General features: G+C 35.1%; 2 protein-coding genes, 4 long non-coding RNA genes and 3 pseudogenes across 12 annotated transcripts; 3 read left to right on the top strand and 6 right to left on the bottom strand.

Moving 5' to 3' along the window:
- Positions 1 to 6074: 6074 nt before the first annotated feature.
- On the bottom strand, positions 6075 to 6772 carry LOC146936997 (uncharacterized). Its single transcript, XR_015030810.1, has 2 exons — positions 6634 to 6772; positions 6075 to 6295 (listed from the first exon to the last, which is right to left on the bottom strand). It is a non-coding gene; the product is annotated as an uncharacterized LOC146936997 (long non-coding RNA).
- A 23080-nt stretch (positions 6773 to 29852) lies between these two features.
- On the top strand, positions 29853 to 38048 carry LOC146936996 (uncharacterized). 3 transcript variants are annotated; one of them, XM_085751516.1, is made up of 11 exons: positions 29853 to 30014; positions 30148 to 30195; positions 32310 to 32482; positions 32766 to 32886; positions 33874 to 33926; positions 35388 to 35517; positions 36002 to 36147; positions 36458 to 36646; positions 36838 to 37064; positions 37257 to 37393; positions 37696 to 38048. In XM_085751516.1, exons 1-11 carry the CDS (start codon positions 29895 to 29897, stop codon positions 37756 to 37758), a joined length of 1407 nt encoding a protein of 468 aa, XP_085607642.1. In that variant the 5' UTR covers positions 29853 to 29894; the 3' UTR covers positions 37759 to 38048. The 3 variants fall into 3 exon arrangements, with proteins under 3 accessions (XP_085607642.1, XP_085607641.1, XP_085607643.1); XM_085751515.1 differs by lacking the exon at positions 30148 to 30195; XM_085751517.1 differs by lacking the exons at positions 30148 to 30195; positions 32310 to 32482.
- Positions 38049 to 44036: 5988 nt separating this feature from the next.
- On the bottom strand, positions 44037 to 49023 carry LOC146936995 (putative disease resistance RPP13-like protein 1 pseudogene; annotated as a pseudogene). The gene is made up of 3 exons (XR_015030812.1): positions 44918 to 49023; positions 44353 to 44466; positions 44037 to 44271 (listed from the first exon to the last, which is right to left on the bottom strand). The product of XR_015030812.1 is annotated as a putative disease resistance RPP13-like protein 1 pseudogene (transcript).
- On the bottom strand, positions 44384 to 131917 carry LOC146936990 (putative disease resistance RPP13-like protein 1 pseudogene; annotated as a pseudogene). 2 transcript variants are annotated; one of them, XR_015030814.1, is made up of 3 exons: positions 128010 to 131917; positions 127422 to 127534; positions 126662 to 126760 (listed from the first exon to the last, which is right to left on the bottom strand). The product of XR_015030814.1 is annotated as a putative disease resistance RPP13-like protein 1 pseudogene, transcript variant X2 (transcript). The 2 variants fall into 2 exon arrangements; XR_015030813.1 differs by lacking the exons at positions 126662 to 126760; positions 127422 to 127534 and adding an exon at positions 44384 to 44466.
- LOC146936994 (uncharacterized) lies at positions 62081 to 65764 on the bottom strand. Its single transcript, XM_085749312.1, has 2 exons — positions 65637 to 65764; positions 62081 to 63158 (listed from the first exon to the last, which is right to left on the bottom strand). The coding sequence occupies exons 1-2, from the start codon at positions 65762 to 65764 to the stop codon at positions 62081 to 62083; spliced, it is 1206 nt and encodes a 401-aa protein (XP_085605438.1).
- Positions 70553 to 73476, bottom strand: LOC146936993 (uncharacterized). The gene is made up of 2 exons (XR_015033222.1): positions 73359 to 73476; positions 70553 to 70834 (listed from the first exon to the last, which is right to left on the bottom strand). It is a non-coding gene; the product is annotated as an uncharacterized LOC146936993 (long non-coding RNA).
- Positions 111972 to 120331, top strand: LOC146936992 (uncharacterized; annotated as a pseudogene). The gene is made up of 10 exons (XR_015030815.1): positions 111972 to 112184; positions 114480 to 114652; positions 114937 to 115057; positions 116045 to 116098; positions 117671 to 117800; positions 118286 to 118431; positions 118742 to 118930; positions 119122 to 119348; positions 119541 to 119677; positions 119979 to 120331. The product of XR_015030815.1 is annotated as an uncharacterized LOC146936992 (transcript).
- On the top strand, positions 124638 to 125425 carry LOC146936991 (uncharacterized). The gene is made up of 2 exons (XR_015030816.1): positions 124638 to 124770; positions 125116 to 125425. It is a non-coding gene; the product is annotated as an uncharacterized LOC146936991 (long non-coding RNA).
- Positions 131918 to 134879: 2962 nt separating the features above from the next.
- LOC146936989 (uncharacterized) lies at positions 134880 to 138286 on the bottom strand. The gene is made up of 8 exons (XR_015030809.1): positions 137804 to 138286; positions 136901 to 136974; positions 136565 to 136732; positions 136399 to 136478; positions 135908 to 135973; positions 135369 to 135582; positions 135127 to 135243; positions 134880 to 135049 (listed from the first exon to the last, which is right to left on the bottom strand). It is a non-coding gene; the product is annotated as an uncharacterized LOC146936989 (long non-coding RNA).
- Positions 138287 to 144179: the final 5893 nt, after the last annotated feature.

The raw sequence follows: 144179 nt of genomic DNA, 5'->3' as shown, positions 1-144179 counted from the left end.
ACAGAATGAAAAGTGACAGACAGGAAAAGCTTAACTGCTACTCAAAAGAAAAAATACTAAAAGCATCATAGAGTATGAGGGATTCTGGTGGATGCAATACCTCGTTCAGAGTATATCAAGAGCTTGGATAAATTTACTACAAAAGTTGTTTTTTAGTCAGTGTGTTCTATCTATGAGGGAAACTAACAGGTAAAAGAGGCTAAGGCTAACTAGTTAGTTCATCAGTATGAGCTTTTTAAAATGACGAAAAATGATATTAAAACCATGTATTCAAGGTTTCAAATTATTGTATCAGGCCTTTAGGTTTTGAGCAAAAAGTTATAACGTACCTGATCATGTCAAGAAGATTCTTGGGAGCTTCCTGCCAAGTTTAGACCAAAGGTTACAACCATTCAAGAAGCAAGGGATTTGAACACATTGAGCTTGGAGAATCTGATAAGCTCTCTCAAATATCATGAGAAGAAGTTCAACTCTATTTCTTTGACATCCAAGGAAAAATCTGCCAAAACTCTAAAGACTGCTAAGTTAGAAGAAGAAGTTCTTGATGGATATTCTGAAGATGATTCAAGTCTTGAAAAGATGGCTGATTTAACCAAAATATTGTATTACTTGACCAAGAAGATAAGGTTTCAAGGTAAAAGAAGTGGGTCAAAAGGGTCAAGTTACAAGAATAGGAAGGAAGAACATAAGGGTTGCTTCCACTGCAAGAAACTTGGTCATTTCATTGCTGACTGTCTAGAGTTACAGAAAGACAAGTCAAAGAAGGAGAGCTCCAGGAAAGAAATTTACAGGAAAAAACTTAAGAAGAGTCTTATGGCAATATGGTACAAATTTGATGAAGAATTAAAACGTGAAAAGAAAGAAGATGAAGAAGCTAATCTGGCCCTGATGGCCACTACAGCTTCTGATGCAGAATCTGGTTCAAACTCTGATGATGATGATGAGCTATTTTCTAAACTAACTCATGAACAATTTGTTGACACTGTCAAAGAAATTGTAGAACGTTGTCTAGACAAATCAAAAGCTTTAAAAATTTACAGAAAAATTTGATTTGTTGACAGAAGAATCCAAGCTCATGGAACATCAAGCCAAAAGTCTGTTAATCCAAAATGAAGATCTCAAAGTACAGAATTAAATTTTTGGAAGAAAGTCAATTTTCAAACGTCAAGAAAGTTAACACCCATGATAATGCTCTTGAAGATTTTATCATTGGTGGCATTGACAGAAGCAAATTAGAAATGACATATTAAATTTCACAAATCGATTGACAATATAATATTGTATGACATACCTCATTGTGCTTTTCAAGAGAAAAAACTCAATCTCAAATCCTGCATTCACCACCTAAAGGGAATGTAAATTAACAATTGTACTATTTGAATAACAAAAATTGGACAACCTATATACTAACAATCTATGTTAACAACGTTGCTCAACAATCAAATTTAATACTTAACTTGTTTGAACTGCGTTAACCAATTAAAATTTTGACGTGAAAGTTTTCTAAAATACCAAAATTATTTTTGATAAGTTAAACAACATAGTCCATCCTTAATAAGACAAGCTCTACAACGTGCACACACTACATCGCATTTGTCGAAGCGTTATTATGTGTGTTTTACTATGGTTTACAATCACATTGCAATTGCAACTTGATGCGGCACCAGACACTATCACAGTCATATATTTGAAACCAAGATCATCAATGTTACTTCATTAACCACAATTTTCAGGTGTTAAAGTATATATTTAGATGAACACTGAAAAATATTGGGTAGTGACGTCCAAATTCGTGGTTAATGAAGTTACGCAGGGTAATGAGTTTCCACATAAGTATTACTATTAACAATCTACTAAATGTGATAAACCATATAACTGAAGTGCATTAACCACTTCAATAGTTCTCTTAATTTCATCGTTCAAACATCTTTAATAAATAAAACACCATAATACAACATCCTTGATAAGAAAAAAACTATGCAGCATACCAAGTCAAATTCATCTTTGAGAATTTTGGTAACTCTTCTAAAGGCTTCTCTTGGGCAATATTCCCAAGCTTGACCAGTTTTAACATTCAAATCACCTAAAACCATTTCATCTTGTTTGTACCTACAGTGGATTAGATTATATAATTCAGTCTGTCTTTTCTAAGAAAGTCTACTTTAAAGATGATATCATTAAGAAAGAAACCAGAAAGACTATAAATATAGTCAAACTCAAAATTAGTACGATAATTAAAAATTATAACATTTCTTAATTTCATACATATTTTTTTTAGGGATTAATTTTATACATATTAAAATTGAAATTGAGATTTATTTAAAAGCAATTTGTTCTGGACCGATCAAAGATCTGGGCTTAACTGCTTAGGCCCAATTACAAACCAAACCCAAATGCTGCATTTGGCAATTTACTCGCAACACACCCCTTCTCCGCGAGGGGGGGTGCTCGGATTAACTGAGACCTGTTCAAACAAACAGTAACGTCTGTTTTCCCACGTTCCCGCGAATATCTCACCGGCGGTTACACTTCTGCTGATTTCGTAACCGCCGGATACACGTGTGCCATTACAACGGCTCTGCATTCACCCACCTCTATAAATAGGAGGCTCCTCGCAGCCTCTAAGGTAGAATCACTTTCAGTCTCAACCCCCTCATTCTGAACCACTACTGACTCGAGCATCGGATTGTCCGCAAGTACACACCCCCTATTCGGTTCAACGCTCACAGGAACACTTTCACCACCGTGAACCACTTCAATGAACCAAACACCGACAACCACCTTCTGATCAGGTACGATCACAAATTATTTTTTATACATATGACACATTTTATGTAATGGAGGAGTAAAAAACATAAATATAATTATTTCAATAGAAAACTGTGTACCAAGGAATTGTCCTTATAGTAGACAAATCTGGTGTTACTCTTGTATCACCGACTAACCCTAGACCAGAGCCAGGTGCAGGTCTATCCAAAATGGAAGTCATTACAATACTTACAAATGCTAAACCAACCCCATTCTTCTTAACAATATCATAGAAATGTTTTCTAGGAATAGCCTGAAACAAAATATGACAAAACCTCAGAACATATTAATATAAATATTAAAAGATTATTCTTCAAAAAAATATATATAAAAAGATTTAATGTGTTTTTTTTCCTAATTCCTACAAAATTTTATTTTTCATCTCATTTCAAAAAAAAATAATTTCATCTCAATAGAAAAATTTCACCTTTTAATCCTTTCAAAATTATTGTGTAAGTAATTTTTGTCCATGCTGCTAAATCGATATATATTTTGAAAAGAATATTTTGATGATATGTTTAAAACTTTATAAAAAGTTTCCCTAAAAAAAAATTTAAATTTGATTTCTATTTCTAAATTTTGGTTACTTTTATCTTTTTGACGTTTAGAAAATTTATATATAATATACCGCATGATAAAAAAGTTTAAATTTTTAAGGAAGAACTTTTTCAATGTTTTAAATGTGTCTCCAAAATTGTCCCCGTGAGGTTAGCTCAGCTGGTAGGGACAATGTATAAATATATGCAAGGTCTGGGGTTCAAACCGCGGCCACCCAAAAAAAAATGGGGTTCAAACCCCGGCCACCCAAAAAAAAATGGGTCTCCAAAACATCATTAAAAATAGTACAAAATTTTTTCAAATTTTTTTAAAAAATAGTACAAAATTTTTTCAAATTTTTTTATAGTGACGAAAAATAAATTTGAAACATTTATAAGAACTATAAATATATTTAACATTATAAGAAATTTGTAAACTGCAATGTTACAATCTACTGGTTATTTGGCTGTGTTGATATTTTACGTAGAATTCATGTTTAAACCCTCACAATATATCCTTTTTAAAGGAATGCTAACAACACTCATTTTTGGCAAAATAAATGGAGTATGCAATTTAGAGAGAGATGAAAACATAAAATAAATAGTGGGTCTCGTTATCATTAATTATTTTTTACTTTTTTCAATTTTTGTATTTTTATCTCTTCAAATGGAATAAATGAGATGATCACAAATGGAGAGGATTTTAACTGCACTTTTGAACACTCTCTTTAACATTTACTCTTTCATCGGATGGAATCAATGAATGTCCCACTATTTTGTGTGGTAACTATTTTCAAAATGTAGATCCACAATGATTTAAACTAATAAAAAAGTAACTATTAGAAAGAGTATTCAAAATAGAGTGTTTTAAGCACTACTGTTCTTCTTGATCCATGTGTGTTTATTTAAGTATAGGTTAACCTATAGGCCAATAGAAAAAATAAGGCTTAATACATCATTTGGTCCCTTAACTTATATTTGGTTTTCATTTTGGTATCTTTTGCTGTTTACTATTTTGGTCATCTCTATTAGTTTTTTAATGTTTAATATTTTTGATATGATTTCAACCATTCGACTGCAGGTCCATTATATTTAACAGTGTGCCACCAACACCTATATTTTTTCTTCCTTCCTTCATCTTCTTCCTTCCACCACTTCTTCATATTCATACCAAATTCATCAACATTCATACAATAACTAGAAAAAAAAATCCATAAAATAATCAATATCTCATATTCAAATCCATTCATTCCTCCAACATGATGAATTCATCCCTCCAATATTTTGATCAAATCAATTCATTGATGTGCAAGTGCTATGGAAGATAAAACATGAATTTATTGTGGTGAATGGTTTCAGTTTTTAAGAGAAGGAGAAGAATCCAAATTTGGGTAGTGGTTTTGTGAAATGGGTTGCTGTGCAAGTGTTATGGAAGATAAAAACCTCAATTTATTAGTGTTGTTGATGGTAGTGGTTTAGTGATGAGAAGAAGAAGAATATGATGATGATGATGATGATGATGAGTTTTGATGTTGAATTCATGTGTGTTTTGTTTTTCTGGTTTTTTTTTTTATTTTATGAATGTTAGTTTGAAGATGATGAAAAGTGGGAGGAAGAAGATGAAGGAAAAAAGGAAAAATTAGTTGTAGGTCGGTTCACGGTAAGATGCAATAGATAAGCATGATCCAACGGCCTTCTTTTTAAATAAAAGATTAAAATGTTTAAATTAAAAAATTTAATAAGGTATATGGTGGATCACCTATAAAGTTGGTTTACCTTAGACATTTAAGGTTAAAAACTAACGAAGATGACCAAAATAGTAAACTGCAAAAGATTTATGGAACTAAATTGAGACACTTTATAGTTGCGGGACTAAAAATGAAAACCAAAAATAAGTTAAGAGATCAAATGATGTATTAAGTCAAAAAATAAAAGAATAATTAAGTGAAAGAAACAGTAAAGGAAACTCACACGACATCTGTGTTGTCCTGAAATATTAACCCATAATATTCGAACAAATGAAACATCACTCTCTAAGTCATCCACCAGTTCAACCTCCTCCACTGCTTTGCTCAACTCAATCAAATCCATTCTCTCAATGGGAGTGCTCATAGTCAAACTCCTCTTCTCAATATCTTGTAATCAGCTCCTTCACCTACTTATATAGAGCATCTCTCATGCCACTAGTGCAAAAAACCCTTTTTAAGTCGGTTAAAAATGGCTTTTTAAGTCGGACGCGCGTCCGACCTAATAGCTCCCGTCATAAGAAGTTTTTGCTTCTTAAGTCGGATTTTGGAACCGTCTTAATAAATATTCTTAACTCGGTTAAATTGGTGCCGACTTAAGTAGTATGGACCTCCAAAAATACGAATTGTAAATTAACCCGACCTAATAAACTAATTTCTTAAGTCGTCTTATTTTAACCGACTTAAGAAGTTCATATATTTATTTTTTTAATATGCAAGAATATGGATCCATTTTTTTCCTGCATATATGTAATATCTCATACTACTAAATTGTACTACTAAAAAGATATGTGTAAGAATTTAACCAAATACTAGTCAAAACAAAATCATCAAACTTTAATGGCATAACCATTTCACTACCAGGGTAAGAGTTAGATTAAAATACAAATAGATAAAACATCTACAATAAGAGAACTACAACCACACTAATGTTGAGAACTACAACCACACTAAAACAACAAAAAACACAACAAATTACCCAGAGTTTTAAAAGTCATGATATTAGCACAACTAGATGCTACAAATATGTAAGTTCTTTAGTAAGCAATGCGGCGAATAGATTTACTAATCAAACGCCAAAGTTAGACAAATAACAAACAACTATGCATTTGATTCTAATGTTAAGTAACTTAATTCATTCACAATGTGCTGCATCTCATTGATCTCAAGACAAGATGCCGTAATAACATCCTCCAGAGCATCAGCCTGCACAATGGACACAAAGAACTCAAAACAAGGTATCTTCAAAACACAAATCACTATTTCGATACACTTGTATTTCAGAAAGGAAAAACAATAGAAGTTATATGATAAACTGACTAATCTTTCTAATTATAATAACTCCCTAATTGTCTTAATTAAACATGTAGAAGCAAATCACTATTTCAATTTGAATCACTACCAAAGTTTTAGAATTTCTTTTACTAGATCCAACTAGAACAATTGATTATCCACTCTGTATAATGAAAATCAATTCAAACAAACACGAAAAAAATAATTTGAAATTGCATAGCAATAAATAAATTTCACAAATGAAGAAGTACCTGTTCTTCGCTCATGAGTTGCTGGAGTCCTTCCTTAAGAGAAGGACCATGCCGGCCGCCGCTATGAATATTGATCAAAGCGACCATATGAGAAGTCGGAGCAGCAACATCTTCTCCTTCAACGTGATTCCCATATCATCTGAACAATAATAAGCAACATAATATCATCTGAACAAAAATAAGCAACACAGTATCATCTGAACAATAATAAGCAATACAATATGTTCCTCTGGTTCTTCTAGTTTGTTTACTGCAAGCGGCGGAACGAGAGCGAGAGAGAAGACAAGAGGCGTGTGTGTGCGCGCGCGCGCGCACAATGCAAAAAAAAAAAAAAACCGATTTTATCACAAAGAAAAAACTCCAACTTTAAATTAATTGAGCAATGACAACAATAAACAATAAGCAATTTTTGAACCTATTAACAATAAGCAATTTCTGAACCTCCTAACAAGAAGCATTTATGAACCCATTAACAATTTTCAATTTCCAATTCAGGTGAAGTACATTTACAAGCAACAATGGCAATGCAAATATCTGGTAGAGTGTGGGGTTCAAATCAAACTAACTTGTCAATCTGCAATGAAAATATCAAGATAGTTTTTAATATTGGAGACTGATATATAGGGCTACAGCCAAAATGGTTTTCTTCTTGGTAGCATAATTGCAACTTCTCGTGTCACTCATTTCACCCATACCATACATACATATCATTAAACAAAACACAAACCGCAACAAATAGTTTTTAATTGTTTAAAGAAACCTTGAGATCTGATGAAAGGTAACAAACTCAAACGGTTTCAACATCAGCTATACAATTTCCTTTCCAGCTTCTGTTGAGTAACGTGTAAGATCGTCAGCTTTCATTCTTGCTCTGGCATAGAAGGCTTCATCTCTTAAGGAATTCATCTCTTACTTTGACAAAGATGGCCTCACCCTTAGGGTTAGGGCGCAGACCTGCAAAAGAATGTTGTTAATTATAAGGTCTTTTTAAGATATCAAGGTGGAATGAGGGATAATATATAAGCTCATCAATTGTGGTTTCTTTCAAAAGCAATAGATAGCTGTAAAAAACAGATGACTGCGGCATACTAAATTGAATGCAAATTAATGGTGGCAAGTTACAATAGAACGAATACAAGTCAGTACTCGGTTAAGAATGGTCTAATCCATAATTCATCATCATTTTGTCATGCAGAAAATAATTCATCTCAAAAAAAAAACAGAGAAAATCAATTCAATTAGTCGTGGTTTAGACCACGGCTAATTTTATATCTTAACAAGCTCATTAGTCGTGGTTTTTTCCAATAGCAACACAAGGAAGTACTCAAGTAAGAATGGCCCGATTCACAATTCAATTATCATCTTGCATTGCAGAAAACCATTCATCTCAAAAAGAGAATCAGTTTGAAATTAAACAAGTAGTTTGCACATCAATCTTAGGAGACATCAAAGCTATCAAAAAAAGTTGCTTGGATAGATATGTTAACTTGATCCTTCCAAGGATCTTATGATAATCCACCTTTCTTTTGTTTAACAGCCCAAATCATCAATGACAATATATAAGGGTACTAAAACTAATTTCAGGATGACAAATGTTGTAAACTACCATGCCTGAACATATGAAGAATTGGAATATCAAATTGACTTACCTTTTGGTACTGATATTTGCCCATTAGTATACATATCCTCTGCAAAAAGACAACCACGAAAGAAGTTAAGCAGAAACCATCAATTCCAAAAATTATTTATTGGAATGTGTTACAGAGTAAATATCTTGTAGTGTGTGGGGTTCAAATCAAACTAACTTGTCAATCTGCAATGAAAATATCAAGATAACCTAAAATTATCAATCTGCAGTGCATCCCCAATTTCAACACTACATTTCCAATAGCAAAAAATGAAAATATATTCCTATCCATAAGCAGTTAGGGACTTCCATATAGTATAGATTTAACTATTTGACTATTTCGACAAAGTGTGTCAATAAGACTATAAAAATATAAACATGTCCCTGAAATCTAGGTACATGAGGGCTTGACACCGCGTTTGAAGGTCGAAAAGATACACTATACTGCTCCTGTAAAACATGGTAAGCAAAATTTAAGGAAGCCATCATCAAGCAAAACATCTTATAAACCTTCATATAAAATAAACCTAGAGAAGAAAATAATAAAAAGATATTATTTAAATCTAGTCTCCGAGCCAACTAGTTAACTTATGAATATGACAGAACTAACCTTGCCTTTAAGAAGACAAAAGTGAAAATTATACATTAGGTGAAAAAGGCATAAAATAACACGGGAAAACAAAGGAAAATGCAAACCCTTAGTCTTATTAAGAGACATCATGACAAAAAAAGAAAACAAAATCCTAGAAGCTATGTTGTAAACCACAACTTGACGAAGTATCATTGTAGCATTATAATGCCTAGCCTACAAAGCATCGAAAACCCCGCATATTATCTCTTAACAACCAGCAGGGGTAGCTTACATACATTCACATGGTTAATCCAGCAGAGTCCGACAGATTGGACCATGGTCCAAGCTCCATTTTTGTCCTTTCGTATGTCCTCATCATCACATAATGCTAAATTCTGGTGTTTGTGTGACATCTTCATTTTTTTTTTTATATTAAAAATCATGCATGACGAGGTAGAAAGCATATATGCACAAAACATCACCACATAAAAAATGTTTATAAAAAATGTTTTTTATACATCCAATGAAGTGAGAGAAAAGACCACATTAGAAATTGTGAAATAAACCAGTTAGTTTTAAATTTAATTGTTGGATTTAATTTATGTTATAGTAAACTTATAGATATGTGAATATATACCATGAAAAATTGGTGTACTTTGCAATGTCACGTGTTTAAACATGGTGACTATGAAAGATTTTTCTAATCAAGTTTCTAAACGGTTTGATTTGAGATCAAAGGGGAGTATCTAGCTTAGTTGGTTGGTGTAGCCCATTTTACAATTAGGTTACAATTTTCTGTTGATAAAATTGGGCTACAATTAAAGTAATAAATGGAATGTCACTGCTTGAAGTAGTTTCTGTTGATAAAATTGGGCTACAATTAAAGTAATAAATGGAATGTCACTGCTTGAAGTAGTGTTGGTAGGGGCAGCTTTGGCCCGTAAATGAAAGAAGTTCTCATCCTTTTAAGATTTAAAATATCCATAATCTAAAACCCAATTTATATGCACAACAAGATGAATGTCCATCGTGTAATGTTTGAAACAATTTCAAACTTACCTATGAAGCTATTCATCCTAAGAAAGACCAATCTTTTGTTTTATACTCTGTTAGCATATTTCAGAACTCTTGAACCAGATTCAACAAAATTGAAAGTTGCGTACCAATTTGAAGATATCTCTATGCAAAATAAAGGCAACCTATTGACTCTACACATAGAGTATACGATGGACAGCCATAACCAAACCACAACAGCCACAACAGTTCCCAATTCCCAATTTATTCCTATGATTCACAATATCCAATTTACACATAAACAATTCCCAATTCTAAAACCCTAAAACAAGAAACGAAGGAGAAATTGGAGAATCAATTCTCTTACCTTAATTATTAATTGAGAAATTAATATATCTGATTAGTTTATTTATTTATTTAATTAATTAATTAATAAAAAATGGAAAATTATTTATTCACATAGAAAAAGAGGGAAAGTTTTGATTTTGACAAAAAAATAGAGAGAAAAATCCTTAGGTCGGGTGGTCAACAAACCGACTTAAGTAAATGACTTCTTAAGTCATTTGATCAACCTAGCGACTTAAGGAAATTATTAAAAAAATAATAATTTCATTATTCTATCAACCTTAAGTCGGGTAACCTTATAACCGACTTAAGGAAGTTTGAAAGAATTGCGAAACTGCCACCGCGTCACTTGTTAAGACGGGTGGCAGAGCGAACCGACTTAAGCACAAATCTAAAAAGTATTTTTTGTACTAGTGTGCTTTGAGGATTAGTGAGTAAATATTAAAAATAAAATAAAAACTTTAAAAGTAGTGCATTGGATGATACGTAAAATTATACTCCCTCCGTCCCGGAATAACTGACCCATTTTCTAAAAAAAAGTGTTCCAAAATAACTGACCCATTTCAATTTTCAATACAACTTTCATCATTCCCAATACAATATAACACTAAATAATACTACTTTTATCATTCCCAATACAATATATTCCACTTTCCCCTTTATTAATACACTTTTCTTAATCTGTGTGAAAAACCAAAGTAGGTCAATTAAATTGGGACGGAGGGAGTATATATTTGATCCAATTTCGGAAAGTGTGTGAAGATTTGGAGGGTGCGTGAAGATTTGGGATATGGACACGTAATATTATATACTATATACCAGTGGAGAGGTCGGGATCTGAACACCTAATATTATACTCCGTCCTACTCCATCTGGTCTCAAATATAAGAAAAGATTCTTTTTTTAGATTCATTGAATAATTAATGTATCTGCTTCACAATGTAGACTAGATACATTAACTACTCAATGAACCTAAAAAAGGAATATTTTCTTATATTTGAGACCGGAGGGAGTATAATATAAGCAAAAAACTCATTTTCTTTATCCCAAAATATAAGTAAAAAAGACAAACTTTTATCCTATTTAATCTTGTTTTTTTAAAAAATCACTTTTCCAAAAAAAACTTTTGTTTTTTCTCATAAAATTAAATGCAACTTTTCCAATTAAAATTGTTTTTTCATCTTCCTATAAAACTTTTTCCAAAGAAAACACAAAAAACTATACTCCAAATTCTTATGTTTTAGTTTTCTTAATAAATGTGATTTTTTTCCTTATAATTTGGGACGGGGGGAGTAGTATATATCAGCGGAGAGACCAACACTCATGTATAGGTCTTTCTGCTTTTTTATTGTGTCAATGCTTGTAAATTATGAACGATTTTTTTTTTATGAAATAATTTTGATTTTGATTAGAGGTATAGACATAGATTATTTTTTTCAATTATAACAAACTCAAAAAGTCTTGTTTATTTTTTTCAATGACACGAACAATATATCAAATATAATATAAAAAGTTTTGTTTATGCATTTAAATTATAACAAACTCAAAAAGTCTTGTTTATTTTTTTCAATGACACGAACAATATATCAAATATAATATAAATTTTTGTTTTTTAAAAATAATATAAAATTATCATAAAAAAATTGTTTAAAGATATAATTAAAATAATAAAAAATCAACTTAAAATTTCAAATTTCCTTTATATAGTATATACTATAATATAAATAAAACCATTAATTTACCCCACCTAAAATTACTAAGCAGTAAATTAGCATCAACACCAATCTAAAATCATATCAGAAAAAACACCAATCTAAGATTATTGAGCACGGACTCTTGTATTTTTTTTTTCTGTGCTACCTAATCTCATTTAACGAAAAGAAAAAATGTCCACAAAATGAGAAGAACACAAAAAAAAAAAAATACTTAAGCACTCAAGCAATTTGAGAATAGAATATATTGTTTTTCAGTTGAGCATTCAATTAACCTCAAGGTTAATCACTTGTTTTTTAATTGTAGTTTCTTCAACATTATTTGGCAGCATATTCGGCATTGAGTTGATTTCTTTTCGGTAGATCCTTCAAGTATTTCAAATCATTTTATGCAGTTCGCTGTTTTAACGGGCGAATCAAAAGTACGACGATCTTTTATGTATGTTATTTGGTTTTCATGTGTTTAGGTAATTTGGAAAGAGAAGAATAATATAGTATTTAGCCAAAAGGAAATATCTATTCATCTAGGGCTGGACAACGGTCGGCCTCGGTCGGAATTCGGGCTCGAAATCCCAAACCGAGTAGGCCGACGGGTGAGAAAACACAGCCCATCTCCGTCCATTTCGTGCTTACGGTTATGTCGGTTTCGGTTTATACGGTTAGTCGGATTATCGGACGAGTTGAATCGGTTAGCTGACTGTTAAGTTCAAAAAATTACAGAGAATAACATATAAGAAGAAGGATTGATGGAAATCCAAGCCAACCCATGGTCCTTCCAGATCAAAAACAAAGAACCCACAAATTTACAAGCCATGAACTTTTAGATCAAAATCCCTAATACAAATGGAAGAAAGAAAGAAAAGAAAGAAAACAGATTGAGACAACAGACAACTTGAGATCAAAACCCCAATACAAACCATTTTTCAAGAATTTTGTAAATCTACACCAGATCTGCTATTTTGAAACATGATGATGAATGAGAGGAGAAGGGAACATCAAGAATTTTGTAAATTTTGAAGAGATGGCTGCTGATTTGGTACTGGAGAAGAGAGGAACACGTGATTTGGGTTGATATGTGAGAGAGGAACGGCTGTTGTTCTTCAGTGACGGCTAGTTTTGTTTTTAGGGTAAAAAAATAAATATAAATACTCCCTTTCTCGGGCGGGTATGGGTACCGTTGGTCTGGTTTCACCCACCCGAAACCGACTGTGACAACCCATCAAAATCCGGTTATTTCCAACCCGCCAACCCGCATACCCGTACGAACCGAACCGAAGGCTGGCGGACAGAATGGGCCGGACGGTTTGGGTCGGTTACCAATTTCTTGTCCAGCCCTATATTCATCATCTTTTAGATAAAATTAAGTTACTTTTCTATTGATGGTTGAAGGCAAAATATGTTAATTTAGCTTTCGGTTATCATGGTTGATGGCTTAATCATTTCTCTTATTTGTGCATTGGCTAATAAAACATTTTCTTTTATGGGTCGTTTGTGCTCTATTTTTAAGATTATGGTGGAAATTGGTTTTTTTGGTCAATGTGAAGTGGACGTAGGTTGCTAACTTATTCCTTATGTTTTTAGATGGGTGTAATAAGTAGCCTGTAATATAATTTTTTATCTTTTTTAAAATAATATAACATTATTCTAAAAAAAATTGTTTAAGGCTATAAATTGAAATAATAAACAAGTCAAACCAATGTCTGTTATTTTCTTTATATATAGTATAGTAATATAAATTTAATCCAATTTTGAAAAGTGCGTTAAGATTTTTAGGGTGCGTGAAGATTTTCTCGAGTCCCATTGTAAAAGACAATTCTTGTATTCCCTCCGTTTCAAAATGAGTGTGTTTTAGGTGTTTACACACATATTAAGAAATGCAATAATTAAAAGAAAGAGAATGATTATTTTACCAAATTATCCTTATTAACTATTGGTTAGTTTTAAAAGTAATACTTTGAAAGTAGTGTGCAAAGTATTAATTGGAGGGTACAATTGAAAAGAAAAATTTATTATTGCATTGGAAACTGAAAGTGACATTCATTTTGAAACAATTTTTTTTGGCTAAAGCGACACTCATTTTGAAACGGAGGGAGTATATCGTAACATGTATAGATTATTTAAGCACAGACGTAAAAATAAACAATGATAATTCTTTTTCCCCTCAAAAAACAAATGATCATTCTTTTTAACTAGAACGTCGACCCGTGCGCCGCACGGGTCTTATGAGTCGGAATAATATGCTACACAATAAAAGGAAATTGTATATATTCATTAAAAATAATACGTCTCATATTTTTTTTTTACTATCCGAAATGAATTAACTTGAAAATGGATCATTTTTAGAAGGCTTAAATATGCAAACCGTCCCTGTAATTTGGGCGAGTTTTGATTTTCGTCCCTGGAAAAAAAAATTTAAAAACATCCCTGTAAAAAAAATTTGTTTTAAAAAGGTCCCTGGCCCCACTTTTTTGCTGACATGGGATGGTTTAGACCACGAGGCAGTTGCTGATTGTGCAACTTTTACCACGTGGCACTGACGTGGCAGTCCACGTCATTAAAAAATTTAATTTTTTTAAATTTCTGAAAATTATTTTTAAAAAATTAAAAAAACTGAAAATAAATTTTAAAAAATTCCAATTTTTTTTTAAAAATGAAGAAAGAAATTGGAAAATACTTTTTCGAAAAAATGTAATATATAATTTTCAAATTAAAAAATTAATTTTTGAATATTTAATTTTCACTTTTTTTTCAAATTTTTTAATTTTTACAGTTTTTTTTGAAAAAATTTTCCAGATTTTTTTTCGAATTTTTATATGATTTTTAAATTTATTTTCAAATTTTTTTAATTTAAAAAAGAATTTTCGAAATTTTGGAAAAAATAATTTTTTTAATTTATACATCCAGATTTTTTAAACGCATTATGATTTGTTATGAAAATATATAATCAGATTTTTTTGAAATCAATATTATGATTTTTAAAAAAATTCAGTTTTTTTAATAATTTTCGAAATTATATATTCTGATTTTAAAAAATTATATAATTTTCCATTTTTTTATTATTTCAAAAAATTATATTTTTAAAAATTATATAAACGGAAATTTTTTTAAAATATTTTTAGGATTTTTTTTATTTTTTAAAATTATTTTCAGAATTTTTAAAATATTTTTAAAATTTTAATATTATGTGGCAAGCAACGTTAGCGCCACGTGGCAAAAGTTGCACAGTCAGCAACTGCCACGTGGCCAAAACCATGCCACTTCAACGTTTGGGTGGGGCCAGAGACCTTTTTAAAACAAAAAAAAATTTACAGGGATGTTTTTAAAATTTTTTTTTTTTACAGGAACGAAAATCAAAACTCGCCCAAATTACAGGGACGGTTTGCATATTTAAGCCTTTTTAGAATTGAGTTTTTCGGTGACTTTGGGCAACCTTTTAACAGCCACCACTACCAAATTGTGTAACTTCCCTTCTATCTCTTCCTTGTTAAAGATGTATTTAGCTTTTTCTTGTTTGCTTACAAAATTATTTGGGTATGGAGATGACCCTGATAAATCAGAATAAAAATAAAATGAACTAGATGACTAAAATCGTTTGTGCACCAATAATGAGTATCAACATAAACAATTTTTTTAACTGAAAATGAGAGTACAAAATTGTTCCAACTTTCATTTCTACATTGCTTTCATTAGTTCCAACTTTCATCTCTATTGAGCATGATGACATATATTCTAGGAACAAATTCTGAGTGAAATTGAAATTCAGAGAAGAGAATATATAAAACGAAAGAATCCAAAAGAATAACTTATCAACTTACCCTTTCACACACGCTCTTCGATTGATCGACATCACCATTTATTTAAAATTTGTTACCAGTTTATCTACTGTCTAAGCTGATTGTGTCTAACATTTAAAATTTTCCCTTCATTTTTTGCATATTAAATTTCTCTGCAAAATTATGAACAAAAAAAAATTTATGCAAACAATTTTTCCGCCGACTTCCTTAATTTACTTCGATGAAGAGCACCGGGAACCTGTAAGTAGTCTTCTTTATAAATATCGCCACCATGAATTTTAATTTCATTTGAACTCAAATACAATACGAATTGATTTCTAGCATTAATTAATTACAGAAATTATGAAACCAGTAAATGTTACGTACCCAATTGAGATCTTAAAACTACCAAACAACACGATTTAGGGGGAATTAGTCACTTTAGTCCCTGAATGGGAGAGGATTCGTCACTTTAGTCCCTGAATGAAGAAAAATTGCAAAACAGTCCCTGCATGGTCAATTTCAGGGACTAAAGTGACTAACGGAATCTACATTCAGGGACTAAATTGACTAACGAAGTTTGCATTCAGGGACTAAATTGACTAACAAAGTCTACATTCGGGACTATTTTGCAATTTATCTGCATTCAGGGACTAAAGTGACGAATCTCTTCCAATTCAGGGACTAAAGTGACTAATTCCCCCACCATTTAGCTGTCCAACCAGCACCTCACCTCTTCCTTACTTTTATAACCATCACTGTACGAACAAAATAATTGGGGAAGGAGAACCAAGCCATGGCGACGGACCCTCTGCACTTTGCACAGATTAATATGAGTGCGATGGGGGAGGCAATTGTGAATTTGTGGAACGACACCTATTTGTGGGAGAAAGGATAACATTTTAAAATATAGGTAAATTATAATGTTGAAGAAACATTGTTGGGTTGCTCTGTGTAGTTGGTTTAAGGTGATAGAACCCTCCACGATATTAAAAAAATAAGGCAAATGTTAACTTTTGCCCTCAAGGTCACATGTTAAGGAACTTATTAAAGAAATATACACATAAAGAGTTGTGCATTCAACTTCTTAAAACTTAATAATATTATGTTTTACAATACAAAGTTGTCATTTTTAGGTTGCTTAACATGTGCCCTTAGGGCACAAGTTAACATGACCCAAAAAATAAAAAGAAAAAAAAATTGAACTTCAATAGGACGCTAGTTGAGAAAATAAAGATGAATGTATACTCTCCACTTTGTATGCTTCAATTAATTTGACCTTTTGGGTTGTAATCAACCTTTGGAAAGAAAAAAAAATCTTAGTATTGGTAAACGAAGGGATCCACTCTTAATGTGATGAGTCAGACTCCGAAGAAGTGTTAAATTTAATATTTTATTTTTTATTTAGTATAATTCCAATAGCCACTATTTAATGCGTTTTGTATCTCAAAAAGTTTGAAATTCAATCCGCATAGAAACCATAAGTTTGAAATTCAATTAGAAGGGTTTTAACAACCAGCAAGGGAATTTTGAATTACAAATCTAGTTGCATTAGGAGGGAAATTTTAGGGTTATAGTATTAACATTAATGAGATACAATTAGAGGAAAAATTTAGGTTTAAGTGCTGCAAGACCTAATAAGCTTTATAAATAAGTGGTCTTCTTTTATATAAAAGTTAAACCGGGTGATTATTTTAGCCCTAATTTTAACCTAAACCCTAATGCTTGGATTTACTGTTTTAACCCTAATGCTTATTTTCAAATATAACCTTATCTGCTTCTTACTCTTTCTCCTTGATCTTAAACAACTTCTCTTCTTATATATCTTCTTATATATAAAAGTTAACCTGGGTGATTATTTTAGCCCTAAACCCTAATGCTTGGATTTACTGTTTCCACGAAATTTGTTTTCTACGGTATGTATATATGTTAATTCCCTTTCTTTTTTTTTAAACAAACTACTAACGCAACCAAACATGAGACTCCTTCACATAAGAATTACTTCCTCTCCTCTTACTTGCACTTATTCTTCACTGGTTTAAAGTATAAATCATTCTTTCAATCCCTTTCAATATTTTGTAGGTCCTTTGGTGAAAAACCCTGTTTCTGATCTTGACAAAGCAATCAACAAGTTGAGACTCAAATACAGATCATATATCGTTGAATATGACATTGATGTTGTATGTGTTTGCTGCGAAATATACCTATTCTTAATTATTTGCATTCTATTTTATCAATGTTTGTACTGTTTCAATTTTATCAACGTTTGTGATGTTTTTGTTTGTTATTTATCAAGTTTGAAGTATTGGTCGACAGAGTAAATGGAGCATTTTTCCTCACAAAGGGATGGAAAGAAATTCGTGACTTTTACAAAATCAGTCTTGGTGCCTGGATTACCTTGGTTTTTGTGGGTGACGGGCAATTTGATATACGATTGACTGATAGGTTTCACAAGAGTACCCCCTACCCCGTTTTTGATCCCCCTATGCATTTCCTTCTTGACAAGATGAATCTGCAAGCTGTAACGCCCTATTTCTATTAAAGCGATAAAACACGCGAATATAGCAAATATTCAAGAAATAGACGCTACGTCTCAACAAAATACCAATAGACATGCATATAAAATCCTCAACAGTCACTGCGGAATATAATTCATACATCACCAGAATTACATGTCATAAACAACATAAGTCATAAATAGAAATCTCCACAACAGACGGTCTAAACAACATAACAAACTCCTAATCAGAGCCTATCCTAGACTCTAAGACACGACAGCGGAGAAAGCTCCTGCTATCCAAACACCCACCAAGCAACTCACCAAGCGGCTAATCCTGCACAACGTCTACCCATCCATACAGACAGGTAGGCGGTCGAAACCACTGGGGGTAAGCATTACATTAATCATAATCGACACATACAAACATAGCATTCAAGGATTCATACATATCACATATACATAACCATCCCTCCTAGAATACTAGCATCATATGATCATTATCCCCCATCACTTGCACTTCAAGCTATCATATTATTATCATAGCATAACAGACATATTTAATCAAGTCATCAACAAAGGCAAATCATTTATCAACATTAAACAATGAAAACATTACTCACCTCGTTACTCATCTAGCATGCTTAGTTCTACAAGTACAATCCATCATGTCAAAGTTATAAGCAAGCATACATCATTATCAAAGGAATCACCGCATCATTTATATATACATATACAATTCTCACCTCATCATTATTATCAAAATAGTTATCATCAAATGATTCACCAAGTGTATAAGCACAAACAAGTAAGGCATGCAATTAGAACAAAGTTCAATTATTCACAACCATCAACAAATTCCACCAATGTACATATACACCAATCCACACAATCACAACATTCACCAAATTTCACCAATGCACAAATTCACCAAGTCACATATTCAATTATGTCACAACTCATCAACTATTCAAATGCATGCAATGTTCTAGACTCTTCTAGATGCATGCGGTACCAGATCACCTCAAGGTCGTCACCTTCGATGCAACAAAAACATCGTATGTAAGAGTACACCTCCTCTCTTACAAATCACCTCAATTGGATATAAAATTCGCCACCATCAGTCATGAATGCATGAACATATGACTCGACACAATGCATATGTTCACACAATCAATAATCACCTCAACATCACCAACATTTTGCATACATGCATTCACCAACAATATCACCATCAAATTAGCATGTATGAATTCACCACCAACAATCAACATTTAACATGTTCAACAAACAACATAACATAAACATGTTCACCACCATTCATTCATCAAATGATCATCACCAACATTTAGTATATATGCAATCGACAACAATTCACCACCACTTGACATATATACAATCACCAACAACATTCACAATTCAATCAACATATAGTTGTCACATATATACACCATTAATCATCACCACATAATTATATCAACTATCCATACAGGACTCATGAAGCAATCGGCTCTAAAAATCATTTTCAATCAAGTTCGTCTCCCAAAATCACAACCTTAGAAAAAATTGGGCAATTGAACTAAAACTAAGTAAACAAGTTCCAATGCCTCAACTAAGTATACCTCTAGACCACATGTGAGTGCAGTAGAGGATACCTTGGCGTTTCACCGGCCAAATACGATGAAATCATAAAAATCACAAAGTTCGTCTCTTGGTATCATTTTGCAAAACCAATTCATTTCCAAAACAAAACCAAGTTAGACCCAAGCTATGATACTCTTAGAAGCTTAATTATAAATTGATTGAATAAGGTTAGGTGTTTGGAATCCATTGGCATGCTTAAAAGTACACAAAAACACGTAAGAACAAGGTTTTGGGATTCTGCAGAACTGACACGGTCGCGTCTTCAGGACACACGGTCGTGTCATCCCTTACAGGAGAATCTGACACGGTCGTGTCATCCAGACACACGGTCGTGTCACTCCTTACAGGAGACTGTGACACGGTCGTGTCATCTAGACACACGTTCGTGTCACCTCACCAGTACAGCAAAATGCATTTTTACGTTTTCGTGCATAAAATCTTGTTTTCGAATCCGATTTCAGTTCCGTTTTCGCCAATGCACTCCTAACACTTAGACCATACAAACCACACTTGAAAACTTGACATTTCAACATTAAAACAACTTAATCAAACTCATCCCAAAATGACTTATTTTGCAAAAGCTCTTAAAATGGCTTTTACTCAAAAACCCATTTTCTTCCCAAAATGATTTCTCTCCAAAACCAAGTGATTAAAACAGAAAATCATACCATCCTAACCATTCTAAGAATCTTCCTTAACTCATTCAACATCATCAAAATCAAACTTCTTCATTTTCAACCCATTTTCACAAAAGTTGTAAAATCACTACAATTCAATCACAACAATACTTTTACCAACACCCAAAGCATAACTTGAAGAGAACATCATAGCACAACAACTACATCATATAATCATGATCTCACCATCATTCAACAACAATAACCAATCATAAATTCATCTATAATTCATCAACAACATCTCTCAACAACAACAATCAATCATGGGTTCATCAATAATTCATCAACAACAACATCTCTCAACAACAACAACAACAATCAATCATGGGTTCATCACAATTCATCAACAACAACATCTCATGTCAACAATTTTTGGGCAAAACACAAAGCATACATATGTACATGATTTAAGCTTGCAATTTCATCATCAACAACTCAATTAACATTCAATTTACATACCCAAACATTGCATCACAACATAAGCACGAATTTACCAATTAATTCCACCATAATCAATTATTCAAATAAGCACTTAAGTAAAGAATTAGGGTAGAAGCTACAACTAAGTGATTATGAGTAAAGACTAACCCCCTTACCTTAATTCTTCACAACCACCAACTAAGGCTTCACTTTAGCTCACAAAAGCTTGAATCTCTACCTCCCTCTAGCTCTCTCTACCTTTCCTTCTTCAAACCCTTTTCTCTTCTCTTGCCTCTATCTCTTCCCAAATGAAAAATGTTGTGAAGAAAACCATATTTCTCTACCAACACTAGTTTATATATAGGCTCACTTAATTGGGCTTATCTCACAAACCTTAATGGGCCTAACCCATTTCTATTTTAACCTCAAAAATGTTACTACTCACTTAACGGTAAAATATAACACTAACGGTCACTTAACGGTAAATAAATAATTACTACACCCTCTAGTAACTTGGTAAAATAATAACTCTCACTAAGCACTAAAAATAACTTCCAGCAAAAAAATTACAAAATTACCCATGCTCTCAAAATGACCAAAATACCCCTAAGTCCAAAATGACTAAAATACCTTTCTAACACGAATTCTACAATTCCCGACCAAAATACACACAGAGGCAAATAATCACATAAGAGCACATACAACACACATAAAAGCAATTAAATAAATAATAAAATAAATCTAGCGAAAATCGGGCTGTTACAACTCTCCCCCACTAAAAGAATTTTCGCCCTCGAAAATTACCTGAAGGAAACAACTCTGGATACGCAACCCTCAATCTACTCTCCGATTCCCAAGTGGCACTCTCACCAGTCGGTCCAACCCAAATCACTTTCACCAAAACGATCTCCTTGCCACGCAACCGCTTCACTTCACGATCCTCAATCCTAACTGGCCAAGTCTCAACAGTCAAATTATCCCTTACTTCCAAATCATCCACTTGAATCACATGAGACGCATCATACACATACTTCCGCAACTGAGAGACATGAAACACATCATGAAGATTCGACAAAGATGGCGGTAACGCAATCCGATACGCTACAACCTCAACCTTCTCAACAATCTCAAACGGTCCAACAAAACGAGGAGTCAACTTCTGACACTTCAAAGCACGACCAACACCGGTTACATGATTTACTCTCAAAAGCACATGATCACCAACCTGAAACTCAATGTCCTTTCTCCTCTTATCGTGATAACTCTTCTGCCTACTCTGAGACGCTCTAATCTTCTCCTGAATCATCTTAACCTTCTCCGTCGTCTCTTGCACCACATCTGGTCCTAACAAGGCACTTTCTCCTGACTCATACCAACACAATGAAGTTCTACACCTCCGACCATATAAATCCTCAAACGGTGCCATTCCGATACTAGAATGGAAACTGTTGTTGTAAGTAAACTCAATCAACGGTAAACATTCGACCCAACTGACACCTTGTTCCAACACACAAGCTCTCAACAAATCTTCCAAACTCTGAATAGTCCTCTCCGTCTGACCATCAGTCTGGGGATGATAAGCAGAACTCAACTTCAACTTAGTTCCCAAAGCAACTTGCAAACTTTCCCAAAACTTAGAAGTAAACCTTGGATCCCGATCCGACACAATACTAGAAAGAATACCATGCAGTCTAACAATCTGTTCAATGTAGATCTCAGCCAACTTCGCCACAGACATACCGGTCTTGATAGGAACAAAATGTACCAACTTCGTCAACCGATCAACAACCACCCAAATCGAGTCAAAACCCTTCGTAGTCTTCGGCAACGCTCCGACAAAATCCATAGAGATACTATCCTAGTTCCACTCTGGCACAAACAACGGTTGCATCAAACCCGACGGCTTCTGATGTTCAATCTTAGACTTCTGACAAACCAAACAAGCATACACAAACTCTGCAATCTTCTTCTTCATTACAGGCCACCTAAACAACCTCTTCAAATCCTGATACATCTTATTTTCTCCTGGATGAATACTCAAACTACGTCTGTGACCTTCTTCCAAAATTCGTCTCTTAAGCTCAAGAACATCTGGTACACAAACACGATCACGAAACATCAAAACACCATTCTCATCCAATCTGAAGTCTCCACCTTTACCTTGATTAACCAACACTACACGGTCCACAAGTTCCAAATCTTCCTTCTGACCATTCTTAATCTCTCCCAAAATATTACTCGTTAACTTCAACATTCCCAACCTCACACCCTTCGGTGTCAATTCACTAACCAAACTCAAATCTCGAAACTGCTCAATCAACTCCAATTCCTTAACCATCAAAGCAGACATATGCAACGACTTCCTACTCAAAGCATCTGCAACAACATTCGTTTTTCCGGGATGATAACTCAACTGAAAATCAAAATCCTTAAGATACTCCAACCACCTTCTCTGCCTCATATTCAACTCCTTCTGGTCAAACAAGTACTTCAAACTCTTGTGATCACTGAACACTTCAAACTTAGAACCATACAGATAATGCCTCCAAATCTTCAACACATACACAACTGCTGCCAATTCCAAGTCGTGAGTCGGATAATTCTTCTCATGCACTTTCAACTGCCTCGAAGCATAAGCCACAACCTGACGATTTTGCATAAGTACACCACCAAGACCCATCTTAGAAGCATCACAATACACAACAAACGATTCCTTTGGATTCAGCAAAATCAAAACTGGAGCTGAAGTCAACCTCTTCTTCAACTCGTGGAAACTCTTCTCACACTTAGCATCCCAAACATAAGCTTGCCCTTTCCGAGTCAACTGCGTCAATGGCAACGCCAACTTATAGAATCCCTCAATGAACCTCCGATAATAACCTGCCAAACCAAGAAAGGTCCTCACTTCAAAAACAGACTTAGGTGATTCCCACTGCAACACTGCATCAACTTTCGACGGATCCACGACAATACCACCTTTAGAAATCACATGACCAAGGAAACTCACTTCCCGCAACCAAAACTCACACTTCGACAACTTAGCAAACAACTTCTTCTCCCTCAAGACTCCCAATACAATCCTCAAGTGATCGGCATGCTCTTCTTCAGACTTCGAATACACCAAAATATCATCTATAAACACCACCACAAAACGGTCCAGAAAAGGATGAAATATCCTATTCATATACTCCATGAAGACACCTGGCGCATTGGATACTCCAAATGGCATCACAGAATACTCATAGTGTCCATACCTTGTTCGGAACGCAGTTTTGGATATATCTTCTGCCTTTACTCTAATCTGATGATATCCTGATCTCAAATCAATCTTGCTATACACTTCCGCACCAACCCACTGATCCATCAAATCATCAATCCTCGGAAGCGGATACCGATTCTTAATCGTCACTTTATTCAACTGCCGATAATCCACACACAACCTCATGTTTCCATCCTTCTTCTTAACCAACAACACAGGAGCACCCCACGGAGAAATACTCAGCCTGATAAACTGCTTCTCGAGCAACTCTTCTAACTGCGGCTTCAATTCACCCAACTCTGATGCAGACATCTGATACGGCGCAATCGAAATAGGACTCGTTCCTGGTACCAAATCAATTGCAAACTCAACCTCCCTCTCTGGCGGCAACTCGGTAATGTCGTCAGGAAAAACTTTTGGAAACTCTTGCACTACCGAAAAATCACCAACTTCTTTCTCACTACTTTCCTTCAAGGAAGCAAACATCATAAACACACTAGCTTCACCATCTAAAGACTTCTTCACTTGCTCCACGGTCAAGAACTTCTCACCCATCTCCGTTACCTGCTTAGAAAACGTTATACTCTTGGTCAAACAATTAATGTTAACACCAAAAGTCAACATCCAATCCATACCAAAAATCACGTCCATATGCTTCACCGGAAGACACACAAGATCTAACTCAAAAATAACAGGAACCTTAACACAAACTACAACCAACTGAGCCTTTGCAGCCAAAGATACCTCCCTTGCACTTTTTATCATTAAATAGGAGTAAAATAATACTCCCTCCGTCTCTTAATGTTTGACGTTTTAGAAAAATAAAAAGGTAGCAAAATTATAGTCGCTTTGTGATTTCTATGTGAAATTAAATAACTTTTTTCAACTTTGCCCTTCATGCCTTTTAGTCCTCCGTCTATTAGTAAATGCATGTTTCTTTCTTGAAAACAACAACAGAGCAACAAAAACAAAAAAACAAGATAACTAAACCACCAAATTCCAGCAAAGTAGCTCTCTGACCAAAGCCAAAAACGCAGCAGCAAGACACAAGCAAGGGGCTCCCCAAAACTGACAGGAAAATCCAGCACACATAGTCCCAGCCTATCCGAAAAACAGCAGCACCTAAAAGCCATTGAAACACACCAGACTGCTACAAAAACAGAAGGTAATTCGCACCTCAACAGCAGCCTTCCAATGAGGACAGCAACTGGGACCTCTGAATATCAAAAAAGCCGTACATCACCTCACCATTCATAAAACATGCAAGTCGGACCTGTACATCTCCCTAAAAACCACCTCCGAGACATAACCTTAACTTGGTTTGAACTTCTAATGTCTTTTCAGAAGAAATGAAGCATGGAACAAGAGAATAATGAGAAATAGGAGTAGAAGATGAAAAAGAAGATGGGTGTATAGACTATAGGAGAGGCGAGATTTTGAGGAACAAAATGAAAAAAAGATGAAAAAGAGGATTGGATGAGAGACGAGACGAGATTAAACTTCTGGAAGTGGAAAATGTTGCCCCTGGTTTTCAAGAGAGAGAAAGTATTACTACACTTTTCAAGGAAATAATTGATTGTTATACTAATAAAAAAATGCAAAAAGGAGTACAATTGTTCAATTTTAATTACACCTTTCCAAGGCATTTGTAGTGTCCCAAGACTAGACAGACTTTAGTAATGTCGCCCCTAGTTAAATAGCAAGGTTAGTTTGGTAAAATTAGTATGTTTGTTGACTAATTTATTGGCTTTCTTAATTTGTGTGTAAAAACTTTAAACGACTATTATTTAGAGACGGAGGGAGTAGGAAAAAGAAACATTAAATTTCCGTTGATACAAAACACGTGGAACAATTTTTTGGGCTAAAATAAGACAAACTACAGGATGGAGAGAATAACAAATCGGAAGATATATCTTCCTTGTAAGAAGGGATATGATATTGTTTGTCTATGATGTTTCTCGAAAAAAAAATATATATGTATCGAGATAATAAAAATAAGGACACTTTTTTTTAGGAAAAAATAAGACCATTTATACTTGTATATTTTCAATTTTCTTGCATGTATTCAACACCTTTTTTTCATCGATCTTTCTATTTTTATCACATTACCAACTTATCACATTTATCATTTAAATTTTTTTTTATTTCTTTATCTCTCTATTGGTAGCTTAGAGTTTGGGTGTCTAAGAATTTTTTTAAAAAAAAGATATAGAAAATCAATTAAAAAAAGATGAGAAATATTAACGAGTATCTTGGAGCACTCTTTAAAGGATTTAAAATGTAAGTTGTTATGAAACTATGTGTAATCAATATATTGAAAATTAAAATATTTAGCATCCTTAATAAATAATTTTTTAATTTAGAATACTTAAAGAGTTATCCAGAACACTCGTTAAGAGCTCATTTTCCCCACATCTTTACTTCTTTTCTCCTGAACGGTCTCTTTGGAATGGGTGAAATAAGGAAGAGAGAAGTTAGGGAGAGAGATTAAACTTCTCTTGTTTGGTTTGAAGAGAAGTGAGAAAGAGAGAAGACTGAAACATGGGACCCACACATATTTTACATTTTTGCCCTTGTCTTCTTCCTCCAATTCAGATTTCAAAATTGCAGAAGATTCTAAAACATCTCTCAATCATATTAGGCATGTCGGTTTCTGCACAACCTCCTGCTAATTAATCTACTAAAACAATTCTTTCTGTTTAATCATTGTATTTGTTCTCAACTTCTAAGTAAATTTATTTGTCTCAATTTAAACTTCATCAATGATATATAAATACATACAGATGGTGACAATCTATTTAAGGGAGAAGGGAATTCAAAACTCTTTTTTTTTCTTATACGGAAAACTCAAGACTGGTATTCAAGCTAAATTCACATGTGATAATATAGTGAAAGATTATGGGGGTGGGGAACAACGGCATGAACAACATGTGGGAGAGAAGGAGAACAAAATGGGTTTTTGATTGATAAAACAAAAGCTTATGAATGAGTGGGTCGGTAACTTATGGAATTAATTAAAACTATTTTTTTGTTTTGAGATTTTTTATGTCAAGGGTATTTTTGTCCTTTTAAATATAATCAACACTTCTTTCTTCTCTATTTCTCTATACTCTTTCTCTTATATCAAATAATCCATTAAATCTACTATATTTCTCACATATTTCTCTCTTCTTATATTCTCTCTTACATACTTCTCTCTTCACAACTTCTCTCCTCTACCAAACACACCCTAGAAGGCGAAGGAGGGCCCAATACTGTGCAGTGAAAGTTATCTTTTACAAAAGCTACTTATTCTGGTCAAAGAAAAGAACACCTAAAAGTATTTAGTAGAAGTCGTTGAGCGCAACTTTATAATAGTTCGTCACATTTTTTTCTCCGTAAACTTAACTCGGTTCGTAGGGATATTGCATATTATATGTATGGGTTTAAACTCGAATACTCCACTTATTCATCTTTATGATGTGAATTTTTAGTCACCAGATAAAAAAAAATTCTACCTTCCAATATCGTAAAAATGACATTTGTTTTTGTGGGGCCATTATTTAATTTGCTTCGTTTATTATATGGTTATTTTTGCAATTTACGTTTTTCTTAATGGAAATTAACATTTTTTTATGTTTTTCTTTAAAAAAAACAAGTTCACTTTCTTATGGGTGACGTCTGTTAGGGTTATGTGGAAGAATTATTGTATTAATCACCTACTCCCATGGAAGTCACCAACTTGAATATATAAATTAGTCTAAATTATTGACACGAGATAAACGATGGAAAGTTATATAGGAGAGATAATTGGCTCATTGTCGGTTTGTGTGAGCTTAACTCAATTGATAGTGACATTATATCATACAATATGTAGGGATCAATGTTCGAACCTCACATTGCGCACTTCTTACATTTAAAATGTATGAGATCAAGTCATAAGCTATTTGAAAAAGAAAAAAAAAAAATTTGGCCCTCCGCGGACTAATAATCTTCCTTTATAAATCGAGAGTGATGATATTGGAATGTGATATTTTTTTTAATAGCACATAGGAAAATTGTGTGCTCTTTCTAATCTGTACGGTAGACATTAATCTAATAGTCAATTTTTATTCCTATAATCTCTCACAATAAAAGGTCATATATATATATATATATATATATATATATATATATATATATATATATATATATATATATATATATATAGGAGATGTTTCAAATGAGATGAGTTCTTATTGTGAGAGGGTGAGAGGATCTAATCTTGACCATTCAATTAAAATCAACGACCTTAATCAATTCTAGCTTTAAAACTACACGTGGTACACCTTTCCTCTGTTTACACGCGCGTACCTTTGTCTTTGCCTCACGGTCACACACCATGCCCTTGCATCTTCCTCATCGCTTAGCTTTAATTTCCAGTTTTTTTTTTGTTTTTTTTAAGGAATATAGATTTTCATAAGGCAAATGTGAGAAGATGAAGACCTGATATATAAAATGATTCGCTGCACTTGTAGAAAAGGTTCACACAAATAAATGTTTCCATTCACGAACTCCTTTCAACATAAATTTATACAAAATCATTCATTTTTAATAGAATTCCCTTCCATAGACATCTCTGTCAATGATTCCATATCCAATTAACCATGGGTAAAATCAGAACCATTGAATCAACATCTGTGTCAACGATTCCATATCCAAATAACCATTGAATCCCAATTTCTTAATTTATGGTTCTATGTATTTTCACAATTGATTTCTTTATATTGATTGTATGAAAAATACATGAATCTGATTCTTTTGATTCTTTTTATTAGTACATTGATCCATGATTATTTGGTTCCAATTCATTCAAACCCTGAGGCTGTGTTTTAAGCAGCAATTCTTTAGAGCCAAATCCTATAGGGAAAAATATCAATCCTTTATGCACAGATAAATGTATGAGAAAGAGTGACAAGGATAGAGAATAGAGATGACTAGCTTAACAAGGGGGAACATCGATTAGAGAAGAAACCAGAATGAAGGCAGATGCGCTTATGAGAAAGAAAGAGATGAGAGACAAGGTCACGTGTTGTGTTTAAATTGAGGTGTTATCTAATCCGTTGATTTAATTGAATGGTCAAGATTAGATCCTCTCACCCTCTCACAATAAGAACTCCTCTCATTTGAAACATCCCCATATTATATATAACTATATATAAAGGAAATATGATATTTTAGGTTTAATTTTTCATTATTCGAACTATATCCTTAAACAATTTTTATATAATAATATTATATTATTTTAAAAAAAGAAAAATTTATATTATATTTGATATATTGTTGGTGTCATTGAAAAAAATAAATATTGATTTTTTGATTTTGTTATAATTTAAAAGCCAAAAACATTTATACATATACCTTTAATCAAAATCAAAATTATTTTATTAAAAAACACTGTTCATATAATTTATAAACGTTAGCCAATAAAAAAATATTTGGAGGACATACACATGAGTGTCGGCTTCACCGCTAATATATAGTATAATATTACGTGTCCATATCTTCACGCACCCTCCAAATCTTCACACACTTTCCGAAATTGGATCAAATATATACTCCAGCGCACTACTTTAAAGTTGTATTTTTTTATATTTACTCACTAATCCTCAAAGCATGAGAGATGCTCTATATAAGTAGGTGAAGGAGCTGATTACAAGATATTGAGAAGAGGAGTTTGACTGTGAGCACTCCCATTGAGAGAATGGATTTGATTGAGTTGAGCAAAGCAGTGGAAGAGGTTGAACTGGTGGATGACTTAGAGAGTGATGTTTCATTCGTTCGTATATTATGGGTTAATATTTCAGGACAACACAGATGTCGTGTGAGTTTCCTTTACTTTGTTTCTTTCATTTAATTATTTTATTTTTTTATTGGCGAATAGAATAACCTATACTTAAATAAACACATATGGATAGATCCGCTCAATTGACAAGGACATTGCATAATATATATAGGGGTTGGGGTCCAAACTCCGAACACCACACTTCTCCACGTTTAAATGTGTAAGTTCCAGTCAGTAGGTTATTTGACAAAAAAAAATAAAAAATACACATGGATAAGGAGAATATCTCGTGAGGGTTGTTCAAACATGAATTCTACATAAAATATCAACACACCCATAGGGGTGGAAATAGGCTAGGCCGGGGCGAGCTTTGTAAGGCCTAAGCCTGGCCTACTTCAAAAATTATAGGCTTGAGTCTGGCCTATTATCCGTCATAGGCTCATTTTCGAGGCCTGGCCTGACCTATTTAAAGGCCCGATGAAGCCTGAAAGCCTATTTAAAAGCCTATTTTACACCAAAGCCTAACAACACATGTAAGCCTACTACTAAATAGGCCAAAATTTACGAAGGCCTAAAGCACATGAATATATCTGCAACTAAATAATGAAATCTTATGAAGGTATAATCACAACAATATATGTGCTACTAAATAACTAATCTTATGAAGGCTTGAGTTTATGAGAAAAAAACTTCAACGATATCAATAATGGAAGATATATTATACATAAAAAGTTTAATAGGCCGGCCCGACGGGCTTAATAGGTTTTTTTGTAAGCCTTAGCCTGACCTATTTAATTAAATAAGCTTTATAAAAAGCTTGAGTCTGGCCTTGTTAATAAACGAGCTGGGCCGAGCTAGACTTTAAATAGGCTAGGCCATAGGCCCCTGTCGAACGGCCTGGCCTGTTCCCATCCCTACACACCCACATGTAAACTGTAACATTGTAGTTTACAATTCCTAAAAAAAACATTGTAGTTTACAAATTTCTTTTAATGTTAAATATGTTTTTAATTCCTATAAATGTTTCAAATTTTATTTTTTGGTTACTATAAAAAATTTGTACTATTTTTTAATGATGTTTAGCAGGCACATTTAAAACATTGAAAAGGTTCTTCCGTAAAAATTTAAACTTTTTTATCGTATGGTAAATTATATATAAATTTTGTAAACGTAAAAAAGATAAAAAGTAACCAAAATTTATAAATAGAAATCAAATTTTGAATTATTTTTTTAGTAAAACTTTTATAAAGTTTTAAACATTTTTTTTTAAGGAATAAAGATATAAAGTTTTAAACATATCAACACAAAATCTTTCAAAGTATATATCGATTTAGTAGCATGGACAAGAATTACTCACACAATAATTTTGCAAGAACTAAAACACACAGTTTCACACAGTTTTGAATTATGACCATTGGATCTTTATTTGCATGGTACTATTATAATATATCAAACCATCCAATGGCTGAAATGAAAACTGTGTTGTACTTTTACAGCGCCAAATCCATATCCAATTTTTTTATATATATCCATTTAGCAGCATGGACAAAAATTACTTACCCAATAATTTTGCAAGGACTAAAAGGTGCAATTTTTCTATTGAGTAGAAAAATAAAATTTTGAAATTTTGTAGAAATCAGGGGAAAAAAACACATATTAAATCTTTTTTTTATGAAGGAAAATCTTTTTATATTTTTATTAAATGGCTTAAATATGTTATTCGTCCCTGCAATTAGGGGTCGCTTAAAATTTCATCCCTGCAATCGCTAATCCTTTTTTTTTTTGCCCCTGCAAAGTTTAATCAATTAAAAATTCGTCCCTTGACCAAGTTAATGACTGCCACGTCATCAAATTAACAAAATGGCATGGGAATTGACCAAAATACCCCAGGCTTATTTTTTTTTGTTTTTTTTTCCTTCAAAAAAATTCAGTTTTTTCCCGAATTTTTTTTACGATTTTTTCCCGAAAATTTTTCAGTTTTAATTTTAACAGTTTTTTTCCGAATTTTTTTTTGACTTTTAATTATTTTTTCAGATTTTTTTTAATTTAAAAAAGAATTTCCAAAATTTTGGAAAAAATTTTTTTTTGAAGGAAAAAAAAAAATTAGCCCAGAGGTATTTTCGTCAATTCCCATGCCATTATGGTAATTTTGATGACGTGACAGTCATTAACTGGGTCAAGGGACGAATTTTTAACTGATTAAACTTTGCAGGGGCAAAAAAAAAGGATTAGCGATTGCAGGGACGAAATTTTAAGCGACCCCTATTTGCAGGGACGAATAACATATTTAAGGCTTATTAAAATTTTCTGAGGTTTTGTAATATTTTGTTTCAGGCTATTCCTAGAAAGCATTTCTATGATGTTGTTAAGAAGAATGGGGTTGGTTTAGCATTTGTAAGTATCGTAATGACTTCTATTTTGGATAGACCTGCACCTGGCTCTGGTCTAGGGTTAGTCGGTGATGCAAGGGTAGCACCAGATTTGTGTACTATAAGGACAATTCCTTGGTACGCAGTTTTTTATTGAAATAATTATATTTATGTTTTTTACTCCTTCGTTACATAAAATGTGTCATATGTATAAAAAAAAATTGCTTTGAAATGAATCTCAATTTCAATTTTGAATATGTATAAAATTAAGAAATGTGATCATTTTTAATTATCGTACTAATTTTCAGTTTGACTATCACCTTATTTATAGTCTTTCTAGTTTCTTTCTTAATGATATCATCTTTAACGTAGACTTTCTTAGAAAAGACAGACTAAATTATAATAAACTAATCAACTGTAGGTGCAAACAAGATGAAATGGTTTTAGGTGATCTGAATGTTAAACCTGGTCAAGCTTGGGAATATTGCCCAAGAGAAGCCTTTAGAAGAGTTACCAAAATTCTCAAAGATGAATTTGACTTGGTATGTTGCATAGTTTTTTTCTTATTAAGGATGTTGTACTATGGTGTTTTATTAATTAAAGATTTTTGAACGATGAAAATAAGAAAACTAATGAAGTGGTTAATGCATTTGAGTTATATGGTTTATTACATTTAGTAGATAGTTAATAGTAATACTCACGTGGAAACTCATTACCCTGTGTAACTTCATTAACCACGAATTTGGATGTCAAATATTTTTCAATGTTCATCTAAATATATATTTTAACACTGAAAATTGTGGTTAATGAAGTAACATTAATGATCATAGTTTCAAATTTATGACTGTGATAGTGTCCACTACCGCATCAAGTTGCAAATGTGATTGTAAATAGTAGTAAAAAACACATCATAACGCTTCGACAAATGCGATGTTGTGTGTGCATGTTGTAGAGCTTGTCTTATTTAGGATGGACTATGTTGTTTAACTTATCAAAAATGATTTTGGTATTTTCGACAACTTTTACATCAAAATTTTAGGTGGTTAACACAGTTCAAACAAGTTAGCAATAGATGGACTATGTTGTTTAACTTATCAAAAATGATTTTGGTATTTTCGACAACTTTTACGTCAAAATTTTAGGTGGTTAACACAGTTCAAACAAGTTAGCAATACAACTTTTACATCAAAATTTTAGGTGGTTAACACAGTTCAAACAAGTTAGCAATAGATGGACTATGTTGTTTAACTTATCAAAAATGATTTTGGTATTTTCGACAACTTTTACATCAAAATTTTAGGTGGTTAACACAGTTCAAACAAGTTAGCAATTAAATTTGATTGTTGAACGGTGTTGTCAACATATATTTATTTCTTTTTTGGTGGTGGTCGGGGTTCGAACCCCGGACCTTGCATATATTATGCATTGTCCATACCAACTGAGTTGTCAACATATATTGTTTATGCATAGGTTGCCCAATAATTTTACTTATTCAAATAGCACAATTGTTAATTTATAGTCTGCTTTAGGTCGTGAATGCAGGATTTGAGATTGAGTTTTTTCTCTTGAAGGGCACAATGAGGTATGTCATACAATATTATATTGTCATTCTATTAGTGAAAATTATCATGTCATTTCAAATATCACACCCACTAACATACTCTATTAACACAGTCAATTATAATTATTCATGTCATCCACTTTTATAATTCATTTTAGTTGATGATCGGTTCCATCTTTTTAGTGTAATTACCATTTTTTTTTTTAGGCTTAAATATGATTTTTGTCCCTGTAATATGGGCGTGTTTTGATTTTCGTCTCTGTAAAAAAAAAGTTTGAATTACGTCCTTGTAAAAAAAATTTGTTTGAAAATGGTCCCTGGTCCCACTTCATGGCTGACTTGGCATGTTATTCGACACGTGGCAGTTGCTGACTGTGCAACTTTTTCCCCGTGGCGGTCCACGTAATTAAAAAATAAAAATAAAATTCTGAAAATTATTTATTTAAATTTAAAAAATATGAAAATAAATTTAAAAAATCATAAAAAAATTTCGAAAAAAATCTGAAAATAAAAATTTTCGAAAACTTAATTTTTTGACAAAAAACTGTTAGAATTAAAAAATTTGAAAAAAAATTTGAAAATTTAATTTTTGAAAAATATATTTTTTAATTTGAAAATTATATATTAGTTTTTTTTTTGAAAACAATGACAATTATATTTTCAGAAATTATAATTTTATAATTTTCGAAAATAAATTATAATTTAAAAAAAATCTAATTTCTTGTTCTTTTATGAAAATTCTAATTTTATAAAAAAATCATTTTTTTTCAGAAATTTCAGAATATATAATATTTAAAAAATTAATTTTATTTTGAAAATTATACAAAAAAAAATAAATTCAGAAAATTATTTTAATATTTTAAAATTTATTTTCAGAATTTTTAAATTGTTTTTTAAATTTTTTAAATTTATTTTCATATTTTTTAATTTTAAAAACAATTTTCAGAATTTTTAAAATATTTTTTAAAATTTAATATTAGATGGCACGCCACTTCAGCGCCACGTGGCAAAAGTTGCACAGTCTGCAACTGCCACGTGGCCAAAACCGTGACTCAGCTGAAAAGTGGGGCGAAGGACCATTTTCAAACAAATTTTTTTTTACAGGGACGTAATTCAAACTTTTTTTTTTACAGGGACGCAAATCAAAACACGTCCATATTACAGGGACGAAAATCATATTTAAGCCTTTTTTTTATTATTAAATTAGATTTTTACTTTTAATCTTCTCTTGTTAACCTCCCACAAACAGACTCTCTCACTCTTGTCAAAGGCATCGGTTACTTCCACCCAACCCAATTGACTACACAAATGCTATATAACAACATAACTACACAAATTGTGTAGCAACTTTTTTTTTGAAAGAGCATTGCTTAGCAACTTGTAGTGCCGGTTTCCAGTAAAACAAATCAAATAAGTTGATAATGTGTGTTAAAATGTGCGACCCTAATATTTCTCTTTATAAACGTGAAAAAAATAATTCAGGGAAGGGAAAGAAGAATGGATACAATTTGACTCGAGTCCTTACGACTGCTCCTCAGCATTTGATGTTGCTTCCCCAATACTTCGTGAAGTTACTTCTGCTTTGCATTCTATGGGCATTCCAGTAGAACAGGTAAGAAAACTATGGATGTTTCAAGTTGATTCATTGTTTTGAATAAATTTAACTATATTACTTGTATTGCTCAAAAAAAAAAAAAAAACTATATTACTTGTAAATAAGTCTGATTCTGTTTGATTTTTGTTGGATTTATGATGGTAATTTAATAACTGAACTAAATCGCATAAGTATTAAAGTAAATGGGGGAGGGGCTAAGATTTGTATCAAACCTTAATCAATGCCTTGAAAAGGACCACCATAGGATTGTTGGATCGCATTCTGAAATCCTTTAAAAACGTAGAACAAAGTTACTAAACAACTAGATAAAATGCCTAAATACATGATATGATGAGGAGTCGTTAATATACTTTTATTATAAAAATTCTTTTACATTTTTAGGAGTGTATGAGATTCAATACTTTCTATCTCTTTGGTGAATATGATTTGGAGCCTTATTTCTAACACATGTGGCCTATTCTCGGAATTATTTTAATTGCAGTTGCATGTCGAAACCGGAAAAGGTCAATTTGAGCTGGTTTTGGGTCATACAATTTGTAATAAAGCTGTAGACAACTTAGTATACACACGTGAAGCTGTTAGGGCAATTGCTAGAAAACATGGTTTGCTTGCAACTTTTATTCCAAAGTAAGTGCCATGTTCAATTATTTTTCAATCTGTTATTATATCATCAATCGAAACAATAAATTCTTCTAAATCTCACCCACACAAAAATTGATCTATGAAAAAAAAAATTGATCCATGGAAAAAAAATCAAAATATATAGTAAAATATAGACTTAGCCAGTGAAAGTATTTCCCTGCATAACCCTTCAAAAACCGAGTCGCAAACACATTGTCGGAGTTGATAAACTCTTATTTTATCGTTTATATAGAACATAAGTAAACAATTTGAAGTGCATATTGCATAATAATAGTGTTTTGTTGTAATATTGAAGGTACACATTAGATGATGTGGGTTCTGGATGCCATGTGCATCTAAGCTTGTGGCAGAATGGCCAAAATGTATTTATGGCATCTGATGAATCATCAAAGTATGGAATATCAACTTTGGGGAAAGAATTCATGGCTGGAATTCTACATCATCTTCCTTCTATTTTGCCATTTGTAGCACCACTTCCTATCAGGTTTATGTTCTCTATGACCACTCATTCTTCTAAATATTACTGTTGTCTTGATACACCAAAAAGTTCGACATTTTTTGAGAGTCGAGGTTACGGATAATTTATAAACACTAACTCTTTCAATCCATGCCTCGAGGTCGGATAACAAATTATGCTTCTATGTCTTCTTACGTGACTACTCAATTTGATTGCAGTTATGATAGGTTGCAGCCGACAACATGGGGTTCATACTTATTGTGGGGAAAGGAAAATAGGAATGCTCCATTGCGATCTTGTTCACCTGGAACTCCCGACGGTTCAGTGAGTAATTTTGAGTTTAAACCATTTGATGGTACTGCAAACCCATACTTGGGCTTAGCTGCTACAATTGCTGCTGGCATTGATGGCCTTCGTCGACATCTTTCTCTTCCTGAACCTATTGGTAAGATAATATAAACTATAAGTCTTTTTCCCTTTCTAATCTGCTACCATTTTTTTTTTCCGCACTGGTCTTTTATGATTCTTTTGCTGATTTGTATTATGATTGCATAATATTTATTTTGTTCTTACAATTTCAGCATTTGTATAAAATATTTAATTGAATAATGAACTTCTTATTTTATGTATTAAACAGACACATATCCGAATCTAGAAAACCTTCAGAGATTGCCAAAATCACTTTCGGAATCTTTAGAAGCTCTCGAAAAGACTGATTTATTTGACGAATTTATTGATCAGAAGTTGCTAACTGCCATAAAAGCAATTGGAAAGGTAAATATTTTGACTAAAAAAGCTTTTTAACACTTGGGTAGATTTCTGGGCACTATCACATAATTGCACTTCTTGATCGTAATGAAAATCGGACTACTCATATTTTAAGTTGTATGTTTAAGTCTATTTAGCGAAGGTTGATTATGAGTCGTCTAATTCTCATCCATTGAATAAAAAAAACTAGAGTTTGTCTCTAAAGTATTTCTTTTTTTACTAAATCAATTTTCTCTAAAGTAGTTGAGTTCCAGAAAAATCAAACTAATAATTCTGATGCATAATTAATATGTTACTTGTGATGCCAGGCTGAAATTGATCAATACTCGAAGAACAAGGACGCATACAAGCAACTCATCCACCGCTATTGATTTCGAAGAATTAATGTGACTTGTGATGTCAAACTACTGGTTTTCTTTTTCTCCTGGGCAAGATTGTTTTGATGAATTTTTCAAATAGAAATGTATGGTTATTTGTTTTTAAAATTTCCCTTTTCACTATAATATCTCTATTTATTTTGTAATTTGGAAAGTAAACTATCGTTGTGTGTAATTTCCGAGGCAATACTGTTTTGATGTCAAACTATTCTGTTTATTGTGAGGCTAGGCTGAAATTGATCAATACTCGAAGAACAAGGACACATAAAATTTTCTTTTGTTTATATTTTTTAGAAGTTTATTTTTTCTTCAGTTTATATTTTTTAGAAGTTTATTTTTTCTTCAACAATGCATAACAATCAATAATTATTAAGACAAATAAATCATGGAAGCTAATTCCTTCTCCCTTGTTCCTACTTACTCCATAAATCATGGAAGCTAATTTGCTTCTGTCAATGCCACCAATGATAAAATCTTCAAGAGCATTATCATGGGTGTTAACTTTCTTGATGTTTGAAAATTGACTTTCTTCCAAAAATTTATTTCTGTACTTTGAGATCTTCATTTTGGATTAACAGACTTTTGGCTTGATGTTCCATGAGCTTGGATTCTTCTGTCAACAAATCAAATTTTTCTGTAAATTTTTAAAGCTTTTGATTTGTCTAGACAACGTTCTACAATTTCTTTGACAGTGTCAACAAATTGTTCATGAGTTAGTTTAGAAAATAGCTCATCATCATCATCAGAGTTTGAACTAGATTCTACATCAGAAGCTGTAGTGGCCATCAGGGCCAGATTAGCTTCTTCATCTTCTTTCTTTTCACGTTTTAATTCTTCATCAAATTTGTCCCATATTGCCATAAGACTCTTCTTAAGTTTTTTCCTGTAAATTTCTTTCCTGGAGCTCTCCTTCTTTGACTTGTCTTTCTGTAACTCTAGACAGTCAGCAATGAAATGACCAAGTTTCTTGCAGTGGAAGCAACCCTTATGTTCTTCCTTCCTATTCTTGTAACTTGACCCTTTTGACCCACTTCTTTTACCTTGAAACCTTATCTTCTTGGTCAAGTAATACAATATTTTGGTTAAATCAGCCATCTTTTCAAGACTTGAATCATCTTCAGAATATCCATCAAGAACTTCTTCTTCTAACTTAGCAGTCTTTAGAGTTTTGGCAGATTTTTCCTTGGATGTCAAAGAAATAGAGTTGAACTTCTTCTCATGATATTTGAGAGAGCTTATCAGATTCTCCAAGCTCAATGTGTTCAAATCCCTTGCTTCTTGAATGGTTGTAACCTTTGGTCTAAACTTGGCAGGAAGCTCCCAAGAATCTTCTTGACATGATCAGGTACGTTATAACTTTTTGCTCAAAACCTAAAGGCCTGATACAATAATTTGAAACCTTGAATACATGGTTTTAATACCATTTTTCGTCATTTTAAAAAGCTCATACTGATGAACTAACTAGTTAGCCTTAGCCTCTTTTACCTGTTAGTTTCCCTCATAGATAGAACACACTGACTAAAAAACAACTTTTGTAGTAAATTTATCCAAGCTCTTGATATACTCTAAACGAGGTATTGCATCCACCAGAATCCCTCATACTCTATGATGCTTTTAGTATTTTTTCTTTTGAGTAGCAGTTAAGCTTTTCCTGTCTGTCACTTTTCATTCTGTATCAACAACAAGTGTAACACGGTCTTCAATTATGTCCCATAGTTCATCATCAACACCAATGATGTAACCATACATTTTGCTTTTCCACCATAAAAATTGAGTTATATCTCCACTGAAAGATGGAGGTTTTACTTAAAAGTTGTGCTTTTCATTAGTGGTGTTGTAATTATAGTTGATAGTAACGTTGTGATTTCTTCCTGAAACAGTAGGACCAAAACCACTCTCACTAGTAGACATGTTTTTCTCTATGAATCTTTAACTGTCACACGGTTAAGTGGTTGAGCACAAACCGTACTCTGATACCAACTGAAGGTGAGAAAAACATAAGAGGAGGAGGTTGAATTGTATTGTCTTTTTCAACTTTTCTAAGTGTTTGCACTGCTCAGAGTCTGAATGAGTTCACAGTCTGAGTCAGGTTCAGAATCTTAGGAGTACTCAAAAACTGCTTGCAATGAAGTAAGATAATATATAGAGAGAGGGAAAACAGACACAAACAATTATATTGGTTCCTCATACAATCCAAGAGTAGTCTAGTCCCCTTGCACTTCCAAAGAATTTCACTATAATCAAACAAGATTACAAATGCTCAAGGACATAACCAAGAGACTTCACAATGCTCAAGCACAAAAGCAAGAGGCTTTCAATGCTTAATCACAACTGAAAAAGACTTCTAAGAGTTTACAAATAAATAGATTTGTTCTTACATTTGATATACAATCAGAGATGTAAACAATACAAAACATAACAAACTCTAATACTTAGAATTTATAAGATACAAACTTCGATAAACAATTCTTAAGTGTTCTATGCGATTTTTGATTTGTACAGAGTAAGACACAATAAAAATAGAAGAGTATTATTTTTTGTTCTTCAAGTCTTCAGCTCCTTATACATGCAAGGATTAGAGAGACGTTGGAGAAGAGTGTCAACGCATTAAGAGTCGTTGAGAAGTTTCAAATCAAGGACATTGGGTCATTTCCTGATATGGATAATGCAATTGATTAGACATTTAAAATTTGTTTGTTGAAACTGGAATTATTCGTTCATTCTTTTTGTCTTTTGAGTTCTTTGTTTGTTTCTACACGTGGTCAGAAGAAGGCAAATTGTACTATCAGATCCTTGATAGAGGCAAATTGTATATGTATATATATATATATATATATATATATATATATATATATATATATATATATATATATATATATATTATCAAATAGAGGTATGAAACTATAATTCTTGTTGCCAACTAGGAATGACAATAAAACTCGTGCCCATGGGTACCCGCCCAAACCAACCCCGATTTGACGGGTTTTCCCTGGTTTGACTGGGTTTGGGTACGAGTTTGGGTTTTCCCCGATTTCAAAATACGGGTACGGGAAGGGTAGTGAGGATATATGTATCTACCCCGAACCCATACCCAAACCCTACCCGAATGTAGATAGGTCATATTTTTGTTTTTGTTGAGGGGGTTGATAATGATATGTCATGCTATTTGGTTCGATAATTGTCATGATATAAGAATTTCATTGATAGTTAAAGGAGCAACTGAATTATTCGGTAAGGAAATGTTAAAATGAGCGCAAATTGTTGGATAATGCATTACAACATTACCATTGAAGCTTAAAAAAACTCTTTTTCTACTAAAAAAATATTGATTCACTACAGGGACGGGGATGGGGCGGGAATACCCAAACCCATTGGGGATGTGGATGAGATTCAATTTCTCATCCCCGTTGGGTATGGGTAGGGTAACGAGTAAGCATATGGGAGTAGGGGATGGGGATGGGGAAGGCAAAACCCGTCCCCACCACGCCCCATTGCCATGCCTACCGCCAACATTCAAATTGTATTGTATAATTCTACCCATTTTACACGAGGAATATAGCTGAATGAGTTTGAGTTGCTTATTTGTCATTCATGTTATTACTGAGGTAAAAAATTAGGCTATATTTGTAGGCAACAATTCCTTTGTAACAGTTATTAAATTTGGAGAGAAATGATTGATATATACAATATTGACTTCTGATTCTAAAACAACTATGCATGGTTTCTTCAATACAATCTACGAAGAGGAAAAAATAGACAATGTTGATTTACATTTGTAGATGGCTTGTAATTTCAGGTTTTGCTGCCAAGTTTCTGGACTTGGAGAAAGACTTATGTTAGATCTAATCCTATAACAAAGTGACAGTCTGGATAAAAAAAATTCTAATTCCCTAAAAATTGTTTGATTCAAGCAGAGATATATGAGCCCTTTCCTGAGACTTTCCTTCGTTGCCATCTTATCATCGTACGTTTCTCAATTGACGAAAACAGTATTTTCACTACAAGAAATCAATCGTATACCGATGAAACTTTCCGAGGAAGAAGTTATTCCTCGCAAAAATAATGTTTTTCCGAGAAACATTTTCCTCGTTATACCGGTGTCAGGAATCTCTGTATAGGCACGGTTTTTTATGTCATTTTCCGAGGAAAGTCTGAGGAACTTTTTCCTCACAATGCAATAACAGTGATATGTGGTAGAAGCACGCGTTTTTAAGCTGCATTCCGAGAAAGATGTTCCTCGCTAAAACTTGCAGCAGCAACTTTACAGAGCAGGATGTCAATCAACACTGCTCCATATATTTTTCTTTTTCTTTATTCTAATTTTTTAACTTGCTTTTCTTGCTTTTAAACAATCAGTACTCTCTTTCTTCTCAAAAACAAATCTCAGTACTCTCTTTTCTTCCACATAACCCTTTTCTTCCATTTAACCCAAATCAAGCTTCAAAACTTATGGCAAAGAAACCCAAATCTCTTTATCAAAGGTTCTTCCAAATCCATTGAAGGTTCTGCTCCAAACAAACCTAAATTCGAAATCCCTCTCAAAGCCCAAATCCATTGAAACCCTCTCATACCCAAACCCTTCATTCCGGTTCTTGAAGATTTGAACTGGTAAATTACTAAATCTTTGTTCCTTTTGATTTATTTCATCTGTTTTTGGGGTTTTTTTTTATATTGAGAAAGAATGAAACTGTTTCTGGATTTATTTCATCTGGATTTATGTCTTTTTTATTGTGGGTTGTTACTGGACATGCTTGAAGGGAAGCTTGCTGTTCTTCGGTTTCAGATAAAAATCAAAGAGGAACTAGAGCATATGGCTTCAAGTTCTGAGGTTTTACACAGCACATCCAATTATGTTGAAAATGGTTTAGTCTCTGATGCCAGTCCAACTGTTGATGCCAATTTTGCAAATGCAACACGCGAGAAAGCCAAAGAGCTATCATCAGATTTGAAGAGCATAACACAGTTACATAATGATTTTTTTTTTTTTGAGGGAACAGTTTTCTTTCTCTTTCTGATAATTATTAATTTAATTATAAATTTAAAAGACAAGAAAATAATAATAATAAATTTAATTATTTTTTAAATAACTTACATTCCGAGGACAAAGTTCCTCGGATATGCTATGTCAGACATCGCAGAAGCCCAGCATGTGGCGCAGTAGTCAAATCAAAATTCCGAGGACATTTGTTTCTCGAAAACAGAACTTCCTCGGAAAGTTCCTCGGAAAATGGATTGCAACCAACTATTTTTCCAGGAAGAGAGTTCCTCGGAAAAAAGTGACATTCCGAGGAGAAATCGACAATTTACAAGGAGTTTTGTGCCTCGGAATTTCAATGGTTTCTTGTACAGTTTCAGCGAGGAAGTATTCTCCGGCATCATGAATTACCTGCGCGAAGTAAGAAAGTTTATCACTCCGGTTGAAATCAATAGTGTATGTATTAAAATAATAATGAACTAAACAGAGGAAAAAATTAAAACCTGGGTAAATGTTATTTTTTCTGTGACTAGTAATCAATTTAAGAACAAGTTTATAACACTTCTAAATATTTCAAGTAGACAATGTAAATGTGACAAGCCTAACTCTTTAGTCCCTCTAATATGATCTACAAAGACTAAAATGAATATTACATGCATATCGCAATGGCCAATTTTGAATACGAACAAATTTTGTAGGGCTAAAACAAAACAACAATTACAAAAAGCAAAAAATTGTATATTTGTGAGGACTAAACACTAAACAAAAAATCGTACATTTGCAAGGACCAGAAATAGAGTTTAACCGTTTAGTTTATAAGGGCTTACCAATTTTATATCCAGCTGCTTTCAACACTACCCAGGAGCCAACAAGATGAGATCAGAATCCTTGTTTGAGTAAGCAACTGAAAAAAAAAAAGAAGATCAGAACTTGCTAATTCTTTGTTAGTAGCACTAATTGCATTCTTTATGTAAGGCTTTTTGTTCTTTCAATTCATCACTTCATAATTAAATTTATTTACAGCAAAAACTTATGTCAGATTGTGAAACTGAATTTCTATGTACTGTTTTATTGTAAACTATACACTAAGGACTTTTAAGCTCTGTAGCACCGACATGACACCGATACATGTGATGACATTTAATTATGTCATTTTCTGAAGTTACTATCGGTGTTGACGTGTCTGTGTTTGTATCAGTGCTTCATAACTTTTAAGTTCTATTCTTTCAACAAAAGGCTAACACAAAACCAAAATAAAATGAACAACCAACGATTTATTTCAACTAATCATATCCACTTCAGATGAAAGTAAAATTTGTTTAATCATCAATAATGTAAATATTGTTACAATTAGTGCTCATGAATTAAATCAGTAAAAAAAGTACTGAACAAAAATATACGTGTAAACTAATCAAAATATAACCCACTTGGATTGACCTGGTGGTGTTAGCTTGGGACCTTAGAGTGTGCTCCTCTTCAAGGTCTAAGGTTCGATTCTCCCAGGTGTCAATTTCGGTAGGCTAGTTTAGATTCTTCATTAAAAAAAAACTAATCAGAATATAGAAAATAATCAAAATAGATAAGTAAGTACAAACTGAAGCTTTATGACATACATTTATGTTTCCAGCAACTCTTTATTCTTGTAGTGTCTGCTGCTTCCTTAAGAGAAATGAAAAGATGAACCAAATCTCTGTGTATGCACTTTGCACGCCTTACAGATGACAAACCTATTAACAACAAAAGAATAAAAATTAACGATGGCTTCAAAAATAATTGTATTTATTTATCTGTTAACTATTCTTTAGTTTTATTTCAACAAAGATATGTCTCAAGGAACATCAAATCTCATTGAGGGTGCATGTTGCATAAAATAGAAATTGAAGTTATTAGCATAGGATAGATATATTTTACTGGAACATGTTGCCATTACATTGAACCAAGAATCAATCTGGATTCTTATTTTAATCTACTTGTACTTATGCAGCAGACCTTTTAGTTTTCATTTACTTGTTGAGAAAATTGCGTACAAAGTCTTAGACACATTAATTTGAAAATCTGAAGAAACGATGTTTTACCACAGTTTGTTAGTTATTATAAATGAACTTGACTATTTTATGAATTGTTCCACTAAAAAAATTGACAATTCTTCATGGATAGATGCATAAAAGAGAATCATACCTGAAACAGGATTGCAAATTTTCATTCCCTTCTCTTTCCGTCCCTTCCCTCATATTATCACTTCCTCATTTATTTTTACGACTGGGATGGACAACTGTTCCCACCACTGACTTTTATAGTTTGCTTCTAACAGAGGGCATTTCTCGATGTGCAGTATCTTAAGAGAGGATGGAAAACTGTCTTTTGACAGAGACTCAAGCCTTGGACAATTATAAAAGCGCAGTTTTTCAAGAGATGATAGGTGTCGGAGTCCATTTCCATCAAAGGATTTTATTTCCCAGAAATTAGAAATATCCAAAGACACGAGGGAAATTAGCAGCAACCGCTCCTTCAGCAAGGTCTTAACAATGTCATCGTCACCTCCAATATACAAACTTGAAAGCGAAGTAAGATGTTGGAGACCCCATTCAGCTACAGGCGTTGCTATTCTCACTGATACAATATAAATACTTCGTAATTTAGGGGGTAGGCAAGCTCCTTTACCAAATGATAAAGTTAGTTTGGGAAGAGCTAGGAGAATCAAACGTTCAAGAGAGATCAGGGTGTCCATCCGTAGAGTCAATGATCTAAGTGCATAACATTCATATACAAAAATTGATCGAAGGGTTGACAAGAGATGGGAAGAACTTTCTGAAATAAAAATGGATTCCAGATTTTTACAGCCAAGAATGGAAAGATCTTGGAGTGCTGGGAAACCATCCAAAGGGAAAGAGGTAAGGGCATAGCAACTGTTCCTTAAGTGCAAAGTCACAAGAGATATGTAATTGCCCCATGTTTGAGGCAGGAATGCTAAATTCGGACAATAAAAATTTTTAAGTGTCTGCAATGAAGTGGGAAGACCATCTTTTGGAAAAGTAGCTAGAGATGGAACATCATGAAGTTCCAAGAATCGAAGACAAATGCTGCTTGTAATATTTTTCGGTAATGAAAATAGGGTATCACAATACATGATTGATACACTTTGTAGCACATAGGGAGAATCAATCTCAAGTAACAACCATTGGGTTCTTTCACGCCCAAGTAACAACGATTGGGAAATTTCTGTAGACCTTTTATATATCCCTGAATACGTATTTTGTTTAATGAGGAGAGCCAATGCAAAGTAGTACATGGTGTTATCAAGAGACTTTCACAACCAGTTATATTGATATCATCTATTGAAGAAAGATGGCTAGGCAAATGTCTTCTTAGTTCAGGACATTGGGTTAAGCACAAAGTTCTAAGGCGAGGAAAATTAAACTCACCATTTTCATAGTGTATCCATTCCTTCCAATTTGGCATGCTGGAGAATTTTAAAGACTCGAGAGACTGAAATGGTTGGAATGAAGAAGTGGAAGGTTCTACTATCATGCCATAGAACTCTAGCCCAATTGTTTCCATTTTCATACCCTCGATAGTCAAGTCCTTGAGAGAAGGTAGTTGGCCTAATGGTGGAAGTGTTACACAATAATCACAATTAGAGATGCACAATGACACCATGTTGGAAAACAAAGGATCACTCAACCAACTCGGGAAGCTTGTCCCACCATACAAGCTAATGCTCAGTTTCCTCAGGTTAAATGAAGGTTGCAACCTATCAAGCACTTCCTTCTCTATTCGCGAGTCTTCTTTTTGTTTGCTCCATTGTAACTCTAACTCCTCAATATGTTCTCTGTTTCTCATATTAACATCATAAGCCTCATTGGAATTGATGACATTATGCGGGTTCTTGATACAAAGCTTTCCCCGCAGGTTAGGAAACTTACCAACCTCTTTCAAACTTAACCCGGTGTCTTGCTTGCCAACTACAAAATCAGTTAATGTTTGCAGGTTATCTAGTCCGAAAATTTGCATTGGCATCTCCTTTATGTATGTCCCACTGATATCAAGGTGTCGTAAGTTAATTAACTTTCCGAAATGTCGTGGCAACTCAGTGAGGTTTCTGCAGCATGTTAATTTTAAGTTTTGCAAATTGTAAAGGTTACATGCTGTATTAGGCAAGCTTTCAATTCCAGTGAATGAGAGATCTAGATACCTCATCTCCACCAAACTACCAACTGATTTTGGTAGCATCTTGATGTTTGGATAATTTTTTAAGGATAGCACACGTAACTGTTTGAGTTTGGGTAGCAAATCTTCAACAACCTTTCTAGATAAGTAATAATCTCCTGCCACGTCGCCAAGGTTAATGGGTAGGAAGCTACGCAAGCATTTGAAATCGTAGAGAACTTCAAACTTCTTGTAAAAGTCGTACTGTCCTTGATTATATGACAAATGACGAACATTTTTAGAGATGTTACCACCACATTCAAGCCTGAAACAACTTTTTCCAGATACCACTGAGGCTAGATCATTGACAAGGTCATGCATAGAAAACTTCTCTTTTCCAATATCATCATTTGATTGTTGAATTAAGGATCTAGATAACAATTCGATAAAGTAGCCATGACCTATTTCCTCGGCTGTTTTAGTGCATTGAAAATTCTCTAGGAAGCCTTCAGCCATCCATAACAAAACCAATTCCTTCTTGTCAAGTGGGAAACCCTTTGGAAAAATTGAGCAATAGGCAAAACATCTTTTCAAATGTGAGGGAAGATATTGATAACTTAGATGCAAAGCAGGTAAAATATTATCATTTGGTAAGTTCCATATGTCACTATTTAGAATTGCAGTCCACTCTTTTGCATCTACCTTTGAACGCAAAATTCCTCCGAGTGTTTTAGCAGCTATGGGTAATCCACCACATTTTTTGGCGATCTTTCTACCAATTTTTTCCAGATTTGGGCATTTACTACCACGACGGACTTCACTTCCAAATGCATGCTTTGAAAGTAATGACCAACAATCATCATCTGATAGAGGATCTATTTGTTGAATAGGAAATGTGTGCACAACCTCCGCAACTTTTTGTTGGCGTGTTGTGATGATCACCCTACTTCCCGTTTTGCCGTTAATCAATGGAGTTACTAACTCATCCCAATCATTATAATTGTCATTCCACAGGTCGTCTAACACTAACAAAAATCTTTTATCCCTCAAGTTTTGATTTAACTCAACTCGAAGAGAATCAAGATTATTGCTTTCGCCAACTCTTGAAGGGACAGATTCATGAATGGTTTTAGTTACTCTCAGAATATCGAAATCCTCCGATACACAAACCCAGACTTTCAGATCAAAATGGTCTTGAACTTCTTTATCATTATAAAGAAGTTGGACAAGAGTTGTTTTGCCAACACCGCCCATACCCAAAATTGCAACCACACCAATACTACTATTGGTAGTGCCACTGTCAGATATCAACATACTAATGAGTCTCTCTTTATCATCCTTCCTACCAACCATAACAGATTCATTTACCATTGAACTTGAAGGCGTTCTAAGAGAAACTCTCCCGCTCACAGTTTGCAAGCCAAGGATATCTCTCTGTTGTGCAAAAAGTTGCAGCCTTTGACACATAATCTTCATTTGCGAATTGATCTCTCGATAGAGATTTTTAAAAGGTGGCGAACAGAAGTTCCTAACCTGAATAGTCATGTTTTCAGCATGTTTCTTCTTCACCTTACATCGCAGGGATTCGTAATTGATTTGGTTAAGCAAATCCTCAGCATCAAAGATTGCATCTTTCAGTTGATCCAACCATTGTTTGACAGCAGTGTTGGTGATTTGCTTCTGTTCTGCATCATCCAGCACCGCCTGAAGAGCGAGTAGTGTTGTTTCAATTTCTGCCAACAGTGAGACATTCAGCTTGGTGTTATTTATGTAATCAAGAAACTCTTGTGAAGCTAGTTTCTCAACTAAAGTCTGAACAATAGCAGAGAGAAAAGCCCCTCCTACCAAAGTTGCAGCCATATTCTATAGGTAAAGTAACGCAGCAAGGAAGAAGTTGTAACGCAGCAAAGAGAAAATCTTGAATGGTTTTTTGATCTATGAAGGTTTAGAATTAGGATAATTGGCGGTGTGTATAGTAAAGAGATAAGGCTGAAGAAAAATACACGGTTATGTTGTGAATGAATAATTGAAGTATTGAGAAAAGAATTGATAAAAATCAAAGAACTAGACAAATGGAAGAAAAAAGCACACCAATGGGTAATGGACATTCATCTCGCAAAATAATTGACAGAGAGAAAAGAAAACAATAAAGCAAACGAGAGGATTCCAAAGTGATCACCTTTCAGCACAGGAGATAGACCTTTTTTTTCTTCCAAACAGTTTAGTGGTCAGAGCTCACACATTTTAAACGTGCAGAAGTTGAGTGTATAAGATTCGAACCATGTGCATGCATATAATATATAATATCCCTATCAATTGAGTTAAGCTCACATGAATTCATAAGCGATCTTTGTTTGGACACAAACCCAAACAAAAATAATTGGGCAAACACAAAACTAAAAAAAATTAATAAAATTGATGTGAATTGATATGACTAAATTCTTTTCGTTAAATTTTATTCATTTCATTAGAGGGTGTTCGAATAATATTAATTTAGGGTTGTATCCATGAAAGAAATCTCATCTCTCATCACCATAGTTCTTAGATACTCCCTCCGTTTCAAAATGAGTGTCACTTTAACCAAAAAAATTGTTTCAAAATGAATGTCACTTTACATTTCCAATACAACTTTAATTTGTTTCTTCCAACTTTACCCTCAATAAATACTCCAACTTTTCTCTCACACAATTTTCAATGCAACTTTAAGTTTGTCTTTTTCATATAAAGTAAGGGTAGTTTAGTAAAAGTGTTATGTCTAATAATTATATCATTACATTCCTTAATCTATATGCAATTGGATAAAGCGACACTCATTTTAAAACGGAGGGAGTATTTGTTTGTTGATGTTTAAAAGACATGTTGCGAATAAAGCATATCATTTCGCAAAAGCTACTATATGAGTGAGAAAAGTACAGGGAAAAGTGATTCAATAATTAATGTTGGAAAAGTGTCCCATTAAGTGTAGTGTGCGTGACAACTCAATAATTTAATTATTTTGTACTGTAGTATTAATTCTATTTCTATAAGAATTCAACAAATCATGTAATAATTAGAAACTATCTATAAAAGTGACATTAAAGTGTAATTTGATTGGAAACATATGTAAAAAAGTTTTACATTGTACCTATAATCTAGATTCAATTGATAATGCCGATATTGTTAGGCTGAACATCTTTATCTATTTAAACCTAGAACCTCGCACTTGTGTGTGACTTTTAGGTGACAATTGCCATTTTATCTAAAAATAAAATAAAAATAGATTGGCAATGCATACAAGTAGTTTATTTTTAGTATACTAGTACAGTGACCCGTGTTATGCAAGGGATGACTCGAACAATGTTTATTTTTAGGTAGATAAATTAAAAAATTATAAGTAATTTAAATTGAAAAATGTAAGAAAATAAAATTTCAATTTTTTGCATTTATCTTTATTATACATGACAAAGTAGTGTTATCTTTATTATCATTAAACATAATACGATAGAGTTTTTTATTTTTTTGGTCAAGTAGTCTGGTGTTTAGAATTTCACCTTTAACTTGAAACTTTTTTATTTTCTAAAAAATTTGTATAACTTTCTATTCTCGATTATCCAAATTTTAGAGTTAGATTGTAGAGTCGAGTGGATCGAGAATGTCCATACACTGCTTGGCCAATTTGATTGTGTCTTTTGTTCTCTTATCATTTGAATGAAGCAATTTTACCTTAAAAAATAAAATAATAACAATCACATAAAACACTGGAAAATAAAGCTAGTAGGATCCTAGAAAATAGCTTTCCTTGTGTGTTGCCTTTTTTTTTTCACAAGCTAAAATGAGATATATTAATAACACCGTTGAAACACCTGCACAAAATGAAAGGCTCCCCAAAAAACAGTCAAAATAAATTAATGGCGAACACCCATACAAAGGAGCGGATGTGTCAACCAATCATAATAACAATAATGAAAAGATATATGCTTTGCTTTCATCCACAAAAAAGAATTGAGCTTGATTTTCTCAATTAGAACATAAGGATGTGATGCTTCATTTTGGAATATACGGTCGTTCCGGTCTTTCCATATCACCCAAACACAAGCATACCATATTACCTTGCAAATAAGAATGAGTACTACGCGGTAGTCCCGCCATATAACAAAACTGAAGGTGATGGTCACGTAACTCATAAGGGAGTATCGAATACAAGCCTAACCAAGTCGACACAAAAGACCACAACGTAGATGTTGTATCACACTCCAAAAAGAGGTGGCGAGCTGTTTCCAAAACCTCACATCCGGCCACACACAAAGAACCTGTGGCGTGGAGTATATTCCTCCGTAACAGGTTGGCTCGAGTCGGAATGCGATTACGAAGAAGGCGCCACACAAACAGACATACTTTTAGTGGTATGTGCTTATGCCAGACATTGTCAACAAGAGTCCTATATGCTTGATCCCCATAAGTAACAAGTGTTTATCGCCATTGTCGCGTCATTTTTTCGGAGGTCAAGGCTATTTGATTAGCGTAGACTCACTATTTTTATTCACGACTAAACTTTTAATTTTTTCAAAAGAAAGTGGAAAAAGGTTCAAATACCACATTTTCAAAGATTAAGGGTTCGGGGGTTGGTTATATTTAGGGAAGGTATTATCACCCTAAATATTCGTAGTACTCTACGAGAACCTCTTGATTTTATTTAACTTTTCGTGCTATAACTTGCTTGCTTTTTTTATTTAAAAGAAGGAATTAAAAGTAGTGATCAAAAGAAAAGGAACATTTTTAATTATATTTTTTATTGATTTGGAAGGACGAGTGTCCTTTGCCTACGTACCCGTGAGGTATCAAAACCTCGTAGTTCGGGGTAGAAATTGAAGTTTGATTGGTTTTGTGTTTTTTATTAGTTTTGAAAAAAGGTTTTAAAATGAAAAGCCAAGTGACAAATTGAAATTGGTTTATATTTTTTATATTGAAAGAAAATAGACTAAAAGTAGAATTAAAATTGATTTGAAATTTGATTAAGAAAGAAAATAAAAAGAACGATCAATTGATTTTAGATCAAGGTTTGTTATGAAAATATTTTTTGTGATTTTTGTTATTTGAATGTGTTTGTTATTTTGGATAATAAATGAAAATTAAACTAACGGAGTGATAAAAGATAAATGCGCATGGACTTCTGTGGTGACATTGGATCACTACAAAGTCCCTAATAATAATATATAAAGCGATAAATAAAAACACACACACACGCACACTTTTTCCTTATTTATGTGTTACATTTGACCTAATTACATGCTAATTCTTGCAATATAAGAAAATGACAAAAATAAATAAAATGTAGAATGATGAATTTAAGCTAATAAAGAAATAAAAATGCAAAAGAAAATAAAATGAAAGTGCTAAAGAAATTAAAATGCATGAAAGAAATAAAATAAGATGTAGGGGTGCAAGCAGTAGTAAAAGGGGTGCAGAAATAAAGAAAAGATGAAATGGGCTCTAAAGACAAGTTGGGCGTTCATGGGCCTGGGGATGCGAATCAGGACCGTCTGATTTGATCAGACGTCACCGATTTAATCGCGAGCTAATTTGATGACGACCGTCTGATTTAAGATCAAACGGCCTAGGTTTGAGGGTGCAGGATAATGGCGTGGCAGCGCACACATCTGATCAGAGCGCTGTATAAATATAGATCTACCCATATTTTCTTCATTTTTTCTTTACGTTTCTCTTTCTTCATCTCATATCTCTCCCTTCTCTCTATTTCTTCTCCGACGGCAGGTGGTGGCCGGAGGTATCTCTGGTGCGGTGGCCGGAGGTATCACCGGAGTAAAAAAATCACTCCTTTTTTTAAATTTTTTTTGTTCTTTCTCTTCTACTCCCTCTTCTTTACTCGTTTCTACACTCAAAACAAACAAAAATTGAACCTACGAGCCTAGATCCAAGAAAAAAGAAAAGTTACAACCTTTTTGTTTTTGATTTGATTTTGAGATCTTTGTGGCTCGAATCTTTTAATGGCTTGCGTCTGGGTTTGTTTGGCTCTGGAACGATTTTGTTGTTTATGTGGGTGTTGTTGTTGAGTGATTCGGATTTTTGGAAAAGGGTTTGAGGGTTTGTGTGGGTTGTGGTACGGCCGATTGGTATGTTGCCGGGTTTTGAGATTGGATTTTGGCCGTGTGTGTTTGTAACGATTGGTTTGTGAGAACTGTTGTGTTTGGTTCGAAAACTCTGTGGTTTTTGGCTGTTGTTGTCTTGCAGGTTCTTGTGCGTAAGTTGGCTGGTATTGTGATGGATTTTGATACGTGAAATTGGTCTCTGTTGTTTCTGTTTTCTATTGTTTCCTTTGCAGGTCTGGATCGAAAGAATTGGTGTGTTGTGATTCTGGCTGATGCGTATTCTTTTGGAAGAATTCTTCTTTGGATTTTTTTTTCTGTCTGTGTAATTTTTTGTGTGTAAAATTGGCTGTGTAAAATTAGTGATTCTGCAGGTTTATGCGCCTCTGTGTCCTTCTTTCTTTGTGTATTGAAAGTCAGATTTATAGAGTCTGTTAAGGAGCAACCCAACCTGCTTTGGCTTGGTTCAAAGGGGACAGGACAGGCTGTGTGGAGCTGACCTTGGATATTTTGGACCAAAATTTGTACTTTTATGGATATAAAAAATAAATAATAATAATAATAATAATAATAATAATAATAATAATAAATAAAAACTAAAAGTAATTAACTTATGAATATAAAATTTAAAATTAATTTAAAATTAATTAACTAAAAAAAAATTTAAAAGTAATAATAAATAAAAATTGAGAGAAGAGGGCCCGACTCGGAACCAAATATGAGGTATTTTAAAATACCTCTCTGCCGAATTTTTTACTGAAAAAATCAGAGATCGATCAGAATCAAACGACGCATGTTAGTGATATCTTAGGTCAAAAATTGGGGTATGACAGATGCCCCTATTTAAGTTTTCTTCGTCCGGAGATTTGAAGATGGAATCCTTGATTTGACGGGCCGGAGAGACTTAAATATAAAAGTGCACCAATTTTGACCTGAGATGTTATGAATGCTTGTGATGTAATTATGAATGCTAGATGACAAAGATGATTTGACTGAGACGAGAAACAACAACGGGATACCCAATTTCGTTGAAGAGAGGGATCCGACTCCGCTAGGGGAATGTAGTTTCATTTGGGAAAATGTATGTTTACTACTGTATTGGTTTGGGACGATAGCTTAATGAAGACAAGACTTTTTAGTGACACCTCTCGACCAGACACACTGGGGGATGACATTTCCGAGAAAATAAAAATGTGATTTCAAACTGTTCATTGGTTGGGACTAACCGTTTAAAACATGATGAGAGGTAAACTTAAGCGGTCCGTTGGAGGACTTGTAGCTTGACACAAGATAAAGAGTAAATTCAAGTGGTCCGCTAGTGGGCTGATAGCTTGAAACAAGATAAAAGGGTAAACTCAAGAGGTCCGTTGGTGTGCTGGTAGCTTGAAATAAGATAAAAGGTAAACTCAAGCGGTCTATTGATGGATTTGTAGCTTGACAGAAGATAAAAGGTAAACTCAAGCGGTCCGTTGGTGGATTGGTAGCTTGAAACAAGATAAAAGGTAAACTCAAGCGGTCCGTTGGTGGGCTGGTAGCTTGAAACAAGATAAAAAGGTAAACTCAAGCGGTCCATTGGTGGGCTGGTAGCTTGAAACAAAATAAAAAGGTAAACTCAAGTGGTCCGTTGGGACTTGTAGCTTGACATAAGATTAAGGGTAAATTCAAGCGGTCCGTTGGTGGGCTGGTAGCTTGAAACAAGATAAAAAGGTAAACTCAAGCGGTCCGTTGGTGGGCTGGTAGCTTGAAATAAGATAAAAGGTAAACTTAAGCGGTCCGTTGGTGGATTTGTAGCTTGACATAAGATAAAAGGTAAATTCAAGCGGTCCGTTGGTGGATTGGTAGCTTGAAACAAGATAAAAGGTAAACTCACGGTCCGTTGGTGGACTGGAGGCTTGAAACAAGATAAAAAGGTAAACTCAAGCAGCCCGTTGGTGGACTTGTAGCTTGACACAAGAGAAAAAGGTAAACTCAAGCGGTCCGTTGGTGGAATGGTAGCTTGAAACAAGATAAAAAGGTAAACTGAAGCAGTCCGTTGGTGGACTGGAGGCTTGAAACAAGATAAAAAGGTAAACTTAAGCGGTCCATTGGTGGACTTGTAGCTTGAAACGAGACAGGTGACATCTATTGACCATTAACACTAGAGATGACACTATTGATAAAGAAGATGATAACAAGTTGTTCATTTGTTAGAACTTGAAATTGCTTGATTTGACTCAAGCGGTCCTTTTGTCGGAACTGGCCACTTGAAATTTATTGATTAGTGACATCCTTGGACCATACACACTGGGATGACACTTTTGATGATAGAAAGGTAATTGCCAACTGTTCGTTCATAGAACTTGCTGTTTGGCACAGTGATAAATGAGGACTGGACTGAAGGGACAAAACCAAAGTTCTGGATGACCAATGCGACCATGCATGAATACGTGAAAGTATTTAATGTATGAATGTATGTATGTATTAATGTATGAGTGTATGAATGTATGAGTGTATGAATTGTAACTTGTATGACTGTATAAATTGTATGTGACAGGTGGACTCGGTGAGACGGGACAAGACATGTAAGATGGGAGGCGGTCTGACATCGCAATACAAACACTCGGCAAAATTCCTTGGAGATGATACTATTGTGAACAAATTGAGCCGTTGATGGGGTGGAGCCCGACATAAGGTAGCAACTGATGTCTCATGGGGAGAAAACCCATTGTTGACCAAAAGTCTAGAAGAACTCGCCATTTGTCAACCGGCACAGAGTGCTCTTCCACTGCTTCAGCAATCATGTTTTTTCTTGTTTTTTTTCTTTTGAAAATCCTTAACTTTTGCCTGGACCGCCCTTTCGGGGTTTCAGCCCATTGGGAATATATTCTTTTTTGTGCCCCTAATTTTTGCCTGGACCGCCCTTTCGGGTTTTCAACTTAGCGAGCTTTGATATTTTTTGTATTTCCTTTTTTTTGTTTTTTTTTGTATTGTGATAGCATCTTGCTCAAGGCAGAGGTCCTTTCCATAGTGCTTAACCATGTTTCTCTCCCAAAATGTAACCGTTCTCGAGGCGGATGTTGATGCACGCTTCTCTGTTTTATCTTGGTTTTCGGGTGTCAAACATTGATTACGTTTGAACCTTTTTAACCTTTGATATCTCATTTTTTCTTGGGAAGGGAAAAAATAAGCAAAACCCTTGAGAATCGAGGTTCGGGAGTTGTTTTCACTAAGGGAAGGTGTTAGGCACCCATAACGACTATAGTATCCTGTAGGAACCGTCTTTAATTTCTTCGCGCGCGCTTTATTTTTAAATGCTATTTTGAAAGTGTTTATTTAAGCCTAAGAGTTTTTGCTAAGTGAAGAATTGGAGGGAGAGGAATGTGTTTGAATTTTTATTTTATTTGAATTGAAGGAATTTTGATTCCTTGCCTACGTACCCTTTTAAAGGATCAAATCCACCGTAGTTCTCTTCAAAAAAATGTTTTTGTTTTTTGTTGGTTGATTTTAAGTTTGAAAATTGAAATTTTAAAGAATGGAGATGGAGAGGCTTCATGAGCATTGAGATTTAAGAAAAAGTGGGGTTTGATTAGTAATTTTTTTGAAAAAAAAAAGTCAAGTATGATTAATTCTCATTGAAATTTGATTAAGAAAATAAAGAGAAAATACAATGGGATTTTGATTCCCAAGGTTTATTTAGAAAATGATTTGAGTCATATTGTTCATATTTATTTGGAAAATGATTTTTTTCTAAGTGTAAATCCTAGGCATTCATCTAAACATTCAATCCTAAACATACATCTAAACATGCATATCCTAGCCATACATCTAAAATATCTATGTGATGTGTGTGCATGTGTCGGTGCTTGTGTCGGTGTACATCATTAGAGTCCATTGTCCTTTACATCATGCCCTAGTTTACATTCTATGGTCTTGCAAGAATTTAAAATTGCATGGAGAAAATTACAAAATTCATAGGTCTTTACATTCTAAGCTTTGCATGAATTTTAAAGTGCAAGGAATTAAAATGAGGAAGAGGAATGGAGTATGAGATGCTTATGGAGGAATGAAACATGAAATAAAGGGGTTAGTGGCACATGATAATATCAAGAAAATAAAGCAAGTAAAAATTACTATAACAAAAGCAAAGAGATTACCACAAAAATATAGCAAAAATGATGCAAAACATAGCCAAAATTACACCACAAAATGCAAAGCTCACATGACTTATAATCCTCACATTTCAACACATTTTAAAGACATGAACTCATAGTTTAAAATGAGGATCAAAGGGATGTGATAGGCCATGCATTTTGATAGTGAATTTAAGCAAATTTTACATTATTTATTCACAAACTAAAACTTGCAAGGCAAGCAACTAAGCATCACATGCACATGTTCAGTAAAAACACAATCAAGCTGTAGTAAATTCCTCACAAAACCACATATTATGACTCACAAATGTAGATCAAGAATTGGAGACAAAGTCAAGCCAATTTTCACAAGTTTTTTAACATGAATTTCAAGAAATGAAACAAGAATTAGCATCAATATTTCCTATCAAATTTTCCAGTATAAAACTATCAAAAAACATCACAACACCATCAAAAAAGCTCTATGAATTTTTATGGAATTTTTATAAGAGATTTTAAATTCATCAGAGGTGCAATTATCAAAAGTAATGTACAAAATAGCAAGAAACAAGTAAAAAACGAAAAAACTGCAAAGGAAAAGGTCCAGGCCTAAAGGGAAATGGATCCTGGATCATCCAAACGCATCAAGAGCGTTGGATTGATCCAGCTCCATCAAACCCTAGATCTAATGGTCAAAAACGCAGGGAAGGCTGAACCAGGGTGAACCAGACTGGTTCATGTGAACCGGTCTGGTTCACAGCCTATAAAACACATCACACCGGTTTTCTTTCATTCCCTTCACTCGTTTCTCTCTCTAGGTTAAACCTTAGAGAGAGAAGCTCTCTTCTCTCACCTTATGATCTTCATCTTCTTCCTTTCTCCGACGTGGTGGCCAGTGGTGGCGCCGCCGCGTCGGAGATTCAACCTACTCCGATTCAAAAACCATTTACATATATTTGAAGCTCTTTCTCTTCTCTTTATGATTTCAACACTATTTTCTTGAAAAGAGGCTTAGATCGGAGTAGATCTACAATTGAACTATTCGGTTTTTTAGGTTTTCAAAACTTTTTCGAATCTCCCTGAACTGAAACCCTAATCTACACTATTTCCTTCACTGATTATGATTATAAGCTTGAATTTACAGAATAAACGGTGAATCTTCACAGATTACATTTCTAGGGTTTCAGTTTCAGTCTTTTCGAATCTTTTCAGAATTACTGCTTCGATTCACCGTTTATTTGTATCTACGAACCTTCGATGATGATTTAAAACAAAAAACGAGAAGGTTTTATGAATTTACCTGGAGATTCGAGTGAGAAGATGAAGAAAACCTTCGTGAATCTTCTCTGAGTTTCTGGTAAGTGATTCGTTGTTGTTGAACTGGTGAAATTCTTCTTCTCCTTCTCTGACTTGATTCTCCTTCTTCAATTCCTCTTCTTCTCTACTGTGATCGTATGGATTTGTTGCTTCGGTGGCAAATTCACACTGGAATTGCAGTGATTCAGGTTCAGTGATGAAGATTCAGCTTTAAATCTCTGAGAACCTCACAAAATTCACTTCAATTTTGCTCGAAGTGTGATTCTGGAAAATTAGGGTTTGATGAATGTTCTTTGTGTTCTTGGAGTTTCTGTGTTTTGATCGTAACTGAATGGAGAGAGAAAATCTTCTCTGTTTGTGTGAGTTGGCAGAAAATGAATGGTGATTCTGACACATGTGATGAGTTGGCCTGTATTTATAGGCCAGCTGTGATATCTGAACCAATGAGCTCTTGACACCTGTGCTGGACTGTAACTAACTCGTCCTTGGCTTGAAACTGGCTTGAGGACCATTCTGCAATTTTCGAAAGTTTGGGGACCAATCTGTAAATTTTTAAAAAAGGACTATTCTGTAATTTTCAAAACTTTGGGACTGAAATGCAACTGACCTAAAAAGGACTTAAAACAAAAGTCTGACTTAAAGGACTAAAAATTAAAATAAGAAAAACCCTAAAAGGAATAAAATGAAATAAAAGGACTAAAGTGCAATTTTTAGAAGTTTTTAGGACTAAAATGAAAATTTGAAAATAAAATTGAATTAAAATTGATAAATGGAAAATAACGTAAAGTGAAACGATTAAAAACAACAAAGCGGACTAAAATGAACCAATTACTTAAATGAGGTACTTTAAAGTAACATCTCTCTGCCAAAATTTCGTGTGAAATGACCAAAATGCCCCTGGGGACTAAAATGACTCGAAACGACTCAAATGCAATTTTAAAAGGGTTTTTCAATAGGGAATTGACTCAAAATGACTTTAAATGTAATTTTTTGAAATGGATTTTGACATGGAATTAAACAAAAACTCATTCAAACCAATTGAAAAGACTCAAACAATCCTAAGGGACTTAAAATGAGTTTGAATGCATGAAATGACTAAAATACCCTTTTCATGAACTTGCAAATAATATTGAGATAAAATGTAGAGAAATATGCAATTGATCAGAGACAAATTCAAATGACTTGAAGTGCAAGAAAAGAAAAATGGAGCTAGTATTTTTAGGTCCAAAATTAGGGTATAACATTCACCTACTCACGAGTTCACAAAGAGTGTGTTTGTTGTTTACACTTTTCAAAAGATGTAAAAAAAAAAAGTTTTGTATTTTGAAAATTTTTTGCTTCAAGTATTGCTATCAAAAATAGAAGAAATTTTGCAAATAGAATAAACGAGAGTTCCAAATAAATGGGCACAGAATCAAATTTGATGAATTGAGTGGTGGCCTGCCAATGGCTTGGCTCCATGGATCTTTGAATATTTTTTTTGGAAAATGGTAAATATAATGGGAAGGGTACATTGAATACAATAACCGTTATACTCCCTAACAACTTTGAATTGCCCCTGTTTCGAGTCTTTGATCTGCAGATGCTTCGAATCGGAGGTTCTTTGATAGCAGGTATGCCCCAAGTGGATTGTGCCTGACCGGTGCAGTTACTTTGTCATGATCCTTAACTTTTGTAAAGATTGCCCTTTTCGGGTTTCAACCTATCAAGATAATTATGTTATTATTTATTTTATTTTTGTCTCTAGTTTTTACATGGACCACCCTTTTGGGTTTTCTGTCCACCGAGACGCTCATTTTTGCCTAAGGCGCCTTTTCAGTTTTGCGACTTATCGATCTTTTATTTTGGATAGAGTATTTCTTGACTATATCGGTATTCACAGGACGTGCGTGTTTGTCACCATTTGTAGTCACAAGAGTTATCGCACATAGGTCTTTATAGTTAGACGCCCATTTGCCCCTGGAGTCTGGTTGGGATCATAATACCTTTTTGGGCATAGTCTCCTTCTTGAATTTCACGGGGGCGAACCTTCTTGTTGGAAGTTTGTTTCAACCTCTTTTGACATAGTTCTACAAGGTCGTCATGTATTTTAAGTTCAATCAAGTCTGGACTTTGGCAGAACTCCTATCGACGGGACTTCAACCTCCACGGGAAGTACGACCTCCATGTTGTATACTGAGGGAAGGAGGGGGGTTGCCCCTGTTGAAATGTGTACTGAAGAACGATACTCATGTAAAGTAACAGTAACATCTCACGCCAGTTTTTTTAAGTGAATGCCATCTTCTGGGCAATCTTCTTTTTTGTTTGTAGTTTTGACGGCTAAGATGCCCCAGTATGCGAGAGCTCTCTTCGGGAGTCCCTTCATTTTCCTCTTCTTCATCTTCGGACACAAAGAACTCAAAGTTTGAAGAGAGTACATGGTTATTGTACTCAACGGGTTTATTAATGCATGATTTGATTATTGATTTTGACAAGTATAAGTTATGATCATGCAGATATTTGAGGATGATTAAAAAGAAATTTGGTTTTTTTTATTACCATTTTTCCAGAAAAAGCACAAAATAAAAGCAAAGTCGGGATTGAAGCGACTTTTTATTAATGAGGGAAAATACATAAAGCAAAAGCTCTACACAAGCTCTCTTTCGTCTCGGGCGGGACGAAAAGAATTTTTTTGAAAAAGCATAAAACAGCAAACAAACATTATTTGAACAAATGAGTGGTAGAAGGAAACATCGATAACGACCTGATTGCAGCTAGCCACTCCATGTGTCACAAACACTAGGTATTATGATTCGGTAGCGGATTGACTTGCATATTTAGGTTCAATTCTTTTTGGCTTGAACCAGCTTCTGGATTTCGGCTTTCAAAGCGTAACAATACTCAACGTCATTGCCGGGTGCCCCTTGATGGAAGACACAGGAGAGATCAGATCGATACCAAGCCGACAACTTGTTAGGCACCTGAGGAGGTGCTCTAGTTTGGACCAGGTTCTCATCAAGCAATATTGGGAGCAACTCCGCATAGTTTATGGGAATTGGATCATAACGTGCTCTCCGAGCCTGATTCTGTGGATTGAATTGTAGAGGGGGGCTGTTGTCGTGGTTGTTGTATGCACAACGGCTGACATTGTGGCTGGGGCCCTTGCTGGAACTATGGCAGATTCTTTGTAACCATCAGCGAAGATACCAGGTTGGTTAACTTATCTACCTCGGCCCGAAGCTCGTGGACCTCTTGTTCAAGTTGATCCATTTTCTGTGTTTGCACGAGTGTTTGCATATGCGAGCTGAAATTGAACGAAGACATCGTACCACTTTTAACCTTTTGTGGAAAAGAAAATTCGGTGAGACTCGGACTTGAAACTATGAAATGCAAGATGATGCATGATATGTTTATGCAGAAATAGACATGATTTTTTTTATTTATCGAAGGACTTATAAAAGTAATTTTGTAAACGTCATAATTGAAAATTTCATTGAAATAATTAAAGTATTACGAGATAATTCCCTTTCTAACAACAAAGCCAAGGGATAGACTCCAAAGTACATGACAGAAAGCTAAAAAGTAACATAAAAGATAGAACAACTGGGAAACTCTTGAGCCTCTAAAGTAAGCTAATCCTCAAAATCTGAATGCGGACCGTCAAACAAATCCATGGAATCCATGCGCTGTTTCTTAGTGGTATGCTTTTAAAGCAGCCTGTCCTTCTCCTGGAGTAGATCATCTCTCTGGGTCATTTGTTTTCCTAATTTAAGAATCTCATTGTTCTGTTTTCGTATTTCTTCATCTCTATCTTCCACCATGAGCATAGCCTCATCATATTTCCTTTTCCAAGTGGCAACTGCTCGGTCTTTATCAGCCAATTGTTCCTGGTGCTCTCCCATAGTCTTAGAGGGTAAGGGTAAAGATGATGGTGGAGTTATTGCAGATACGAGCCTCGGTACATTGTAAGGCATCTGATTCTGGATAGCTTTACTGATGACCCACTGAATATAAGATCCATGCAGAAGATCATCCCTTTTTCCTAGTTGGTTCCTGTTAAGTCTGTGAATACCATGCCAAGCTTGCACAAATTTCTTTCTTTTGCCCAGGTGATCATTGTCATTGTAGTAAAAATCATTGGTTAAAGCAAGGTTACTTGGTTTGGTTTTCAATGGGTATCCCAATTGATGTCGGGCGAGGATGGCGTTGTAGCTAATTCCTCCCTCCATACCAATGAGAGGCACATTGGGGTATTCACCACACCTGATAATGACTGTTTCGTTATCCCAGATTGGATGATACCAAACTATATCAGATGGTGTTAGGGCCATGATTTTCTTAGAGCAGGGGATACCTTCAAGGTTGGCTATGAAAGAATGGGGTCGAGGTAGATGAGAGACGAACCATTTGTAGATTAAAGGCGCACAACAACGGATAGCTCCATGACTCGCAAGAGTTCGATCATGGATGGAATGGTAGGTGCTAGCTAAAAGAGTAGGGGTAGGGTTTTTGGTAAGAAAAACTTGGATGGCACAAATGTCGATAAAGTCAGGAATGTTCGGGAAAAACACAAGACCATAAATGAGCAGGGCTATGACAGAGTAAAAGGCGTAGTTGGCACCTGCTTCCTCAAAAATGGAGGCTTGATCGTAAAGGAAATCGGTAGAGAAGCCTGAGAGACTCCCTTTGACTTTGACAATCAGATTGTCTTTTACGATGGAGGCTCTAAGATGGAGGGCTTCAGCAATTTTTGAGTATTTAGGAGCAGGCTCTGTAACGCCCGTTCTATTTAAATGATTATTTTAATGAGTTTTAGGATATATTTATATGAGATTTATGTGATTTATGTGATTTTAGAGATTTTATGAGATGTTGTGACTTATTTTATTATTTAATAAAATGAGATTCGAAAATAAATTAAATATTGAGATGAGGGGCTGTTTTGTGAATTTAGAAAGTTTGGTGGTGGAAAGAGGTAATAAGATAAATTAGATGAAGAGTTATAAATAGGAGAAGTTAGGTTAGAAAGAAATAGAACGTACGATCAGTTTTTGGTGAAAAAGGGAGAAAAAGTCAAGAGAAGAGGAGAAGACCTAAGAGCTGCGATTTTCATCTATTATGGTAAGGGTGAGACTAACTTTCAGTAATATTAAGTCTATGATTCTGATAATTAGATTTAACATGATAAGGGATGTGTAACACCCTATTTCCATTAAGCGGTAAAACGCACGAATACATCAGAAATATTCTAGAAATAGATGCTACGTCTCCGAATAAACCACAATTCATACATGCATAAAGATCATGTTACACAACATAGCAGCGGAACAACATATAATTCATAAACACTCTGGATCTCCAAACTAAATACAAATGTATCATCCAAATCTCAAATAACAGAATATCTCAACAACTCCAAAATACAAAGTCAAATAAACAACATGCAAAGACTATCCTAGATCAGAGCCCTAATCTAGACACTTGCATGAACAAGAGGAACTCCACTCCTCGGCATCAACTAGCAACAACTAAGCATCCTGCACGCCGTCTACCCGTCCATACAGAAAGGTAGGCGGTCCACCACAGACCACTGAGGGTTAGCATTACATCATCATAATCCACGAAAAACATTTATCATGAACATTGGAAATGAAAGAATATATTCAAGAATAACAATCCATACATATATTCATAAGTAATCACAACACATGCATATTATCATTCCAAGTTCATCTCCACAAGTGTATCATACACGTATCACATATACATAACCCTTCCTCCTAGAACACCAGCATCACATGATTATTATCATCCCCCATCACTTACATTTCAAGCTATCACATTATTATCATAGCATGGCATGCATATTCAACCTCTAATCAAGTCATCAACAAAAGCTCATCATTTATCAACATCAATCAATGATCACATCACTTACCTCATTACTCAATTCAGCATGCTTAATTCAACAAGTACAATTCATCATTTCAAGTTACAAGCAATCAATCATCATCATCAAAGAAATCACCACATCTTATGTATATACATATACAATTCTCACCTCATCATTATCATCCAATCAATTATCATCAAATAGATTCACCAAGTGTATAAGTACAAACAAATAAGACATGCAATTAGAGCATAATCAATTATTCACAACCATCCACAAAATCCACCAATGTACATATACACCAATCCACATAATCACATCATTCACCAAATTTCACCAACACACAATTCACCAAGTCATATATTCAATTATGACACAACTCATCAATTATTCAAATGCATGCAATGTTCTAGACTCTTCTCTAGATGCATGTGGTACCAAACTCCTCCAAGGTCGTCACCTTATGATGCAACAAAAACATCATTATCAACGGCTATAATCAACGGCAATATGGATACAAGTATCCGGTCAACGGCAATATGGATATAACATCCGACACGACATATGATGCATGAACATATGACTCAATTCACTATGCATATGTTCAAAACAATTCAACGGCTATAATCAACGGCTATAATCATCATCCAACTATATCATATAGTTCATATCTCCACATAGTTCCTTACATTCCAAATAAAAGAACAATCACAACATATGATCACAAACATCATATTCATCACTTAACAACCATTCATACATCATCTCATAATCATATCAATCTAATCATAGAGGGTTCATAAGCAATTGGCCCTCAATGATCATTTTCAATCAAGTTCGTCTCATAAATCATAATATTGAAATTAATTGAGCACCTAAGCCAAAACCAAGTAAACGAGTTCAATAGCCTATGCCATGTATCCTTTCAAGTCACACATATGTGCAGTAGAGATTACATAAGCATTTCATCGGCCAAAAACGATGAATTCATAAAAATCACAAGGTTCGTCTTCCTTTTCACATTTCACAAAAATTCTCATTTTCAAAGCAAAACAAGTCTAAACTTGATGACACCATTCACAACCATTTTTAGAAGTCATATAAACATCCTACATACTTAACCCTACTTCATTCTCTTGAGAAAACAAGTTTTCAGAAAATCAGCGTTCTTGAACATTCCTTGAACAATCAACGATAGGCTTGATTCCTTCAAAAAAAACGATAGGCTTGATTAAATCCAAGGAGTCAAGTTCAACTCAATTCTTTTGATGTTTCCATAGGTTTAGAAAGTCTAGAAAATAGTGAAAACATCGAAAGAATCGGTTTTGGAAGTTCGGAATTGGCCCCAAAGCACCCCAGCACAACACAACAGGGCAGACACCCATGAGGGGCTGCCAAGCCACGCCCAGGCATGGCTTCCTGCGCCCAGGCGCAAATGGGCAGCAGCCAGTGTCCTGAGCTGCGGTTCTGTGCAGTTCCAGTTTTCCGGTTTCGCCATTTCGTTCGTAAAATCTCGACCGTTAACCCAAATTCAATTCCGTTTTCGCCTATATTCTCCTAACACTTAGCTCTATCATAATGTATAGAAAAATTTAAGTTTCAACCATCCCAAAAATCATTTTCCATAACCTCACATCACACTCATTTTCCAAAACGGTTAACGCTCAATCTCATATGAAAATCCCGATTTCTCCCAAACCATTTCTCATTACCAAACAACAACCAAAAACAGAAAATCATTATACCATAACTCATCATAATCAACTTGTTTCATTCATTAAAAATCATTGACACTACAATTCAACTTAATCTCATCAAAATTCACCAATTCATCAATTTCCACAACTTTCAACAACAACAACATATTCATCACCAATTCACCATTTCAATGATACCCATTGCATCAATCCAACAACAACATATGTCAAGATAACAACAACAACATTTGAACATAAATTCATGCACAATTTAACACTACAACTTCAATTCTCATCAAACTTGCTCAAGAACACAAAGCACCAACAACTATGCATTTAAACATGTTAATTCACATACTAACATACAATTATCATGTAAATCATGTTCTCAAACATAACAACAACAATCATGCACGAATTTTACAACAATTAGATTCAATTCATCAATTTCACAAAAATGGGTAAGAAAGAAAAAGTTATGAATTATGGTTGAATTCTAACCCTCTTACCTTTAGCACCAAGATTCTCTAACCCAAGCCTCAATTTAGCTCCTAGATGATGAATCCCTCTTCTAGCTCTAGCCTTCCTCTTCAATCTCTTCAAACCCTTTCTTCTCTCTATCTCTATCTCTTCTCTCAAATGAAATGAAATGATAAAATGTTTGTAAAACCTAGTTTCACCAACAACTAGAGTTTATATACTAGCTCTACTCAATTGGGCTTATCTCTTAAACCTTAATGGGCCTAACCCATTTCTATTCTAACACCCAAATGTCACTACTCACTTAATGGTAAATTATAACACTAACGGTCACTTAATGGTAATTAAAATAATTACTACACCCTCTCTAGTAACTTGGTAAAATAATACTCCTACTAAACATTAAAAATAATCCTCGTTCAAAATTACAAAATTACCCCTACTCTCAAAATGACCAAACTACCCCTAAGTCCAAAATGACTAAAATACCCTTCTAACACCGAATTCTACGAATCCCAACCAAAAATACACACAGATGCAAATAATCACATAAGAGCACATATAACAAACACAAATAAATAATTAAAATAAATCTAGCGAAAAATCGGGCTGTTACAACTCTCCCCCACTAAAAAGAATTTTCGCCCTCGAAAATTACCTGAAGGAAACAACTCCGGATACGAAACCTTCATCCTACTCTCCGATTCCCAAGTGGCACTCTCACACGTCGGTCCAACCCAAATCACTTTAACCAAAACGATCTCCTTGCCACGCAAACGCTTCACTTCACGATCCTCAATCCTAATTGGCCAAGTCTCAACAGTCAAATTATCCCTTACTTCCAAATCATCCACTTGGATCACATGAGACGCATCATACACATACTTCCTCAACTGAGACACATGAAACACATCATGAAGATTCGATAAAGATGGCGGTAACGCAATCCGATACGCTACAACCCCAACCTTCTCAACAATCTCAAAAGGTCCAACAAAACGAGGAGTTAACTTCCGACACTTCAAAGCACGTCCAACACCAGTTACAAGATTCACTCTCAAAAACACATGATTACCAACCTGAAACTCAAGGTCTTTCCTCCTCTTATCATGATAACTCTTCTGCCTACTCTGAGACGCTTTCATCTTCTCTTGGATCATCTTAACCTTTTCCGTAGTCTCTTGCACAACATCCGGTCCTAACAAAGCACCCTCTCCTGACTCATACCAACACAAAGGAGTTCTACACCTCCGACCATACAAAGCCTCAAACGGTGCCATTCCAATACTAGAATGAAAACTGTTGTTGTAAGTAAACTCAATCAACGGTAAACATTCAACCCAACTGACACCTTGCTCCAAAACACAAGCCCTCAACAAATCTTCCAAACTCTGAATAGTCCTCTCCGTCTGACAATCAGTCTGGAGATGATAAGCAGAACTCAACCTCAACTTAGTTCCCAAAGCATCTTGCAAACTCTCCCAAAACTTAGAAGTAAACCTCGGATCCCGATCCGATACAATACTAGAAGGAATACCATGCAATCTAACAATCTGCTCAATGTAGATCTCAGCCAACTTCGCCACAGACATACCGGTCTTAATAGGAACAAAATGTGCCGACTTCGTCAACCGATCAACAATCACCCAAATTGAATCAAAACCCTTAACAGTCTTCGGCAACGCTCCCACAAACTCCATTGATATACTATCCCACTTCCATTCTGGCACAAATAACGGTTGCATCAAACCTGACGGTCTCTGATGTTCAATCTTAGACTTCTGACAAACCAAACAAGCATACACAAACTCTGTGATCTCTTTCTTCATTCCAGGCCACCAAAACAACCTCCTCAAATCTTGATACATCTTAGTCGCTCCTGGATGAATACTCAAACTACTTCTATGACCTTCTTCCAAAATCTGTCTCTTAAGCTCAAGAACATTTGGTACACAAACACGATCACGAAACATCAAAACACCGTTCTCATCCAACCTGAAGTCTCCACCCTTACCTTGGTTAACCAACACTACTCGATCTACGAGTTCCAAATCTCCCTTCTGACCATTCTTGATCTCCTCCAGAATATTACTTGTCAGCTTCAACATTCCCAACCTCACACCATCCGGTGTCAACTCACTAACCAAACTCAAATCTCGAAACTGTTCAATCAACTCTAACTCTTTTACCATCAAAGCAGACATATGCAACGACTTCCTACTCAACGCATCAGCAACAACATTAGCCTTTCCAGGATGATAGCTCAACTGGAAATCAAAATCCTTAAGATACTCCAACCACCTTCTCTGCCTCATATTCAACTCTTTCTGGTCAAACAAGTACTTCAAACTCTTATGGTCACTGAACACTTCAAACTTAGAACCAAACAGATAATGCCTCCAAATTTTCAACACATACACTACGGCTGCTAATTCCAAATCATGAGTCGGATAATTCTTCTCATGTACTTTCAAGTGCCTCGAAGCATAAGCCACAACTTGACGATTCTGCATAAGCACACCACCAAGACCCATCTTAGAAGCATCACAATACACAACAAACGATTCCTTCGGATTCGGCAAAATCAACACTGGAGCTGAAGTCAACCTCTTCTTCAACTCTTGGAAACTCTTCTCACACTTAGCATCCCAAACATACGCTTGCCCTTTCCGAGTCAACTGCGTCAATGGCAACGCCAACTTAGAGAATCTCTCAATGAACCTCCGATAATAACCTGCCAACCCAAGAAAGCTTCTAACTTCAAAAACAGACTTAGGTGATTCCCACTGCAACACTGCATCAACCTTCGACGGATCCACGGCAATACCACCTTTAGAAATCACATGACCAAGGAAACTCACTTCCCGCAACCAAAACTCAAACTTCGACAACTTAGCAAACAACTTATTCTCCTTCAAGACTCCCAACACAATCCTCAAATGCTCGGCATGCTCTTCTTCAGACTTCGAATACACCAAAATATCATCTATAAACACTACCACAAAACGGTCCAGAAAAGGATGAAATATTCTATTCATGTATTCCATGAAGACACCTGGCGCATTAGACACTCCAAATGGCATCACAGAATACTCATAGTGTCCATACCTCGTTCTGAACGCAGTTTTGGATATATCTTCCGCCTTTACTCTAATCTGATGATATCCTGACCTCAAATCAATCTTACTGAACACTTCTGCACCAACCAACTGATCCATCAAATCATCAATCCTCGGAAGCGGATACCGATTCTTGATTGTCACCTTGTTCAACTGCCGATAATCTACACACAATCTCATGCTACCATCCTTCTTCTTAACCAACAATACAGGAGCACCCCACGGAGAAACACTCGGTCTGATAAACTGTTTCTCAAGCAACTCTTCCAATTGCTTCTTCAATTCACCCAACTCTGATGCAGACATCCGATAAGGCGCAATCGAGATAGGACTCGTTCCTTGAACCAAATCAATTGCAAACTCAACTTCCCTCTCCGGCGGTAATTCGGTAATGTCGTCCGGAAAAACTTCTGGAAACTCTTGCACTACCGGCAAATCACCAACTCCTTTCTCACTACTTTCCTTCAAGGAAGCAAACATCATGAACACACTAGCTTCACCATCCAAGGACTTCTTCACTTGCTCCGCGGTCAAGAACTTCCCACCTTCCTCAGCCACCGGCTTAGAAAACGTTATACTCTTGGTCAAACAATTAATGTTAACACCAAAAGTCAACATCCAATCCATACCGAAAATTACGTCCATATGCTTCAATGGAAGACACACAAGATCCAACTCAAAATCTACAGGAACCTTAACACAAACCACAACCAACTGAGCCTCCGCAGCCAAAGATACCTTCCCTTGCCAGACCCAACGAACCTGAAACAACCTGCTACTCCCCCACTACGCTCAAACCCACCTGACAGAACGGAACAACACAACAAGTACCGACAGTACTTCCGTACATGTCGCATACAAACAGGAAATTCAACAGGTTTTGGTCTGGACAAGACCAACCAGGCTCTGATACCAACTTCTAACACCCTATTTCCATTAAGCGGTAAAACGCACGAATACATCAGAAATATTCTAGAAATAGATGCTACGTCTCCGAATAAACCACAATTCATACATGCATAAAGATCATGTTACACAACATAGCAGCGGAACAACATATAATTCATAAACACTCTGGATCTCCAAACTAAATACAAATGTATCATCCAAATCTCAAATAACAGAATATCTCAACAACTCCAAAATACAAAGTCAAATAAACAACATGCAAAGACTATCCTAGATCAGAGCCCTAATCTAGACACTTGCATGAACAAGAGGAACTCCACTCCTCGGCATCAACTAGCAACAACTAAGCATCCTGCACGCCGTCTACCCGTCCATACAGAAAGGTAGGCGGTCCACCACAGACCACTGAGGGTTAGCATTACATCATCATAATCCACAAAAAACATTTATCATGAACATTGGAAATGAAAGAATATATTCAAGAATAACAATCCATACATATATTCATAAGTAATCACAACACATGCATATTATCATTCCAAGTTCATCTCCACAAGTGTATCATACACGTATCACATATACATAACCCTTCCTCCTAGAACACCAGCATCACATGATTATTATCATCCCCCATCACTTACATTTAAAGCTATCACATTATTATCATAGCATAGCATGCATATTCAACCTCTAATCAAGTCATCAACAAAAGCTCATCATTTATCAACATCAATCAATGATCACATCACTTACCTCATTACTCAATTCAGCATGCTTAATTCAACAAGTACAATTCATCATTTCAAGTTACAAGCAATCAATCATCATCATCAAAGAAATCACCACATCTTATGTATATACATATACAATTCTCACCTCATCATTATCATCCAATCAATTATCATCAAATAGATTCACCAAGTGTATAAGTACAAACAAATAAGACATGCAATTAGAGCATAATCAATTATTCACAACCATCCACAAAATCCACCAATGTACATATACACCAATCCACATAATCACAACATTCACCAAATTTCACCAACACACAATTCACCAAGTCATATATTCAATTATGACACAACTCATCAATTATTCAAATGCATGCAATGTTCTAGACTCTTCTCTAGATGCATGTGGTACCAAACTCCTCCAAGGTCGTCACCTTATGATGCAACAAAAACATCATTATCAACGGCTATAATCAACGGCAATATGGATACAAGTATCCGGTCAACGGCAATATGGATATAACATCCGACACGACATATGATGCATGAACATATGACTCAATTCACTATGCATATGTTCAAAACAATTCAACGGCTATAATCAACGGCTATAATCATCATCCAACTATATCATATAGTTCATATCTCCACATAGTTCCTTACATTCCAAATAAAAGAACAATCACAACATATGATCACAAACATCATATTCATCACTTAACAACCATTCATACATCATCTCATAATCATATCAATCTAATCATAGAGGGTTCATAAGCAATTGGCCCTCAATGATCATTTTCAATCAAGTTCGTCTCATAAATCATAATATTGAAATTAATTGAGCACCTAAGCCAAAACCAAGTAAACGAGTTCAATAGCCTATGCCATGTATCCTTTCAAGTCACACATATGTGCAGTAGAGATTACATAAGCATTTCATCGGCCAAAAACGATGAATTCATAAAAATCACAAGGTTCGTCTTCCTTTTCACATTTCACAAAAATTCTCATTTTCAAAGCAAAACAAGTCTAAACTTGATGACACCATTCACAACCATTTTTAGAAGTCATATAAACATCCTACATACTTAACCCTACTTCATTCTCTTGAGAAAACAAGTTTTCAGAAAATCAGCGTTCTTGAACATTCCTTGAACAATCAACGATAGGCTTGATTAAATCCAAGAAGTCAAGTTCAACTCAATTCTTTTGATGTTTCCAAAGGTTTAGAAAGTCTAGAAAATAGTGAAAACATCGAAAGAATCGGTTTTGGAAGTCCGGAATTGGCCCCAAAGCACCCCAGCACAACACAACAGGGCAGACACCCATGAGGGGCTGCCAAGCCACGCCCAGGCATGGCTTCCTGCGCCCAGGCGCAAATGGGCAGCAGCCAGTGTCCTGAGCTGCGGTTCTGTGCAGTTCCAGTTTTCCGGTTTCGCCATTTCGTTCGTAAAATCTCGACCGTTAACCCAAATTCAATTCCGTTTTCGCCTATATTCTCCTAACACTTAGCTCTATCATAATGTATAGAAAAATTCAAGTTTCAACCATCCCAAAAATCATTTTCCATAACCTCACATCACACTCATTTTCCAAAACGGTTAACGCTCAATCTCATATGAAAATCCCGATTTCTCCCAAACCATTTCTCATTACCAAACAACAACCAAAAACAGAAAATCATTATACCATAACTCATCATAATCAACTTGTTTCATTCATTAAAAATCATTGACACTACAATTCAACTTAATCTCATCAAAATTCACCAATTCATCAATTTCCACAACTTTCAACAACAACAACATATTCATCACCAATTCACCATTTCAATGATACCCATTGCATCAATCCAACAACAACATATGTCAAGATAACAACAACAACATTTGAACATAAATTCATGCACAATTTAACACTACAACTTCAATTCTCATCAAACTTGCTCAAGAACACAAAGCACCAACAACTATGCATTTAAACATGTTAATTCACATACTAACATACAATTATCATGTAAATCATGTTCTCAAACATAACAACAACAATCATGCACGAATTTTACAACAATTAGATTCAATTCATCAATTTCACAAAAATGGGTAAGAAAGAAAAAGTTATGAATTATGGTTGAATTCTAACCCTCTTACCTCTAGCACCAAGATTCTCTAACCCAAGCCTCAATTTAGCTCCTAGATGATGAATCCCTCTTCTAGCTCTAGCCTTCCTCTTCAATCTCTTCAAACCCTTTCTTCTCTCTATCTCTATCTCTTCTCTAAAATGAATGAAATGATAAAATGTTTGTAAAACCTAGTTTCACCAACAACTAGAGTTTATATACTAGCTCTACTCAATTGGGCTTATCTCTTAAACCTTAATGGGCCTAACCCATTTCTATTCTAACACCCAAATGTCACTACTCACTTAATGGTAAATTATAACACTAACGGTCACTTAATGGTAATTAAAATAATTACTACACCCTCTCTAGTAACTTGGTAAAATAATACTCCTACTAAACAATAAAAATAATCCTCGTTCAAAATTACAAAATTACCCCTACTCTCAAAATGACCAAACTACCCCTAAGTCCGAAATGACTAAAATACCCTTCTAACACCGAATTCTACGAATCCCAACCAAAAATACACACAGATGCAAATAATCACATAAGAGCACATATAACAAACACAAATAAATAATTAAAATAAATCTAACGAAAAATCGGGTTGTTACAGGATGAGTTTGTGAGGATTGAGAATTAGGGTTTAGAGAGCGATTTTGACGATTAGACGACGAAAACTTGTTGAATTGATGTAAAGATTGTGTACAGACCTTAGATAATCCATAGGGTGATAATTAGAATCAGTTTTGAGGTTAGATCCAAGACATTAGGTGAATTTTTGAAAAATTTGTATTCTGCTCGAGCATGACATTCATCGCTCGCAACCGCAAGCAGCATAGCTCGCCTCGCGAGCTAAGAACATCACCGCTTGCCTCGCGAGCAAATCAGTCGCCACAGCGAGTAACCAAGGAGCTCGCCCTCGTGAGCAAAGTAGCTTGCCAAGCGAGCAAGTTCGTTTTAGAGGTCCTGAGAGGTGGTTTTGCTCGCCCTCGCGAGCAATGGTACTCGCCTCACGAGTTAAGCTGTTAGTTGCCCCAAATTATTTTCCTTGCGATTCCCTTCGCACGTGTAGTCTTGAGATGACCTTGGGGTATTAGATGAAAGTTATTTATGTTATTTGAAGCTGTCCAGAAAGCCCGAATTAAGATGATTAAGATTATTAGTAATGAGAGATTGTTATATATGCAATTAAATGAAATTGTTTACGATGATTAAGTTGATGTGATTCATTCTTTAATGATGTTATGATATATAAGAATTGTTATATGCTGCATATGTTGCTGTTTTGCTGTTGTTGACCATTAATGTCATAAAGTAGTGAGTGTCGGTCTAAGTTGTAAAGTTATAAGATGTTGTCCAAGTTATTGGAATCATAAGAGATGTTCATGTTGTTGTCTAAGTTGTATGAAGTTGAGTCCATGCATACTCATTAAAGATGGGGGTTTGACTCCCTGGAGCTTTTGCTCAAAAAATTACGTTTGGGGCTTGATGCCCTAGAGCTTTTGCTCAAAAATTACGTTGGGGGCTTGATGCCCTGAATTGGCACCACATGCATTTGCATATCAAGATGAATTAAGATGATACGAGTTACATTTGTCGAGTTAAGTTGCATTGTCGAGTCGAGTTTTTAAGATCGATTTATAAGTTGATCATGAAGTTGATGTTGATGTTTGATTATGAAACTGTTTATGATGATGATATGATGCTATATGATTATTGTTTGATATGTTGATGATGTTTATGTTGTTAAATATAATTTGATGAATTATATGCTTAATATTGTTGTTTGTGAATCTCACCCCTTCTGCTTGAAAATGTTACTCTTCTTATAAGTAACTTGCAGGTAACCAAGATTAGTTGCGGTCGTGAGTGGACTCTTCACAAGTGTGTGTCTTAGGTGCTCTGATACGTAACGGGATGGGAATTTTGTTGTTGTTTTCTATTCCTTACGTATTACTTAAGAATATTTTTCATGATTTATTATTGAACTAAGTTTCTTTGAGATTTTCTGTTGAGGCCCTTGTGCCAAAGATTATTTTAGATGTTGAATTATTCCGCTGTGAAGTATTGAAGGATATGTTGTTGAATTTTGAAGGATAAATAGTTATTTATTCCATTTATGTTTTTATGGAAAGAAAGGTGACATTCCGTTTGTGTTGAAAAACTCTGTTTTATTTATGTAATTTTTATGTTGGGAAAACGGGATGTTACAATTGGTATCAGAGCAGGTCGGTCCGTCCGGCCAAGTAGTTGAGTCGATTAGCGTTGTTTAACAGTTGGAGTATCATTATTATGTTGTTCTGATTGTTGTGTGTTGCGTAGAGAACTAAGATGGCTGAGAGAAATGATGCTTCTATTGCTGCTGCGTTGGAAGCTGTAGCTCAAGCTGTGGGACAACATCCTAATGCAGGTGTTGGCGCTAATGCTGAGGTTAGGATGTTGGAGACTTTTGTGAGAAATCATCCCCTACTTTCAAAGGGAGGTATGATCCTGATGGAGCTCAGACGTGGCTCAAGGAGATTAAGAGAGTCTTCCGCGTTATGCAATGTACGGAAGATCAGAAGGTGCGTTTTGGTACGCACATGCTGGCTGAGGAAGCTGATGACTGGTGGGTGAGTCTTCTACCTACCTTAGAGCAAGATGGTGTGGTTGTTACTTGGGTTGTGTTTAGGAGAGAGTTCCTAGACAGATACTTTCCAGAGGATGTTCGCGGGAAGAAAGAGATTGAGTTTCTTGAGCTCAAGCAAGATAACATGACTGTGACAGAGTTTGCTGCAAAGTTTGTGGAGCTGGCTAAGTTTTATCTGCATTACACTGTTGAGACTACTGAGTTCTCCAAATGTATCAAGTTTGAGAATGGTTTGCGTGCCGACATCAAGCGGGCCATTGGTTATCGAAAGATCCGTAACTTTTCTGAATTAGTAAGCAGCTGCAGAATCTATGAGGAAGACTCGAAAGCTCATTACAAGATTGTGAATGAGAAGAGAAGTAAAGGTCGGCAGAGTCGTCTGAAGCCTTACAGTGCTCCTGCTGATAAAGGAAAGCAAAGAGTTAATGATGAGAGGAAGCCGAGAAAGAATGATGTTGTTGCTGAGATTGTTTGCTTCACTTGTGGCGAGAAAGGCCATAAAAGTAATGCTTGTACTAGAGATGTGAAACGGTGTTTCCGTTGTGGCAAAAAGGGGCATATCCTTGTAGAGTGTAAACATGAAGATGTTGTATGTTTTAATTGCAATGAGGAAGGTCATATTGGGTCTCAATGCAAGAAGCCTAAGAAGGCTCAGACTACTGGGAGAGTTTTTGCTTTGACTGGTACTCAGACAGAGAATGAGGATCGCTTGATCAGAGGTACTTGTTACTTTGATAATGCTCCTTTAGTTGCTATTATTGATACCGGTGCTACGCATTGTTTTATTGCTATTGATTGTGCTTCTAAGTTGGGTCTTGCTATGTCAAATATGAATGGAGAGATGGTTGTCGAAACTCCAGCTAAGGGTTCAGGGACCACTTCTCTTGTTTGCTTAAGATGTCCTTTGTCTATGTTTGGTCGAGATTTTGAAATTGATTTGGTTTGTCTACCTTTGAGTGGAATGGATGTAATCCTTGGTATGAACTGGTTAGAGTACAACCATGTTCACATTAATTGTTTTAGTAAGTCGGTGTATTTCTCTTCTGCTGAAAAAGGAAGTGGAGCAGAGTTTTTGTCAACTAAGAAACTAAAGCAGTAAGAACGTGATGTGTAACACCCCGTTTTCCCAGCGTAAAATTTTCATAAATAAAATCAGAGTTTTTCATCATAAAACGGAATGTCACATTTCTTAAAAATCGTAAATGGAATAAATAATAATTTATCCTTCAAAACGTTTAACAACATAATATTTAAAACTTCGCAGCGGAATAGTTTGACAACTTAAATAATCTTTGGCACAAGGGCTTCAATATAAAATCTCATAAAACTTAGTTCAACATAAATTATTGAAAGATCCATAAAGTAATACGTAAGGAACAGAAAGTCAAGACATAATCCCATCCCATTACGTATCAGAGCACCTAAGACACACACACTTGTGAGGAGTCCACTCACGACCACAACTAATCTTGGTTACCTGCAAGTTACCCATACGAAGAGCAACATTTTCAAGCAGAAGGGGTGAGCTTTCACAAAACACTAATATTAGGCATATAATTCAACAATTATATCTAACATCTTAAACTTCATTAACTAGCATCATTAATCTTCCTACATTAGTCATAAACTTCATCATACATCATCAAAAATACAATCATAAACATCATCATATATCTTCATAAATATAATCATAAGACATTATCTTATAGCATCATAAGTACAAACATAAACGTCATCATATATCATCATAAATATATTCATAAAAGCATCATCACATATCATCAAATACTAATCGCAAACAATCATCACATATCATCAAATAATAAACATAACATCGTCACATATCATCAATTAATAATCATAACATCGTCACATATCATCATCTAATAGACATAGACATCATATCATAAATCATATAGCATCATATCATAAATCATATAGCATCAACATAACATCATCATCATAAACCACTTCATAATCAATCATCATAAACAACTTCATAATCATTCATCATAAACAACTTCATAATCATTCATCATAAACATCTTCATAATCATTCATCTATAGTCACTTCGTTAAAACATCACAACTTAACATCTTGACTCGACAATGCATCTAAACTCGACTATGCAACTCTTAAAGTCTTAAACCATCTCGAATCATCATGAAATGCAAATGCATGTCGTACCATTCTAGGGAATAAGCCCTCATCGTCGTGGGTTGAGCAAAAGCTCCTAGGGCATAAGCCCTCATCGTCGTGGGTTGAGCAAAAGCTCCTAGGGCATAAGCCCTCATCATCGTGGGTTGAGAAAAAGCTCCAGGGCATGAGCCCTCATCTATAAATGAGTATGCATGGACTCAACATCTTACGTCTTAGAAACTTCGTGAACATCTATGACATCTTAACAACTTGACGACTTCATAACGACTCGACGACTTAACAACTTCATATCATCTTAACATCTTAACATCTTAACATCTTAGCATCTTAAAACATCATATATAATTCACATTAATACTCATATAACAATATCACATTGATAATATTAACAGCAACATGACAGCAGACAATTAATTCATCATATATCATCGTATTCAAGTATCAACAATTCATCATGCATCTTTGTAAGAACATAAATAATCATGCACAACATATTTTCATGTCAAACCAAGGCTACTGGAAAGATATCACAATTATCAACAACTTTCATGTTTACAACAAAGATCAATTCAAAACAGAAACATATGAACAAAACGCAAAAACATGAAACAGAGAATGCTGTCACCGTACAATTTTGCTAAGACCTCATTGGAGTATTTTCATCATAACTCAAAAACTAAAAATCATATTCACGTCAAACCAAAGCCAATGGAAAGCTAACAAAATTATCTAAAACTTTCATGTTTACACCTAAGACCAATTATGTACCGATCAATACCAGTTTTCATTTTAAATTCGGAAAAGTTGTGCTGAAAGTCCATAAAAATTCACTGTGACCTACATGCAGTAATTTGACCACAACTCAAGTTCTATAAATCCTTTTGAAGTCAAACCAACGACATTAGAAAGCTCACATCCATACCTACAACTTTCGTGTTTACACCTAAAGCCAATTCAAAACTGAAATGTGTGAAAAAGATGCAAAAACATGAAACAGAGAATGCTGTCAGAGATAGCTCTCGGGAAAACTCCATTTTTCATCCCAAAATCCCAATTTTGAATCCCCTAAGCCCAAATTTGGTCCCAAAGTTTGTTTAAACATTTCTAAACATGAAAAGACACCCAAATCCATATAAAACTTGAACTAAAACACCCTTTTCAACAAAAATCACCATTTGACCCATTTTTCATGAAAACCTTCAAGAACAACATAAATTCACTTCAAGTTTTATGATTATGATTATCCATTGCATCAATCATTAACAAAAACATATCATAACAATAACAGCAACAAGCAGCCATGAATTCATCAACAACAACATTATATTTCATCAATTTTGAGCGAAACCTAATTTCTCTAATCATCAAAATCAAACAACAACAACCATTAATTCTCAATTCTTCACTTAAACCCTAATTCTCGATCTCTCAAAAACTCTTCCTACAACTCGTCAAATCTAATCGTTAGAATCATACACATAATAAGATTGAATGCTAGTCTCACCCTTACCTTAGAATTATCGATGCAACCTCTTCTTTCTTCTCTTCTATTCTCTTCTCTTCTCTTCACTTCTCTTCTCTTCTCTTCTCTTCTCTCTAAACCTTGTTTTCTCCAAAACTGATCGTACGTTCTATGTCTTTCTAAACCTAACTTCTCTTATTTATAACCCCTCATCTAATTTCTCTTACACCTCAAAATTACTCTTTTCCTCATAATCTTATTTATTTCTAAATTAAATATATATCTCTCCCACTTAATAATATTAATACACCAAATAACACATAATAGCATATATCATCAAAATATATATGTATATAATATTTTAACACCAAATAACATATATATTTCTACACAAAATAACAAATATATTTCTACACCAGATAACTTATATATTTCTACAAAAAATAACAAATATATTTCTACACCAGATAACATATATTATAATAGTAAATACCAGCGTATAACATAACAAAATATCACTCATCAAAATAAGTCGACTAAATTATAAAAAGACATTTAATCTCAATAAAAAACTAAATAATAAAAGTAGGGTGTTACATGATGGAATTTTGATGTTTTCTTTGATGGCGTCCTTGTTTGCTGAGAATCAAGCAGTAATTGATAAGTTACAAGTAGTGTGCGATTTTCCTGAAGTTTTTCCTGATGAAATTCCTGATGTGCCTCTAGAAGGAGAAGTTGAATTTACGATTGATCTCATTCCGGGAACGAAGCCTGTGTCTATGACTCCTTACCGTATGTCGGCTTCTGAGTTGGCTGAGTTGAAGAAACAGTTGGAGGATTTGCTTGATAAGAAGTTTATACGACCGAGTGTTTCGCCTTGGGGAGCGCCGATATTGCTAGTGTTTTATCTTGGTTTTTCAGGTGTCAAACATTGATTACGTTTGAACCTTTTTAACCTTTGATATCTCATTTTTTCTTGGGAAGGGAAAAAGAAGAAAAACCCTTGAGAATCGAGGTCCGGGAGTTGTTTTCGCAACGGGAAGGTGTTAGGCACCCATAACGACTATAGTATCCTATAGGAACCGTCTTTACTATCTACGCACGCGCTTTATTTTTAGATGCTATTTGAAAAGTGATATTTACACCTAAGGTTTACTAAGTCAAGAATTGGAGGGAGAAGAAGATGTTTGAATTTTTATTTTATTGGAATTGAAGGAATATTTGGTTCCTTGCCTACGTACCCTTTTAAGGGATCAAATCCACCATAGTTCTCTTCCAAAAAATGTTTTTGTTTTTGTTGATTGATTTTAAGTTTGAAAATGGGATTTTGAAGAATAAGGGAGAGGCCTCAAGGGCATAAGATTTGGAAAACGTGGGGTGGAATTAGTTATTTTGCAAAATGAAGTCTAAGTATGATTAAAAATTCATTAAAGTTTTTGTTTAAGAAAATAACGGGAAAATCAATGGGATTTGGATCCCAAAGTTTATTTAGAAAATTATTTGAGTGAAGTTGTTCATATTTTTTGGAAAAGAGAATTTTTCTAAGTATCTTGATTCCTAAGCATACATCTAAAGCATACATTCCCTAAACATTCATCTAAAGTAACCATGTGATGTGTGTGCATGTGTCGGTGCTTGTGTCGGTGTACATCATTAGAGTCCATTGTCCTTTACATATGCCCTAGTTTACATGCTATGGTCTGGCAAGAAATTAAAAAACATAAAGAAAATTACAAAATTCCTAGGTCTTTACATCCTAGTTCTTTGCAAGAAATGTAAATTGCAGGAAAATTAAACCTAGAGGGATAGGATGGGAATGCTATGAATGAACTATGGATGAGAGGGTTAGTAACATAACATGGCATAATAGAATAGAAGTTTTAAACAAAGTAGCAAAAACTTAACACAAGAAGTGACAAAACTCTTAGCAAAATATTCCTAAAATTTATCATAATATCAAGACAAGTATATGACCTATAATTCCCATATCATGACAATTTTCAATGGTTTCATCACAATCAATGATATGAGAATTATAAGAACATATTCAAGTCAAGAATCATGATATATTTTAGGCATACCTTACATTTATTTCTCACACAAAAAAACAAATATTAACATGACTTGTAAAACAAGCAACTCACAAATAACACATTCACAAGTAGTAAAAAAAAAAATACATCGTCACAGAGATAAACTCACCACAAATCCATATATCACAAGCCACAAACACATATCAAGAATTGGAATCAAAATGATGCACATTTTCACACACTTTTTTAAAAAAACAAGAATTAAAACAAGAAAAATGTATCAACATTTTTTATAAAGTTTTTCAGTGCAAAACCAACACAAAAACGTCACAAAACATCAAGAAGCCTCTATAATTTTTTAGAGAATTTTCTAAAACATTTTGGGCATGACAGGGGTGTAGAAAGCAAGTAACATGGTGCAACCAGCAAGAAAATAAAGGAAAAAACGAAATCCAGTATAAGGAAGCCCAGGCCCATGATCTTTGATGGATCTGGACTATCCAAACGTATCAGGAGCGTTGGATTGATCCAGCTCCATCAAACCCTAAATCTAACGGTGAGGATGCACTCTTGAGGCTTATATAAGCCTTCTTCTCACGTGCTCTTCATTTTCCCCTTTCCTTTCTCTCTCTAATTCTCGTTCTAGTGAGAGAAGCTCCCACTTCTCTCTTCACCGGTGTTCATCTCTCCGCCGCCGGTTTCTGGAATGAAACGGCTGGAGACGATGAAGATTCATCGGAATCTTCATTGTCACCACCGTGAATTCTAGATTCCGGCAACACTTCAAACATCTTTGATCTTCATGGATCTAAACCCTAACTTGTTCTATTCTTCATGCTGATTATGAATCTGAACTTATTTTTTCGAAACGAGGCTTAGATACGAGCAGATCTACACTTGAATCTTTCGGTTTCTATGTTTTCAAATCTTTTCGAAACTTCTTGAAATGAAACCCTAATCTAAACTATTTTCTTCACTGATTACGAAAATGAGCTTGGATTTACAAAATAAACGGTGAATCTTTGTAGATTTACAATTTTAGGGTTTCGGTTTCAAACTTTTTCGAATCTTTTCAAAGTTCTTTGAAAGAACAAGTCTGAGGACTTGTTAATCTGCTTCGATTCACCGTTTATTTGTGGTTGTGAACCTTCGATGAGCTTTTGCAATGAAAACGAAGAAGTTTTGATGATTACCTGAACTTTGAATTGGAGATTTGAACAAAGAGATCCTTGAAAGCTTCTGGTAAGTTTGGACCGAAAATAAATCGGTGTTCTTCTCTCTTTCTTCTTCACTGGTTCAGAACTTGCTTCGATTCTCTCTTCTTCTCATTTCTCTCACTGTGATCGTACGAATTCTTTGAATTCGTGCTTGAATTGCAGTTTCTAAGGTTCGATGATGATGATTCAGTGGTGAATCTCTGAGAACTGTGAAGAAATTGCTTCAATTTGGCTTAATTTTGATTCTGGTAAAGTTAGGGTTTCGTGAATGTTCTTTGTGTTCTTGGCAATTTCTGGAAACAGTTAGGATTTTGATCCTTGGGAGAGGAGAGAGAATGGGAAATTATGTTTGTTGAGCTGGCACTTTGTGAATGGAATTGTTGACACTGTGTCGTATTTATAGCTGACAAGTGTGATGCCTTGACCAGTGAATTTGTGACACCTGTCCCTGGACTTTGAGTAATTCGGCCTTGCTGAGTTCTTAAGCTTGAGGACCTTTTTTGCAATTTCTGAAACTTTGGGATTGACCTGCAATTTTGAAAAAAGGACTGGACTGCAAAATTTTTAAGACTTAAAGGACTGAAGTGTTAATTGAAAAATATTTTAAAAGGAAAATAAAAATGTGAAAAAATGACCTAAGTGCAATTTTTAAAACTTGAAGGACTAAAAAGAAAAAAAAACAAAAGGACTAGAACGAAAATAAAAGGAAAATAGGGGCTAAAATAAAAATAATAAAATTTGGTTAAAATTTGGTAATTTTGAAATAAACGTAAAGTGAAACAACTAAAAAACACAAAAAGGACTAAAATGAACCAACTACTAAATGAGGTACTTTAAAGTAAACTCTCTCTGTCAAAATTTCCGGTGAAATGACCAAAATGCCCCTATGGACTAAAATGACTCAAAATGACTCAAATGCAATTTTAAAATGGTTTTTTAACAGGGAATTAAAGTAAGAGTTTATACAAGCACATTAAAAGACTCAGAGACAATTTTTAGGGGTAAAAAGAGTTTCAACACATGAAATGACTAAAATGCCCCTAGGGGCTAAACTGACTCAAAATGACTCAAATGTAATTTTTGAAATGGATTTTGACATGGAATTAAACAAAAACTTATTCAAACCAATTGAAAGGACTCAAACAATTTTCAAGGACTAAAATGAGTTTGTATGCAGGAAATGACTAAAATACCCTTCTTCATGACTTTTGCAAATAACATTGAAATAAGATGCAGAGAAAGATGCAATTGATCAAGGACAAATTCAAATGACTTGAAATGCAAGAAAAATATTTTGGATGACTTGAAAAGCAAGAAAAGAAGAATTGAGCTAGTATTTTTAGGTCCAAAATTAGGGTATAACAGCTGCCCCTATTTAAGTTTCTTTGTCCAGAGGGTCAAGAGACGAAGTCTTTGTTTTGACGGGACGAAGATACTTAAATATTAACAGTTGCACTGTTTTTGGACATAAAAATACGTTTTCAGATTTTCAAAAACATGAATGCCATGCAACATTTCGATTATGAATGCAAGACAAACGACTGGAGTCTACAAAGCATGCAATATCACTGGGGATCTAGGTAAACATTAACAAGGTAGACAAGCCAGGGGACAAAAAGGGAGCTACAAGCTGTTCTTTGGATCGAACTAGCCACTTGACCATGTAATGCAAATAGAAGGTGAGTACAAGTTGTTCTTTGGATCAAACTTGCTGCTTGACTGGGGATAGAAATACAAGACAGGTACAAGCTGTTCTTTGGATCGAACTTGTCACTTGACCGGAAACATAGACATATAGGAAGATACAAGCTGTTCTTTGGATCGAACTTGCTACTTGATTGAAAACACGAACAGATAGGCAGGTACAAACTGTTCTTTGGATCAAACTTGCTATTTGACCTGGAAGCATAGACAAAAAGTTGATACAAGCTGTTCTTTGGATTGAACTTGCGGCTTGATCAATATCACAACATGTAGGTAGGTGCAAACTGTTCTTTGGATCGAACTTGTTGTTTGACCGATAACAAAATATAAGCCGGGTACAAACTGTTCTTTGGATCGAACTTGTCGTTTGACCGGAAACATAGGCATGTAAGCAGGTACAAGCTGTTCTTTGGATCGAACTAGCCACTTGACCAATAACAAGACATATAGAAAGATACATTGAAGGTTTGATTTAACAAGATACAAATTGAGGGTAGACTGACATTGACTGGATTTGAAAATAGACATGACCATTATTGCTGGCCCAAGGGCAAATTGAGAGTGAATTAACATTGATTTGAATTGAATTGAAAGTTGATATTGAAAGAGACATTGAAAGTTGAAAATAATCAGAGATACAAACATAGACATAGACATGGAGTTGAATTGAGAGTTTAACAGAGACGTAGACATTGAATTGGAGAGTTGAAATTGAGTTGAATTGGAAATTGAAATTGAGTTGAATTGAAAGTTGAGATTGAACCGAATTGAAAGTGGAGATTGGAGATGCAACATGTATGTATGGTTTAACAAGATCATTAAATGTATGGGCACATAAAATGCATGATTATGCATGTATGAATGCTTGAAATGCATGATTAGTTTGTAGTTTAACAGAGAAGTTTCACAGAGACAGACGAAACATTGGAAGATTGGGCACGTAGTGGCTCGTGCTATAACATATTCACATGGAAATCCTCTTTGGAGAGACCGTCATTGAAAGACGTATCGAAACCATGGCTGAGGGCAATATATCATATCACATATACAAAACTTACAGAAGAGGGAACCTTGGAAGATTCTTTGATACAGGTTGCCGTTGTTAGACGTGTCAGTGCTGGGTAAACATTGGATGTTCGCATCTGTGGTCAATGCTTTTCATATCATTTTCATTCTTCAATCCCATTTTTGCCTGAACCGCCCTTTCGGGTTTTCGATTCACCAGGAATAGATTCTTTTCATTGCCCCATTTTTGCCTGAATTGCCTTCATAGGTTGTCAATCAGCGGGGTGCTCATTTTTGCCTAAGCCGCCCTTTCGGGTTTTTGACTTAGCGAGCTTTTCATTTTCATTTTCATTTTTCATTTTCATTTTCATTCTGTTTTTTTTTTTATTCTTGCCATTGACCACAGACCATCCTGGGGAACCACCTGCTTGTAACATGTATTGAAATAGACATTGATACTCATTTATTTATGCATGTTTCACTGGAATGTACCCTATTGCTCAGGTTTGTTTTCAAAATAGATGGAAAAGATTTTTTTCAATTTTCAAAAAAATGTTTGTTTCAGACATTGACATTATCAAATAGAAAGAAAATATTTTGTATATAGCATTGAAAGTAAAAAGAAAGTAGAGTTTCAAACAACAGCACAGGCTCAAATTGATGTAGAAGAGTGAAAGCTAGCCAAAGGCATAACTCCACGGATTTACAAAGCTTGGAAAATGGTAATTTTATTGGTTGGTGGTACATTGAACACGATGACCGCTATATTTCATAGAAATTTTGAATTCACAAGTACAGAAGCTTCTGATGAAGACGATCATTGACAGCTGCAGATGCCCTAAGAGGTGATGGTGATTTGCCAGATATAGTTACTTGTCTTTTATTATCAATCTCATTTTTGCATGAACCGCCCTTTCGGGTTTTCGGCTCATCGAGATGCTCATTTTTGCCTGAGTTACGTACAATCTCAGCGAGCTTTTTCATATTCATTTTTTGTCCCCAACTTTTGCCTGGATCGCCCTTTCGGGTTTTCGATCCACCGGGAAGCGCATTTTTGCCTAGGCCGCCCTTTCGGGTTTTCGACCTACCACGCTGTTCTTTTCTTTTTTAGACAAAGTATTTCTTGACTATAATGACATTTACAGGATTCGGAAGTTCAACACCATCCATGTGTGTAAGGATCAAAGCACCACCAGAGAAAGCCTTCTTGACAACATAAGGACCTTCATAGTTAGGTGTCCACTTGCCCCTTGGGTCGGGTTGCTGGCTTATCCTTCTTTTCAATACAAGTTCACCTTCCTTGAATTCACGAGGTCGGACTTTCTTGTCAAAAGCATTCTTCATTCGTACTTGATACAACTGTCCATGAGCCACATCATCCATACGTTTCTCTTCTATCAAATTCAGCTGGTCATACCGACTTTGACACCATTCAGCCTCAGTTAATTTCGCTTCCATAATCACTCGAAGAGATGGAATCTCCACTTCCAGAGGGAGAACTGCTTCCATACCATATACCAAAGAGAAAGGAGTTACCCCAGTTGAACTACGCATTGTAGTACGGTAACCATGCAAGGGAAAAGGTAGCATCTCATGTCAGTCTTTGTAAGTAGTGACCATCTTCTGAACAATCTTCTTGATATTCTTGTTAGCGGCCTCAACTGCACCATTCATCTGAGCTCTATAAGGAGAAGAGTTGTGATGTTCGATCTTGAATTCTTCACATAAAGCTTGCATCATGCTATTCTTCAGATTGGAACCATTGGCAGTGATGATCTTGTTGGGAACACCATATCGACAGATGATGTTATTCTTGATAAACTTCACTACCACTTGCTCGGTTACATTTGCATAGGAAGCAGCTTCAACCAACTTGGTGAAATAGTCAATTGCCACCAGAATGAAACGATGTCCATTAGAAGCTTTTGGTTCGATTCTTCCGATCATGTCAATGTCCCACATAGAGAAAGGCCATGGGGAAGATATAACATTGAGGGCATGTGGAGGCACATGAATCTTGTCATCATAGATTTGACATTTGTGACATCTCTTGGCATGTCTGTAGCAGTCACGCTCCATAGTTATCCAATAATAGCTGGCTCTTAACAGTTTTCTTGACATGGTGTGACTCGTAGCATGGGTCCCAAAAGTACCGTCATGTACATCATGCATCAATTTCTCAGCTTCTTGTTCATCAACATACTCAATAAGACCATATCATATTTCCTCTTGTATTGGATTTCTCCGTCCAGAAGGAATCTGCTAGCCCACTTCCTTAAAGTCCTTTTATCCCTATTGGAGGCACCAGGTGGATATTCATGATTTTGCAAGAACTGTTTGATATTATATTACCAAGGTTTTCTATCATTCACATCTCTATCAGCCGGATCTGGCATATTTTCAATAGTAAACACATGAGCGGGTCTATCAAGACGCTGCACCTTGATTACGGGCACATCATTCCAGTGGTTCACACGAAACATGGAAGACAGAGTAGCAAGAGCATTAGCCATCTGGTTTTCATCCCGAGGGATATGGTGCAGCTCAACCTTTGTAAAGTATGTCAACAGACGTCTTGCATAGTCACGGTAAGGGATCAGCTTCTCATGATGAGTCTCCCATTCGCCTTTAATCTGATTAATAACAAGTGCAGAGTCTCCGTAGATGTCAAGGTGTTTAATTCTCATATCAATGGCTTCTTCAATGCCCAAGATGCATGCTTCATATTCAGCTATGTTATTCGTGCATTCAAAAGTTATTCGAGCAGTGAAAGGAATGTGGTGCCCCTGCGGAGTCACAATAATAGCTCCAATCCATTTACCATAAGCATTAACAGCACCATCAAACACCAATCCCCATTTGCTATTGGGATCTGGCCCTTCATTGATCAGTGGCTCTTCACAGTCTTTGGCTTTCAGATACATAATCTCTTCATCAGGGAAATCAAACTTAATCGGCTGGTAATCATCAAGGGGTTGACAAGCAAGATGCTCAGCAAGGATACTTCCTTTGATTGCTTTTTGAGCTTTGTACACAATATCATATTCAGACAACAACATTTGCCAACGTGCAATCTTTCCAATAACAGCAGGCTTTTCAAAGATGTACTTGATTGGATCCATTCGGGATATCAACCAAGTTGTATGATTCACCATATGATGACGCAGGCGTTTGGCAGCCCAAGCTAAAGTACAACAAGTCTTTTCAAGCATTGTATACTGAGTTTCACAGTCGGTGAACTTCTTGCTCAGATAGTAGATAGCATGTTCTTTCTTCCAGTCTCGTCTTGTTGACCGAGAACACAACCCACGGAATCATCTAACACCGACAGGTACATAATCAAAGGCCTTCCTTCCACTGGCGGGACAAGGATGGGTGGTTCCAATAGGTATTCTTTAATACTATCAAAAGCTTCCTGGCATTCATCATTCCATACAACAGGTTGATTCTTTCTGAGCAATTTGAAAATTGGTCCACAAGTAGCAGTCATGTGAGATATAAATCTTGAAATATAATTCAGGCGTCCGAGGAAACCTCTGACTTGCTTTTCAGTTTGAGGGGCCGACATCTCTCTGATAGCTCGGACTTTGTCAGGATCGACTTCAATGCCTCTTTGGCTGACAATGAAGCCCAGCAATTTTCCAAATCTCACACCGAATGTGCACTTGTTAGGATTCAACCGCAGCTTGTACTTTCTTAATCTTTCAAACATCTTTTTCAAATACACGACATGTTGCTCTTCATCACTTGATTTCACAATCATGTCATCAACATATACTTCAATTTCTTTGTGAATCATATCATGAAACAGAGTAGTCATACCCCTTTGATAGGTAGCACCATCATTTATCAAGCCAAACTGCATCACTTTATAATAGAACGTTCCCCACGGAGTGATGAAGGACGTCTTTTCTCTATCTTCGGGTGGCATCCGTATCTGGTTATAGCTAGAGAAACCGTCCATGAAGGAGAACACTTTGGATTGAGCAGTACTGTCAACAAGCACATCAATATGAGGCAACGGGAAGTTGTCTTTCGGACTGGCTTTATTCAGATCTCTGTAATCAACACACATTCGAACTTTCCCATCTTTCTTTGGTACTGGTACAATGTTGGCAATCCACTCAGGATATTCAGCTGTCATGAGGAAGCCCGCATCAATTTGCTTTTGCACCTCAGCCTTGATCTTAAGAGCCATGTCTGGATGGGATCTTCTCAATTTCTGTTTGACAGGAGGACATTCAGGTTTTGTCGGTATCCGATGTTCCACAATCTTGGGATCTAGACCCGGCATATCTTCATAGGACCATGCAAAGACATCTGGGTAATTATGGAGGAGCTGAGTAATCTTCCTTTTCACTTCTAGCTCAAGTGCAGCACCAATCTTGATCTCTCGTTTGTTCTCTTCAGTACCCAGGTTGATAAGCTCAATTTCTTCCTGGTGAGGCTGAATGGCTCTTCTTTCTTGCTCAAGCAGTCGAGTGATCTCATACGATATCTCTTCATCATCCTCCTCATCTTCAGCTTCATATACAGGGAATTCAAAATTTGGAGGAACCATAGGGTCACTGTGTTCAACGGGTTTATTGTGGTTCAATCTGCATAATATGATTGGGATAATTTTAGAAAAAAGTTTTTCATACAGATTTTTGAAATTAATAAGAAAATACAGATGTTTTGGTTTTTTCTGGCATTACCATTATTTCCAAGAAAAAAGCACTAAAAAGTACAAAAACAAAGAGTCGCGGAAAAGACGACAACTTTTATTGATAACGGCAATGCCGAAACAAACATGCCCTTACCAGGATATCACTTTCACCTTGGGCAAAGCGAAAGGATTGTTATTTTGACAACAAAGAAAAGCATGAGCAACAAGACACATTACATGGAAGCATGCATGACTAAAGGAACATCAATGGCCTCCCAATTTCTCACGGTGCCTCCTGGTACAACAAACGTAGGCACATAACTACTTTCAGCAGCATCTCCAGCAATAGCATTAATGAACCCAGCACTATAGAAAGTTCCTGTTGAAACGCCTGAGGTCGGGGAGAACCCAAGGCCCTCTTTACGCTTGTTCTCCAAAATCTGTATCACATTGCCCCAGCCAGCAGCTTGCCCCTCTTGAACAACTTTTTGGGCGTCTTTTAATGAAGCCATACTAGCACTAGCTCTCCGGGGCTCTGCACCTTCAACAGTCAAGCCTTGGAATGACGTCCATTCAGCGGACCCTGCTTCAACACAAGAGAAATATGACACTTGGCTAACCAGATATGCTTCTTCACCATGTACAGTGACAAGCTTACCATTCCTCACAAACTTGAGCTTCTGGTGCAGAGTAGAAGTTACTGGCCCAGCGTCGTGAATCCACGGTCTTCCGAGGAGACAACTGTAAGAAGCATTGATGTCCATGACCTGGAAAGTGATCTGGAATGTCTCAGGACCAATGGTAATTGGCAAATCTACTTCTCCAAGAACATCTTTACGAGATCTGTCGAAAGCCTTAACCAAATAGCTACTTCCCCTTAGAGAGAGTCCATGATGACTCAACTGTCTCAGTGTAGACTCAGGCATTACATTTAAGGATGATCCGGTGTCCACCAACACATTGGATATCATGTCAGACTTGTAGTGCACTGAGATATGCAAGGCTAAGTTGTGGTGTTTTCCTGCTTCGGGGAGCTCATCGTCACCAAACCCCAAGTTATTGCAAGCAGTGATGTTGCCCACTATTCCATTGAACTGATCCACGGAGACTTCATGATCAACATAGGCCTGTTCCAGTACCTTCATTAACACTTTCCTGTGAGCTTCTGAGCTCAAGAGCAGAGACAAGATAGATATTTTTGATGGAGTTTGTGGCAGTTGGTCTACAATCTTATAATCGCTCTTTTTGATAAGCCTCAGAATTTCGTCCAGATTAGACTCTTCAATAGACTGGCCTGATGGGCCGGTGTTCTTGTCAATAGGAGGAGCAACTGGTGGAGTTATTGTGGCACCAGGTGTAACCACCTTCTTTTGGAACAAGGGTGGACAGACTTTTCCGCTTCTTAGAGCTGTAATTTCTCCAGCAACGTTATCAACCGTAGCTAGGGATACCAGAGGCACTTCCACCCCATTCTCAATCATAGTTGTATCATACTTGTAAGGGATTGCCTTAGTAGAGACATAAGATACCGGGCCAGGTAACCTGATTACTAAGGGTTCAACATTCCTTGTCTGAGATGCCCTTTCAGTAGGAGAATCATGAAACACTGGCACAATCACACAAACATCACTGGCAATCAAGCGTTTGTTATCCATTAGGCTTTGTATATCACTTTGCACCACACAACAACCCATAGGATTTTGAAGACATTCTGAACAAGAAGCATGATCGTGATTAAACAAAGAAGCCTGGCAAAGTTTGACGTGTAGTGGCACCAAAGGAGTAGCAACATTACGGACATCTAAAGTGGGAGCCTCTCGAGGAACATGAACTCCTTCGAAAGCCTCGATCATATTAACGGCAGCATGGTTTGGAAGTGGGTTGTCAAGAACATGAGGAACACTATTTTCAAAAGTCAACTGCCCTCTGTCTATCAGATCCTTTACGACGTACTTCAGAGCATAGCAACCTTCCACATCGTGGCCTTGAGCGCCCTGATGGAATTCACATGTGAGATCCTGTCGGAACCTGGGAGGCAATGGCGTGGGCGGAGGCTTGCCTGGTTTAGTGACGCAGTGGCCTTTAACGAGTAGAGTTGGGAGCAGATCAGCATATCACATTGGTATTGGGGGAAAATAAGTCTTGGGCCGAGGACCCTGTTGTTGCTGCTGTTGCTGTTGAGCAGGAGGCTGTTGTTGTACCTGCTGAGCAATGGCATTAACGGGCACTGGTGGCTGACCCGGTGGCAGAGGATATTGCTGGTAGAATGGTGGGAAGAAAGGATGTTGAGAGTACTGCATATATTGGTACGGCAGACAGCATTAATAGGAGCGACAACAGCTGTACACTGGTTACCAGACACCATCCTTATTTCAGATTCTTTCCTCTTATGGTGGCTGTTACCATAGTTCTTTGGCGCGCTAGATAAGGTCTCACCCTTTTCAAGAACAATGATACCTTCTCTGACAGCCTCCTCTAGGCGAGTTCCCATAGTAACCATGTCGGAGAAGTTATTTGGTGCAGAAACTATCATTCTTTCAACATATTCTTTCTTCAAAGTTTTCAGGAATGTCTGTGTTAGTTCTTCCTCATCAAGCCGAGGAGAAACACGGGCAGCTGCCCCTCTCCTTCTCTGAGCATATTCACGGAAGGTTTCATCTGACTTCTGAGACAAAGACTTAAGAGAATCCCTATTTGGCTTCAAGTGGGTGTTGAACTCATAATGATTTTCAAAAGCAGCAGCAAGTTCCTTAAAAGTATGGATATTGTCTTTGCTTAAACTAGTGTACCAGTCTGCCGCATCTTCCATCAAGCTATCCTGGAAGCAGTGGATCATCAGTGCATCATTATCTGCATAGTTGGCCATCTTTCGGACATACCGAATGACATGGCTATGTGGACAAGATGTTCCATTATATTTGTCAAAATCTGGCACTTTGAACTTCTTAGGAACCTCAAATTGGGATACCAAGCATAGATCACGAGCCTTAGCAGAAACACCGTTCCCACGGCTAGCTTTGACCTCGCGGAGTTCTCCAGCTAACTCTTTTAACTGTCTTCTCATAGCCTCCATTATGGGGTCTTGTCCACGCGGAGTATCAACATCGATTACCTGTTGCACAGTGTGTACAATAGGATCGGTAACAACAGTAGTCACTTGAGGCATAGAGGTAGGTGTAGAAGCAAAAGTTGTCACAGGAATCTGTCCTTGATTGCCAATACCAGAAATACCAGCCGCAGTATTGGGAGCTTAGAAAGCTGAGAGTCCATAAGGGCGTCCATTGGGCATAACAAACCGAGCATCAGAAACCACAATAGACAGTGGGATAGATGGAATCATTTCAGTAGAAGCTAGGACAGACGTGGCCGGTTGTTCTTGTGCAGCCATCATAGTAGACATAGCGTCATGAGCCTTAGCCAAGTTTTCTTTCATAGCAGCCAATTCGGCACGGAGCTGAGCATTTTCTTCTTCAAAGTTAGCCATGTTTCTCCTCTTGTACAATCTTGTTTGATGAACTCTATCTGGTTGGTAAACCTTATGAGAACGAGCCACTTTTCAGACTGCGGCGAAAAAAACCAGGAGGCCATGAGCACGAGGGAAGTCTTTTGTGACCAATGAATGCATATGATGCATGAGATGTGTAGATGCATATGCAAAAAAGACTCTTTTTATGTTATCGAAGGGTTTTAGACGAATTAGAAATTTGTAAACATTACTAAACAAACGGGAACATTCAAATATCACCAGGTCTTACAAGATAACTCCCTTTGAAATACTAAGCCAAGGGCTAGACATTGAAATGTAAAACAACAATAACAACTGGAAATAACAACAGGAAACAGAAATCCTCAAGCATAGGAAGTGGAAGTATCATCCTCGGACTCAGTCTCAGACTCATAACTGCATTATCGGGCATAGAAGTTACGGGCACCCCTAGCCCTCTTGGAATCCCTCATAAGCAATTTATCTTTTTCTTCAATTTCTTTCCTAGCTTTAGCCAACTCTTTCTTCAATGTCAAAACCTCATGAGTCTTCTGTTCATCTTTTCCATCCAAAGTCATGATCAAATTCTCAGCCTCATAGTATCTAGTCTTCCACTGATGCTTCTCTCGGCTCTCCATAGCTAGATGCTCCTGATACACCTCCTGAGTAGGTGGAAGTAGAGGCAAAGGCATGGTTGGAATAGATGCAGACACATATCTCATGGCGGGGTAAGGCATGCCAATCTTCTCGGCCTGGTTTATCACCCACTGAGTATAGGCTTCACGAGCAATACCGGACTTCACACCCATGTGCTTCACCTCTTTCTTCCGAAGTTTGGACCAAGCTTCTATGAAATCTTCTCTTATTCCCGTGGGAGCATTAGAGTAATGGAAGAAGTAAGGAGATGTAGCAAGATAGATGGGATTCTCTTTCATCGGGAAACCAAATTGTCGCAAGGCAAGCTCCAGGTTATAGTTGATTCCACCCCGGGTACCAAGAAGAGGTACATTAACAAACTTCCCACCACCGAAGATGATTTCTTTGACTCTAGCAGCGGGAGTGAGCCAAACCACCTCATTAGGGGTGAGAGCCATGATCCTCTGTGAAATAGACCAATTCTCTGGATTATCATGGAAAGACTTTGGAAGGTGCGAAATAAACCACCTATAGAGGAGAGGTACACAGCAAAGAATGTATCCATGACCCTTGCCGGATCGATCGTGAATAGCATGGTATGTGTCAGCTAGCAAAGTAGGAACCGGATTCTTGGAGTGGAAGATCGTAATAGCATTCATGTCCACGAAGCCATCAAGATTTGGAAAGAGAATAAGCCCATAGAAGAGTAGTGCAAGAATAGCCTCGAGAGTGTCCTGACAAGTTGTTTTGAGGTTGGCTTTCTCAAGTAAATACTCCAAAGTGAACCCTCGGATGTGAGCCTTGGTGACAAGATTCTTGGAAACATCGGTAGTCTTAAGATAGAGATCACGGGCAATAACCAAAGGAGTAGGAGGATTCTCAAGTCCCGCGAAAGGTACCCCCTTAGCAATAGATAGATCCATCAAGCAAGAATAAGCCTCGAGTGTGGGCATCAACTGAAAGTCAGGAAAAGTGAAGCACCGATAGTCCCGATCATAGAACTATACTAGAGTGTGTACAAGCTTCTCATCCACATTAGTCCGGAGAAGAGTAAGTAAGGCCCCGTAACGATGTCGGAAACCAGTCGGGTCCTTGATCTTGAGTGCCAAATCTCTCAAACTAGCCAAATCCACCTCCTTGAACTTGTAAGACTTAGTCTTTCCCATTCCTACAATGTTTACAAATTCAATTTGTCTAAGCCCTTCGATAAATGTATGGAAAAAGTTTATGCATGTATGCATGATCATGTTCAAGTACGGAGAAAACATGGTGGGTTGAAATTCAAAGTCAAAGGAGTCATGGGTGGACACGGTGTCCGGTGAATCTAGAGCTTTGGATAATAGTAACCGGGTTCTAAAAAGTTCCCAAGTCGCAACCTCTCCGACGTATATCATGGTGTCACGAGACAAACACTCGCTCCATGATTATCCGTAAGAAGGTCTAACTTGAGTGTAGTATCGCGTGACGACTAAAACTCGAGACAACACTCGGTTTAGCCTCCGCACTACGTCCTAGAAAATGGCCATGGATGGGTTTGGTTATCTACGGTTCATAGCGTCATAGAACAATTAACAGTAAAGTGCCTAAACGCGACAACACGCGCCGACAACATCACCCCCAAAATGCCTCAGCTATGTGGGATTGATCGCATAATCCAATACACGAGGCAACCCTCGGAATGAATTGTCGATTATATCCCTCCTAAATCTTAAGTTCACTCAGCCCAGGTGTAGGACTTTTGATATTCTCACCCCACACGTTAGCAAGAATTTAAACATTTATTCACATAGGAAAGCAAAAAGAAGCAAGTAAAAACAAAGCGCAGGCATGGGAATAAAGACTAGGCGTAACTCTTGAATCTCCCCAGTGAAGTCGCCAGCTGTTTTATCTTGGTTTTTCGGGTGTCAAACATTGATTACGTTTGAACCTTTTTAACCTTTGATATCTCATTTTTTCTTGGGAAGGGAAAAAGAAGAAAAACCCTTGAGAATCGAGGTCCGGGAGTTGTTTTCGCTACGGGAAGGTGTTAGGCACCCATAACGACTATAGTATCCTATAGGAACCGTCTTTACTTTCCACGTGAACGCTTTATTTTTAGATGCTATTTGAAAAGTGATATTTACACCTAAGGTTTACTAAGTCAAGAATTGGAGGGAGAAGAAGATGTTTGAATTCTAATTTTATTGGAATTGAAGGAATATTGGTTCCTTGCCTACGTACCCTTTTAAGGGATCAAATCCACCGTAGTTCTCTTCCAAAAAATGTTTTTGTTTTTGTTGATTGATTTTAAGTTTGAAAATGGGATTTTGAAGAATAAGGGAGAGGCCTCAAGGGCATAAGATTTGGAAAACGTGGGGTGGAATTAGTTATTTTGCAAAATGAAGTCTAAGTATGATTAAAAATTCATTAAAGTTTTTGTTTAAGAAAATAAGGGGAAAATCAATGGGATTTGGATCCCAAAGTTTATTTAGAAAATTATTTGAGTGAAGTTGTTCATATTTTTTGGAAAAGAGAATTTTTCTAAGTATCGTGATTCCTAAGCATACATCTAAAACATACATTCCCTAAACATTCATCTAAAGTAACCATGTGATGTGTGTGCATGTGTCGGTGCTTGTGTCAGTGTACATCATTAGAGTCCATTGTTCTTTACATATGCCCTAGTTTACATGCTATGGTTTGACAAGAAATTAAAAAACATAAAGAAAATTACAAAATTCCTAGGTCTTTACATCCTAGTTCTTTGCAAGAAATGTAAATTGCAGGAAAATTAAACCTAGAGGGATGGGATGGGAATGCTATGAATGAACTATGGATGAGAGGGTTAGTAACATAACATGGCATAATAGAATAGAAGTTTTAAACAAAGTAGCAAAAACTTAACACAAGAAGTGACAAAACTCTTAGCAAAATATTCCTAAAATTTATCATAATATCAAGACAAGTATATGACCTATAATTCCCATATCATGACAATTTTCAAAGGTTTCATCACAATCAATGATATGAGAATTATAAGAACATATTCAAGTCAAGAATCATGATATATTTTAGGCATACCTTACATTTATTTCTCACACAAAAAAACAAATATTAACATGACTTGTAAAACAAGCAACTCACAATAACACATTCACAAGTAGTAAAAAAAAATACAACGTCACAGAGATAAACTCACCACAAATCCATATATCACAAGCCACAAACACATATCAAGAATTGGAATCAAAATGATGCACATTTTCACACACTTTTTTAAAAAAACAAGAATTAAAACAAGAAAAATGTATCAACATTTTTTATAAAGTTTTTCAGTGCAAAACCAACACAAGAACATCACAAAACATCAAGAAGCCTCTATAATTTTTTAGAGAATTTTCTAAAACATTTTGGGCATGACAGGGGTGTAGAAAGCAGGTAACATGGTGCAACCAGCAAGAAAATAAAGGAAAAAACAAAATCCAGTATAAGGAAGACCAGGCCCAAGGTCTTTGATGGATCTGGACTATCCAAACGTATCAGGAGCGTTGGATTGATCCAGCTCCATCAAACCCTAAATCTAACGGTGAGGATGCACTCTTGAGGCTTATATAAGCCTTCTTCTCACGTGCTCTTCATTTTCCCCTTTCCTTTCTCTCTCTAATTCTCGTTCTAGTGAGAGAAGCTCCCACTTCTCTCTTCACCGGTGTTCATCTCTCCATCGCCGGTTTCTGGAATGAAATGGCTGGAGACGATGAAGATTCATCGGAATCTTCATTGTCACCGCCGTGAATTCCAGATTCCGGCAACACTTCAAACATCTTTGATCTTCATGGATCTAAACCCTAACTTGTTCTATTCTTCATGCTGATTATGAATCTGAACTTATTTTTTCGAAACGAGGCTTAGATACGAGCAGATCTACACTTGAATCTTTCGGTTTCTATGTTTTCAAATCTTTTCGAAACTTCTTGAAATGAAACCCTGATCTAAACTATTTTCTTCACTGATTACGAATATGAGCTTTGATTTACAAAATAAACGGTGAATCTTTGTCGATTTACATTTTTAGGGTTTCGGTTTCAAACTTTTTCGAATCTTTTCAAAGTTCTTTGAAAGAACAAGTCTGAGGACTTGTTAATCTGCTTCGATTCACCGTTTATTTGTGGTTGTGAACCTTCGATGAGCTTTTGCAATGAAAACAAAGAAGTTTTGATGATTACCTGAACTTTGAATTGGAGATTCGAACAAAAAGATCCTTGAAAGCTTCTGGTAAGTTTGGACCGAAAATAAATCGGTGTTCTTCTCTCTTTATTCTTCACTGGTTCAGAACTTGCTTCGATTCTCTCTTCTTCTCACTTCTCTCACTGTGATCGTACGAATTATTTGAATTCATGCTTGAATTGCAGTTTCTAAGGTTCGATGATGATGATTCAGTGGTGAATCTCTGAGAACTGTGAAGAAATTGCTTCAATTTGGCTTAATTTTGATTCTGGTGAAGTTAGGGTTTCGTGAATGTTCTTTGTGTTCTTGGCAATTTCTGGAAACAGTTAGGATTTTGATCCTTGGGAGAGGAGAGAGAATGGGAAATTATGTTTGTTGAGCTGGCACTTTGTGAATGGAATTGTTGACACTATGTCGTATTTATAGCTGACAAGTGTGATGCCTTGACCAGTGAATTTGTGACACCTGTCCCTGGACTTTGAGTAATTCGGCCTTGCTGAGTTCTTAAGCTTGAGGACCTTTTTGCAATTTCTGAAACTTTGGGATTGACCTGCAATTTTGAAAAAAGGACTGGACTGCAAAATTTTTAAGACTTAAAGGACTGAAGTGTAAATTGAAAAAGATTTTAAAAGAAAAATAAAAATGTGAAAAAAGGACCTAAGTGCAATTTTTAAAACTTGAAGGACTAAAAAGAAAAAAAAACAAAAGGACTAGAACGAAAATAAAAGGAAAATAGGGGCTAAAATAAAAATAATAAAATTTGGTTAAAATTTGGTAATTTTGAAATAAACGTAAAGTGAAACAACTAAAAAACACAAAAAGGACTAAAATGAACCAACTACTAAATGAGGTACTTTAAAGTAACCTCTCTCTGTCAAAATTTCCTGTGAAATGACCAAAATGCCCCTAGGGACTAAAATGACTCAAAATGACTCAAATGCAATTTTAAAATGGTTTTTTTAACAGGGAATTAAAGCAAGAGTTTATACAAGCACATTAAAAGACTCAGAGACAATTTTTAGGGGTAAAAAGAGTTTCAACACATGAAATGACTAAAATGCCCCTAGGGGCTAAACTGACTCAAAATGACTCAAATGTAATTTTTGAAATGGATTTTGACATGGAATTAAACAAAAACTTATTCAAACCAATTGAAAGGACTCAAACAATTTTCAAGGACTAAAATGAGTTTGTATGCAGGAAATGACTAAAATACCCTTCTTCATGACTTTTGCAAATAACATTGAAATAAGATGCAGAGAAAGATGCAATTGATCATGGACAAATTCAAATGACTTGAAATGCAAGAAAAATATTTTGGATTACTTGAAATGCAAGAAAAGAAGAATTGAGCTAGTATTTTTAGGTCCAAAATTAGGGTATAACAGCTAGTTAAGAAGAAAGATGGTAGTATGAGGTTGTGCATTGATTACCGACAGTTGAATAAACCGACGATAAAGAATAGGTATCCACCTCCAAGAATTGATGATTTGATGGATCAGTTAGTGGGTGCACGTGTGTTTAGCAAGATTGATTTAAGGTCCGGTTATCACCAGATTAAAGTGAAAGATGAAGATATGCAGAAGACGGCTTTCAGAACACGTTATGGACATTACGAGTATAAAGTGATGCCTTTCGGTGTTACAAATGCACATGGTGTGTTTATGGAGTATATGAATCGCATTTTTCATGCATTTTTGGATTGTTTCGTGGTTGTATTCATCGACGATATTTTGGTTTATTCCAAGTTTAAAGAAGAACATGTTGAGCATTTGAAGATCGTTTTGCAAGTGCTAAAAGAGAAGAAGCTATATGTTAAATTGTCAAAGTGTGAAGTTTGGTTGAAGGAGGTAAGTTTTCTTGGCCATGTTATTTCTGGTAAGGGTATTGCAGTTGATCCGTCTAAAGTTGATGCGATATCACAATGGGAGACTCCTATGTCGGTTACAAAGATTAAAAGCTTTTTGTGATTGGCTGGTTATTACAGAAGATTTATAGAAGGATTTTCTAAGTTGGCACTTCTGTTAACATAGTTGACTTGTAAAGGTAAAACTTTTGTGTGGGATGTTCATTGTGAGAACAGTTTTAATAAATTGATGAAACGTTTGACGACTGCTCCAGTCTTGATTTTGCCAAAGTCCGATGAACCTTTTGTGGTATATTCTGATGCATCCAAGTTGGGCTTAGGTGGTGTGCTTATGCAAGATGGTAAATTGGTTGCTATGCATCAAGACAATTGAGAATTCATGAATGAAATTATCCTACCCATGATCTTGAGTTAGCTGCAGTGGTATTTGTGCTCAAGATTTGGAGACATTACTTGTTTGGTTCGAGATTTAAGGTGTTTAGTGATCACAAGAGCTTGAAATATTTGTTTGATCAGAAGGAATTGAATATGAGACAGCGAAGGTGGCTTGAATTGTTGAAAGATTATGATTTTGGATTGAATTATCATCCGGGTAAAGCTAATGTGGTTGCAGATGCCTTAAGTAGCAAGACTCTGCATATGTCTGCTATGATGGTTAAGGAGTTTTAATTGCTTGAACAGTTTAGAGATTTAAGCTTAGTCTGTGAAATGTCATCTCAGAGTGTAAAGCTGGGAATGTTGAAGATTGATAGTGATTTCTTGAAAAGTATTAAAGAAGCGCAGAAAGTGAATGTTAAGTTTGTGGACTTGTTGGTTGCTAGTAATCAGACTGAAGATAATGACTTCAAGATCGATGATCAAGGTGTGCTGAGATTTCGAGGTCGAATTTGTATTCCAGACAATGACGAGATGAAGAAGATGATTCTTGAAGAGAGTCATAGAAGTAGCTTGAGTATTCACCCGGGAGCTACAAAGATGTATCATGATTTGAAGAAGTTGTTTTGGTGGTCTGGACTAAAACGTGATGTGGCACAGTTTGTGTATTCTTGTTTGGTCTGTCAGAAGTCGAAAGTTGAGCATCAGAAACATGCTGGGTTGATGACACCTTTAGATGTGCCAGAGTGGAAATAGGATAGTATATCCATGGATTTTTTGACGAGTTTACCGAATACTCCTAAAGGGAATGACACTATTTGGGTGATCGTTGATAGATTGACGAAGTCGGCTCATTTTATTCCAATTAATATCAGTTTTCCTGTGTCTCAGTTGGCGGAGATTTATATTCGAGATATAGTGAAGATGCATGGTGTTCCTTCGAGCATTGTATCATATAGAGATCCGAGATTTACTTCTAGATTTTGGAAGAGTCTGCAAGAGGCTTTAGGTTCTAAGTTGAGGTTGAGTTCGGAATATCATCCGCAGACAGATGGTCAGTCGGAAAGAACGATTCAGTCGTTGGAAGACTTGTTGAGAGTTTGTGTACTTGAGCAAGGAGGAACTTGGGATAGTCATCTTCCATTGATAGAGTTCACGAACAATAACAGTTACCATTCTAGTATTGGAATGGCACCTTTTGAGGCTTTGTATGGTAGGAAGTGCAGAACTCCGTTGTGTTGGTTTGAGTCAGGTGAGAATGTGGTTTTAGGACCAGAGATTGTTCGACAGACTACTGAGAAGGTAAAGATGATTCAAGAAAAGATGAAAGCGTTGCATAGTCGACAGAAGAGTTATCATGATAAGCGCAAGAAGGACCTTGAGTTTCAAGAGGGGGATCATGTATTCTTAAGAGTTACCCCCATGACCGGTGTTGGTCGTGCATTGAAGTCAAAGAAGTTGACTCCGAGGTTTATTGGTCCGTATCAGATATCAGAAAGAGTTGGAACGGTGGCGTACCGAGTGGGTTTACCACCGCATCTTTCGAATTTGCACGATGTGTTTCATGTGTCACAACTTCGGAAGTATGTTCCAGATCCATCCCATGTGATCCAAAGAGATGATGTGCAAGTTAGAGATAACCTTACGGTTGAGACCTTACCAGTGAGGATCGAAGGTCGTGAAGTGAAGAAGCTGAGAGGCAAAGAGATACCTCTTGTGAAAGTCGTTTGGGACGGAGCGACTAGTGAAAGCTTGACATGGGAGCTAGAGAGTAAGATGCTGGAATCTTATCCAGAGTTGTTTGCTTGAGGTAAATTTTCGAGGACGAAAATCTTATAAGTTGGGGAGAGTTGTAATGCCCGTTCTATTTAATTGATTATTTTAATGAGTTTTAGGATATATTTATATGAGATTTATGTGATTTATATGATTTATGTGATTTATGTGATTTTAGAGATTTTATGAGATGTTGTGACTTATTTTATTATTTAATAAAATGAGATTCGAAAATAAATTAAATATTGAGATGAGGGGCTGTTTTGTGAATTTAGAAAGTTTGGTGGTGGAAAGAGGAAATAAGATAAATTAGATGAAGAGTTATAAATAGGAGAAGTTAGGTTAGAAAGAAATAGAACGTACGACCAATTTTTGGTGAAAAAGGGAGAAAAAGTCAAGAGAAAAGGAGAAGACCAAAGAGCTGCGATTTTCATCTATTAAGGTATGGGTGAGACTAACTTTCAGTAATATTAAGTCTATGATTCTGATAATTAGATTTAACAAGATGTGGGATGAGTTTGTGAGGATTGAGAATTAGGGTTTAAAGAGCGATTTTGACGATTAGACAACGGAAACTTGTTGAATTGATGTAAAGATTGTGTACAGACCTTAGATAATCCATAGGGTGATAATTAGAATTAGTTTTGAGGTTAGAACCAAGAGATTAGGTGAATTTTTGGAAAAATCTGTATTCTGCCCGAGCATGACATTCATCGCTCGCAACCACGAGCAGCATAGCTCGCCTCGCGAGCTAAGAACATCATCGCTCGCCTCGCGAGAAAATCGCTCGCCACAACGAGTAACCCAGGAGCTCGCCCCCGCGAGCAAAGTAGCTCGCCTCGCGAGCAAGTGCGTTTTAGAGGTCCAGAGAGGTGGTTTTGTTCTCCCTCGCGAGCAATGGTACTCGCCTCGCGAGTTAAGCTGTTAGTTGCCCCAAATTATTTTCCTTGCGATTCCCTTCGCACGTGTAGTCTTGAGATGACCTTGGGGTATTAAATGAAAGTTATTTATGTTATTAGAAGCTGTCCAGAAAGTCCGAATTAAGATGATTAAGATTATTAGTAATCAGAGATTATTATATATGCAATTAAATGAAATTGTTTACGATGATTAAGTTGATGTGATTCATTCTTTAACGATGTTATGATATATAAGAACTGTTATATGCTGCATATGTTGTTGTTTTGATGTTGTTGACCATTAATGTCATAAAGTAATGAGTGTCGGTCTAAGTTGTAAAGTTATAAGATGTTGTCGAAGTTATTGGAATCATAAGAGATGTTCATGATGTTTTCTAAGTTGTATGAAGTTGAGTCCATGCATACTCATTAAAGACGGGGGCTTGATGCCCTGGAGCTTTTGCTCAAAAAATTACGTTGGGGGCTTGATGCCCTGGAGCTTTTGCTCAAAAATTATGTTGGGGGCTTGATGCCCAGGAGCCTTTTTACGCTCAAATATGTTGGGGGCTTGTTGCCCTGAATTGGTACCACATGCATTTGCATATCAAGATGATTTAAGATGATACAAGTTGCATTTGTCGAGTTAAGTTGCATTGTCGAGTCGAGTTGTTAAGATCGATTTATAATTTGATCATGAAGTTGATGTTTGATTATGAAACTGTTTATGATGATGATATGATGCTATATGATTATTGTTTGATATGTTGATGATGTTTATGTTGTTAAATATAATTTGATGAATTATATGCTTAATATTGTTGTTTGTGAATCTCACCCCTTCTGCTTGAAAATGTTGCTCTTCGTATGGGTAACTTGCAGGTAACCAAGATTAGTTGCGGTCGTGAGTGGACTCCTCACAAGTATGTGTCTTAGGTGCTCTGATATGTAACGGGATGGGAATTTCGTTGTTGTTTTCTGTTCCTTACGTATTACTTAAGAAGATTTTTCATGAATTATTATTGAACTAAGTTTCTTTGAGATTTTATGTTGAGGCCCTTGTGCCAAAGATTATTTTAGATGTTGAATTATTCCGTTGCGAAGTATTGAAGGATATGTTGTTGAATTTTGAAGGATAAATAGTTATTTATTCCGTTTATGTTTTTATGGAAAGAAAGGTGACATTCCGTTTGTGTTGAAAAACTCTATTTTATTTATGTAATTTTTATGTTGGGAAAACGAGGTGTTACTGGCTCAAGGCCACTGAAGGGTACTTCGTTAAGCACGGGTAGACCGACCAAATAAGAGTACCCTTCCAAAGTAGGGACAAGCTGATAGTCTGGGAAAGTAAAACAGTGACAATGACGATCATAAAATTGAACCAAAGTCTCCAAGACTCCTTTTGTAGCGTCTATCTTGAGGATATCAAGCAATTTCCCATAACGTTCGTGAAAATCGTCATGACTAGCTACCTTTCTTCCTAGCTCCCTTAATTTGGACACATCTGGTCTCTGGAAAGTATAGCTCCTAGTGTTTCTCTTAGGAATCTCCATCTACGATGTTTATAAAAAAAAATTCTATAAGTCCTTTGATATTTAATTATGAAAAGAAAGTTTTATGAATGAATTCATGCATGCATGATTATGCTACACAAACGGTGAAAACATGGTGAGGTTAAGTCCATAATGTTCGAGTCCAGGGTAACAACACCATTTGGTAGGGACTATGGTTTCATATGTACCTGAATCGGGTTCTACCAAGTTCTCAGAGTTTTTTACCGCTTCTGAATGTCATCGGGTTGCGGAAATACTTCTGGTCCAACAACGTTCGTAAGAAAGTCTCGTCTGAGTGTAGTATCGCATATCAACTAATTCAAGAATACTCTTGATCAACCACCACACTACGTTCTAAAAGGCCAAGATATAGGTCCCAACTTTTAGCGATCACTTGAAAATAACATGCCAAACACGAATACTTATGCCAACATAGTATGTTTCCAAGATCCCTGAGTTGAGTGGGGTTATCACATGTGCCACAACCAAAATTCACTCTTGGCAAGGCACTATGATTATACCACAGTCCTATCCTATTGTTTCTCTCAAGTCTGGGTAATGGACTTATCTCACCACTCACGTTAGAAAGAAAGAAAGACGAGGGAAGAACATATATACACGTATTTCCATCTTTTATTGTTATTTTTTTAACAAGTTTATAGCACAAAATTTAATAAAGTCGCCATTTCTGTCACGTCATTTTTCGGAGGTCAAGGCTATTTGATTATCGTAGACTCACTATTTTTATTCACGACTGAACTTTTAATTTTTTCAAAAAGTAAAAGTCTCCGAGTTATGCGGCGTATTATTAGGAACAGAAAGGGACACGTGTATGATGATCCTCACACGATGGCGTGCCCCTGTGTAGCACGGTGCACTTAAGCTGGCGTGCTCCTTTGAGTGTGGAGCTTGAAGACGGTGTATATATTTTCGGCAACGTATCAGGTAGATGTTGGTCTTATGACTGGTCCATAACACTTCTCATTTTTTGGACTTTTTTTCTTTTCGTTAAAAGAGATTAGGGAGCACAGAAAAAAAATACAATAATCCATGCTCAATAATCTTAGATTAGTGTTTTTCTGATATGATTTTAGATTGGTGTAGACGTTAATTTACTACTTAGTAATTTTAGGTGGGTCTAAATTAACGATTTAATTAATTTTATAATTATACTATATATTATATATAACTATATATAAAGGAAATATGATATTTTAGGTTTAATTTTTCATTATTCTAACTATATCCTTAAACAATTTTTATATAATAATATTATATTATTTTAAAAAAAGAAAAATTTATATTATATTTGATATATTGTTGGTGTCATTGAAAAAAATAAATATTGATTTTTTGATTTTGTTATAATTTAAAAGCCAAAAACATTTATACATATACCTTTAATCAAACTCAAAATTATTTTATGGGGTGGAAAAGAGGTTGAACGCCAGGGATCTTCAAGGTGCGAAGGTGGATGGAGTGGAGGGGTCGAAGGTGCATATTCCTAAATATTCGTCAAAGAAAGATGATGTTTTATGGGCAAGGAGGAGTATGGTAGCTTCGGTGTTGAATGGTGAAACTATCCCCGTGGTGCAACGACGGGTTTATGATGCGGGTTTTGAAAAGTTAGACATTATTCCTTTGGGGGCCGACAAAGTGTTATTGCGTATGGAAGATGATAGTGATGTTAACATTCTTTTGTCAGAAGCATCAGGATTTTTTGATAATTTTTTTTCCAAACCTGTTCAATGGAAGATAGATGATGTGGTCCGTGAAAGGGGAGCTTGGGTGAGAATTTACGGGGTTCCGTTGCAAGCATGGAATTTTGAATTCTTTAAATTGTGTGTTTACGATTGTTGTCGGTTGTTGAGAGTGGATGACTCCACGTTGGATAAAATTCGTCTTGATTATGCACGGGTCCTTCTTTCAACCTCGGATTTGGATTTAATTAATTCCGTCTCAAAGGTTATGGTGGATGGGGAGGTTATCGATTTCAAGATAGTGGAGGAAGGGGGTTTTCGTTGGGAGAGGATGCATGCTTGACTGATTATGATGAATCTCAAGACGATTGTGAATTGGAGGACGACCGTATTTGTGAGGAGTTAAATGCTGAAGAGGATGTAGATAATTTGGTGCAGCATTTATCGCAGGAGTGGCAGAAGGAACAGAAGGTTTCTCAACTACAAAATCCTACGCAACCTATTGTTTGTCCAGCGGCTGTGGAGGTTCCAGCTGAGAGTTCAGAGGCTGTTTTGGCAGGTTCGGCAGAGGCGAATGTTCAGTGTCAATCAGCTCTTGCAGCTTGCTTCGGTACTCAAGTTAGTGGACACGCAAGTTCTGATGGTAATGGTGATCATGAAAGTGATAACTGTAATTCTTTAAGTAGTGTTAAAAGGAAAGTACAGCGGACATCTTCTTGTCCTCCAGGTAGAGTACACGCTACTTGGGCTAGGCGGCATAAGGATGTGGTAATTTGTGATGCGAGGCATAAGGATGCTAAGGGTAAGAGCAAATCCATTTCAGGTGATATTGGCGTGATTAGAAAAAAGGGGGCTGGTCAGCTACGCCATTGTGCTATTAATTTGAAGCGTATTGCTCGGCTGTCCGATAAAGATCGTAAGGATGTTTTGCTTGCTTTACATTAGACAAATAGGCGTCGGGCGGAAGGCTCGGAAGTACCCATTGCCAAGGTAAATTCGAATGCTATTTCTTCTGATAATGGTTCACAGTCATCTGTTAAAGCTGAATGGATGAATTGGTTGGTCCTTCATGGGAGTAATAAGGCTATGTCAGATGATGTTAGGGGTTTGGGAGAGTCAGTAGGATTGAAATTTAAAGGGGATAAGAATAACAGGTTCGATGTATTGTCGGGTGTGGGGAGCAAAAATAAAGAGGGAGATGGGAAAGGGATGTAAGGTTGTGGGTTGGTGTGAGGAGAGCCGGGAGCGGTGGTGGTGATGAAGATCATTTCTTGGAATGTTAGGGGATTGGGTGGTTTTGAAAAAAAAAGGGAGGTGAGTCGGTTGGTGAGGGAGAAAAATCCTTTTATTTTGTGTTTGCAAGAGTCGAAGTTGTCTGCCGTTAATAATATGGTTCGTAATGCTATTTGGAATGATGATAATGTTGATTTCTCTTTTCAACCGTCGATTGGAGCTTCCGGAGGGTTAGTTACTCTTTGGAATTGTAATGAGGTTGAGGTGTGGTCTTCTTTTAATATGGATTATGTGTTAGGAATTCAAGGTAAATTTTTGAAGTCGGGGGAGAAGTTTACTCTTCTTAATGTGTATGCACCGTGCGATTCTTTTCGTCAACTAAATCTTTGGCATAGTATTTCTGCTCGTATGATGACTTTAGGGGATGTTAATGTTTGTGTGTGTGGTGATTTCAACGCGGTTCGGAATTCGGATGAAAGGAGAAGTGTGGGTAGCGCTGCTATTCAACCTGGGAGCGCTAGCTTTAATAATATGATAGATGTTAATTTCTTTGTTGATTTACCGCTCTGGGGTCGTCGGTTTACTTGGTATCGAGGGGACGGGAGGTCGATGAGTCGGATTGATCGTTTTTTGTTGTCAGAGAGATGGTGTTTGACTTGGCCTCATTGTTTTCAGTTAGCATCATCACGAGGGCTGTCAGATCATTGTCCTATTCAGTTGAGTATTGATGAAACAAATTGGGGTCCGAAGCCGGTGCGAATGTTAAAATGTTGGGAAAATTTTACTAGTTACAATTCTTTTGTTCGGGAAACTTGGAATTCTTTTCATGTAGAAGGTTGGGGTGGGTATGTCTTGAAAGAAAAATTAAAGATGATTAAATTAGCTCTAAAGGAATGGCATAGGAATCATTCAAAAAATTTACCTTCTCGGATCATCTCTTTAAAGGGTCGTATTGAGGAAATTGAGGTCAAGGCCGAGTCTATGGTTTTGTTGGAAGAGGAGGTCGAAGCTTTGCACGGGTTTTCTGAAGAATTGTTCTCGTTATCTCGGTTTAATTCTAGTGTTTGTTGGCAACAATCGCGGATGCAATGGTTGAGTGAAGGTGATGCGAATACTAAATTCTTTCACATGATTACGTCTAGTAGGAGTCGTCGAAAGGCGATTCCATGTGTTTTTGTGAATGGTATGTTGGTTGAAGGGGTGGCTAATGTTCGGGCAGCGGTGTACGCTCATTTTTCTACTCATTTTCAAGCTCAAGTAGTTAATCGCCCTAGCATGGATGCCTTAAATTTTCGAACCTTGAATGCCAGTGATGGGGTCGCTTTAATTAAACCTTTTTCAGTGGAGGAGGTCAAGGCAGCCGTGTGGGATTGCGATAGTTACAAAAGTCCAGGTCCTGATGGTGTTTCTTTTGGGTTCCTAAAAGAGTTTTGGGATATGATGCAGAACGATGTGATGCGTTTTTTGGTTGAATTTCATCGCAATGGAAAGTTGGCTAAAAGAATAAATAGCACGTTTATTGCTCTTATTCCAAAGGTTGACAACCCTCAACGCCTTTCTGATTTTAGGCCTATCTCGTTGGTTGGTAGTATGTACAAAATTTTGGCAAAGGTGCTTGCTAATAGGCTTCGTTCTGTTATTGGTTCTGTTATTTCTGATACGCAGTCGGCTTTTGTTAGAGGTTGACAGATTCTTGACGGAATTTTGGTGGCTAATGAGGTAGTCGATGATGCTCGTAGAAGCAAAAAAGAAATGTTACTTTTCAAGGTTGATTTTGAGAAAGCTTATGACTCCATTGATTGGTGTTATTTGGAGGAAGTGATGGTGAAAATGGGGTTTCCTACTCTTTGGCGTAAGTGGATTAAGGAATGTATGAGTACGGCCTCAGCGTCGGTGTTGGTTAATGGGTCTCCGACTGATGAGTTTTTTCTTCGGCGGGGGCTGAGGCAAGGGGACCCTCTTTATCCTTTCTTGTTCTTATTGGCGGCGGAAGGGTTTAATGTGTTGATGGAGGCTTTTGTTGCCTCCGATCTTTTTTCAGGTTACAACGTTGAAAGACATGCATCGGTGGTGGTTTCTCATCTTCAATTTGCAGATGACACCATTATTTTGTGTGATAAATCTTGGACCAATATTAGAGCTTTGCGTGCTATTTTAATTCTCTTTGAGGATCTTTCTGGTTTGAAGGTAAATTTTTCAAAGAGTCTTCTGGTGGGGGTTAATGTTCACAGGTCGTGGTTGTCAGAATCGGCATCTGTGTTGAATTGTAAGGTTGGGTCCATTCCTTTTATTTACCTTGGATTGCCTATTGGTGGGATTGCTGGTCGGTTGAGTTTTTGGGAGCCTTTCATCAAACGTATTCATTCTAGATTGTCAGCTTGGAACTCGAAACACTTGTCTTTGGGTGGTCGCTTGGTTTTACTGAAGTCTATCCTGTCGTCCCTGCCTGTTTATGCTCTTTCTTTTTTCAAGGCTCCGTCAGATATTGTTTCCTCTATTGAATCTATTTTAAATAATTTTTTTTTGCGGGGGAGTGCAGACCACAGGAAAATATTTTGGGTTGACTTGAAATCTATTTGTCGGAGTCAGGAGGTTGGGGGATTGGGGGTAAGGAGAATAAAAGAATTTAATTTGGCGTTATTGGGGAAGTGGTGTTGGAGGGTGTTGGTAGATAGGGATAGCTTGTGGTTTAGGGTGTTGGCGGCGAGGGTGGGTTTAGAGGGCGGTTACTTGAAAGATGGAGGGCGAGATAGTTCTAGTTGGTGGCGGAGTATTTCTGCCTTGCGATCGGAGAGTTGGTTTCATAGTAATATCAGTCGAGCGTTGGGTGATGGAAAGGATACCATGTTTTGGACAGATGTTTGGGAGGGAGGGATGGCGTTGCGGGATAGATTTAGGAGGTTGTATGATTTATCGTTACTGAAAGGGGAGTCAGTGGCGGCTATGAGTGCTATGGGTTGGGAGGAAGAGGGAGTAGAGAGGAGGTGGAGGCGGAAGTTGTTTGCGTGGGAAGAGGAGTCGTTAGGGGAGCTTAGGCTGTTAATTCAAAATGTGTCTTTGCAGGTTCATACAAAGGATGTTTGGAAGTGGAAGGCGGATTCTTCGTCACTTTACTCGGTCCGTAGTGCCTACAATTTTCTATTGGAACAGGTGCATGATGATAATGTGGCGGTCGTGCCTTCTTTTTGGCACAAGGATGTTCCTTTGAAGGTGGAGCTTTTTGTGTGGCGTTTGTTTCGTGACCGGCTTCCGACGAAGGATAATCTTCATAGGCGAAATGTGTTACACGTTGAGGCTCAAACTTGTGTTGGTGGTTGTAGTTTTGTAGAAACTTCAAACCATCTATTTTTACATTGTAATTTTTTTGGTTCGGTTTGGTTTTACATCTCTCAATGGCTTGGTGTTGTCACGGTTATGCCTTCGGATGTTAAAGGCCATTTTGATCATTTTAAATACTTTGGCGGTGCTTCTAAGACAAGTCAATCAATTCTATAGGTTATTTGGTGTGCAACTATGTGGGAAATATGGAAGGAAAGGAATAACAGAATTTTTAATGAAAAGAGTATCTCTATTATGCAGGTTGTGGATAGGATTAAGTTGCTAACTTTCAAGTGGTTGAAGGTGAAGTATGCTTCTCTTCCTTTTAACTATCATGGTTGGTGGCTTAGTCCTTTTGTGTTACTAGGCATAGGCTAGTTTTCTGGTGTTTCCTATGTTGTTCTAAGGTGTTGTTTTTTTGGTTTGTATATACTGTTGTAGCTCTTTTTAGTCTTTGGTGTTTCTTCTTGGCATTTCTTGTGCTAGGAAGGCCATTGATGTGTTAATATATTTCATTTTAGTCTCTTAAAAAAAAATATGTTATTAAAAAACACTGTTCATATAGTTTATAAACGTTAGCCAATAAAAAAATATTTGGAGGACATACACATGAGTGTCGGCTTCACCGCTAATATATAGTATAATATTACGTGTCCATATCCCAAATCTTCACGCACCCTCCAAATCTTCACGCACTACTTTAAAGTTGTATTTTTTTATATTTACTCACTAATCCTCAAAGCATGAGAGATGCTCTATATAAGTAGGTGAAGGAGCTGATTACAAGATATTGAGAAGAGGAGTTTGACTGTGAGCACTCCCATTGAGAGAATGGATTTGATTGAGTTGAGCAAAGCAGTGGAAGAGGTTGAACTGGTGGATGACTTAGAGAGTGATGTTTCATTTGTTCGTATATTATGGGTTAATATTTCAGGACAACACAGATGTCGTGTGAGTTTCCTTTACTTTGTTTCTTTCATTTAATTATTTTATTTTTTTATTGGCGAATAGAATAACCTATACTTAAATAAACACATATGGATAGATCCGCTCAATTGACAAGGACATTGCATAATATATGTAGGGGTTGGGGTCCAAACTCCGAACACCACACTTCTCCACGTTTAAATGTGTAAGTTCCAGTCAGTAGGTTATTTGACAAAAAAAAATAAAAAATACACATGGATAAGGAGAATATCTCGTGAGGGTTGTTCAAACATGAATTCTACATAAAATATCAACACACCCATAGGGGTGGAAATAGGCTAGGCCGGGCCGAGCTTTGTAAGGCCTAAGCCTGGCCTACTTCAAAAATTATAGGCTTGAGTTTGGCCGATTATCCGTCATAGGCTCATTTTCGAGGCCTGGCCTGACCTATTTAAAGGCCCGATGAAGCCTGAAAGCCTATTTAAAAGCCTATTTTACACCAAAGCCTAGCAACACATGTAAGCCTACTACTAAATAGGCCAAAATTTACGAAGGCCTAAAGCACATGAATATATCTGCAACTAAATAATGAAATCTTATGAAGGTATAATCACAACAATATATGTGCTACTAAATAACTAATCTTATGAAGGCTTGAGTTTATGAGAAAAAAACTTCAACGATATCAATAATGGAAGATATATTATACATAAAAAGTTTAATAGGCCGGCCCGACGGGCTTAATAGGTTTTTTTGTAAGCCTTAGCCTGACCTATTTAATTAAATAAGCTTTATAAAAAGCTTGAGCCTGACCTTGTTAATAAACGAGCTGGGCCGAGCTAGACTTTAAATAGGCTAGGCCATAGGCCCCTGTCGGACGGCCTGGCCTGTTCCCACCCCTACACACCCACATGTAAACTGTAACATTGTAGTTTACAATTCCTAAAAAAAACATTGTAGTTTACAAATTTCTTTTAATGTTAAATATGTTTTTAATTCCTATAAATGTTTCAAATTTTATTTTTTGGTTACTATAAAAAATTTGTACTATTTTTTAATGATGTTTAGCAGGCACATTTAAAACATTGAAAAGGTTCTTCCGTAAAAATTTAAACTTTTTTATCGTATGGTAAATTATATATAAATTTTGTAAACGTAAAAAAGATAAAAAGTAACCAAAATTTATAAATAGAAATCAAATTTTGAATTATTTTTTTAGTAAAACTTTTATAAAGTTTTAAACATTTTTTTTTTAAGGAATAAAGATATAAAGTTTTAAACATATCAACACAAAATCTTTCAAAGTATATATCGATTTAGTAGCATGGACAAGAATTACTCACACAATAATTTTGCAAGAACTAAAACACACAGTTTCACACAGTTTTGAATTATGACCATTGGATCTTTATTTGCATGGTACTATTATAATATATCAAACCATCCAATGGCTGAAATGAAAACTGTGTTGTACTTTTACAGCGCCAAATCCATATCCAATTTTTTTATATATATCCATTTAGCAGCATGGACAAAAATTACTTACCCAATAATTTTGCAAGGACTAAAAGGTGCAATTTTTCTATTGAGTAGAAAAATAAAATTTTGAAATTTTGTAGAAATCAGGGGAAAAAAACACATATTAAATCTTTTTTTTTATGAAGGAAAATCTTTTTATATTTTTATTAAATGGCTTAAATATGTTATTCGTCCCTGCAATTAGGGGTCGCTTAAAATTTCATCCCTGCAATCGCTAATCCTTTTTTTTTGCCCCTGCAAAGTTTAATCAATTAAAAATTCGTCCCTTGACCAAGTTAATGACTGCCACGTCATCAAATTAACAAAATGGCATGGGAATTGACCAAAATACCCCAGGCTTATTTTTTTTTGTTTTTTTTTCCTTCAAAAAAAATTCAGTTTTTTCCCGAATTTTTTTTACGATTTTTTCCCAAAAATTTTTCAGTTTTAATTTTAACAGTTTTTTTCCGAATTTTTTTTTGACTTTTAATTATTTTTTCAGATTTTTTTTAATTTAAAAAAGAACTTTCAAAATTTTGGAAAAAAATTTTTTTTGAAGGAAAAAAAAAATTAGCCCAGAGGTATTTTCGTCAATTCCCATGCCATTATGGTAATTTTGATGACGTGACAGTCATTAACTGGGTCAAGGGACGAATTTTTAACTGATTAAACTTTGCAGGGGCAAAAAAAAAGGATTAGCGATTGCAGGGACGAAATTTTAAGCGACCCCTATTTGCAGGGACGAATAACATATTTAAGCCTTATTAAAATATTCTGAGGTTTTGTAATATTTTGTTTCAGGCTATTCCTAGAAAGCATTTCTATGATGTTGTTAAGAAGAATGGTGTTGGTTTAGCATTTGTAAGTATCGTAATGACTTCTATTTTGGATAGACCTGCACCTGGCTCTGGTCTAGGGTTAGTCGGTGATGCAAGGGTAGCACCAGATTTGTGTACTATAAGGACAATTCCTTGGTACGCAGTTTTTTATTGAAATAATTATATTTATGTTTTTTACTCCTCCGTTACATAAAATGTGTCATATGTATAAAAAAAAAATTGCTTTGAAATGAATCTCAATTTCAATTTTGAATATGTATAAAATTAAGAAATGTGATCATTTTTAATTATCGTACTAATTTTGAGTTTGACTATCACCTTATTTATAGTCTTTCTAGTTTCTTTCTTAATGTTATCATCTTTAACGTAGACTTTCTTAGAAAAGACAGACTAAATTATAATAAACTAATCAACTGTAGGTGCAAACAAGATGAAATGGTTTTAGGTGATCTGAATGTTAAACTTGGTCAAGCTTGGGAATATTGCCCAAGAGAAGCCTTTAGAAGAGTTACCAAAATTCTCAAAGATGAATTTGACTTGGTATGTTGCATAGTTTTTTTCTTATTAAGGATGTTGTACTATGGTGTTTTATTAATTAAAGATTTTTGAACGATGAAAATAAGAAAACTAATGAAGTGGTTAATGCATTTGAGTTATATGGTTTATTACATTTAGTAGATAGTTAATAGTAATACTCACGTGGAAACTCATTACCCTGTGTAACTTCATTAACCACGAATTTGGATGTCAAATATTTTTCAATGTTCATCTAAATATATATTTTAACACTAAAAATTGTGGTTAATGAAGTAACATTAATGATCATAGTTTCAAATTTATGACTGTGATAGTGTCCACTACCGCATCAAGTTGCAAATGTGATTGTAAATAGCAGTAAAAAACACATCATAACGCTTCGACAAATGCGATGTTGTGTGTGCATGTTGTAGAGCTTGTCTTATTTAGGATGGACTATGTTGTTTAACTTATCAAAAATGATTTTGGTATTTTCGACAACTTTTACATCAAAATTTTAGGTGGTTAACACAGTTCAAACAAGTTAGCAATAGATGGACTATGTTGTTTAACTTATCAAAAATGATTTTGGTATTTTCGACAACTTTTACATCAAAATTTTAGGTGGTTAACACAGTTCAAACAAGTTAGCAACACAACTTTTACATCAAAATTTTAGGTGGTTAACACAGTTCAAACAAGTTAGCAATAGATGAACTATGTTGTTTAACTTATCAAAAATGATTTTGGTATTTTCGACAACTTTTACATCAAAATTTTAGGTGGTTAACACAGTTCAAACAAGTTAGCAATTAAATTTGATTGTTGAACGGTGTTGTCAACATATATTTATTTCTTTTTTGGTGGTGGTCGGGGTTCGAACCCTGGACCTTGCATATATTATGCATTGTCCATACCAACTGAGTTGTCAACATATATTGTTTATGCATAGGTTGCCCAATAATTTTACTTATTCAAATAGCACAATTGTTAATTTATAGTCTGCTTTAGGTCGTGAATGCAGGATTTGAGATTGAGTTTTTTTCTCTTGAAGAGCACAATGAGGTATGTCATACAATATTATATTGTCATTCTATTAGTGAAAATTATCATGTCATTTCAAATATCACACCCACTAACATACTCTATTAACACAATCAATTATAATTATTCATGTCATCCACTTTTATAATTCATTTTAGTTGATGACCGGTTCCATCTTTTTAGTGTAATTACCATTTTTTTTTTAGGCTTAAATATTTAACACAGTCAATTATAATTATTCATGTCATCCACTTTTATAATTCATTTTAGTTGATGACCGGTTCCATCTTTTTAGTGTAATTACCATTTTTTTTTTAGGCTTAAATATGATTTTTGTCCCTGTAATATGGGCGTGTTTTGATTTTCGTCTCTGTAAAAAAAAAGTTTGAATTACGTCCTTGTAAAAAAAATTTGTTTGAAAATGGTCCCTGGTCCCACTTCATGGCTGACTTGGCATGTTATTCGACACGTGGCAGTTGCTGACTGTGCAACTTTTTCCCCGTGGCGGTCCACGTAATTAAAAAATAAAAATAAAATTCTGAAAATTATTTATTTAAATTTAAAAAATCTGAAAATAAATTTAAAAAATCATAAAAAAATTTCGAAAAAAATCTGAAAATAAAAATTTTCGAAAACTTAATTTTTTGACAAAAAACTGTTAGAATTAAAAAATTTGAAAAAAAATTTGAAAATTTAATTTTTGAAAAATAGATTTTTTAATTTGAAAATTATATATTAGTTTTTTTTTTGAAAACAATGACAATTATATTTTCAGAAATTATAATTTTATAATTTTCGAAAATAAATTATAATTTAAAAAAAATCTAATTTCTTGTTCTTTTATGAAAATTCTAATTTTAAAAAAAAATCATTTTTTTCAGAAATTTCAGAATATATAATATTTAAAAAAATTAATTTTATTTTGAAAATTATACAAAAAAAAATAAATTCAGAAAATTATTTTAATAATTTAAAATTTATTTTCAGAATTTTTAAATTGTTTTTTAAATTTTTTAAATTTATTTTCATATTTTTTAATTTTAAAAATAATTTTCAGAATTTTTTAAATATTTTTTAAAATTTAATATTAGATGGCACGCCACTTCAGTGCCACGTGGCAAAAGTTGCACAGTCTGCAACTGCCACGTGGCCAAAACCGTGACTCAGCTGAAAAGTGGGGCCAAGGACCATTTTCAAACAAAAAAAAATTTACAGGGACGTAATTCAAACTTTTTTTTTTACAGGGACGCAAATTAAAACACGTCCATATTACAGGGACGAAAATCATATTTAAGCCTTTTTTTTATTATTAAATTAGATTTTTACTTTTAATCTTCTCTTGTTAACCTCCCACAAACAGACTCTCTCACTCTTGTCAAAGGCATCGGTTACTTCCACCCAACCCAATTGACTACACAAATGCTATATAACAACATAACTACACAAATTGTGTAGCAACTTTTTTTTTGAAAGAGAATTGCTTAGCAACTTGTAGTGCCGGTTTCCAGTAAAACAAATCAAATAAGTTGATAATGTGTGTTAAAATGTGCGACCCTAATATTTCTCTTTATAAACGTGAAAAAAATAATTCAGGGAAGGGAAAGAAGAATGGATACAATTTGACTCGAGTCCTTACGGCTGCTCCTCAGCATTTGATGTTGCTTCCCCAATACTTCGTGAAGTTACTTCTGCTTTGCATTCTATGGGCATTCCAGTAGAACAGGTAAGAAAACTATGGATGTTTCAAGTTGATTCATTGTTTTGAATAAATTTAACTATATTACTTGTATTGCTCAAAAAAAAAAAAAAAAACTATATTACTTGTAAATAAGTCTGATTCTGTTTGATTTTTGTTGGATTTATGATGGTAATTTAATAACTGAACTAAATCGCATAAGTAATAAAGTAAATGGGGGAGGGGCTAAGATTTGTATCAAACCTTAATCAATGCCTTGAAAAGGACCACCATAGGATTGTTGGATCGCATTCTGAAATCCTTTAAAAACGTAGAACAAAGTTACTAAACAACTAGATAAAATGCCTAAATACATGATATGATGAGGAGTCGTTAATATACTTTTATTATAAAAATTCTTTTACATTTTTAGGAGTGTATGAGATTCAATACTTTCTATCTCTTTGGTGAATATGATTTGGAGCCTTATTTCTAACACATGTGGCCTATTCTCGGAATTATTTTAATTGCAGTTGCATGTCGAAACCGGAAAAGGTCAATTTGAGCTGGTTTTGGGTCATACAATTTGTAATAAAGCTGTAGACAACTTAGTATACACACGTGAAGCTGTTAGGGCAATTGCTAGAAAACATGGTTTGCTTGCAACTTTTATTCCAAAGTAAGTGCCATGTTCAATTATTTTTCAATCTGTTATTATATCATCAATCGAAACAATAAATTCTTCTAAATCTCACCCACACAAAAATTGATCTATGAAAAAAAAAATTGATCCATGGAAAAAAAATCAAAATATATAGTAAAATATAGACTTAGCCAGTGAAAGTATTTCCCTGCATAACCCTTCAAAAACCGAGTCGCAAACACATTGTCGGAGTTGATAAACTCTTATTTTATCGTTTATATAGAACATAAGTAAACAATTTGAAGTGCATATTGCATAATAATAGTGTTTTGTTGTAATATTGAAGGTACACATTAGATGATGTGGGTTCTGGATGCCATGTGCATCTAAGCTTGTGGCAGAATGGCCAAAATGTATTTATGGCATCTGATGAATCATCAAAGTATGGAATATCAACTTTGGGGAAAGAATTCATGGCTGGAATTCTACATCATCTTCCTTCTATTTTGCCATTTGTAGCACCACTTCCTATCAGGTTTATGTTCTCTATGACCACTCATTCTTCTAAATATTACTGTTGTCTTGATACACCAAAAAGTTCGACATTTTTTGAGAGTCGAGGTTACGGATAATTTATAAACACTAACTCTTTCAATCCATGCCTCGAGGTCGGATAACAAATTATGCTTCTATGTCTTCTTACGTGACTACTCAATTTGATTGCAGTTATGATAGGTTGCAGCCGACAACATGGGGTTCATACTTATTGTGGGGAAAGGAAAATAGGAATGCTCCATTGCGATCTTGTTCACCTGGAACTCCCGACGGTTCAGTGAGTAATTTTGAGTTTAAACCATTTGATGGTACTGCAAACCCATACTTGGGCTTAGCTGCTACAATTGCTGCTGGCATTGATGGCCTTCGTCGACATCTTTCTCTTCCTGAACCTATTGGTAAGATAATATAAACTATAAGTCTTTTTCCCTTTCTAATCTGCTACCATTTTTTTTTCCCGCACTGGTCTTTTATGATTCTTTTGCTGATTTGTATTATGATTGCATAATATTTATTTTGTTCTTACAATTTCAGCATTTGTATAAAATATTTAATTGAATAATGAACTTCTTATTTTATGTATTAAACAGACACATATCCGAATCTAGAAAACCTTCAGAGATTGCCAAAATCACTTTCGGAATCTTTAGAAGCTCTCGAAAAGACTGATTTATTTGACGAATTTATTGATCAGAAGTTGCTAACTGCCATAAAAGCAATTGGAAAGGTAAATATTTTGACTAAAAAAGCTTTTAACACTTGGGTAGATTTCTGGGCACTATCACATAATTGCACTTCTTGATCGTAATGAAAATCGGACTACTCATATTTTAAGTTGTATGTTTAAGTCTATTTAGCGAAGGTTGATTATGAGTCGTCTAATTCTCATCCATTGAATAAAAAAAACTAGAGTTTGTCTCTAAAGTATTTCTTTTTTTACTAAATCAATTTTCTCTAAAGTAGTTGAGTTCCAGAAAAATCAAACTAATAATTCTGATGCATAATTAATATGTTACTTGTGATGCCAGGCTGAAATTGATCAATACTCGAAGAACAAGGACGCATACAAGCAACTCATCCACCGCTATTGATTTCGAAGAATTAATGTGACTTGTGATGTCAAACTACTGGTTTTCTTTTTCTCCTGGGCAAGATTGTTTTGATGAATTTTTCAAATAGAAATGTATGGTTATTTGTTTTTAAAATTTCCCTTTTCACTATAATATCTCTATTTATTTTGTAATTTGGAAAGTAAACTATCGTTGTGTGTAATTTCCGAGGCAATACTGTTTTGATGTCAAACTATTCTGTTTATTGTGAGGCTAGGCTGAAATTGATCAATACTCGAAGAACAAGGACACATAAAATTTTCTTTTGTTTATATTTTTTAGAAGTTTATTTTTTCTTCAGTTTATATTTTTTAGAAGTTTATTTTTTCTTCAACAATGCATAACAATCAATAATTATTAAGACAAATAAATCATGGAAGCTAATTCCTTCTCCCTTGTTCCTACTTACTCCATAAATCATGGAAGCTAATTTGCTTCTGTCAATGCCACCAATGATAAAATCTTCAAGAGCATTATCATGGGTGTTAACTTTCTTGATGTTTGAAAATTGACTTTCTTCCAAAAATTTATTTCTGTACTTTGAGATCTTCATTTTGGATTAACAGACTTTTGGCTTGATGTTCCATGAGCTTGGATTCTTCTGTCAACAAATCAAATTTTTCTGTAAATTTTTAAAGCTTTTGATTTGTCTAGACAACGTTCTACAATTTCTTTGACAGTGTCAACAAATTGTTCATGAGTTAGTTTAGAAAATAGCTCATCATCATCATCAGAGTTTGAACTAGATTCTACATCAGAAGCTGTAGTGGCCATCAGGGCCAGATTAGCTTCTTCATCTTCTTTCTTTTCACGTTTTAATTCTTCATCAAATTTGTCCCATATTGCCATAAGACTCTTCTTAAGTTTTTTCCTGTAAATTTCTTTCCTGGAGCTCTCCTTCTTTGACTTGTCTTTCTGTAACTCTAGACAGTCAGCAATGAAATGACCAAGTTTCTTGCAGTGGAAGCAACCCTTATGTTCTTCCTTCCTATTCTTGTAACTTGACCCTTTTGACCCACTTCTTTTACCTTGAAACCTTATCTTCTTGGTCAAGTAATACAATATTTTGGTTAAATCAGCCATCTTTTCAAGACTTGAATCATCTTCAGAATATCCATCAAGAACTTCTTCTTCTAACTTAGCAGTCTTTAGAGTTTTGGCAGATTTTTCCTTGGATGTCAAAGAAATAGAGTTGAACTTCTTCTCATGATATTTGAGAGAGCTTATCAGATTCTCCAAGCTCAATGTGTTCAAATCCCTTGCTTCTTGAATGGTTGTAACCTTTGGTCTAAACTTGGCAGGAAGCTCCCAAGAATCTTCTTGACATGATCAGGTACGTTATAACTTTTTGCTCAAAACCTAAAGGCCTGATACAATAATTTGAAACCTTGAATACATGGTTTTAATATCATTTTTCGTCATTTTAAAAAGCTCATACTGATGAACTAACTAGTTAGCCTTAGCCTCTTTTACCTGTTAGTTTCCCTCATAGATAGAACACACTGACTAAAAAACAACTTTTGTAGTAAATTTATCCAAGCTCTTGATATACTCTGAACGAGGTATTGCATCCACTAGAATCCCTCATACTCTATGATGCTTTTAGTATTTTTTCTTTTGAGTAGCAGTTAAGCTTTTCCTGTCTGTCACTTTTCATTCTGTATCAACAACAAGTGTAACACGGTCTTCAATTATGTCCCATAGTTCATCATCAACACCAATGATGTAACCATACATTTTGCTTTTCCACCATAAAAATTGAGTTATATCTCCACTGAAAGATGGAGGTTTTACTGAAAAGTTGTGCTTTTCATTAGTGGTGTTGTAATTATAGTTGATAGTAACGTTGTGATTTCTTCCTGAAATAGTAGGACCAAAACCACTCTCACTAGTAGACATGTTTTTCTCTATGAATCTTTAACTGTCACACGGTTAAGTGGTTGAGCACAAACCGTACTCTGATACCAACTGAAGGTGAGAAAAACATAAGAGGAGGAGGTTGAATTGTATTGTCTTTTTCAACTTTTCTAAGTGTTTGCACTGCTCAGAGTCTGAATGAGTTCACAGTCTGAGTCAGGTTCAGAATCTTAGGAGTACTCAAAAAGTGCTTGCAATGAAGTAAGATAATATATAGAGAGAGGGAAAACAGACACAAACAATTATATTGGTTCCTCATACAATCCAAGAGTAGTCTAGTCCCCTTGCACTTCCAAAGAATTTCACTATAATCAAACAAGATTACAAATGCTCAAGGACATAACCAAGAGACTTCACAATGCTCAAGCACAAAAGCAAGAGGCTTTCAATGCTTAATCACAACTGAAAAAGACTTCTAAGAGTTTACAAATAAATAGATTTGTTCTTACATTTGATATACAATCAGAGATGTAAACAATACAAAACATAACAAACTCTAATACTTAGAATTTATAAGATACAAACTTCGATAAACAATTCTTGTGTTCTATGCGATTTTTGATTTGTACAGAGTAAGACACAATAAAAATAGAAGAGTATTATTTTTTGTTCTTCAAGTCTTCAGCTCCTTATACATGCAAGGATTAGAGAGACGTTGGAGAAGAGTGTCAACGCATTAAGAGTCGTTGAGAAGTTTCAAATCAAGGACATTGGGTCATTTCCTGATATGGATAATGCAATTGATTAGACATTTAAAATTTGTTTGTTGAAACTGGAATTATTCGTTCATTCTTTTTGTCTTTTGAGTTCTTTGTTTGTTTCTACACGTGGTCAGAAGAAGGCAAATTGTACTATCAGATCCTTGATAGAGGCAAATTGTATATGTATATATATATATATATATATATATATATATATATATATATATATATATTTTATCAAATAGAGGTATGAAACTATAATTCTTGTTGCCAACTAGGAATGACAATAAAACTCGTGCCCATGGGTACCCGCCCAAACCAACCCCGATTTGACGGGTTTTCCCTGGTTTGACTGGGTTTGGGTACGAGTTTGGGTTTTCCCCGATTTCAAAATACGGGTACGGGAAGGGTAGTGAGGATATATGTATCTACCCCGAACCCATACCCAAACCCTACCCGAATGTAGATAGGTCATATTTTTGTTTTTGTTGAGGGGGTTGATAATGATATGCCATGCTATTTGGTTCGATAATTGTCATGATATAAGAATTTCATTGATAGTTAAAGGAGCAACTGAATTATTCGGTAAGGAAATGTTAAAATGAGCGCAAATTGTTGGATAATGCATTACAACATTACAATTGAAGCTTAAAAAAACTCTTTTTCTACTAAAAAAATATTGATTCACTACAGGGACGGGGATGGGGCGGGAATACCCAAACCCATTGGGGATGTGGATGAGATTCAATTTCTCATCCCCGTTGGGTATGGGTAGGGTAACGAGTAAGCATATGGGAGTAGGGGATGGGGATGGGGAAGGCAAAACCCGTCCCCACCACGCCCCATTGCCATGCCTACCGCCAACATTCAAATTGTATTGTATAATTCTACCCATTTTACACGAGGAATATAGATGAATGAGTTTGAGTTGCTTATTTGTCATTCATGTTATTACTGAGGTAAAAAATTAGGCTATATTTGTAGGCAACAATTCCTTTGTAACAGTTATTAAATTTGGAGAGAAATGATTGATATATACAATATTGACTTCTGATTCTAAAACAACTCTGCATGGTTTCTTCAATACAATCTACGAAGAGGAAAAAATAGACAATGTTGATTTACATTTGTAGATGGCTTGTAATTTCAGGTTTTGCTGCCAAGTTTCTGGACTTGGAGAAAGACTTATGTTAGATCTAATCCTATAACAAAGTGACAGTCTGGATAAAAAAAATTCTAATTCCCTAAAAATTGTTTGATTCAAGCAGAGATATATGAGCCCTTTCCTGAGACTTTCCTTCGTTGCCATCTTATCATCGTACGTTTCTCAATTGACGAAAACAGTATTTTGACAGTTTCAGCGAGGAAGTATTCTCCGGCATCATGAATTACCTGCGCGAAGTAAGAAAGTTTATCACTCCGGTTGAATTCAATAGTGTATGTATTAAAATAATAATGAACTAAACAGAGGAAAAAATTAAAACCTGGGTAAATGTTGATTTTTCTGTGACAAGTAATCAATTTAAGAACAAGTTTATAACACTTCTAGACAATGTAAATGTGACAAGCCTAACTCTTTAGTCCCTCTAATATGATCTACAAAGACTAAAATGAATATTGCATGCATATCGCAATGGCCAATTTTGAATACGAACAAATTTTGTAGGGCTAAAACAAAACAACAATTACAAAAAGTAAAAAATTGTATATTTGTGAGGACTAAACACTAAACAAAAAATCGTACATTTGCAAGGACCAGAAATAGAGTTTAACCGTTTAGTTTATAAGGGCTTACCAATTTTATATCCAGCTGCTTCCAGGAACATGATTCACTGCAGTCATAAAGTTGATGCAGTCACGCAGTCAAATTAAATACAGTCATTTGATCAAAATAGTGGTCCAAGTTCATTTCCCCTTAAAATCCACAAAGCAGGCTAACGAAAGCAAAACTCCACTTTCCGATGTTATTGGCGCATTCAAGCCCTTGAAAAAGCGTTTCTTCACATCTGTTCTGAGATTCAAGCCAAAAATGAACCTCACCTCCTTCTACGCCAGTTGCTTAAACTCAAAACTAGCTTTGTGATTTTTTCCAGGTTTGTTATGTTTCATCACCTCCTTTTTCGATTTTTTTTGTTTGTGCATACATAGCTCTTTTTTTTTATATAGCCATTGATTTTGTTTGTTTAAACGTGGGTGAATTTGTTTTTGCCATCGATTTTGTTTCTTTAAACATGGATGACTTTGTTTTTGCCATAGCTTTCTATTTCCATATTTTACTCTCTTTTCTTGTAGTTTTATCACGTTGATATAGTTTTCCATTATCACTAGCAGATAGTGTTACTTATGTTTTGATTAATTATATTTTTATTTGAATTCCACATGTTTGGTATAATAATGACAATCATTACAACACCCACTGTTGGTATGGAATTTGACAGTGCAGACGAAGCCTGGGAATTTTGGCTTGGTTATGGAAAAGAAATTGGTTTTGGAGTCAGAAGACAGTACTTCAACAGAATGAAGGTCAATGAAGAATGCAAATCCTCTTAGCATGAATGGCTTTTATGAGCTCCTGGTGTTTGGAAGAATGAGAAGATATAATCATATTTTGTGCAGAAGAATGTCTTCAATGAGCTACTGGCTTTTCTGAGCTAGAAGAATATGTTCAATGACTGTTGATTTTTGTAACAAGCTACTAGACTTGGAATTCTATAAGCTTATTATATATGTGTTTTGTGTCCTTTTACACTTTCTTGGCTGTTCTTTGTTTATATGGTTATGATCATAATTTTTATTTGAATTATCCAAATATTATATGAAACTGAACTTCATAACCCACATACATACATAAGCTTACCTGACACTATTACAAGTTAAGGTTTTAAATAGAGGTTCTTTGCCGCGAAAACGGTTGCGACAAAAAGGTATATGTAGTGTCCGATACCGTTTTAACATAGTGAACAAAAATCACATAAACAACCATGACAAAACATCGTGACGAAACGCTATTATTAAAACCTTGATTATAACATTGCAAACAAGCCTTTTGATTCCTGTTAAACTGCTGAACTATTACAGTATACAAAGCTACAAAGCATGTACGCAACAAAGGCCAGGAACGCTTAATAAAACACACAAATTTACAAATGCCTATGTTTAAAAAAGTCCTATACTAGATACATTGCTTAGTTCCAACTTCTGCATAATTCTAGCCTTTTGTCCATATGCATCAGCCATGAATTGTGGCCAATTCATTCCCATGGAGGTGAGTTCCAATTCATGTCAATTCAATCCAGAATTCCAATTAATTTAATTGCAATCCATGCTAATATATCAAATTCACATTCCAATTTATACATATTTGTGTTGTGTGTCTCCTTATGTGTGCTCATCCTTCTCAAAGCCAACACATCTCGCCTGAGCACCATTGTAGCTTGCCGCAACACATCGCCATATGTACCCTTCAAATTATTAACCTTCCAATTATTCATCGCCTGAGTACCGTTCCAATTTATACATTGTTGTAACGGGACGATTAACCTTCCAAGACCATCGCCGGAACTATCGAACTATCTCAATCAACCCATCAAGTGAAACGATTGTTGGTGGGGGTGTTGCATCGCTTGATGAATCAACTTATTCTTCCAAGCCCATCGCCGGAACAGTGAACTATCTGATACAACCCATCACAGTGGAGCGGTTGTTGGCAGAGGTGGATCGTATTGCATCCGCCGGAGTTATAAAGCTTGACGAATTGACCATTCATGTTCACCAAGGAACATTATGAGGTGTCAAGGAGGTGCGGAGAAGTGGAAGCAAGAAGAAGGGAGAAGTTAAGAATCTTCAAAAGTAAGGGGATGAAGTATGCGTTCTGAGTTTTCTCCCTTTTTCAATCCTGTGTTTTGAGTTTAAAGTGGAAAAAAAAGAGAAGTTGAATCCTGACGGTTATTTTGATCAAATGGCTGTATTTATTTTGACTGCATGACTGCATCAGCTTTATGACTGCAGTGAATCACTGTCCCTGCTTCCAACACTACCCAGGAGCCAACAAGATGAGATCAGAATCCTTGTTTGAGTAAGCGACTGAAAGAAAAAAAAAGAAGATCAGAACTTGCTAATTCTTTGTTAGTAGCACTAATTGCATTCTTTATGTAAGGCTTTTTGTTCTTTCAATTCATCACTTCACAATTAAGTTTATTTATAGCAAAAACTTATGTCAGATTGTGAAACTGAATTTCTATGTACTGTTTTATTGTAAACTATACACTAAGGACTTTTAAGCTCTGTAGCACCGACATGACACCGATACATGTGATGACATTTAATTATGTCATTTTCTGAAGTTACTATCGGCGTCGACGTGTCTGTGTTTGTATCAGTGCTTCATAACTTTTAAGTTCTTTGCTTTCAACAAAAGGCTAACCCAAAACCAAAATAAAGCTGAACAACCAATGATTTGTTTCAACTAATCATATCCAATTCAAATGAAAGTAAATTTTGTTTATTCACCAAATAGTTATGATTGAGTGATAATGTAAATATTGTTCAGTTAGTGCATATGAATTAAATCTATAAAAAGTGTACTGAACAAAAATATACAGATAAACTAATCATCAAGGTCTGAGGTTCGATTCTCATCGGTGCCAGTTTGGGTACCCTAGTTTAACTTCTTCATTAAAAAAAAAATTCAAAATATAGAAAATAATCAAAATAGATAAGTACAAACTGAAGCTTTATGACATACATTTATGTTGCCAGCTACTCTTATTCTTATAGTGTCTGCTGCTTCCTTAAGAGAAATGAAAAGATGAACCAAATATCTGTGTATGCACTTTGCACACCTTACCGATGACAAACCTATTAACAACAAAAGAACAAAAATTAACAATGGCTTCGAAAACATTTAAGTTTAATTTCAACTAGGATCAAGAATAGGATTTTAAAAAATTAAACTGGTTTTCAATAGGATTTTAAGAAAGAATATTTTGTTCTTGTCACTGAGATAAAGTTGTAAATTGTAATTGTAATTGTAATTGTATTTATTTATCCATGTAATTGTAATTGTAAATTGTAATTGTAATTGTATTTATTTAGTTATCAGATAGAATATCTGATAACTATCCTTTAGTTTTATTTCAACAAAGATATGTCTCAAGGAACATCAAATCTCATTGAGGGTGCATGTTGCATAAAATAGACATTGAAGTTATTAACTTAGGATAGATATATATTTTACTGCAACTTGACTATTTTATGAATTGTTCCACAGAAAAAATCAAAGAAAAAGTTGAAAAAAATTCTATATGGATAGATGCATAAAAAAAACTCATACCTGAAACAGAATTGCAAATTTTCCTTCACTTCTCTTTTCCCTCATATTATCACTTCCCTATTTATTTTTAAGACGGGAATGGACAAATGCTCCCACCTCTGACTTTTATAGTTTGCTTCTAACAAAGGACATTTCATGATGCTCAGTATCTTAAGAGAGGAAGGCAAAGTGTCTTTTGAAAGAGACTCAAGCCTTGGACAATTATAAAAGCAAAGTGTTTCAAGAGAGGATAGGTGTCGGAGTCCATTTCCATCAAAGGGTTTTATTTCACAGAGATTAGAAATATCCAAAGACACGAGGGACATTGGCAGCAACCGCTCCTTCAGCAAGGTGTTAACAATATCATCATCACCTCCGATACCCAATCTTGAAAGAGAAGTAAGATGTTGGAGACCCCATTCAGCTACAGGCGTTGTTATTCTCACTGATTTAATATTAATAGTACGTAATTTGGGAGGTAGGCAAGCTCCTTTACAGAATGGTAAAGTTAGTTCGGTAAGATCTGTGAGAGTTAAATGTTCAAGAGAGATCAGGGTGTCCATCCGTAGAGTCAATGATCTAAGTGCATCACATTTATATACCGAAAATGACTGGAGGGTTGACGGGAGATCGGAAGAACTTTCTGAAATAAAAATGGATTCCAGATTTTTACAGCCTTTAATGGAAAGATTTTGGAGTGCTGGGAAACCATCCAATGGGAAGGAGGTAAGTGCATGGCAACTATTCCTTAAGTGCAATGTCACAAGAGATGTGTAATTGCCCCATGTTTCAAGTGGCAGGAATGCTAAATTCAGACAATCATGAATTCTAAGTGACTGCAATGAGGTGGGTAGACCATCTGTTGGAAAAGCAGCGAGAGATGGAAGATCATGAAGTTCCAAGAATCGAAGACAAGTGCTGCTCCTAATAATTTTGGGTAATGAAAACAGGGTATCACAATAGATGATTGTTACACTTTGAAGCACACAGGGAGAATCAATCTCAAGTAACAACCATTGGGAACTTTCTATAGACCTTTTTATACGTATTTTGTTTAATGAGGAGAGCCAATGCAAAGTAGTTGGTGGTGCTTTCAAGAGACTGTCACATCCAGTTATATGGATTCTATCTATCGAAGAAAGATGGCTAGGCAAATTCCCCCTTAGTTTTGCACATTGGGTTAAGCACAAAGTTCTAAGGCGAGGAAAATTAAACTCACTATTTTCATAGTGTATCCATTCTTTCCAATTCGGCATGCTGGAGAATGTTAAAGACTCGAGAGATTGAAATGGTTGGAATGAAGAAATGGAAGGTTCTACTGTCATCCCATAGAACTCTAGCCCAATTGTTTCCATTGTCATACCCTCAATAGTCAAGTCCTTGAGAGAAGGTAGTTGGCCTAGTGGTGGAAGTGTTACACAATATTCACAATAAGAGATGCGCAAGGACACCATGTTAGAAAACAAAGGATCACCCAACCAACTCGGAAAGCTTGTCCCGCCGTACAACCTAATAGTCAGCTTCCTCAGGTTAAATGAAGGTTGCAACATATCAAGCACATCCTTCTCTATTCGCGAGTCTTCCGTTTGTTTGCTCCATTGTAACTCTAACTCTTCAATATCTTCTTTGTTTCTCATGTTGACATCATAAGCCTCAATGGCATCGATGACATTCTGCAGGTTCTTGATACAAAGTTTTCCCCGCAGGTTCGGAAACTTACCAACCTCTTTGACACTTAACCCGGTGTCTTGCTTGCCAACTGAAAAATCAGTTAATGTTTGCAGGTTATTGAGTCCAACAATTTGCATTGGCATCTCCTTTATCTTTGTAGCACTAATATCAAGGTGCCGTAAGTTAATTAACTTCCCAAAATGTAGTGGCAACTCAGTGAGGTTTTCACACCGTGTTAAATTCAAGGTTTGCAGATTGTAAAGATTGCATGTTGCATCAGGCAAGCTTTTAATTCTAGTGAATGAGAGATCTAAATACCTCAACTCCACCAAACTACCAACTGATTCTGGTAGTATGGTGATGTTTCGATAATTGTTTAAGGATAGCACGCGTAACCGTTTGAGTTTGGGTATTAAATCTTCAGCAACCTTACTAGATAAGTAATATCCTCCTGCCAACATGCCAAGGTTAATGGGTAGGAAGCTTCGCAAGCATTTGAAATTGTAGATAACCTCAAACTTCTTGAAAAAGTCGTAAACTTCTTGATTATATGACAAATAACGAACATTTTTAGGCATGTTACCACCACATTCAAGCCTGAAGCAACTTGTTCCAGACACCACTAAGGCTAAATCATTGACAAGGTCGTGCATAACAAATTTTTCTTTTCCATCATCATTTGATTGTTGAATTAAGGACCTGGATAACAATTCAATCAAGTAGTCGTGGCCTACTTCCTCAGCTGTTTTATTACATTGAGAATGCTCTAGGAAGCCTTCTGCCATCCATAACAAAATCAATTCCTTCTTGTCAAGTGGAAAATCCTTCGGAAAAATTGAGCAATAGGCAAAACATCTTTTCAAATGTGAGGGAAGATATTGATAACTTAGACGCAAAGCAGGTAAAATAGTATCATTTGGTAAGTTCCATATGTCACTATTTAGAATTGCAGTCCACTCTTTTGCATCTACCTTTGAACGCAAAATTCCTCCGAGTGTTTTAGCAGCTATGGGCAATCCACCACATTTTTTGGCAATCTTTCTACCAATTACTTCTAGATTTGGGTACTTACTACCTCGACGGTCTTCACTTCTGAATGCATGCTTTGAAAGTAACGACCAACAGTCATCATCTGATAGAGGATCTACTTTGTGAATAGGAAACGTGTGTGCAACCTCCGCAACTTTTTGTTGGCGTGTTGTGATGATCACCCTACTTCCCGTTTTGCCGTTAATCAATGGAGTTACTAACTCATCCCAATCATTATAATTGTCATTCCACAGGTCGTCAAGCACTAACAAAAATCTTTTATCCCTCAAGTTTTGATTCAACTCAACTCGAAGAGAATCAAGATTATTGCTTTCGCCACTTCTTGAAGTGACAGATTCATGAATGGTTTTAGTTACTCTTAGAATATCGAAATCCTCCGATACACAAACCCAAACTTTCATATCAAAATGGTCTTGAACTTCTTTATCATTATAAAGAAGTTGGGCAAGAGTGGTTTTGCCGACACCCCCCATGCCCAAAATTGCAACCACACCAATATTGGTAGTGTCACTGTCAGATATCAACATATTAATGAGTCTCTCTTTATCATCCTTCCTACCAACCATGACAGATTCATTTACCATTGAACTTGAAGGCGTTCTAAGAGAAACTCTCGCGCTCACAGTTTGCAAGCCAAGGATATCTCTCTGTTGTGCAAAAAGCTGCAGCCTTTGACACATAATCTTCATTTGCGAATTGATCTCTCGATAGAGATTTTTAAAAGGAGATGAAAAGAGGTTCCAAACCTGATTAGTCATGTTTTCAGCTTGTTTCTTCTCCACCTTACATCGCAGGGAGTCGTAATTGATTTGGTTAAGCAAATCCTCAGCATCAAAGATTGCATCTTTCAGTTGATCCAACCATTGTTTGACAGCAGGGTTGGTGATTTGCTTCTGTTCTGCATCATCTAGGACAGCCTGAAGAGCGAGTAGTGTTGTTTCCAACTCTGCCAACAGCGAGGAATTCAGCTTGGTGTTTCTGATGTAATCACAAAATTCTTGTGAAGCAAGTTTCTCAACTAAAGTTTGAACAGTAGCAGAGAGAAAAGCCCCACCCACCAAAGTTGCAGCCATCTTCTATAGTTAAAGTAAAACAGCAAGGAAGGAAGTTGTAACTAAATCTTGAATGGATTTCTGAACTATGAAGATTTAGAATTAGGATAGTAGGCAATGTGTATAGTAAAGAGATATGGCTGAAGAAAAATACACGGTTATGTTGTGAAAGAATAATTGAAGTATTGAGAAAAGCATTGATAAAAAGCAATGGTTAACGGACACACATCTGGCAAAAGAATTGATATAAAGAAAAGAAAACAGTAAAGCAAAAGAGAGGATTCCAAAGTGATCACCTTTCAGCATGCAAAACTAAATTATTAGACACATGCAAAACTAAAAAAATTCAATAAAATTGATGTAAATTGATACGACTAAATTATTTTTCTTAAATTTTATTCATTTTATTAGAGGGTATCCAAATAATATTGATTTAGGGTTGTATCCATGAAAGAATTCTCATCACCATAGTTCTTTGATATTTGTTTGTTTATGTTTAAAAGTCTTGCTGGGAATAAAGCATAATTTAGTAAAAGCTACTATATGAGGAAATATAATTGCTTTGGTCACATGCCCAAATAACACACACACACAAAACCAAAAGAGAATACAATTGAATAATGTTAATGGATGTAACTAAATAATAATCTTTAGTTTTTTTTTCATTTCATATCTGAGTGCCTAAGTAATATTAATTTGTAGTTGTGTCTATAAAAGATTTTCTCCTGTATAGAGAACAGCAATTCAATAATTTTGATGTTGGAAAGTGTGTGTAACAACTCACAATTATTTATTTATTTTGTAGTATTAATTCTATTTCTATAATAACTTAATTTGTTAAAACTTTTAGAGTAGTGATATTTGTACAACTAATATTAGACAACTTTGGTGACAATCACTTTTCTCCTCTTGCTATTAGACAAAAACAATGGAGAGAGAAATAAGAAGGGAGAGAATAAAAACACATGTGAGTATGAGAGAGAGTTGTTTCAAAAGTTGTTAAAAAGTAGTTGTACGAATATCATTTATCAAACTTTTCTATACATGCATTCTAGAAATCATGTTACAATTAGAAACTCTATAAAAGTGACACTCAGGTGTAAACTTTTTTTTTTTTTTTTACCACTAAGGTGTAATTTGATTTGATACATTTGTAAAATAGTTTTACATTATAGGTATAGTCTAGGTTCAATTGGTAATGTCAATATTGTTAGGTTGAACATCTTTACCTGAATTCAAACCTGGAACCTCACACTTGTGTGTGACTTTTAGGTGGCATTCGCCATTTTTTCTAAAAATAAAATATAAAATAGATTGGAAATGCATACAAATTAATCTCTTCTTTTTAGTATTCTTGTACAGTGACCCTTGTTATGGAGGAGGTGACTCAAACAATGTTTATTTTTTAGGTAGAAAAATTCAAAAATTATAAATAAATTAAATTGAAAAATGTAAAAGAATAATATTTCGATTGGATTGCAATTTTTTTTAACAAGTCAAAATGAGATATATTAATGGAAACTCACTCTCTCTAGCACAAGGCGTGCCAGACAGAAACGAACAAGTTTACAATAAAACAACAAAGAAGGTTAAGAACACACTCTTAACCCGCCAAAAAACCAAATATCTCTTAACCAATTCCAAGACAAGGAAATGGACAATACCACCAATTATGGTAACCGAAACCAAAATGTGGATATTTTGCCTTCAACCACCAAAAAGATAACAACTTAATTTTGTCCAACAGTTGAGGAATGCCCACTTGATTTTTAAAAATTATCTCATTTCTTTCGTTCCAAATAACCCAAATGCACGAGAACCAAATAATCCTCATGATAAAACAACGCATTCGTGATCTACCTTCTAAGTGACAAAACTGAGCGAAATGATCCAACGGAGTGAACGGATCAGCCGATGACAATCCAATCCAATGACGCATTATAGGCCAAATGCGAGTAAAAAAATTAGAAGATAAAAATAGGTGACTTGATGATTTCATTTCGCCGCAACCTCCCACACAGAGCTGAGAGTCTTGCTGAAGAATGCCCCTTTTATAGAGATTATCTTTTGTAGTGAGCCTATCACGAAAAAGACGCCTGACCAACAAAGAAACCTTCAAAGGAATGTCCTTTTGCCAAAGCAGCTCTGAGGCATTAGTTTTAACTTGTTGATTGGACGAGCAGAGAAAGTGATACGCACCACAAACAAAATACCCTGGAACTGAGTCTAAATGCCAAACCCACTTTGTAATGGACCATGATGAAGAAGAGGGAGCTGACCAGTATGAGTCCAATTGGGACAAAGGGCCTCGCCTAAGATCTAAGAGGAACCAGGGTAGGCCCAAGTGGATGAATGACTATGTCAAACCATAAGAGTATTTGGGTAGCAGCTTGCCTAGTCAATAAGAGCCACTTAGAATATGCTTTACGCTTTTTTAGTCCTTGTATGGACACCTGTAGGATAAGGTCGTTGGAGGCAATACAATCCACAATTGTCGTAGTATTATGCTATATGTAATGAAGGGACACTGAAATTAAGGCAATGATAAAAATTCAGAAAACACTAGAGTCTGCTCCACTCACGGAGTAAAATCTATTTCTGCTCTTTTTAATTTCTATTCACAAATTGTATCCTTACACGCTTATCAGCAACATTTACCTTCAAAGTAACATCATGAACACTACAAGAAAATATGTGATTTGCTACGCCCATTTCCGTAGCAAATTCGCAAATAATTCCTAGCAAACAAGTTTAGCTAGAGATATGCTATGGAATACCTATTGATTCGGCCGTAGCATGGATTGAGAGACAAATTTCCTGGGAATTATTTCTTAATAAATCCATAGCTAGAAAAACAAAAATCCTAGCAAATATTTAGTTAATCCGCAGCAAAAAAGCATTCAAAATGAATATTACGCAGCAAGATAACCATGACTTATCATAGCAATTTCGCAACAAACCGACAGCAACATTACTAAGACTTGTCGTAGCAATTCCATAGCAAATCTACAGCAGAAATTTAACAAAATTTTCTTTAATGGATCCTAGCAATTAGGACCTTTTGACCTTTTAAAAAAAACATTTAAATCACTATCAATCAATTAAAAAAAACTTTAGCTGAACAGCACAAGAAATGCAAAATAGTATTGATAAGAAATTAGGTCTCATACAAGTAATTCAACATCAAGAGAGGCTAAACACAATCCCTCAAAAGGAAAAAAAAACGGTTATTGAAATTCCACAGTTTCGTAGCATGGGTTCAGAGCCATAGTCATTTGTTTCTAAGGCCTGTAAATCAGCAAATAATATTCAGCGAAGTGACAATCATATGACATTTCATTACTCTATAAATCAAAGAGACTTACATCCGTCAAGACCCTCATCCGCTCTAGAGGCTTCTGCCAAGACTTCTTCACAAGGGAGGATCTTTGGAGTGTGGGCAGGGCTTTGGCATATCGTCGAAGGGATACCAACGAGCAAAGCTAAGTAAAACACATGAATGTTTATCAAACAGTAAAAATCAATCTGCACATCATGAGAATTTCAGAGAGAAAAGAAAACTGAAAGTTTGTTAATTCATTCATTGGTTCCATAGAAAACGAATTACCAAGACTTGCGAAATACTGCAGCCACCTACAAGGAAGAAAATTGGAACACCAAACTCACAGTGTTAAGTGCAACTGGGTGAGTATGAATATCAATTAAAACATGCAGAGCTTCTTGTGTATGCGAATATGAGCTTCTTCTTCCCCCTTCCTCCTCTATAATTACACCATCAACTCCACTTAATTGAGCTACAAGTGGAGACCGTATCTTTTATGCTTGAAATAAAAAAGATAATAAGAGAACAACTAAACCAGATAATACATAGAGATGCAGGTGACAAAGTATTGGATTCAGAAAGCAACAGAAAACATTACAAAACAATTTATCAAATATCGGCTACACAAAACTTCACTTGTAGAACAGGACTGACAATACTTATGCTAAAATTAGTAATGTGATTATATATTTAGTATATAACTATTAAACTAAACTGCGAGAAGCTGCATAACAACAGCATCCATATTCAGATCAGTAATACTACTATATACATAAAGTTGACTTAAGTCTAATTAGTAAATTGAGCATGCATTTAGTGCTTACACTTTTGTTGAGTTGTTCTGGCAGTTGGAGTTTCATCTTGAGAGATCAAATTCTTTAAAGTATGAACTGAAGGTGACATGGAAAATTTGATAGTCAGTTTATTATGTATACACATACAGAATTGAATAAGTATAAATCAAAGAATTGAACAAGTATAAACCAAAGAATTGAATAAGCAGGACTTCAAAAAAATTGTCAATATCATTTAATTTATGTAAATGCATATATCACAAGATACTTTCAATAGTATAATCATTCAGAAAGTGGAGTAAGTTTACAAGATGCACACTAGTGTCATAATCTTGAATCTTCATATTCGTAGTTTAGTTCTGTTAAGGAAACCTCCTCACAGTTTGTCCTTAAATATCATGTGAAGGTTGTGTTTGGTGGATCATGGTACAAAAGTTGAGGTCCTAGAAGTGGCGTTGTACCCTCAGAAAATGTTACAGAATACTAATTTTAATATGACAATGTCTTTGAGAGCACATTACCTTTACGTGGCTGAGCTATGACCTTTTTTCCCAAACTTCAGCAGTCGTTTGAACCCTTTCGGCGATTCCTTTGCATGAGGCTTCTCAGTTGTTTCAGGAATCTTTTTGCCCACACAAAAGAATAAAACTTGAAAATACAACACAATATTTTCAAAATTATACATACCATAGACAACCTTGATGCTAGTTGGTATTCTGATTCAAGAGGTAGGAACATTGGCTCCTTCAAAACTTTAAGAAGCTCATCAAAGTTCACATTTCTCGAAAAATAATTTTTCGATAGATATTCAACAGGTACCCTCATATGATGTTGATGCAGTATCTCAGAAGATTCCTGTAAAAGACAAGATTAGTAGGAACAAGGCTGATTCGCCTATAAACCATAATTAGCATATACATTTAGGTAATAACAAAGAAATGAATACACATATAACAAGCAGAAGAAGACCAATTTCACAACAACATTAAATAATGGCTTCACGCATTAACTTTTAACAGATACCTTTGAAATGACGACCACAAGTCACAACCGTGCCACACTAGGCTTGGGGTTCTGATAGACTTCGTGCTAAAATCCTGAGAAATCAAAGGAATAAGCTTTGAATTCGGACAGGGTAACATGACACTTCGTCACTGCTTTGGAAAAAACTAGCAGGACACCCACAATCAACAAAATCACCAAGTATGTGACCTTAATTGAGATATAGCAGTAGTTAGCACAATTATCAACAAAACAAACATCGAGTTCCAAAACTAAACAACCATCAACAGAAAGGGATTTGGATCCTCGGTAGCAAGTTCTCTATTGTTGAGAGATTAGTGGCTGGGATTTGTGAAACTCTCTGTTACTCTGACATGTTTTAGAGTCCAACTAACGTATCCTCTAACCAATGTGAATCGGTTCCATAAATTGCATATTAACTACTAACATAAAAAACTAACAAGTAGTAAATCCAAAGATTTTCTCTAACTTCTTGATCAGGTCATGGTTTTATCATCAATTTTAAATATCTATGCTTGATTAGGTGGTTATTCGAGAATAGGAAACAAAGGATTTAGCCACATTTCCACAATTTTCAATCACTACCAAGTTTTACAACTAGTAACAAAGCCACAATTTTGAATTACCAAGTTTTGAAAACAGATTATTCTATATAAAACTAACTCACACATTGAATTTCAACATTGAATAACACAGAAACAAGTTTCTAGGTTGCAGAGTAATGAATTGAACTAGAAAAATAATGTGATAATTCATGGATTTCAGTGAATATTTTATTTACACAAATATATTTCCACTGCAATTGAAAGAAATTGATCCTAATTTAAATCAATTTGACTACAAGCACGTATAAGATCAAATTGAAGTAATAGTGAGTAAAATTACAAAAACTAGCTTTCTTACCAAAAACACGTGATGGAAAATCGATTGTATTGAAGAGATAAGAAAACGCGTGAATCCACTATGCGAATGAAGATCGGAAATCAAGGTTCAATCGATGGAGAACAAAGTATAATAGTGACAAACTCGTCGGATTGAGTATCAGCAAGCATTTTGAGGTTCTCCGTGAAGGAGGTGGAAGATCGGTGCGAGCGAAGATGTAGATCGACGGGACGGTGGCTATCTGGGCAATCGGAGCAATCGACGGCAGCGACGTTGAGTGGAGGACCGAGATCGGAAGTAAGAGATGGAGCATAGTAGCTCGTAGAGACGGTGGAAATTGGTGCGAGCGACGGTGTTGATCGGTGCTACGGCGGAGATCGTGCAAGCAACGACGACGGTGGTGGTCGGTGCCACGGTGGAGATGGATAACGGCTTTTGCGGTCGTGCGTTTCTGAGAGAAGGGTTTGCTTTTTTTTCTAAACAAAAAAAAAAAAATAACCCCTTGAAAAAAGGATTTTTTATCCTAATTTATTTAAACATAAAAAAAATAATATAAAAAAGCTAATATCTGTCAAATGGTAGCAAATTATTTTTATATTTACTACCATTACATTTCCTAGCATAGCTATGGTAGCATATCAGGGATTTTCTTGTAGTGGAAGTAATCTCATGCACTCCTCCAACAACTCCTCCTCCCACGTCCACAACCTTCGCCTCCACTTCCACGCCTCACCTCCCACTCCCTAACCTAAAGAGAACATACCAGTTATATGGGTGTTGAAGATGTGGGTGTTGAAGGAATTTTGTGGAATTTCAGTTATATAAATAGCAATTATTAATTATTAATATCTTGATAGAGACAAATAATATCCATTCATTCTCTGTTCTTTGTTTTTTTTCTACACATTGTCAGAAGAAGATAAATTCTATTATCAGTCTTGATAGAGACAGCTACAGAAAAGGACAAATCTGACGTGGCTTCTAGGTCCCTCTGGATCTTCTGTATTTCAGAGTCTGGAGGTCTTCAGAGTCTGATGCTTTTCAAAATCTGATGTAGATCTTCAGCTTCTGAGTGACTTCCTTTCTTCTGATCCAAGACATTGACTTATGGTTGACCTTTTTTTAGTTCTTCTACCATAGTCTTTTAGTTTCTCTTGTGCTTATGATGCACTTATTCATGTTCAGACATTGTTAAATTTAATATTTTGTCCTGCACATTTGAACATATATTAACATATCCAATTGTTCTTCAATACTTTGTTATTAACAAAACTCCAGAGGAATTGCACAAACAAATTTTGTTCCAACAGAGACATATATCCCTCTATCTCATATTAAATGTCACCTTTGGAGGGTTATGTCATGTTTTTTAAGAAAATAATTAATTATGTCTATTTCAATAGTAAATTTAGTATTATTTATTAAAACATCTTTATTAATTGTAGTTATTAAAGTAGTTAAGTGTGGTATACAATTCAATAAATAAAAGTATATTGGTCGAGAAAAAATAATAAATGTTGCACAATTATCTTTAAATTGAGAAAAAAATGCATATAAAGTAAGGTAGGAAACTATAATTCTTCCTGCTAACATTTAATTGTATTGTATAATTCTACCCATCAATAGTATATATATAAAGTAAGGTTTTTTATGTCACATGTCACTTCCACGTTTATTATTATTTTTTTATATTTTATTTGACATAAATATCTCAACAAACTTTTGATCTTATACACTAAATATTTTATTTAATTTTATATTTAATTTCTAATATTTTATGTAGCCAAAATATCTCAACAAACTATGTATAACACTTTCAATATTATCCATTAAATCTTCCTTTTTCTTCTTCTTTTTTTTAGGAAAAGAAGTTTCAATTAGTTATTATATAATCTTTTAGCACCATATTATTCAATTAGTTTTTTCATTGACGAAAAAAAGGCTTCGATTTGTTTTTTTTTAACTATAAATAAATGAGATTTTGTTAATCACCAAAATCACATATTTTGAGCAGAAACTGATACTCAAACCTTCTTTTGATCTAAGCTTTTTCTTTCTTCATGTTTGACAAATATCTATACTATCGTTTCTTCTACTTATGCTTAGATTTTTATTTTTATATATATAATATAAGATGGAATTAACATCTACGAGTGAGTTTACTGATTGTTTTTTTTTTCTTCAGGTCATTGAACTATTGTTTCTGGTATCCATTACAAACACCTACGAGTTGCAGGTCCTTGAACTAACACATATACTATTGTTTTCTGTTTTAGGTCCTTGAACTAACACCTATACTATTGTTTTTTTTCCCGATTCAACAGTACCGCTCTTCTCTCCATTCTTATTCATAATTCATAATCGAGTTTGTGGCATCCATTCCTATTTTCTTTTATTATTATTATTATTATTATTATTATTATTATTATTATTATTATTATTATTATTATTATTATTTCACCAGTTTCGTAGTTTAGAAATAGGTATTTTTTCTTATGTTGATCTTTTATGTTGTTTTGTGCGTGAACCCAGTATAGCGGACATTCATAATTGGTGCGTGTCGTTATAGCAATAGGTATCAATCAATAGTATCAATCAATGTTGTTTTGTGCGTGAACCCAGTATAGCGGGCATTCATAATTGGTGCGTGTCATTATAGCAATAGGTATCAATCAATAGTATCAATCAATCAGTAGTATATATATATAAAGTAAGGTTTTTTATGTCACGTGTCACTTCCACATTCATTCTCAATATTTTTATTATTTTTTCTATTTTTAAAAATCAATATTTTATTTAACATAAATATTTGAACAATATTTTGATCTTATCCACTCAATATTTTCTTTAAATTTTTATTGAAATTCTAATATTTTATGCAGCAGAAATATCATTCAATTAGTTTTTATGTTTGAGGAAAAAAATGGTTCGATTAGTTTTTTTTTTTTTGATAAAAAAAGGTTCGATTAGTTATTATGTTATCTTTTAGCAGCATATTCTAATGAAAATGTTAACTATAAATAAATATATTTTCGTTAATCACACATTTACATATTTTGAGCACAAGCAGAAACCTCAAACCTTCTTTTCATCTAACATTTTTTCTTCTTCAGGTTTGCCAAACACCAATTTTATTATTTCTCTTACTTTGATATATATATATATATATATATATATATATATATATATATATATATATATATATACATATAGGGTAATGCTAATGCACACACACTCAAAAATTAGAAGGTGTAGTTTAGCATGGTACACATTTTACATTTTGACTAAAAACCCACACAATTCTTTTTAAATGCCACTAAACCAAAAGGATGTTAAGGTAATTTAACTAATCTTCTCTCTCATGCAATAAATGAATCATTCCTCTTAGTCCAACATTCTTATCTCTAATAACTGCAAATAATCTCTGCTCTGAGTTTAATACCAATATTGTTGCTCACCTTGTTTAACACCTACGTTTGAAAGCTTTCTCACTTTTTTTTCTTTTTTTTTTTACGAATGAAGCATCTTCCCTCTCCCCTCTTGTTTAATTAGTCTTTAACTTGAAATCATTCCATTTCAATTTTGCTTCCTATTAGATTAGACGAAGCATTATTGCTCTGATTTGTGGACCTCCTGGAAATTTTGCATTGCCGATATCGGTAAGGTTAACATAAAAAAAAAAAAAACATAACAATTCCATTAAGTTTTTTATTTTATTTTTACCAAAATTCCATTAAGCTTTAACAACTTTGCGAGGGAACATCAAATGTTTATGATTCTTGTTTTTATCTTCAAATGCAATGGAACAATATAAAGATGCATAGTTGGACAACAATGGTGAACGAACTGGATGCTACTGCTTCCGATTCTTATCAAACAAAGAGAATGGTTCATTAATTGCAAAGAGAGAGAAATTAAAGAAAAAATTTAAATTACCTCAACATCCATTTGGTTTAGTGGCAGTTAAAAAGAATTGTGTGGGTTTTTAGTCAAAATGTAAAATGTGTACCATGCTAAAATACACCTTCTAATTTTTGAGTGTGTGCGCATTAGCATTACCCATATATATATATATATATATATATATATATATATATATATATATATTGGGTTTTGTTACAAGCCACCCTTTGGTGGTGTCTTTTATCAAGTCACACCTTAAGGTGTGATTTTCACTTTTTAGTTATAACTTTGCTAAAGGACACCTTCCTAAAAGTAAGTTGGTGTCTTTTCGCAAATGCTCATAGAGTAACTTGATAAAAGACACCTTCATAAAAGGTGTCTTCTATCATAACCCTATATATATATATATATATATATATATATATATATATATATATATATATATATATATATATATATATCAACCACTTTCTTTCCTTTCAATCGATTTTTCTCTCTCATACACATGGGTCACGAAACAAACACATGACCACATGTTTAAAGGGACCCAAAACTCTTATCACTTGGACTAATTCATTATTGATTATGTTACACTTTTTATTCTTGCATTGGACATTCATCTCATCATTTATATTTATTTTTATGATATTATTATAATTTTAAATTTAAATAAATTCAATGTAATATACTGACACGTGTATTCGTGCACACAAACTTATAAAACGTATTTAATATCTAACCCGGGCAACGCCGGGTCTCTAAACTAGTTTTACATAAGGAATATAGATGAATGAGTTGCTTATTTGTTATTCATGTTATTACTGGGGAAAAAAAATTAGGCCATATTTGTAGGCAACAGTTCCTTTGTAGTATTTATTACATTTATTACAGTTGGAGAGAAATGATTGATATATACAATATTCACTTCTGATTCTTAAACAAGTTTGCATGGTTTCTTCAATACAAACTACAAAGAGAAAAAATAGACAATGTCTATTTACATTTGTAGCTGGCCTGTAATTGAGATTTTGCTGCCAAATTTCTGGACTTGGAGTAAGATTTATGTGAGATCTAATCCTAAAACAAAGTGAGAATCTGGACAAGAAAAATTCTTATTCCCTAAAAATTGTTGGATTCATGTTGTCTAGTAGGTCTTCAAGCAGAGATAGTAAGCCTAAAAATTGTTTGTTGCCATCCTATCAGCGTACGTTTCTCTATTGACGAAAACAGTATTTTGACAGTTTCTGCGAGGAAGTGTCCACCGGCATCATGAATTACCTGCGCGAAGTAAGAAAGTTTATCACCCTTGTTGAATTAAATAGTGTGTATATATTAAAATAAAATCGAACTATACAGAGGAAAGAAGTACAACCTGAGTAAATGTTAATTTTTCTTTTTTTACTAGTAAATCAATTTAAAAACAAGTTTATAACACTTTTAAATATTTCAAGTAAACAAGTTTTATGCTTTCAACAAAAGGCTAACCCAATACCAAAATAAAGCTGAACAAGCAACGATTTATTTCAAGTAATCATATCCACTTCAGATGAAAGTAAAATTGGTTTAATCATCAAATAGTTATGATTGACTAATAATGTAAATATTGTTAAAGTTAGTGCTTATGAATTAAAGCTATAAAAAGTGTACTGAACAAAAATATACATACAAAATAATCAAAATAGATAAGTAAGTAAAACCTGAAGCTTTATGACATATACATTTATGTTGCCAGTAACTCGTATTCTTATAGTGTCTTCTGCTTCCTTAAGAGAAATGAAAAGATGAACCAAAGTGTTGTATGCACTTTGCACGCCTTACCGATGACAAACCTATTAACAACAAAAGAATAAAAATTAACAATTGCTTCAAGAATATGATTTTATGAAAGAATATTTTTGTTCATGTCACTGAGATAAAGTTGTAAATTGTAATTGTATTTATTTATCCATGTAAATGTATAGAATAGACATTGAGGGTGCATGATGCATAAAATAGACATTGAAATTATTACCTTTAGGATAAGTATATTTTACTGGAACAAGTTGGCATTACATTGAACCATGAATCAATCTGGATTCTTATTTTAATCTACTTGTACTTATGCAGCAGACCTTTTAGTTTTCTTTTACTTGTTGAGAAAATTGTGTAACAAAGTCTTAGACCAGATTAATTTCAAAATCTCAAGAAATGGTGTTTTACCACAGCTTGTTGGTTATTATAAATGAACTTGACTATTTTATGAATTGTTCGACAGGAAAAATTGAACGATTCTTCATGGATAGATGCATAGAAGAAACTCATACCTGAAACAGGATTGCAAATTTTCCTTCCCTTCTCTTTCCGTCCCTTCCCTCATATCATCACTTCCTCATTTATTTCCAAGACTGGGATGGACAAATGTTCCCACCTCTGACTTTTATAGTTTGCTTCTAACAGAGGACATTTGAAGATTCTCAATATCTTAAGAGAGGAAGGCAAAGTGTCTTTTGACAGT

This window comes from Medicago sativa, chromosome 3 (genome assembly GCF_051527215.1).
Source record: "Medicago sativa cultivar Bolivia chromosome 3, Bolivia_mono, whole genome shotgun sequence".
In the NCBI taxonomy this organism is placed as follows: Eukaryota; Viridiplantae; Streptophyta; class Magnoliopsida; order Fabales; family Fabaceae; genus Medicago; species Medicago sativa.
Note: the sequence above shows the minus strand (reverse complement) of the source record. Positions and strands in the feature narration are given on the sequence as shown.

Coding starts and splice junctions, on each gene's coding strand:
- LOC146936994 (XM_085749312.1), bottom strand. CDS start 65,764: ATGGCGAAACCGGAAAACTGGAACTGCACAGAACCGCAGCTCAGGACA. Junction 63,159..65,636: donor CCCTCATGGGTGTCTGCCCT/GTTGTGTTGTGC, acceptor TCATTTAAATAG/AACGGGCGTTACAGAGCCTG.
- LOC146936996 (XM_085751516.1), top strand. CDS start 29,895: ATGGATTTGATTGAGTTGAGCAAAGCAGTGGAAGAGGTTGAACTGGTG. Junction 30,196..32,309: donor ACTTCTCCACGTTTAAATGT/GTAAGTTCCAGT, acceptor ATTTTGTTTCAG/GCTATTCCTAGAAAGCATTT. Junction 37,394..37,695: donor CCATAAAAGCAATTGGAAAG/GTAAATATTTTG, acceptor TTGTGATGCCAG/GCTGAAATTGATCAATACTC.